This window comes from Carassius auratus, chromosome 46 (genome assembly GCF_003368295.1).
Source record: "Carassius auratus strain Wakin chromosome 46, ASM336829v1, whole genome shotgun sequence".
In the NCBI taxonomy this organism is placed as follows: domain Eukaryota; kingdom Metazoa; phylum Chordata; class Actinopteri; order Cypriniformes; family Cyprinidae; genus Carassius; species Carassius auratus.
Genome location: NC_039288.1, coordinates 574,249 through 680,000, shown reverse-complemented (window position 1 = coordinate 680,000; position 105,752 = coordinate 574,249). Strand labels below are relative to the sequence as shown.

The 105,752-nt window shown below is 40.9% G+C and overlaps 3 protein-coding genes across 9 annotated transcripts; 2 read left to right on the top strand and 1 right to left on the bottom strand.

Annotated features, from left to right (window-relative positions):
* Positions 1 to 10,602: 10,602 nt before the first annotated feature.
* Positions 10,603 to 13,961, bottom strand: LOC113063815 (uncharacterized). The gene is made up of 2 exons (XM_026234158.1): positions 12,790 to 13,961; positions 10,603 to 10,819 (listed from the first exon to the last, which is right to left on the bottom strand). The coding sequence occupies exons 1-2, from the start codon at positions 13,909 to 13,911 to the stop codon at positions 10,817 to 10,819; spliced, it is 1,125 nt and encodes a 374-aa protein (XP_026089943.1). The 5' UTR covers positions 13,912 to 13,961; the 3' UTR covers positions 10,603 to 10,816.
* A 5,354-nt stretch (positions 13,962 to 19,315) lies between these two features.
* LOC113063814 (gamma-aminobutyric acid receptor subunit alpha-1-like) lies at positions 19,316 to 41,443 on the top strand. 4 transcript variants are annotated; one of them, XM_026234157.1, is made up of 10 exons: positions 19,316 to 19,988; positions 21,850 to 21,950; positions 24,451 to 24,557; positions 25,977 to 26,044; positions 27,519 to 27,739; positions 28,601 to 28,683; positions 28,992 to 29,135; positions 30,154 to 30,306; positions 39,148 to 39,350; positions 40,793 to 41,443. In XM_026234157.1, the coding sequence occupies exons 2-10, from the start codon at positions 21,871 to 21,873 to the stop codon at positions 41,108 to 41,110; spliced, it is 1,377 nt and encodes a 458-aa protein (XP_026089942.1). In that variant the 5' UTR covers positions 19,316 to 19,988; positions 21,850 to 21,870; the 3' UTR covers positions 41,111 to 41,443. The 4 variants fall into 4 exon arrangements, with proteins under 4 accessions (XP_026089942.1, XP_026089939.1, XP_026089941.1 ...); XM_026234154.1 differs by lacking the exon at positions 19,316 to 19,988 and adding an exon at positions 20,068 to 20,638; XM_026234156.1 differs by lacking the exon at positions 19,316 to 19,988 and adding an exon at positions 20,548 to 20,654.
* An 18,469-nt stretch (positions 41,444 to 59,912) lies between these two features.
* gabrg2 (gamma-aminobutyric acid type A receptor subunit gamma2) lies at positions 59,913 to 104,869 on the top strand. Of its 4 annotated transcripts, none has more exons than XM_026234151.1 (10): positions 59,914 to 60,295; positions 66,745 to 66,887; positions 69,138 to 69,205; positions 76,130 to 76,350; positions 78,352 to 78,434; positions 90,037 to 90,174; positions 97,961 to 98,113; positions 99,984 to 100,189; positions 101,478 to 101,501; positions 102,971 to 104,869. In XM_026234151.1, exons 1-10 carry the CDS (start codon positions 60,180 to 60,182, stop codon positions 103,247 to 103,249), a joined length of 1,431 nt encoding a protein of 476 aa, XP_026089936.1. In that variant the 5' UTR covers positions 59,914 to 60,179; the 3' UTR covers positions 103,250 to 104,869. The 4 variants fall into 4 exon arrangements, with proteins under 4 accessions (XP_026089937.1, XP_026089936.1, XP_026089938.1 ...); XM_026234150.1 differs by having other exon boundaries at positions 59,915 to 60,295; positions 102,968 to 104,869; XM_026234152.1 differs by lacking the exon at positions 101,478 to 101,501 and having other exon boundaries at positions 59,913 to 60,295; positions 102,968 to 104,869.
* Positions 104,870 to 105,752: the final 883 nt, after the last annotated feature.

Sequence of the window (105,752 nt, the reverse complement as noted above, 5' to 3'; positions counted from 1 at the left end):
CCACGTTGGAATTATCAAGGCTTGTGTGTATGGATAAACAGCACAAGTGTGCCAGAATCCATTCAATCCCCCCTCCCTCCCAATGCCCAAATGCTCGAGGTTGCCCTTTCTAGTCAAAAAGGGTAGAGTGCCACCTATTGGTACACAGTTTGTAACCTGCCCTGTGCACTTACTCCTCCGTTCTTCCTCCACCTGCATGAATATGCATGTGTATATGCTCACAAGCAGGTATGCAACTTTTGTCCCATGCTCATTTTGTGCTGTTTGGGATGGTGAGCAGTGCGTTTGGTAGAAGAGATAGCTGATGAAGAGGTGCAGAAGGCACCATGGGTTGATTCAGAGTATTTTTTGTGTAACACTACATTACCAGAATAAAGAACATTGTTTTCTGTTTTTAAAGAAGCTCTATTGTGTTGACTGATCAACCCAATCAACAGTCAGCTACCACATCAATTTATGACTCCTTGCATATGTTTTATGAATTAGGAATTTAGCTTTTTTTTTTCTTCTTCTTGTGATGACAACCAGGATATTTGTTTAAAAAATTTTCAAAACCATGCCAAAGTTAGCTCAGCCCCGCTCCAACAGCAGACTGTCTGATCCACTCTGTGTTCTGATGTCGCAAAAGCAGAGAAAATGACTAGAGGGAGAGAGAGAAAAGGGTAAATAAATAGAAAATCACACATGCAGAATCACGGCAGACTCTTGTGCCTCAAATGCCAAGTTGTCATTCAATAAACATGACAGCAGAATCCAGCTCAGTCCAGATCCACTCTACAGTAGACTACGACTAAACGTGCCCTCATCCATTACCCTCCAACAATCTGACACAGTTCAGTCACATTGTGCAAGCATGTATGGGTACTCATGCACTTCTAATATTCGAATCCATTAAAGGATTTTTAGGCTGCATTAATTAGGTAAACCGGAACCGGAAACACTACCCATAACACCCGATGTACTTGCTACATCATTAGAAGAATGGCATCTACGCTAATATTAGTCTGTTTCTCTCTTGTTCCGAGGTCACCGTAGCCACGAGATCCAGTCTGTGTCCAGATCAGAGGGTCACTGCAGTCACCCGGATCCAGTACGTATCCAGAGCAGATGGTGGATCAGCACCTAGAAAGGACCTCTACTGCCCTGAAAGACAGCGGAGACCAGGACAACTAGAGCCCAGATACAGATCCCCTGTAAAGACCTTGTCTCAGAGGAGCACCAGGACAAGACCACAGGAAACAGATGATTCTTCTGCACAATCTGACTTTGCTGCAGTCTGGAATTGAACTACTGGTTTCGTCTGGTCAGAGGAGAACTGACCCCAACTGAGCCTGGTTTCTCCCAAGGTTTTTTTCTCCATTCTGTCACCGATGGAGTTTCGGTTCCTTGCTGCTGTCGCCTCTGGCTTGCTTAGTTGGGGTCACTTCATCTACAGCGATATCGTTGATTTGATTGCACAGATACTATTTAAAATTATGTGTGTAAAGACCTCTAATACTAGCTTGCTAAGTCTCATTAGAGAGACAAAAACAAGCTGGTGAGTTTGTTTCTCATCCACAGTATCAGCTGTACATTATTGTAATAATGGCCACTTGAATAATAATGATGGTAATTTTAAATGAAATCCATTATAATATGATATAATAGGAAAATGTTTCTGGTTTGTTTTTATTAAAATGGCATCAGTTACTGCCATCAGTGTACAAATGAGTTCACCAACCTAGACAAATCTAGAACAGTCTTATGAAAATATTTTACAGAGGCTTCTCATTTAATGGGCCATTATGCATATTGATGTTGAGGATGATATGCAGAATCAATACAATTTGTGGTTAAGCCAAACCCTGTCCATCAACACTGCAAATGCTCATGAATAAAATTCCTTGCAATCTGGCTTAAGCGTCTTATGACCATCTTCCATTTTAAGGCATTCAAAGGAGTGACACGCAATCTGATCATAAGCTGTGAGCAGCGACACATCCTCATGTGTCCTGCTGAAATATATTGAAGATGCATGACTGAACTGTTGTAGTTAGAACCATATAAATGGCCATACACCATCCATCCACCCGTTTATACCAGCCTCTCGTCTCACAGGCCAGTTGTCCATACACCATAATTGTGATTTTGATATGGTGTTGTTTGATTTCGATCATTTTTACAGATTACAGATCACAGATTAGAATTGTGCTACATAGACATCATCATGCTAATATAAGGCATGTACAAAAGTATAATAACATTAACAATAAATTAATCTCTTTCAACTCAGGAACTTCAATGCATCAGTAGATGATGCAGTGGGAACTCATACAAAATCAAATCACTTTTCCCACAGATGATGCAATGCACTGTGTGTGACACAGCCGTGTCTTTATAAGTAAAAGTATGGCATCATCCATTCAGAATTTTCTTTCTTTAAGGCTGTGTGTACTATAGCCTGCTGTGAAAGAGTATTCATTCATAAACTAATAAAAGATTGGTTTATACTTGCACACTTTCTCCATTGAATTGATTGCAGTTTACTCCCTGTTTATGAGATGGTGGGCTTGTGTTGGGATGTTCTCGATTGATCATCATGTCCATGCTGTGAGCACTTGAATATGTGAACATTCCACTAAACTGTGGCGTTTTTAAAGGGGGGGTGAAATGCTATTTCAGGCATACTGAGTTTTTTACACTGTTAAAGAGTTGGATTCCCATGCTAAACATGGACAAAGTTTCAAAAATTAAGTTGTATGTTTGAAGGACTATTTCTGTTCCAAAAATACTCCTTCCTGTTTGTCACAATTGGGAAAGTTTTTTTCGAGTATGGCTCTGTGTGACGTTAGATGGAGCGGAATTTCCTTATATGGGTCCTGAGGCACTTCTGCCGGAAGAGCGCGCTCCCGTATAGCAGCGCACTGAGAGGCTGAGCACATCCTGATCAGAACGAGCGCGTCGCGAAAAGTCACAAAAGAAGTGTGTTTTTGGTTGCCAGGGCAAGACAACCCTGCACAGATTACCAAAGAAAAAACAGTATTAAGGGACCAGTGGATGGAGTTTATTTTCACAGAGCATCAACGGAGTTGTGCAAGTGTTTGTGTTTGTTCCCTGCATTTCGAAGATGCTTGTTTTACAAACAAGGCCCAGTTTGACGACGGATTTGCGTATCGTTTATTTCTTAAGGATGATGCAATCCCAACGAAAAAGGGTCACGATCGTGTGTTGGAACCGCAGGCAGTGAGTAAAACTGCTTCAAATATCTCTGCCTCCTTGTTAGTGCGTCCGCCTCCCATCGGAGACCCGGGTTCGAGCCCCGCTCGGAGCGAGTCGTTGCTGCTGCTGCTCTCGTTCAGTTTCAGCCCTCACAGCTGTCACAGCTTCCAAACGCTCTCGACGCAAAAGCCTACTGGCGCTCGTGATTATTTAGCTCCGCCCACACGTCACGCCTCCAGGCGCTCGTGTTTTTCCGGGAAAAATCGGTACAGACTATCTTTCTCTTATGAATATAATAAAACTAAATACTTTTTGGAGTTATGAAGGATGCAGTAGTACTCTATAGGTACTCAAGATTAACAGGATATTGAGTGAAAACGAGCATTTAACCCCCCCCCCCCTTTAATTTAATTGTACAATGCATTGTACTTTGCTGGTTAACCAGCGAGTTATGAAAGCTGTCACTAGGGGAAGAATTAGTTCTAATTTCTGCTTGTTATGGGAATATGTTGTATTTCTTTAAAGGTGTTTTTATACCTGTATAACTTTCATATATCTTCTGACCCCAACTGCAGACCAGTGACCAGATAAAGTTGTCTGTACAGGACTGTACAGGCAGGCAATCTTGAGAAATCCTAATAACATGTCCAAGACAGCACAGCTGGTGTTTATTAAATGTGGGCTCCATGCCCTTGCAGTTTGTTCTAGAAAGATGTTCATGATCATACTATATGATCCCAGGGATTTCACTGCAGGCATCATATATGAAAGCATCATTTGGATTTTGCCAAAGGCTGCATAAGCCATATATTTTATCTGGTTGTGGATTTCATAAATATTATTGCAGTCTTATGAAAGGATGATATTTAATAAAAATACCAATTGTACGGTAAAAACTGGCATAATGGACCACTCAAGTCTTAGTGGTTGACAGGCCAAGCTTGTTGTAGGCCTTCACAGCAGCAGCAGCAAGGATGGCTTGTAGGTTTTCGGTTTGTGAGACTCAAGCTAACAGTCATTAGCATACTGCAACTTTAGGACCCACACTGCTGAGACCTTAGTGGTTGCTTGGAGAAATTGAAAAGTTTTCCATCTGACCTGAATTCATGTGTGATCCCAGTGCTGCTTTCAGACTCTTATGGAGAACGTCCCAGTTTACCTATGTAACCATGGTTCCCTGAAGGGAATGAGACACTGCAACTGAAAACACTTTTGGGAATGCCCTTCAGCGTGACCAGCTCTGAATAATATGTTTAATCAGTTTCACGAATGGGCGTGACGTCATAGGCGGGTGACGTAGCGACCAGGAAGCTATAAAAGCACATGAGGTGGAACGAGCGTCAGCTTCTAGGAATGAAGCGAACTCTGGAAGGGATGCCGGAAAAATGGCCTTGAGACGCAGCGTCTCGTTCTCTTTGGGGAACCATGGTTACATACGTAACCTGGGACGTTCCCCTTCAGGAACTCGAGCTGCATTCGAGAACGCTTTTGGGAATGAGAATGCCCATGCCGTCAGACTTGCAAGTCCCTGCCTAGTGTGTATACAAGAAGCACAGCTAAGGCAAGAGAATAGAAGAGCCAGGAGTGGCTTGATGATCTAAACAGTAAAATCTGACAAATGTGAGGGGCGTGGACCATCCAGCTGCGTTGCAGATGTCGTGCATGGACACACCTGACAAGAAGGCCTAGGAGGCCACCATACAGTGGGTTGAGTGAGCCTTGACTCCCAATGGTGAGGGGAGATCAGAGGACTCCAAGGCAAAAGTAATTGCATCCACTGTCCACCGACTGAAGTTCTGTTTTGTGGCCTCTTAGGGGGACCATAGCATACTAGGAGTGGGTTCGCCTTTCTCCACATGGCATCTCTGTGGACGTTTGCGTTTGGTCACACTGGAAAATAGGAAGGGGCCACTTAGAGGGCCTGAAGAACTGATTGCTAGAAGGAAGGCAGTCTTAATCATGAGATAGCAATTTCTTCAATAGGCTCGAAAGGAGGCTTACAAAGACCTTCTAGCACAAAAGCCAGGTCCCACGTGGGGACAAGAGATTGTACTGGAGGCCTCAGCCTCAGTGCACCACAGAGGAAATGTAAAACTAGGGGGTGTCTGCCCACTGACTGGCCACTAAGAGGGGTGCGGTAGGCTGCAATGGCCGCCACGTAGACCTTCAGGGTGGAGTGAGTCAACCCTGCAGAGAAAGGAAAGGGTTCCAAATTCAAGGCACACAGTTTCCTCATTGAGGGAGCTCTGGATTGGAGGGTGGTCTCAGCAACCTCGGTTGAGGGACCAGAAGCTACGAGATGTGCCCCCTCAGGGGCCCTACCCATAACTTCCCTAGCTCCCGGCAGGGATAAAATATTGTGCCGTCCGCCTTCGAGAGGAGATCCCTCCTGACGGGAATCTCCCATGGAGAGCCATCGAAGAGCGAGATCAGATCTGAGAACTATACTCGGCCTGGGCAGAACAGGGCCACTAATAGAGGATGGACCCCATCCCGGTGCACTCTCTCCAGAACTGAGAAAAGCGTACAGACAAAGCCTCGGCCAAGTCTGCACCATAGCGTCCAGTCCCAGAGGAGCTGGATGAACTAGAGGGAACCAAAGGGGACAGTGCGATGTCATCTGAGTCACAAACAGATCCAACTGAAGCTGACCACATATAGTCCATATCTGCTTCACCACCTCGGCGTGATGCCTCCATTCCCCATGCCTCTGCCCCTGTCTCGACAGGATGTCTGCTCCCACATTCATATGCCCAGGAATATGTACTGCTCTTAGCAAAAGGAGTTTGCCCTGGGACCACAGAAGGATCTGGCGCACCAGCTTGTACAGGGGTCGCATACGCAGACCTCCTTGGTGGTTGATGTAAGAGACCACCACTATGTTGTCTGTGCGCACCAACACATGATGACCTGTTAGGTCTGGGAGAAAATGATTCAATGCTCGAAATACTGCTAGCATCTCTAGACAGTTGATATGCCATGTCAGATGGTGACCACTCCACAGACCGCGGGCAGGGTGGCCACTCATGACCGCACCCCATAATATCACAATGCCGAACAACCATCTGGTGTGATTGAGCCAAAATCAACCAATCGTTGATATAATTTAGTATGCGGATGCCTTGGAGTTGCAGTGGAGCCAGCACAGCATCCACACACTTTGTGAAAGTTTGGGGTGAGAGTGCTTGTCCAAAAGGAAGAACTCGATACTGGTAAGCTTTGCCCCTAAAAAAGCAAACCTTAGGAACTTCCTGTGATTGGGAATAATGGAGATATGAAAATAAGCATAAGCATTTAGATCTATGGTGACAAACCAGTCCTCGGACCTGATCTGAGACACGACCTGCCTGACAGTAAGCATCTTAAACTTCAGTCATGGCTGAGCGGTTTAACTGACGCAGATCTAAAATCGGACGCAACCCCCCATCCTTTTTTAGAACTATAAAGTATCGGCTGTAGAACACAGACTCTCCGTTGTGAGGAGGGACGCACCTCGATGGCCACCTTCCTCAAGAGGGAATTTCTTCTTGTTCCAATATCAGAGCCTGCTCGGGCCCACTAGTGTGGGAAAGACCCGTTGAAAGGTGGCAGCGGAGACCGGAATTGAATTTGATAACCTTTAAATACAGTCTGCAGGACCCAATGAGACACATTTGGCAGTAGCTTCCACGCTGCTAAATAGTCTACTAAGGGAACCAGCCTCTCGAAACTGGTCTCTGATGTACTTTGAGCTGCTAGCTTGGTGCACTGAAGCGGAGGACCGGCAGGAAACAACTGAACTAACTGCTGTTAATGGCTCTGAGGAGAGACAGACACCGTGTAATGCTGTGCACCTCGCTCTTCCCCAGTAGGGGTCACCCTTAGCGGTTCTGCTTTTTGATGTTGGTTGTCAGGACTGCTTTGAGAACGAGTCAGTCTTTTATTCGTTATCTGGCTCGGCTCGGTGTTCATCTTCAGTTCTCTCTTCACATCAGTTCAGTCAGTGTACTGTTTGAGTAAATGCATTACTCCGGGATATTGGTTTGTTTGAACTCAGAGGGAGTGTCAGCCACATTAAAAAAGTTAACAGCTTAAGTCATTTGTGGATTAATATAGATTGCTATTGACAAGTTGACAATGACTGGCACATTTCTCATGCCAAAATTTTAGGATGACTTTGTATCCTAGATCAGAAAAAAAAGCAAAAACAAAACAAAACAGTCATCCATCCCTCTCAGCTATCATCCATCATGAGGTTTGATCACTTAGAGTGGAACAAATTGCGAAGAACCTTAATGCGTATTGGAGATGGGAACCATTTCAAACGATTCAGTTTGATTTTGGTGAACTGGTTCAAAAAGATCCGGTTACATCGAATGATTCGTTCATGAACCGGATATCACAAACTGCAGTGTTTTGAACTCTCTCACAACAGACACGGAAGAGAAGACAATGCTGAATAAAGTCATAGTTTTTGTTATTTTTGGACCAAAATGTATTTTCGATGCTTCAACAAATTCTAACTGACCCTCTGATGTCACATGGACTACTTTGATGATGTTTTTCTTACCTTTCTGGACATGGACAGTAAACCGTACACACAGCTTCAATGGAGGGACTGAGATCTCTTGGACTAAATCTAAAATATCTTAAACTGTGTTCTGAAGATAAACGAAGGTCAGAGGATAAACGGAGCTATTAATGACATAATTTTAATTATTGGGTGAACTAACCCTTTACATCCTTGTTAAATGTGAATTAATATAATCTCCCCCTGCGGTACATGAAATGTTGATCCTGTTGTCATCTGCGATTATGATGACTGTAACATGAGGCTTCCCCTGCTTCATTGTAATCTGCAAACCCTTACTTCCAAATTAATCATATTTATTTTAAAACCTTTTACATCCCTCCATGCCATATTTAAGTCCCACTTGAATGCTCCCAGATGAGACGTGGTCCTTCTGTGTCAAAAAATTAATCAAAAACATCTTAGGACAAGGTGTTCACACTGACAGCTGTCATTGTCAGAATGTTAGCAACTCCGTATGTTTGTTCAAATTAGCAAAGTAACTGGAGGGGGGGAGGGGTCTTACCGATAGGTCAATTCAATTTTTGCAAATTTAAACCTGTGCAAAAAAAAAAAAAAAATCATGGGAGCGAAAGTGTGCATCAGTTGTACTCTTCGAAATCCTTCATTCCAAAGGGTCTTTCAAAGTGGCCAACTTTGATCACTTCTGATTGGAATGACCCATAAATCCGAAGTGTCCTTTGTAGACAGATTTTTTTTTGAAGACTGTGGGTGATATTTTTCATGCCATGTTTGTCTTTCCCATGATTCAACGGGAGCAATAATATTTTGTGACGGTGTCTCATTCAATGATGCAGTCCATCTACTCAGTCTGGCCATGATGAAAAGCACTGTGCTTTGCACTGGCCATGGAAGATTAGTGTTTGGGGCCAGTGTTCACACAGAACAAAGGGGGCTGTTTCCTCAGAACACTTCAGCATCTGCACCCAGCCACTATGCTCCCTCCCTTCTGAACAGCCGGCTTCTCAAAAGACCCTAAGGGACAGCTTTACTAACAGCTTGCACAAACCCTGTTTTGGCATTAAGGATTTACTAAAGACACACTGTGAAAAACTCGCGATGAACACAGCCATGTTTGCAGCTGAACTTATTGCATATGCATTTGTAGGTGGAAAGTATTCAGATGAATTACACAACACGATTTACTATGGTTTGCAGTAGTCGATTTACTGATATTTGTGGTATTATTTACGGCCCTACAAAAAAAATGTTTTAACCCATTTGATTTTATACATGGCTGTGATTGTTGCTGCCCACAGAGAAGAGAGCATCTAAATTTATTTAAAATGCTAGAGGAAGAATTTATCACTACATATTCTTATGCTAATATGCATCATTAAGGAAATTAGATGTTGTGTTTGTGATCTTTAATTTGTGTATTTTCAGTAGATCACCTGCAGAAATCTCCACTCCCATTGGCAATTTTTTTGGAATTGGGCTCTCGCATTGTATAGTAAATCTGGACCTTCTGTCAAAATACTAGCAAGTTTTCTGTTCAGTGAGAACTTATAGTCAATCATACACAACAATTCAAAAATATGAACAGTTGATGGAATTACAAAAACTGCATCAATTGTCATGTTTCAGTTCTACCGGCATCCAACAGACTAAATGAAATATATTGTTTGTTTGGTAAACTTTAACTTTACTTTAAGGTGTCCTTGTTACAGATGTTACATGTACTTACTATTATAATAACAATTAATTATGCATAATTGCATGCAAGTAACCCTGAGCCAAACCCTGATCCTAAACCTAACATATAGTAAGTACATGTAGTTCATTAATATTACTCATTACTTAGATGAATAGTTACACTGTAACAAAGCCACCTCAAAATGAAGTGTAACCTTTTTTTTTTTCTTTACTATAATCCAGCCTACATTTTTTGCAAGTGTCAAAGGTGTGCCTTCTTGACAACGCACTAAAAGTAAACCTAAAAGTCTTCATGACTATAGAACGTGCAATAGAAAAAAAAACAGTGTACCAGAATTCCTGCAGTTAATACTTAATTTATTATTCCTCGTACAGCTGCCATTTTGCTCTGCTTTTTTCTGTCCTCAAACCCATTGAGGAATCTTTTCTGCCTAGAGCTGAACAGTGTTTGAGAGCAATTGTCCCTCCTCAGGCATTTTGTGTTAAATATTGTTAGTAGAGGGACAATACCTCTCTAATAGCTAAGCAATTAAAGTAGCAAGGAAATGCTAATGATCTCTCGGTGTGAATTAAAGAGTCTTGTTTACCAGCTGGGTCAGAGTCTGTCCTAAACGAGCATGTGATCACTGGAGAGACAGCAGTTAGCACCGATACTTCCTGCCTGTGCGTGGGAGCTGACTGTAAATACACAGTGGGCTAGGATGGCTGCACATTAATGATTACCTGCTTATTCTACTGGTCTTGATTGGGGGCATCTGAAAACATGTATGCTTTTGGGATTGGTTGTCATAAGTTATTTAAAAATATACACATATAAAATTATGCATTTGGCCAATGCATTTTAATGAAGCCAAATAAATTTGTAAAAGTTGACCAGCTTGCAACATACTTAAAGAACTTGACATTATACTTAAATTAAAGACGTTTTGAATCTTAAAGGGACAGTTCACCCAAAAATTTGCATTTTGTCATCATTTAACCACCATTAAGTTCCAAATCTGCATGAATTGCAGAACACAAACGATATTATTTTGGTAACCAAACATTTACTATCGACATCTGTGGTATTTTTATTTCATTCTTTGGAAGTCAAAAGCACCTGATGAATGGCTATTTTGTAATATCTTCTTGTAATGAAGGTTCAATCAGAATAGAGGAAGGAGACCAGAGTCGGCGTACGGGGCTCGTGAGAGGCTTTATTCCAAAACCAAAACAAAACAAATAAACAAACAAACAAGCGCGGCAGGTGCGCGCACTTTCTAACAGCACTTCGGCCACGGATACTGCGTCTGGTTTGCTCGATCGCTCTCCAGCTTCCTGCGCTCACGAGTCCCCGTCTCTCTCCTCTTTCGCCGGCTGTCGCGCTCCTTAAATGCGAGTTCCCCACGCCAATCACTGAAACGAGATCCAGGTGTTACTTGTTTCTCACCTGAACCACTTATCGCCGCTCGTCTCTTCACTCGCTCTCCCGTTGCAGACTTCGCTAAACCACGCCTCCGCCACATACCCCCACCGCCCGACTCAGGCCGGGGAGCCATCCGGCCTGCAGCCCCCTCCCCCCCATTCCTGGAGAGGAAATCGGCCACAGCCATCTGCGCCCCCGGCCTGTGAATCACCTTGAACTTAAATGGCTGTAAAGCTAGATACCAACGGGTGATTCGCGCGTTGGTATCCTTCATGCGGTGGAGCCACTGGAGGGGCGCGTGGTCCGAGCAGAGGGTGAACTCCCGTCCCAGGAGGTAGTAACGAAGGGTGAGAACCGCCCACCTGATGGCCAAACACTCCTTCTCTATGGTGCTGTACTTAGTCTCTCTCTTGGAGAGCTTCCGACTAATGTACAGCACCGGGCGGTCTTCCCCCCCCACCTCCTGGGACAGGACCGCGCCCAGCCCCCTGTCCGATGCGTCGGTCTGCAAAAAAAAGGGGAGAGCAAAGTTAGGAGAGTGCAGGAGCGGCCCGCCACACAGTGTATGGAGTTTTGCGCGCAGGTCCAGGACATATTGAATTTCATTTTTGCTATCCGAGTGTCCGTCCTCCCAAGTTTCTCTCAGGACGTCTAGCACCCCCCTGGGCTGACGTCCATAGAGAAGCTCGAAGGGGGAAAACCCCGTGGAGGCTTGGGGGACTTCGCGCACAGCAAATAAGAGGGGTTCTAGCCAACGGTCCCAATTTTTCGCGTCTTCATGTACGAATTTCCGGATCATGGTTTTTAATGTGCGATTAAACCGTTCGACCAGACCGTCCGTTTGTGGGTGATAGACGCTGGTACGCACCGCTTTAATGCCCAATAATCCGTACAATTCGTTTAACGTGCGCGACATAAACGCGGTGCCCTGGTCCGTGAGAATCTCTTTTGGGATTCCCACGCGGGAGATTAAACGAAACAAGGCATCCGCCACACTTTTGGCTGAGATGTTGCGGAGCGCCACTGCTTCTGGATACCGTGTCGCGTAATCCACTAAGACTAACGCGAAACGGTGTCCCCGTGCGGATCGCTCTAACGGCCCGATCAGGTCCATACCAATTCGCTCGAAGGGGACCTGCACTAGAGGAATAGGGCGCAAAGGCGCTTTTGGAACGGCCGGTGGGTTTACCAGCTGACATTCCCGACAAGACGCGCACCACCTGCGCACGTTCTCGTGAATGCCCGGCCAAAAGAATCGGGTCGTTAGACGATTTAGTGTTGCTGCTACTCCTAAGTGCCCTGCCATAGGATTACAATGCGCCGTCCGGAAAAGCATTTCCCGACGGCTCCGCGGTACTAACAGCTGGGTTGTATCTTCATTTGTCTGAGCGTCGTGGGTCACTCGATACAACCTGTCTTTAATAACGGCAAAATACGGGTGGGATAGCGGACGCTCAGGGTGGAGGACCCGCCCATCGATCGAGCGGACCTGCTCGAAGGCATGCTTCAGCGTCTCGTCCTGGGATTGTTCCAGGGGAAAGTCATCGCGGCCGGCAAGGTTTAGCCTCGCCATGCCGCTCGGTTCCCCTGAGACCGCCCCGCTAGGCCCCGGGACCGATTCTCCCACCTGAGCGCTCGCCCCGCCCCCCGGCTGGTTCTTTCCCCCGACGGCACCCGCTGTCAAACACCCTAGTAAATGCTGAAATGCTGGCCAATTCGTCCCCAAAATTAGCGGATGCCGGAGGCGCGGACTAACGGCCACCTCCACACTATGCTTATGGCCCCGAAATTTAATACCTATGGCTTTTAATGGATATTCCCTTATATCCCCGTGCACACACCTCACCTTAACCATGCGGCCCGTATCCAATGCCCCGGATTGTATCAGGCTTTGATGGATGGAGGTCTGGTTACAACCTGAATCCACCAGAGCCTGATAGGTACCCCCCTTAATACTCACGGGTATTTGGTACAGCCCGGCTTGATCGGGGGCAGCCTGCGGGTCGTCCGGGATCCGGACCAGTGTCCCCACCTCCATCATCGGGCACCTGTCCACAAAGTGGCCCGGATCCCCGCAACGCCAGCAGGCTGGCCCGGGTCTCCCCGCTGCCCTAGTGGCGGGAAGTGGCTCAGGGGATTGACGTGGGGAAGCAGCCGGAGTGTCTTCACTCCCCCGTCGCTGGGGAGCGGCCATCCCTCGTGCGGGACCTCGGGCCCCGGCCGCAGGCTCCATCGCCACCCTCCAGCGGGGCGCAGCCCTCGGTGGCCCCACCCAACGGGACCTAGGGAGAGGGAGAGATTTCGGAGTGGGGGGGGAGGGGGAAACAGAGAGAGAGAGAGAGACAGCAGGGAGGGGCTCGCCGACCCCGGAGCACGCCGCCAGCTGATCCTCCGCCAGTTGGATGGCCAGATCCAGCGACGCCGGGCGGTGGCACTGGACCCACTGGGCGGACTTCTTTGGAAGGCGGGAGATGAACTGCTCCAGTACCACCGCGTTGATGATGGATTCGGCATCGCCGTCCCCGGCCAACAGCCATTTGCGGCACGAGTCCCGGAGCTGCTGCGCCAACACAAAGGGTCGGCCCGCCTCGGCCAGCTCCAGTGACCGGAAGCGCTGGCGATGTTGTTCTGGGCTGAGGCCCACCCTCTGGAGGATGGCTCGTCTGAGGTCGGCGTAGACCAGGAGGTTCGGGACGGGTAGTTGTTGGGCCGCCTTCTGGGCCTCCCCCGACAGCAGAGGGATCACCCGTACGGGCCAGCTGTCCACCGGCCACCCACACGCCTCCGCAGTCCGCTCGAACAAGTCAAGGAAAGCCTCCGGGTCGTCAGTGGGTCCCATCTTGGGGAGTGGCATGTGAGGGGGCGGGGCGCTGGGGGAGGCCGTCCCCGTCCGAGCCTCCCGGTCCAGCAAGCTCCGGACCAGCTCGCGGTCCTCCTGCTGGGCCCGCATCATCGCCTGGAACCGGTGGTCTTGGTCGGCCCGCAGGTCCAGCAGGGCCTGGTGGTGTTCTTGGTGCAGGCCCGCGAGCGATGATATGATGTCCGCAAATGGCGAGGCTGATGTAGCTGACGGAGTCTGCATGGCGAACGCTCTCCTTCCTCCCGGGTTTCGGCACCAGTGTAATGAAGGTTCAATCAGAATAGAGGAAGGAGACCAGAGTCGGCGTACGGGGCTCGTGAGAGGCTTTATTCCAAAACCAAAACAAAACAAATAAACAAACAAACAAGCGCGGCAGGTGCGCGCACTTTCTAACAGCACTTCGGCCACGGATACTGCGTCTGGTTTGCTCGATCGCTCTCCAGCTTCCTGCGCTCACGAGTCCCCGTCTCTCTCCTCTTTCGCCGGCTGTCGCGCTCCTTAAATGCGAGTTCCCCACGCCAATCACTGAAACGAGATCCAGGTGTTACTTGTTTCTCACCTGAACCACTTATCGCCGCTCGTCTCTTCACTCGCTCTCCCGTTGCAGACTTCGCTAAACCACGCCTCCGCCACACTTCTGATTACCAGGTTTTGTAAGATTTAGTCAGACAAAGTAATTTTTTCACATTGCATCATGCTGAATATCAAAGCTATGATATAAATATATGCATTAAACTACATAAATCTATAGCTGCAGATAACTAAATACCTTGAATTCCAATGCCAAAACTGCAAGGGAAGATCACTTTTATGCTACATGCATAACAGTTCACATCTCTTGATGTAAGCGACTGTGAATCTCATGTATCTCTTATCTCTGCATATCTGTCTAAAGTGATGGATGAAATGTAAATAATAAAGAATTGCACTTTTTGACTATGCAAAATAGTTTAAGATATAACACTGACGCTGTGCTCTTATAATCTGGAGGAGCATTACGATATTTATCCATCTAGATCAAAGGGATGTTCCTTATTTTCCCTTTACGCAAACGCTTGCATATTTCTGTTGATGATTGAAAGCACCTTGAGTACGCTGGACAGAAGCTATGCTAATGTAGAAGAAAACGCCCTTGGGTTATTTGTGAAAGTGTGACACAAGGACACATTTAGCTCAAGTGTCTGAATGTGATTTGTCTGTGTTGTGAAAGAAATGAGAAATGCTACATGAAAATAAGGTTAACTTCACATTACCATGGAAACACACTGGAGCGGAGCTGGTTCCATCTGCTCGATCTAACTTTCTGTAAAACTTCTAGCGCCTGTCAGCAGCTGTTATCTTTCCATGAACCTCTGCGAGTAGAGTCACAGGGAAAATGAAGTATGGTCACATGTTTGTTAGTATATTACTCTTGTTTAATTAATTCATGCATTATTGCATGCATCGTGGAATATGAAATGCTTATGATCTTGACACAGCCTGCAGTCGTTTGCTTGATGCTGATGATACTAATGATCTAGATAAATGATCCTGTAGGTGATTGTCAATCTGGTAGAAAAAACATACTACTGTATACATGCTGTGCTCAAATCTGCTACTTCCTTGATTTTCTGCATTACAAAAAAAAAAAAGAAAAAAAACTTTTGCACCACTGTAGGACGAGTAATTCAATATTCTCATTCAGTTTTACACAAACTGAAGTGTTGATTGTTTTCTTCATATCCAAGTTGTTGAAAGAACTGTGAGCAAATAAATTATATCTTTCATTTTGCAGGAGTACAGTCCTGTCCATCAGTTAATGTCTTGTGAAGTAAAAAACCTGCGTGTTTGTGGAAAAACAAATTCACCATTAAGACATTTTTTACTAAAATCCATAATCCATAATAATGCTTCCTCCAGTAAAAAATAAAAAAAATAAAAAAAAGATTGCCCATTTCCTCTTGTCTCTCACATCAAAATCCTGCCATGTACTGTTTTAGAGCTCTTTTAGCTTGTGAAAGGTGCTTAATCTGTGCAGATTTCTCTCCTGATTCAGACAAGATGACTTTTTCACTTAAAGAAGCATTATTATGGATTCATATTTTAGCCAGAAGGTTAAAACATCTTAATGATGAATTATTAATGTTTATTACAAAAACGCAGCTTTTATCTTCTGGCGTCTGGGGCTCTGTGGATTATTGTGATGTGTTTATCAGCTGTTTGGACTCTCAAGCTGACGGCACCCATTCACTGCAGAGCATCCACTGATGAAACACTGATGCAATGCTACATTTCTACAAACCTGATGAAGAAACACACTCATCATGGCCTGAGGATGAGCTAATTTTCTGTGAGTTTTCATGGTTGAGTGAACTATTTCTATAATGTTTTATTAGTTTTAGTTCTTATTATATACCATATTTGTGGAAAGTGCTTAAAGCGCTATCATCTTACAACAGAGTTTATTCAATTAGAGATTATAGGTTTAGGAAATTATGTGTTAACGCTATAAGGATGATGAAGCTGGGCTCCGAACAAGTAACACAGCCTGAATCAGCCTTCGTCTAAACTCTTGATCTTCATCAATTTCCTCACTGTGAATATTTACCACAGTGGCAGAGGAGGCTTAAACGTCATTATAATAATTACTTGAATCTATTTAAATCATCTTTTTCACTTGAAAGCAGGAAGATTTATCTTTTCCCTTTTTTCATTATGTTGTTTTTATAGTAGTGATATTTGGTTTATGTTTTATCTTTACCAATGGCATCTATCCATATGTATCGTTTAATCAGTATTATATGCATCTAAAAATGACTCCTCTTTTATTTTTCCTGCAGGCATAGTGAAAAGTGTCTGATAAATTAAACAAGCTGAATTTTATCTTTAAATATATTGCTTTAACCCGTGGCTCTTTTATACAGTCAAAACACTTTAATGTTAAAACGGAGCAGCAATGTAAAGGGTTCTGACTGTTGCTTGCACCTAACTGAGCCCAGCTCTAATCACTGACAGGCTGGTATTTAATGCACACTAGGGGGCATTTCACCCTTTGCCATTTAAGTGTGGAGACAACAGAATGAGAAAAGGAAAAAAGGCCTCACAAAAAAAAAAAAAAAAAAAATTGCAATTATTCTGTGTTCCTATGTTGAACTGATTATATTTGGGATGAGCAATGTCAAGTGCTTTAGCTTTAAAATAATGGAAAGAGGTGATAAAAGAGGTGAGAGCCAGGAAAAAAAAAGGTATGGAGGTATTTATCCAAGTGGTCACTGTGTTCAAGGAGAGACCAGTCATGCTTGAGGTTGACTGATTCGAGCATAATGACAAACAGCGAAGTGAAAAAAAAAAAAACTAAAAACCCGGTTAGCTGCCTTGTTAGTGAATGGAGTTTATTTGCAGAAGGGAGGCAAACAGGTTAGTGACAGTTCAATAATGTAATGATTATTCAGTCTTGAGGATGATTGCAGATTTGGGGAGCACACAAGAAATACAACAAAGGAGACATGATGATGGTGATAAAGTGCAGGAGATAAATTAAGAGAAGTCAACAGTTTCAGCAATGACAAAGCCATGTAGTGTATTTCCAGTAAACTTTTTGGATTTGTTGCATTCCATTTTCATCAGAAGTTAAATTTCAGATGATGTTGGATGACTGCGTTACAATACACAGGTAGGTGCCCACTATGTCCATTTTCCATTTTTAATATCCAAGTACAATTAGAAAACACTATTAGTTGACATGTTGGTAAGATAAATAATAATAATAATAATAACAATAAACATAAAATACACAACACTCTCTTTGTCCAACTTTGTCCATCTTTTAAAATGTATTTTTGAGCTGGGTGCAGTGCTTTACCGAGAAGACAATTCCGCGAAATAAGGAGAGTGCCAACAGAGGCAGCCCACTAGGATTCGATTTCATGCAAATATATACACTGTTAAAATCCTAATTTATGACAGGACATGACAACATATGTTTTCTTCTTTGTTATCTACTGCATGATAGCTGTCAGTGCCCGGTCCACAGACTAGACTGAAATAGCTCTCAAATGGTCTGTCTCTAGTACAAGCTTGGCTTTGCATTGCAATGTCGTGTGTAGAGGTACTCTCCGAGCCGCTGGAGGTTGATGAGACAGGCCCATGCTGAGATGAGCCACTCTAGTGTGACAACTTGCTGTAGACCCTGTCATCCCCAGAACCGACAGAAAGCGACAGTCATACGGTCGGGGACAGTGTATACAGTGCTCAGCGTTCAGGACCACGGAGAGCTCCACACCAGCATTATCTCTGTAGTAGGGATCGCAAAACAGTTCAGCACTGAAACTCCTTACATTTTCCACCTTGACTTTCTTTTCTTTAGATAACACAGTTTCATCAAAGTTTCAGAATCATTGCCAAATATGCATCATATAGGGGCTGTCAGCCTTTCGATTTAATTTCACTGTCCATAACTCTTCTTTAGACTGTTAAAATATATATATATATATACAGTGATTCAGCAAAGCCAGATTCTATATTTTATGATCTTTCTCTGTCTCATCTCAGAATTAATTTCATGTGTTGGTGTCCTGACTAAAGACATTCACACCTGGTGCAGCAGGAAAATCTTATGATTACCTGTTGACGCTTTCATACCCATCATGCTATATCTCGCACTTCAGAAACCGGGAAGCCTGGTTGCCGGTTCTCCCAAAATAGTGACAGATCTGGCAGTCGTGAACAGCTGAAGTGCATAGGTGTTGATTATGTCACCTCTTCCAGTGTTTCATTTACAGGCGTGAAGAATCTGAGATTCGTCCTTCTCTGCCTATTTCGAGCGTGGGCTGACAGTTTCTGTCATACATTCAGGCCAATACTAGTGACACACTCATAACTCAGAATTGGGAATCTGAAATCTACTTTTCTTTTGAACAAGCTGAAACAAGTGCTCATAAATCAGTTTACTTTCAGCTTTAAAGTCAGTGTTTAAGTTAACCTAATTATACAAACACTGAAAACTTGTTCATGTATGCTAAAGAATACTAAATGTTAAGGAAGAAAAGCAAGAGTAAAAGATGGCCTGAGAAATCCCGAGCTTCTAATCACTGTTACATAAACTGCTCCCTGTCTACTCCCTCATAGATACACAGCCTGACAGTTAACAGTTAACATCACCAATGCACACTATCAAAAGATGAAGGCCGTTGGCGTATTTTCTTGGCATACTACGCATGCAGCATTTCCCAGCCTTCTTTGTGTCAAAGGACAAAGGTCGTGCTGGTAGATTGTGTTATTAAAATATATGGAGATTTTAATCAGATGCACAATATGTATAATGTGCATTAGAAAAGAACAACACATGCATTGCTTTGCATTGACTTCAACAGTGTAACTAAGTAATTAAGACCAAGTAAATGAAGTATATTGTACAGTCAAAGTTCTGGTACAATGATTTCAAGAATGATGAGAACATGAAAACATTAATTTATATCTCAGCATATCCAAACAAAGGACCTGATGGTTAATAGTACATGAGTACAACCCATGTGGGACTGTATAGAGGGAGAATACAGAAAGAAAGGAGGAGATGGGGAGGTGGAGGGATGCCGAAAGTATGGTTACTGGGACAGTGCAATGACTGCTGCTTTATATTGGGCAGGGCTGAATGATCGGTCACGTGCGAAACGTGCAGTGATGCGCGAGATCCGCGACTCCTTTGCCTAAGAAGTTCCATGAGGGGAATACGGGGAATTTAAGAAACGAAGACATTGTATTGTAGAATTGCGTGCTCTTTAAACCTTTAGAACTAAAGTTATTTGTGTTGCAGCTGTTGCTCGCATTGCATCAGGTTAAAGTGGAACTAATAGCAGCGAGCACAAGAGGCAAAAGCGATAGTCTGCTCATCATGATTTGTTGTTAAATCCTGTCTCGCGCATGCATGAACATGCACACGGACACATAAACGTCAAGACGCTGTGGAGTTTGTATGAAAGCTGTGCTATGTTTCAGATCGTCTCAGCATCGCTCTCCAACACCCAACAGGCTGAGATCGATGCTCGCGACGTGGCCTCTAACAAGCTGCGCTATTTCCCTCGTTAATGTCACGTTTAAAACACCCCCCGGCTTTTACTTTGTGTCCTCACTACGCAAATGATCAGAAAAGCTGCTCTGCAGACGCGCTGTAAGGACTGCGGATCTTCCTTAAGCGTTTGATTTAACACATATCTGTGCGATATTCGCGATATTCCAGGCGCTGGGCGAGTCGGTGAGACGAGGGGTCTTAGAGACTGCTTCAAGGTAATTTTGGGAAAGATTCGAGCCATCCGGATTTTTAGGTGAGAGATGCATGCATTCCACTTTATTTGGGTTGCATGCATGTGCATGCACTGCGGATCGGCGTGCATATTGCTAAATGTGTGCCTGACATGCCTGTAACGTGGCAGCGCTCGACAACGTTGCTGTAATAATTAATAGCATGTGTAATCGTGATGGAGACGATGCGCGGTGTATTATTGTTCCAACGCAATGCAAGAGAGCAAGAGAGATGCGAGATATGAGTAACAAAATGTAAGAGGATTTGATTTCCCCACCACTGAAAGAGATTAAGTCAACAGCAGCGCAAGTGCAATTGTGCTGCATATAAAAATGGTACGGATTGGTCTTTCTCTGTGAGATTGGTAGCTACCACCACCTTCCATTCTGAATCACAATCGCAATGCACTCAGGTGATCTCATTTCATGGCCATAGCACCATTGTTCTGCTGTAGTAAAGCTTTATTCTTGTGGATTTGGGCTTGGTAGATGACTAATTTGCTGTAAACTGGGAAGAGTTTCGATGAAGAGTGCGCGAGAGCTGCGCGCGCTCGGCAGCATCATCATCAGCAGCAGCAGCAGCCTCGAGCTCAAATCCAGCACAGCTCACATCTCAGAGCATCTTCTCCTCGCATCCAGACAGAAAAGACGTGTGCGAAAGTTTGACGATAAGGTGCGATCGATTTAACGTAAGTCTTGATGCCTGGGTCTTATTGTAAAACCGTGGGTTGAGGGATCGCAACTGCATGAAGGTAGTGCCATATTCTGGAAACCTAAAATGGATTATGAGGTACTTTTATCTCTGCGCGATGTTTGTGGTATGCATGATTGCTGTGAACTTGGCGATGGTCTGAAATGATGCACACTGTTTGCTTAATTGCTCCAATTGAATTACTACACGTTTGGGAGCAACCCCGAGGCGCACGCCCAATACTGATAACGAGATGCCTTAAATCGTGCTGCTTTTGATGATGCACTCTCGCGACAGAACTCACAAAGTGTGAACGTTATGGATTGTGTAAGCGTTATAATCCCTGGGAAGTCAGGGCATTTCGTCCAAATCTCTCTCGTGCGATCTGAATGTGGGCATCACGGAGAGAGCCTCGGCGAGTGATCACGGTTTTTACACCGAGCTTATTCTGCATGATGTTAATGGAGGATTAACACGCCGATTGTGTGTGGAATGATTTGCGTTAATGCCTATGCCACCCGGCGGAATGAAAGCACACCGATATATTTCTACATCTATAAACACAGATTAATATTCCTAAATTTGCCAAAGTGCAATTAAACATTGAGTATTTGCATTGTGGGTCTTGTGGCATATGTAATGAGCTGACTGTCGTTTTGTGTCATGCAAAACTGTTATTTGTTTACTCTGTTTAAATTGCCTTACTCTTAATCCACACTATATGTAAACTACACAGGGGTCAGGACCACATCAACACACAGCATGCATCCATTCACAGGATAAAAAAAGGGGAAATAGTAACATTTCGTTCAGCACCTGTTAAACTGCTTTCAGTATTTGTATTTAGATGATTAAATGTGTTGCATCACATCGCTCTATTGTGACTCATATAATAAATATACAATTATAGGTATCCTCATAGACAGACATTGATTGGTAACTGTGGGAGTCATTGCATGTCAGCTGACACTAAAGACCTACTACTTTTGAAAACGTTTGTCTAAAAACATATTTTTAATTATATTTCTGAGGTATATTAATGCACATACTCCCTATAATCAATCGTGGTGTGGGTTTTGACAACCACATACCTCACTTCTTCCTGTAATTCCTCCACCTCAGTTAAAAGAGAAAGGAAAACCTTGGGCTTCTTTGAATGATGCTTTTAATGAATGTATTTTTGTCTTCTTTAGTGGGGATACATCCTTTGGAGAATGATGTGGGGTGGAAGAGGAGCAGCTTGGCTTTGGATTTGGGCCTGTTTACTGGTGTCCAGCGTTCTGGCTGGGAAAAGGTATGTTTGTGCACCTGAGGTTGATGCACTCATATATTGAAATGATCAACACATTCTCTGCTTTTGATAAAGAGCACTCTCTGTGCTGTAGTTACAGTAGTGTTTAGTTAATATCTACGGACTTTGATCTAAATGTAGCTCTTACGATGTTAACAGACGGAGATCAGAACCTCAGACCTCAGAGAGGATGTCATGCTAATGAAGCGTTCATTAAGGTTTTCATTCTCCTTAAACTTTATTTACGGTTATACTGCATGCTTCATAGGTGAATTTTGCTTGCATATGTTTTGAAGCAGGAAATTAAAACTATGCATGTCTATTATCAATAAGCAATATCACTGAAATAGTTTTTTTTAGACAAAAACATGTAGCAAGATATTTCTAAAACTACATCCAAGTGCTGTTTTGAATGTAAGGACAAATGCAGAGGTTTGCAACTAAACATAAATATTTATTTGAGAGGATTTGGCTTAAAAGTCCTAAAGTGTAATAATAACCAATGAGTTTATAGTTTCATGAATGTAGCTTGCTGTTAGCAGAGAATCATTCTGCAGATTTATTTCTAAATGATTAGTTGCAATAATAATATATAAAGATTTTTTTTCGGGGGGGGGGGGGTGCATGTTTTAATGATGCATATCATGAAATAATTTTGCAAAGATCATGGTTGCAAAATAAAGATTGTAAAGTGATTACAAATGCCATGCAACATTTTGCTTGCTTTAGACTTATTGTATTTGTTCAGACAGGTGACCGTCACAGCGGTGTTGACATACCCATGAATATTTTATAACAATACTTTAAAAATGCCACAGGCACACACCGTCTCATTTGTAAGCTGTGCTGTGACAGCATGCGTTCACCCTGTTGCTGTTCAGATGACCTGTAGATGGGGTTGCTGTACAATGTTTAATGGGGATCTGTGTGCTGCTCATAACCACATGGATTTTGCAGTGTGTTATTCATGTCTGTATGTTTCCTCTTTCAACCTACTATCACCAGATCTGCCAAAAATATATTTGAGTTCATTATTACTAAATAAATATTTTTTGTGCATTTTTCTCTGAGGTAATTTTGGGTCAGGCTGGCATTACCAGTGTTGTTCTGGGATGCATGCGTAATATACTGTATGAGACTAGGTTTTCCTCTGATGACCCCTTTTCCGTGTCGCTCATGGGGTCTGTGTGCATGTGCGTGTATGTCTCTCTGCGCAGATGGGGGAGGGTGGAGGTCTTCTCCTTTTATTTTTATTCTCGTTGTATTTGAGCCAGCCTGTGGTTGAATCCAGTGAGGTCCAAAGGTGTGAGAGCCCACTTGTGAAAATGCCTGTGTTTTGCATCTTTATAAAAGAACAAAAATACACACTAATCAGAATTTGATGGGAATGTTTTTTTTTTTTTTTTTTTTTTGAAAGTCTGCAAGTTTGCACAAACCAGTATGATTTAAAAAAAATATGTTTTAGTTAAAAAAAGTAAATCTTATCTTTGTAGAAAGGAGGGTCAATATCGAAATTTGCTTACATTTGATTAGTAACCTAGAAATAGTTTTCTTTGAAAACACAGAGAAAACCTGGTCTTAGACTTCCAGACTCCATTGTATGTTCTGCTGGGAGACATTACAATTGATTGAAATGAGCACAAAAAGCGTGCACTGTTCTTCTCAGCGACGGTGAGCATATATCATCAGACAATTGTGTTTAAATTTGATTTAACTGCTTTAAATCAATAGTTGTCCATGTTGCTTTACTGGAAGATTTATACTGGAATTACTTGCAATAATACATGCCCGATATCAAATACACAGGATGCAAAGCTAACCTGCAGTTCAGTGCGGTGATGTCTCTCTGTTTTGGGGTCTGTTGCATCTCAACCTCTCACTTTTCTCTATTTGAAAACACCCCCATCCGTGGTCCATGCTAACTAATCACGAAGACCTCATCCTCTCCTTCAAATCTGTGTCCATCCCCAACACCAGACAGTGTTTATTGAGTCTGCAGACACACACTCTAAAAAGAGTGACAACCATTACCAAAAAAGCAAGCAATTATGTATGAACGGTCAGACGGTGATTGTTTTTAGAGGAACACAACTTGGCCACCGTTTCACAGGCTCTTGTTCATTTTACACTATATGATTAAACTGCATTTTGCTCCTAATCATTTGTCTGAAATATTGATGAGTTCATTCTCTTTGCAGCCATGGGTGTGTCTTTTAGGATTTGGTTTCGTGTTGCTAGAACTCATGCTTATTTGCATCTAAAAGAGTATTTTATCTAATTAATAATGCATTGTTCCTGTGTATATATATATCCTCCTTTGCTCCTAAGACGGAAGGAGAGCTGTTGTTTATCTGCAGGCTGTTGCATTGCAAATTCTCTTTAAACCGGCTGGATGTTTCAGAGTTACACCGAGGAGGGTGTTGCAGTGATTTTTCACATCAGGGTGTGTTATAGACACACATGGTGTGTTTTGAGTAAAAGGTCTGCTGTTGTGTGTTGTCAGCTCCAGTCAAAGCGCAGATGAGCAGAAAGACAACACCACAGTTTTCACCAGGATTCTGGACAGCCTCCTCGATGGCTACGACAACCGTCTCAGGCCTGGGCTCGGAGGTACGTGAAGAAGTTTGGCCTCATGTGTTCGTGTCCCAGTTTTCAGCCCTGTGGGAGATTTCTAAACTTACATCTTCAGACGGATGTAACAGCACTTTTTCACATCGGGAAAATAAATCAGTAACCAATCATGCTCCACTCGAAATAGGTTTCTAATTCACTTACGTATATAGCAGTTTTATGTTTTTTTATTATTATTATTATTAGATTTAAATGTAATGTCCTGCAGAGGAAACAGTTTCCATTCACCTTTTATAAATGAATAAGTTGCTTCACGTTATGTGTAACTTTTCATTTTCATCTCTTCAGTCTCGTTCAATTTAATACATTTGGGTCATTAAGTCCAACAGATGTTTGGTCAATCAGTTAATTGGTACAGTATATTTATATTTCTATAAATCTGGATTCTAGAAAACTAGTTTGCCGTTGTTGAAACAAAAACAAAAAAAATATAAGGAGTTTTTGTAATATTATAAATTATTTTTGGCAGATGATAACCACAATGTTTAAAGTGTGTGTGTGTGTGTGTGTGTGTGTGTGTGTTATACTATTGCAAACATACCATACAAACATTATATTACAATATGGATTTCATGTCAGTGCAAAACATAAGTAATGCAAGTTTATTTCCTAATGTAACAATGTAACATCTTTAACAGTAACATCTGAAACATGTAGAGTATCTGTCAGTGTTTGCATTTGAATGAGCTTATTGTGAAGGTACTGAATGAAGAGAAGATCCTACTGTTGTGTTTCAGTGATCAAACCAAACGTTCTCATTACATATAATAATCTAGTGCTTTTCAGCATTGATTATGAGGACTGATAAAATGCATATCTGTAATTAAAATATGCGATCAGGTTTGGATGTGTGATCAGTTTGTACAAAGAGTTTTGAAAATGTACACCTTACGTAATAAAACTAAAATAGTATTATTTGTCCATGCATCTGTTTGACCTTACTCACATTACCTTAGCATCCACAAAGTGAAAACATGTCATAAATAGCAAGTAAAGCTGACTAACAACTTCTGTCAACATCAGTCATCATCCCAACCACACAGACATGCTGTTTTTCACTGAGGCAAGAAAGTAAGTGCATTTCTTAGTAAATGACAACAGCATATTTATAGGTTATAGTAAGGTTTGCTTGACGTGATTGGGGATTTAAATGCTCTGTGGAAAGGAAAGGAAAGGAAAGGAAAGGAAAGGAAAGGAAAGGAAAGGAAAGGAAAGGAAAGGAAAGGAAAGATATCCCAGTTATTATTAGAAGTTGGATGCAAGAGAGACAGAACGCATGAGAGTGGAGTGTGAAGAGTTTTCTGAACTCAGACAGGTTGAACCTCTGGATTAAAGCGATGTTAAAACTAATGAGCAGCACTGATTGACACTCAAACTCCTCATTTCTTGCTTCAACAGAGCGTGTAACCGAAGTCAAGACTGACATTTTCGTGACGAGTATTGGGCCGGTCTCGGACCATGACATGGTAAAACTTTTTTACTTTGTATAAATGTCACGGGTTTCCAGTGTAGCCAGTGTTCAGAAGAGTCATCTACATCTGCTTCAATGTTTTCACCTCACTGAAAGCTTGAAATGTGATGATTTCATCTGTAAATAATCTGTAAATCTGAAGCCTGATCCAGTATACACTAATAGTGGAAGAAATTACTAATTGATTATAACACCATAACCCATATTTCTTATCACTTCTTTACATAATAATAATAATAATAAAAAAAATAGATGAATGTTTTGGAATACATTAAAATATCAAAGCAGGTGATATGTATTTATTTAGATTTAAGCACAAGATGCTTGTTAAGCAGAACATTTCACAAAATATTTTAAATCATAAAACGATAATATGACTCTTGTTTGTTCAAGAGTTAGTGAAACATGTTCATATCTGATGTGATGAACCCGATGCCTGTGAGGGGAACGTACCTTTACTAAAAAATACCTTTGGAAACAGGAAAGTCAGTTCTGAGTAGAGCTCGAGCTTCATCTGTTTGCACTTAGTGTTGCCATCTAGTGAAATGACGTTCAGATATAAGTTTGTCTTCAGTGATATATTGAAGCCACTATATACTTTTTATAACATAATGGCATATCCTGCCAAACATAAGTTCATTTATGAAGCATCTCTACATGTTATCCATGCTTGTCTACTAAGTCTACTAATGTCATAAAAAGGTTCAAATGCTGCAGTGATGTTGGATTGTTGTTGTTTTTCTGCTTTACATTTCATTCACCCAGTCATGTGACTCTGTCTAGAACAACCGGCTGTGTCTGAGTCATAATGGATGATCGTGTGAATATGAATAAATGCTCACAGCTATGATGATCAGCGGTTGTTAGAATGATTCATGCCTCTAATTATGACCAGCACTGCTTCAGAAAGCTCACGGCTCCACTAGATGACTGCGGTTTTACTGAAATTATTACACAAAAGCTACTCTATAACTACAAGTCTCTATTAGAATCCTCAAAGCATTTGAGGACAAATGAAAAAGGGCTTGTTTTGTCAAATTTGGAGCTTGACCGCAGCTGATCACTATGAGCTACAATTGTATGACAAGAGTGTGACCTTTAAATAGCCAAAAACTGCAAAACAGCAGCACAAATGCAAGCATGTTGGAAAAAACACTTAACATAAAGCACATCAGATGCAACTTTGAGTTTATAAAATAATAACAGACACCTAAATTATATTACAACGCTATAAAAGAGCATTCCAGACAATTCATAAAACACGAATTAAATAATCCAAACATACTCAAGCCATGCATTTGGTCGGCTGACAGCGAGCAAAGGACATGGAACACATTATTTAGTGAAACAAACTAAATTTGAAAATGCAACGCTATCATAAAATTCAGTGGATGAAGTATGAACGCCACATGAACATGTTTCACTACCTTTTTGTGCGTGGGATGAGAAAAGGCTGTGTTATGTTGCAGGAGTACACCATCGATGTGTTCTTCAGGCAGAGCTGGAAGGACGAGAGGCTGAAGTTTAAAGGTCCCATGGCAGTGCTCCGTCTCAACAATCTCATGGCCAGCAAAATCTGGACGCCCGACACGTTTTTCCACAACGGAAAGAAGTCAGTCGCCCATAACATGACCATGCCTAACAAACTTCTGCGGATCAAAGAAGAAGGAACGCTGCTGTACACCATGAGGTGAAGCTGCTGATGGTGCATTTCCTTCTAATGATGGGGTTTGACCTGAAGTGATCTGGGTCTCCCTCTCTCTCTGTATAGAAATACACTCAAATATATATTTACAAGAGTATTAGTTTGACATGAATAACATAGACATCTGCCTCTCAAGTGCCTAAAGCACCGGTCAGGTTATAAAGCATCCGTCATTCTGCTTAATTAGTAGATTAGGGCGAAGATGGAAGTTCATATTTGTGTCAACTAAATGAAAAATGGGAGGGATGTACCGTAGGGGGATGACATTTACTGATTTATCACGCTGTCAAGCTGGAGTGAGACTGTGCATGTGTGTGCGTCTGTACTGTAAATGTGAGCTGTAGTAATTCCTGTGTGTATAAGTGATCTAAGCGGTTGCACAGGGCTCCAGACAGTAATGCGTGGTAATAATAATAGCTTTGATAAAGTTTGCTTGTGTCAGTCTTGTGCATTAATGCTTAACAATGAGCAAGCGTGCAGTTATCATGGGCACTTCAAATACAAATACAATACACTTCAAAAATCAATTTCTGGATCCCTTATTATCTGAATTGTTTGGGTTTTTAGAACACATATATATGGACTGCACACTCAGCATTTTAATGCATGTATCTAGATAACCTAGAAAATTAAATACTAACACAAATATATGATTACATCTTTAGATCTAGAATGGGTGAGCAGCAACTCCACTTCCGTTGAATTCTGTTTCAATGCATTGCTTTAATTTAATAACAATTCCATACAAGTTATACATATTTATATGCATCATCATACTGTCCAGATGTGTTTTTCTAACGGTCAGGATTATAATATTGTATCCCGCTGTCTCTCTCTCTGTCTCAGGCTTACAGTCAGAGCTGAATGTCCAATGCACTTGGAGGACTTCCCGATGGACGCCCATGCTTGCCCTCTCAAATACGGCAGCTGTAAGTACGGTGACGTTTACACGCTTCCCTGGAGAGTCTCAGACGGGGACTTTCACAGAGCGTAGAGATCATCTCTGACAATGCATCACTTACCCGAGTCCACACAACCAGCCGAATGCATTTAGCTACCAACTAATCCTTGAAAAGAAAGAACAGATGCGTCTGCGCTGGAGGAAGAATGGTGGGGGGGGGGCATGAATAAAAAACAAGCTTGTGACTCAATGCCACGAGGCTCCACTGCAGTGTATGACCCTGCCAAGCTCTTTGACTTCACACAGTTGATGTTGTGTCTTGTTTGTTTGCATCAGACGCCTACACGAGGGCTGAGGTGGTGTACGTTTGGACGCGAGGGGCGGCGCAGTCTGTGGTCGTGGCTGACGATGGCTCCCGTCTCAACCAGTATGACTTGATGGGACAGACGGTCGACTCGGGTGTGGTGCAGTCCAGCACTGGTGTGTTCATGTTTAGAAATCAAGCCTTTGGTTATGTTTTAACATTTTAGCCAGAGTAGCTTGCTCCAGAATTTTTTTATTCGCCAATCGATACAGGTACTTTAACTAAAGGGTCCAAAGTGGGTTAACTGGATTACCTTCTTTTCAGTAATCTGATTTGGTAGATTTAGTTGTCAGACAGTGAATTCCCCGTCATTATCGATCAGTCGGTTTTTTGACGGTTTGCAGGAAATGCATTGTGGTAGATTACTATTCTCTCAGATTTGTTAGTATGTGAATATAATCTGTGATGCCAGTTACTGAAAGCTGATTTAGACTACAACAGGAATGCTACTTCGATCTTAGTAAGCACAATACACAAATGTGAAAAAGAGCATCATCTGGAAAGAGCGTGTTCTATTTAAAGCACCATATTTGCATATTAACCATCTGATAAACATCATAGATTCTAAAATCTCATGAATCGTTCTAATATCAACTAGGAATGATGCACTTGAGCAAATGCTCTAAATATCACTTCTTCCAGATGAAAACACATATGCTGCAGCACATGAGCTCTATATGGTTATTTGTTCCCATGTGGGAAATTCAGGTGTGGATAGCAGCATCAGACATAAAGTGCATTAACACTAGTATGTTTTCTATACACACTGATATAGACAATCCATTAGAAAACATAACTTAACAAACAAAAAAAAATATGCAGTGCAGTGATTAATTAGGAATAATGATTTGGCATAAAAATAAATGCATACTGCATATGGATTGTTATATACATTAGGGTAAAGGAATAGTGAATAAAATAACTATATGATATCCATTCAGATTCATTATAATCAATCTTGCATATCAGTATATTCTGAGAAAAGTCCCTAAATGAGTATTCTGTGCTGCAGTTAGTTTGCATGATTAGTTGCATTCATTTTGGGTTAATTTCTTTATAATTAAATTAACACGTCTAATTGCCTGTCCTAATACTCATTCATTAATGTATATATTTCTCCTCTTTCACTTCCAGGAGAGTATGTTGTGATGACCACACATTTCCACCTCAAGAGGAAGATTGGTTACTTTGTCATCCAGACATATTTGCCGTGTATCATGACCGTGATCCTGTCCCAGGTGTCCTTCTGGCTCAACAGGGAATCTGTCCCCGCCAGAACTGTGTTTGGTGAGTGTCCTAATTGATCTGTAAGTTAAGCGATCGATGCACTGTTAGCATCACTTTGCAGCAGTCTCCAACATCTTTAAATCTAATGCGCTGTTGTACTGTCTGCTTTCCAAAACACGATCTCATAAATGATTGATCTGGAATAATCTAGCTAGACAGCAACTGCTTGCACCACACAAACAGTGTTCCTCATGAGACACACAAAACACTCCGCTCACAACTGATGCCGGAGACTTTGATGTTAGCATGTTCAACGCATAAAAATATATGTAAATAAGCATAAAAATGTTCTGTGTTTCTCTAAGCTCTTCCAAATATTATTTAGCTCGTTCTGGGATTTCCTTGTACACTTTACACTTGTCCCCACCAATTTCCTGCCAATATTTTCTCCACCACTTTTTGAAAGCCATTGAGAAAAATAGCTTGAACCCATGTGCAATACACAGGCAATGCACCAGTCAGTCCGTCCTCGTAACTTAATGCATGCATGTCACATAAAACACATTTGAGCCGCACTCGTTCAGTGGTTGAGTGATCTGCCAATCTAAACAGATTCGGTGACAGCTGCGGTACTGTTCAACTGCGTGAACTGACACCGAGGATGTCCTAATGCTTACACCTTAGTGAATGAAGCTTCACAGTATCTCTATGCTTCTAGCCAGCTTTGCAGCTCAGCCCTTGTAGAAATCAGTGTGAAATGTTTCAGGTTGCCATGAGAAATTCACACACTTGTTGCTGCACATCAGAAACCGCAACGGGGCTTTTACACATTCACTGTTCACTAAATATTTTTAGATATTTCTAAAATATTGTGCTGTCACTTCACTCACCTGCTTTACAGCAAGCACAAGGTGTGACATAATATACTTTTTCTTTCTTTTTTTTTTTTTCTTTTTAATATATATACTGCATTTATATATATTATTGATTATAATTTGTTATTTGTTTAGAAGTCATTATCCATGCCTTTAACTTTTCAGTTAGGGTATTCAGCTTTGGGCACATCCCGAAAATCCTTTAAAAGCTATCTAGATCGGCAGGTTTCGGAACAGAACAAGGGTTTGGGTTCCTTTTTTTATTTCAAAAATCAATTTTTTTCTGTTTCTTTGTCTTAAAAGGTTGTCTGTTTTAGTTACAGTTTTCCTCAATCCTTTATTAAAAGGCTGCATGCATTGATTGTTAGTGCTTTTAGAAGGAGCATGCAAACTGCACAATCATACATTCTTAATTTGACAGTGAGCACAACAGTATTCAAAGTTTTAAACTGTGCCGGGAGGAATCTGTGCGTCTGTGTGATGTATTATGTAGCACATGTCGGATGTTTTTCTGTCAGCTTGTTGGGCTACCCTTGAATCAAGTCTCCTGACTAGGCTCTTTGGATTCCCAGGCGTTTGCATCTTAGACAAACATAATAACAAATAAATAGCATCTGAAAGCCGTCTGTGCCTTAGTTGGGTTGCTCAGCCTTGCAAAACTATACTGATATTCTCAATTCTAAAAGCTTGTATTCTACAAATGCACTTAGATTGAAACGTGACTAGAGGGCCAAGGATGTGACACAATTGTTGTTGTTTTTTTTGTTTGTTTGTTTGTTTATATATATATATATATATATATATATATATATATATATATATATATATATATATATATATATATATATATATATATATATATATTTTTTTTTTTTTTTTTTTTTTTTTTTTTTATTGACCGGAATTTAAATCTGCCCTTTTCCAAAAAAAAAAAGAAAAAAAAAAGGAAGAAAGAGAAAAAAAAGAAAAAAATTAATATTTATGTGCTTCATAAAAATACCCTTCAATTGTACTTTTGGTATACTAAACCTGTATCTTTAAAGTCTACTAAATTGGAACAATTAATGTTGTGCTTAATCCAGTTTAACTGTGCAGAAGTAGTGCTGAGGTCCAACTAAAGATAAATGCATTTGATTGTGCTAAAGTGGAACTATTGCAAGTATACTTCAGGTACACTTTAAATATATTGCGTTTAAAGACTGATATTATAAAAAGATCATACAGTCCTTATTTATAGTAATTTAAAACACATTTTTAGCATAATATTAAGAAATGTGCATTGTGCAATAAAGAAGTACTCAAAATAAAGTTACATAATTTTTTATGAGTAAGTTTTGTCCAAGAATGTTCAGAATGTTCAAGCAGCTCCTTTCCTTATAATGAGACCACCACTGTTCTGTCCACTTCCTGTAGCCTGGAACATTCTGATAAATCATTTTATCATTCATTTTAATTTCGGTGAGTTATCCCTTTAACAACACACTGACGAATGGCGCTGCAGTTCCATAACTTGATCTATAACAAGGCTTAGTGCCGATAGTGTGGTTTATGTTGGTGTGAAGAAGTCAGTAATGTCACAAGACTATGATGTTAAAGGAAAATGATGAGCAGTATTATGGGTCCATAGCAGGAACTACCTGTAAATCACAGAAGAAGTGCAACAACATCTTGTGCTGAAGATATTCCTCCAGAGACCTGAGGGGGTTGAAGCAAATTAAACTAGAGAGAAGATTCATATTGCTGCTGGAAAGGTCTCAAGACCAGGATAACTTTGTTGAGACAGAAGTAAGCTTAATATTATCAGTGTAGAGAGAAAGAGAAATGGCTAAATAACTCAAGACAGCCAGAACTGAAATTACACCGAACAAAACTGCTGAAAAGGCCCTTTGAAGAAGTAGCATTCAACACCACAGATAAACTAAATTTCACCATGCTTTTCTGGAAAATAAAGTGTTGAATACTGCAGAAGAAACTAGAATTTGTTCCTGTCTTCTCAAAGTTATTTTTTTTTTTTTCATTAGCATCACCAAACATAAATAGAAAGATAATTATTTCAAACATGTCTCTGGAACACTCCTCTGTCTCCTGTTGGTTACTTAGACTGATAATCTCGTCACAGACTCACACCATTGCTTGAGCTTTGTTGTCTCCGTTTGGAATAGATGTTCAAAAGCCATATGGGCAATAACACTGTAATGCCACAGAAAATATATACATTAGGGGTGTAACAATATTCAAACCAAACCAAAATACCCTGATACCCTTAGACACTTCAAATGCATGAATTGCTTGAATCAATTGAAAAGGAAGGTACCATTAAGGGCAATGTACAGAACAAATCTTTCCTATAGGCTACATAAAATTATAATGAGAACACGACTTTAAAAGAAAAAGCCATGTTTCAGCGTGTTGTAATGGAAAGAGTGCATCCACAGGGTTACTGTACATCTTCATGACCAGCACAGTCAAGTTCACTTGTACAGCCACTCACCTAACCTAATTAATTACATGATTGTGATTAATTAATTGCAAATCGAATTTGGAGAAATAACTCAAAGATCATTTAAAGTCATTGTTGTGCAAAACATCAAACAGAGATTACAAAAAGTTGGTTCAGCAATAAATATTTTGTTTGATAAAATGTATTAAATATACTCTTTTGGACCATGTGAGTAGATGATGACAGAATTGAAATTTTTGGTTGGGTGAGCTACAACTTTAATAATTTGTTTTTAATTGTATTATTATTACTAAGAAAATATGAAATTATTTCTTTAATAAAATGATACTGCAAATAATAAACTAAAACTGCCAGTAGGTGGTGGTACATGTCTTAATGATTAAGTCATCGAGTCATTTATTGATTAATTTGATTCGTTCAAATGGCTGATTCATCTAGGAGTGAAGTAAAATATTCTTTATGAATGGTTCATTGAATCATTAAGCTTGTTCGACTTGAAGCAGATCATCACCATCAGATCGATCGGTGTGTGACGTCAAAGAACCGCAAGAACTTGTGGACGATGTCACACACCAATCGTTCTGTGCAGCGCCACATCAAAGCCAACGCCACTATGAAAAAAATGAGCAAAACCAAGACTCCGAACCGGTTCAAGGGACGGAAAACGAAAACCGGAAACAAATGAAATTTTGACAGGAACAGAACCAGACACAGAAACGAAATCAAATTTTATAGTTCCGAACAGAATCGAAAATTTGAAATGACCATTAACCGGTTAATAACGTTATTTAATCGTTCCATTTAATATTTGAAATTTGCTGTCAACCAATCATGAATTCCAGCAGACTCTGGCATATGCAAATATGACTCTGAAGCCAGTGAGTGAAATGTCGGCTCAGCTGTGAACTCATCTAGCCTGACTACATCAGACTTCCTGCTTCCGCTCAATTTCATTTCGCTTCTGTATCATAGACAGTAAAAGAAATGGACACAGCGACCCCATTGGAACTCAATTGAGACAAGTGAAGCCCAGTTTTAGCGTTTTTTTGCACTTCAGTTTCTGACGCGCAGACTCAAACGAAGCTTGACGACGTCAGCAACCTGTCTGCCAGATGTAAATCTTCTAGTAGCTGTGCGTGCAAACTGCCATCGTTAATCTTGCAGAGACGGCGAGCTTGAGCGGGGAGTTCTTTGTCGTGAGTGAGCAGGAGTAAGTATTCTGATTAATTATTTTGTATAGTATTTTAAAATGTAACGCCAGTACGCCATATTAAGTTAATTGCCTGCGAGCTTCTCTTCCTGTCTGTACGGTAATGCGACAGAGAGCCGAGTGGTTATGACGCAATCGTTAGCCTATTTTTTACAAAAACTGTTTCTACGGGGCCATAATGTAACATAGAAGGTAATGGAGCCCTTTATATATTGTCGTGTATCTTTAGAAATAAATAATGGACAAACAGAGTCTTTAAACGCCTCAGATGTAAAGTTATTCGCTGTCAAAGTGACGCCAAAATGAATGGGAGTCAATGGGAATGCTAACGCAAGTGAAGTTCTGCTAAAAGATGGCAGCCCCCACCCGACTTCAACTTCCGGTCGAGTTCCTTGCCCCTTGTTCTGTACTCAGTCTGATGTAGCGTCAGAGCTTTCTGTTTGCCACCGGTCTGGAAACAGCCGGGCCAATCAACGAACAGAGGACGGCTGAGAGCCGTGACGTAGATGCTAAGCGCCGAGTTTTACATTGTAGGTTAGAGAAATCGAAAACCGAAACGGCCGCAGAAATGGGAAACGAGACACGACCGCGGAAATGGGAAACGAGACACGGGATGCAATTCGCTCTGTTATGGACAACATTCAACTCTATTTCAAACTGCAAAAGCCATTTACAGCCATGTTCACTCCGGTATTTCGCTCGCATCATCATGTGTTTACAACAGGTTTACAGTGGAAATTCAATCATAGATTTGAGTTCGATGCATGATGTCTGTGCTTCAATGCGGCTGTACAGGCGAATAACATACGTCATAACTAAACGTATCTGATTGGCTTACGGGTAACCAATGATATTAAACTTCAGACAAGCGCCCCCTAGCGAGAGAGAAAACACTTCTCTATTATGCCATTCCAGACTCTGTCTACGAAGCAAAGTGGAGTAGCAGAGTCTGGTATTACCAGGCTACAACTCATCATAGGCAAGTCTAAATGGCAATGCACCGCCTTCATGGCCGGATTAAGACCAAATTATGCCTGATGACGCAGCGCAAAAAGGGTCTTTTTTTCTCGCCATTGGTGAATGTGCATTCGAGACTCAAGCGGCAGCAGGCTTAGCCTTTCCTGCCCAACTGAGGACCGCGGCTGTCCTTTGATTATTTCCAACTTTGAGAAGCTCCGCTCGCCAGGGGCATTAGACACCATCATGCATAGATAGATGCGCTAACCAATTTCGACATTTGGAAACGTCTGAGAAAGATTCAGCGATGACAAAAACTCGTACAAGCTCTGCTGATTCGTTCACAGTCACCGGTTTCTGAGTGCACATGAATGCAGCAAACTGTATCATCTCATTTTGACCGATTAATAATCATTTAAACGGTTTAAAAAGTAATTAATTTATTTTCAGTAAATTATCAAAATATTTAAAAAGGTTTGCTGCATTGTTAAAATACGCTAATCTGTTTACAAACATTAGGCTATTTTTTTTATAATCATTTGTTATTCAAATACATTGCGAATACAGAAACTTTGATTTTGTGTCGAATGAAAAACCCAGTTTCAGTTTCGTTTTAGTCTAAATTAATAGGTTTTAGTTTGTCGTTAATATTGCTATAGCTTCTTATATTTTTAATTCCTGTTCTTTTCTATATACTGTTAATTGAAATTATTTTGTTGTGGAGTGAGGGGAACTAAAATAGCCTAGGGGGGCTTAGAGTCCAACTTTCGGACACATATACAGCGTTACTTATTATACATTTAATATTATTCTATATTATTTATATTAAATAACATTTTTGCATGCAGATACGTCGGGAACATGGTAACATTTAGATTTGTGCCAAAAGAGAGTGGTAGGCATCAGCTTCACCTTAGATTAATTTGTTTTTGGATTGACGTTTTCATAGCCTAAACTAATAACTGTTTTTTATAATGTTTTTAAATATGTTGTTCTAGACTACAGGCATTTTAGCCTTTATTATTTCGGAAGTAATAGGGCTAATAAAATGCCACGTTTTTTCTTTTTTTTTTTACTCTCAAAATGCAATAATATATATTTTGTTTTATTTTTTCGGAATGGTAATAATATCAGAGGAACGCAGAACAGAAACGTTAAAATATTGATTCTGCTCAGAGTGAACCGATTGATTTTCTTTTTTTTTTTCATTTTCAAGCCCTGAGCAAAACAGACAGCATTGTGTCTAAAATAACACAAGATTAATTTCTTAATGAACTGTTGTATAAGATGAGTATCACATTTTGCACTTAGCCTACTTCTCGTGTAATATTTCTTAAGTACACTGTAAAAAATTTCTTGTTGTTTTTACAAAAACTTTTTGGCAGCTGTGGTTGCCAGAATAATTTTGTAAAAATACAGAAAACTGTAAACACATTTACGTCAAAAACTGTTAATTTTACAATATAAAGCTGTAATTTACAAACACGAAAATGTGAATATAAACCAGTAAATTCAACAACACACAAAATTAAATCTGTTTTGTACCTTGAAAATACTGACAACCACCATAATAATAAAGATGGTACTGTATAAGAGAAAGCCACATGAAGTATCAAAGCTCATCACAAGTAGCTTCACCACAAGCAGAAGTATATATTAACATATAGAAGGTGCACATTTATGGAAACACAAAACACCATCATGGTAACACACGTGATACTTAAATAATGCAAAAAACTTTCATTAAGCAACAGAAGATGTAACATAAAGCTCAAATGTACATAACTGATAACAAGAACTATTTAAAAACATGATTATTTAAACAAAATACTTTCAAACGTGGAGTGTCACGCAGGGAATTCTGGGAATATCAGTTTACAGTTTTAGACTGTAAATTATACATTGATTTGTTCTTTTTTTACTTCTAAAAGCTGTATAATTAACAGAATTTTACTGTAAATTTACATTAAATGCTTTGTTAGATCTTTTACAGTTTTTCCCTGTATATAGTACGGGAACTTACTGTTAACCTATTATCAGTTTTTTTCCGTAGCGTTTTTACAAAATTTTACAGTTAAAATTACACTTATTTTTTACAGTGTATGTGATGTAAATATGAGATACAATGATAATTAATTCATCTGATTAATGCGTTTAATAACCAGCCCTTATATATATATATTATATATATATATATATATATATATATATATATATATATATATATAATAAGCTTGTTTTCTCTCTCTCTCTCTCTCTCTCTCTCTCTCTCTCTCTCTCTCTTTTTGTCTCTCTCTCTCTCTCTCTAGTCTCCACAGACTTTCTTTCCCTAACCACGTTATTGAACACCTTTGAGAGTTAATGTAATTTTTGTTGCACTCTCATTATTCATTGTCTCCCATCCTGTTGTGTGTGTCAAGGAAAATGTTGTTAAAAGATATGGCTCATATAAACAAATGTTCAGTATTTAGACACAGTGAGTGGAACATTTTAATAACCATGCTAACTAACCTAATTAGAACTTTAACCGTTGGGTGTATCTCTGCAGGATGAGGCTATCATCAGTTATTTCACATAGACACTTTAAGCAAAAGCTGCCCTAAATAGTTAGCTATTTTTTATTTTGAATAGTGATAAAAGTAGCAAAGACACATCATTGCAGTTTGGGGTTTGTCTGGTATTACTTAGCTTAAGAACAAATAGCAAACATTTGTAATGATGCTGTGAGAATCAGTGTTTGCCGAGAGGATCAGTCTGACTTCAGGAGGAGGGCTCAGGCTTGTTTTGGGCAGAAGAGACAGCAGGAATTAAATATGCACTACAGTTTCAATTTAATTATGTCCAACACCACACATAATTCATACTAATGAATGTTTGCCAGCTGTCACTGTTCATTACAGGAGCTCTCTTTGAGGATGCATGGTCACAAACAGTAAAAAAGCTCTCAAAAGTTCTTCAAGTAGGTCATTTTTCGGTCACACTTTATTTTAGGGTCCAATTCTCACTATTAACTAACCATTAACTATGACTTTTGCCTCAATTAACTCCTTATTTGCTGCTTATTAATAGTTTATAAGGTAGTTGTTAAGTTTAGGGTATTGGGTAGGATTATGTCATGCATTATATGTACTTTATAAGCACTAATAAACAGCTAATATGTTAATAAAGACATGCTAATAAGCAACTAGTTATTAGTGTGAACCATTTGTACCAGTTGAGCAGAGTTTAAACACCACAGCCTGTCTGAGTGTTGTTGCTCTGAGGAATGAAGACAAAAGGGGCCCAGCACTATTAAACACTATTAAACTTAAACACTATTTTGTTTTCTGGCAGATTGATTAAATGATGGCCTATAGTTGTTTAATGCAGGTGTTTTCCATATGCTTTGACCGCTGCAGGAGTGACCACTGTCCTCACCATGACCACCCTGAGTATCAGTGCCAGAAACTCTCTGCCCAAGGTGGCCTACGCCACAGCCATGGACTGGTTCATCGCCGTCTGCTACGCCTTTGTCTTCTCGGCTCTGATTGAGTTTGCCACTGTAAACTACTTCACCAAGAGGGGGTACGCCTGGGACGGGAAAAGTGTGGTGCCCGAGAAGGTAAAGGCTTTTCAGCTTTCAGTTAAGAGGAAAACTAGATGTAACAAAATGTCATTAAAGTATTCGTTCATAAAAATGAAAACTGTCATGTACTGATATTGTCCGAAGCTACTGTTTTACATTTACTGAAAGTGTTTTATTATTATTATTATTATTTACAACATTATATTAATTATTGCTAAATGTGTGACTGAATCATATAATACCTTAATTAATAATATTGATAGTTCATCGTCTAGCTGACTACGTCTTGTATTATTATTATTATTTTTTCAAAAATCCTGTCAAATGTGCACAAACTACAAGCTACTACTAAATATTGTAGAAACATAATTTTCTGTAAAGTTGCTTTGTAACGATTTGTTTTGTAAAAAGCGCTATACAAATAAACTTGAATTGAATTGAAACTTGAATTGAATATTAAGAAATTACTTTTAAAATGACTTAAATACAGAAAAATCTCATTTAACATTAAATTAATTAGTATCTCATATAAGATTGCTCACAAAAAGTTAAAAAGTTAGAAGTTTTTCATAATAACGATATAGTTTCTTGTAAAAGTTTTACCCTTTCACATAATGATGAAATTTCTCATAATGACTTAGTATCTTGTAAAAAAAACTATTTGTTCATAATATTTAATTTCCTACTAATAATTACTTAATGTAAGAAACAGACGAGGTGACATTAGGTTACACTAGTGACATCCACTGGATAAAGCCGGATAAATGTGAAAACATGGCGTGTACAGTAGTTGTTTTCATTGAAATAAAATGTATAATCTATATTTCACATACATTCTAAAGTATTATTATTTTAATAGTTTTTTTTTTTTTAGATGTTACATTTTGATGTTAAATCCACTATTGCTTTATATAGAGTTGTTCTAAAGTCTATACAGTATTTAATGCATTTACAGCAGAAGTAACTAATTAAATTACAGTAATTAATTACTAATGCACTTCATCCAACACTGGTTTCATTATGTTAAGTAATTATAACCAAGCAACTGCCAATGACTGAAATCTGAATGCGATTGGATTGATTTGTTCAAACATTATAGACATCAGGTTTAACAGCAGTGATCTCAAACATACAGCATTTCTTACTCATCTCAAGATTAATTGCAATGTAACGTTTAAACTAGTGCTGTCAAATGATTAATCACGATTAATCGCATCCAATAAGTTTTTGTTGACATTTACGAAAAATTATCTGAATATAAATATTTGCATGTAAAATTTTCAAAATGTATACTATATATATACATAATAAATATACACCGTACAAACACATATATCATGTAAACAAAAACGTACCATTTTTGGATGCGATTAATCGCGATAAATCGTTTGACACCATATTATAAATCCTTATCCTTATGTAAAATCTTCTTAATCCATAACAACTGATGACATATTTCCTGTTGACCTCCTCTACAGCAAAAGAAGAAGAAGGAGTCATTGCTGAAAAAGAACAACACCTACACGGCTGCGACGGCGACGACGTTTGCTCCGAACATTGCCAGAGACCCTGGTTTGGCAACTATTGCTAAAAGTGCCCCCCCTCCACCAACCGAGCCCAAGGAAGAGCCGAAACCCAAAGCCCCCGAGGCCAAGAAGACCTTCAACAGCGTGAGCAAGATCGACAGGATCGCCAGAATAGCTTTCCCGCTGCTCTTCGGAACCTTTAACTTGGTGTATTGGGCAACTTACTTGAATAAAAAACCCAAAATACAGGGCGCCCTGCAGCCACACTAATTCTATCTCCCCGGTTTTTCTCTTTTCTTTCTTTCTTATGTTTCTAAACGATAACAACAAAAAAATTTAAACAAAACAATTTGTCTCAAATATGTTTCATTAGTAGTCAAGCTCCCACGTTCAAGTTTGTGTCAGCATATGTAACACACTGTATATACCTATGATAACCCGAGGGACTGGATAATGTACAAACCACTGCACTGGAAGGAACTCATACTTACTATATATATACAATCCGACAGTATATCAGACCTGAGAAAATGCTATTCTGCAAATGCACATAGAATTATAGTTTAATGCTCCCCTGCTTAAGGAATATTAACCCCCCCCCCCCCCCCCCCCCAAAAAAAAAGAAGCAATGATTCTGTCATTACATACTCTCCCTCATGTTGTTCCAGTGCTGTATTCTCTTGTAGAACACAAAAGGAGACACTTTGCTCTTCTCGTTTCGATGGCAGTTTAGCAGCTATATCACATCTGGCAGGACCCAAACCAACTACAAAAGTTTCCACGTACTTTATTCCACATCTTCTGAAGTCCTGTTCCTCATATGAATCTACCACATAAACCTATAGATGATGTATGCAGTATTTTTATGGCGCTTTTTTAATTTTAGTTTGTCCTTTTTGGACATATGTGCTGACTGTGTTGTTGTATATGGAAACATTTTGAAGAATGTTAAACTTTTGTGTTCTAGAAGAAAAGAAAACACACACAAACAGCCAACAGATTTAAAACAACATGAGGGTGAAGTTATATATATATATATATATATATATATATATATATATATATATATATATATATATATATATATATATATATATAATGGGTTGAACTATTCTTTAAAAAAAATAAAATGTAAAATGTTTTTGCATTACATTAGCAATGTACATGGAATAAGTTTGCATGATGAAGCTTTCTGTACCCAGTTAACAGCTTGATTTCCTCAGTTTTTTCTCTTTGGCCTGTGTTCTGGATCTTCTGTTATTTGACCTTAAATTCTACTAGGATTCCATTAACAGCAATAAAACATGTCTCAGTGAGAAAAAAAAAAAAAAAAACATTTACACATGGATATAAGAAGTGTAGAGAAAAGATTTATGTGTATATCATAAAGCATACTATTTATTTTGTTTTCATGTAAATATTTTGAAATCTTAGAGATGTCGATATTCATTTTGAGCTTTGCTAAATATAACTACAAGGTACAAACTCAGTGCTTGACAGAGAGAGAGAGAGCGTTGTGTTTCGATTCATGCAGATCATTGAGGATATTCGGGAATAGAAATGTTTTATTTGATTTATTTATTTGTAGTCAAGTTTTGATTTAACTTTTGATGATTAAGCATGTGCCGATACATGTAAATGAAAACCATTTAAAAGAGAGACTAAAGTAGATGCTTAGAAAGATTGTTACAATTTTATATTAAGCATTAAAATATTCTTTATTCTGGTCGATGCTTTTTGAAAGAGAATTTGTGGCGCTCACAGGATATAAAAATGATGGCACTAGAGTTATCACTTTAAAGTGGACGAGTCCGAGCGGATCAAGAGCAGTGCCTTGTATATATTTGTGAGTTAAGAGACTACTTTATTAGAAGGTGTTCTCCTTGTTTGTTTGAATTAGATATGGGCAACCTTTCTAAAACATCAGTGAAGAACGTATCAGCCACACTGCCTTCGTCTCACAGCCCATAGTGAACATATATTCCATTCCAGACGTCTTTGTCTCTGCTCGTTAATGAAAACTTAAAGAAGACATGTCTAGCGATTAGCCATGTATGTGAATACACTGTTCTACATATACAGTAAATATGTCTTGTAGTGCTATTACAATGCCAATTGTTTTTTATGTTTGTGGCATGTCAGTTGCTCCTCAAGCACCTGTCGAAAAGAAACCAAACTTATAAAGAGTATCCTCTCTATTTTTGGACTGAGAGAAAAAAGAAAAGAAAAGTTCTCTTAAATGAGGAACTTTTACACGTGATCATACTTTACTTTGATGTAGCAATATAGATTAGTAAGGGCTTTATTGTGATCGAAGTGATAAAAGGCACACCATTATGATCAGTTTGAGTTGCTCTTCTTGGTTTGTTTATAAGAAGCTCTTATAAGTTGGCAGTACTCCTGTTTCGTTGTTACTTTCCGTTTTTAAAAAGCACTTTTTTTCTTTCTTTTTCAAAAGAATGAATACACAAAATTTTGAAATGGACGCTTTTTGGGGTATGCCACTGGATCAGGACATCTTTGTCACATTTTCTGGATTACATGATGTGGATAAATGTCATGTTCCTCCTCTTTATTTTAGAGCTTTTTGAATATTTTGGAGTTTGCAGAGTTTGTGCCAGATTACTCTGGGATATGTGTGGAAACAGTATGCAAATGCACAGTCATAGATTTCTCTGGAGCCAGACTTTTGTGGATGTGGTGAAAGTTATGAGTTCAGTCTGTGTGTGTGTCTATATTTATGTACACACACACACACACATTGTCCATGATGATACCTGTTCTAAAGATGTGACCTTTTATTTGTACCAACCTCTTGTTATGCATTTTGCACATTATAGGCATAATTGATAGTTATGTAGTCAGCTTTGTGCTATGCAAGGATAGCTTTGAACCACATTAATTAGCTTCACATTTCTCCTTACTGTCGTTTCCAATATATATTGTAAAACGTCATTCACGAACTGTGCACCCTATTTAGTTGTGGGACTGTTTGTCTCTCTGAAAGCATGTAGAGTTGTGTGGTTCAGATCTGAAATCATCTATTTTAAAGACAGGGTAATGGCAAAGGCAATAAAAAAAGATGGATTTAAAAGAATATTTCAGTTAGTGTGTTATATTATTTACACAACAAATAATATATACAGTATATTTAGATTTGTGTTGCATCTGATAATATATTTTTGATGACCTGTGTTATGGATTAGGAAATTGTACTTTTATTTCATTTGTTTTATGGGGGATTATAGCATTTCGTTTGCATACCAGATTGTGAATGTGGTTTAATTTTTGATTTTGCAATTTACTGAAGAAATCCAACACATACTGTAATAAAAAAAAAAAACTGCATTTGTGCTTGACAGAAGTTGAAGTAACTACTAACTCAAAGGATGAACGTGTGCATAAATGGTTATAGACACAAACAGCAATGTGCACAAGTCCAGAGACAAATTGTATTGATTTATTCTGTACTGTACACTGGGAAATCGTCTTTGTAAAGGTTTGCTTTCTTAATTAAATGTTATGGCCCTGTAGAATTTGATTATCTTCATTAGTCATACAATAAAAGAAAAAAGAAATCAATCGGTTTTGCTCATTTCTGTTGCTTTAATGCATACGCTTGCCTTGTTTTCCAAGAGTAACCCTGAGTAGGGAACGAGATGCTGTGTTCTTCCACAGCCCTTCATTAGACGTTGCCTTTCACGGCTTCATGTGACACTGTGTCAGAAGCTAATGCTAGTACCAAACCACTGGTAAATAGAGGAATATGAACTGACACCTGTTTAAACAGGAGGGAACCATGAGTCAAATCCATGTGCAGATTATAAAATCTGATAAAAGTGAATCAGACAAATGTCCTCCAAAGACACACCATTAGATAAAGCCAGAGAAGAAGCAACACTCCTAGTAGTGAGCTGAAATACTAGAAGTCAAAGTGAACTCAAATGCCTGATGAGCAACATAAATTATATCTTTCACACGGTGCAAAGCCTTCGTTTCAAAGCAGCAACACGAGTCAATGAAAACTGACTGGCCTTTGCTGCAATATCATGAATGTTTTGCCCTCCAGCTGTCTGTGCCGGTCACATAAGTGACAACTAGAGCCGCATTCAGCACCAGAAATGTGTCTGAATATGGTCAGACTTACTCTGATTATCTGCTGAAGCCCAAACCTTAGCATGCCAGACCGGAGGTGAGGTTAGGTGATTGCTCACATATTTATATAAATGCATTTATTGTGCCAATCCTTTGCTTATTTTCAGTTTTTCTTGCATTAGGGAAATAGAGAAATAATTGAACTGCGTGCAGGGTAATATAACTGCTTAACTACGCTGTACTACTGAACTGCAGCCGTTGCGGGTGTTTTCACATGACGGTGCAGCATAAACCATCGGTTCTGGCCAAATGTCATACATGGGTTCATGAGTTCACGCTTAGATGCAAATGTTGTCAGCACGATTTGCAGCAGGATCAGTGCATTGTGAAACAATGTCATCTGTGCTTCTCTTTCGCTTCTCTGTGCTTTGTCAGGTTTACTTTGTGTAGTTTTTGAAGCATCGGCTTTGAAAGTCCTGTAAACTTGCATGATATTGCATGATATTTTTATGTTTACCTCATAATTAAAGTGGCCGTGTGATCTTATGAAGTTAGCAGTTTTTTTGTAACCAAAAAATTCAAATATTTGTAAAATAATTGTCCTGTGTTATTTTCCATACGTCAAAAACATTGCATTTAAGAAGGCATTAACTACTGCTGACTGGTGATAGTAAAAAGTAGAGTTGTCAATCCTGAACTGTCTGAAGGTCCTTCATTCTCAGTACTTACAGTTCTCTCTCTGTTATCTTGTCATGTACTCTGTGAATAAGTACATTATTAAGTCACCGAAGTGTTAATTGGTAGAGACCCATAGACGAGGCCTGAGCAAACCCCCATCTCAGGCGAAGAACAGCTTGTGCTTCCTCCAGAGCAGCCGAGGCATGCTTGAAGACGCTCATGAAACCACGATTCTCCTGAAGTCAAGCATTGCTGTGCCCACCTCATCTCCTCCAGCCCTCAAGAGGAATCAGAGGAGGGAGTCTGAGGGCCGTTATTACACAGACTCCACTAGTACACAAATGACAAACAGTGTAATAAAATCAGTGTGCTGGTTAGTTCATGATAAGAACCTAATGAGAGGAAAATGGTTGTATTTAGGGTGCTTATCAGAGCAGGTAATGTCCTCTTTAAATGCTGGTCTGAGGTCAGGTTTGTGGTTTCTCCTAAAATGATTACGGCTTGATAGCTTGATAGCATTTTTTTATCATTTTAATTTCCCCCCCGAGGTCTTCTTATAATGTAATTTTTTCGACACTAAAAGCAGAATTCTTTTTAAAGGGTTAGTTCACCCAAAAATGAAAATTATGTCATTAATGACTCACCCTCAGAGACGGGAACTGTGACATAATGTACCTGTCATGTGGAATGAGCACCCTTTGTAGCACTCAAGCATCGTTTGCAGACATGTAAAATACTGTGTAACTGAATATGTTTGTTTTAGAAATTAACTTTAGTCACTTGCAGTGTTCGGGAGCAACTAGTTGCATTTAACGGCATTATGTAAATTAATTACAAATTGCAGTAACACTTTAATTTAAGGTGTCCTTGTTAAACATTACAGATACTTACTACTATAATAATAATTAATTATGCATAATTACATGCAAATAACTCTAATCCTAACCCTATAGTCAGTACATGCAGTTAATTAATATTACTCAGTACTTAAATGTATAATTACACTGTAATAAGGACATCTTAAGATAAAATATAACATAGCATTAGCTGTTTTTGAAGTGCATCAGTCCACATTGCCTCTTACAGCTTTATTTTTTTTATTTTTTTATTTATATTTAGGTTGTTTGAGAGTTGCCACCATAGCGAGTGATAAAAAATTCCTTGTGCTGGAAATGTCATAATCATTTAAACCAGAAATCAGAAAATTGTTGGTGCATCCCCAGTAATTTATTTAACAATCTCTATTCATAACAAGAGATTTTAGGATACAAAATAGGACACATGCTAATTTAATAACTGGTTTATTTCCTATTTGGGTTTATATAAATGTGCTTTATTTGTCAGGGTTTTGCACTGTGACTTTGTTTTATGTTTGTTTCTTGTGTCTAGTGTCAGCACATGGCCTTGTTAGTTATTTTCTCAGCCATGTGCTCCTTTAGCCCCTCCCCATTGTTTCCTCTTTACCACACCCTCTTGTTACCCTAGTTTGTCTAATTGTGCTCACCTGCTCCTCATGTATTTTCCTCCCCATTTATAGTGCACCTTACCCTTTTGTGTTTGCTGGTCCATGGTCATTCTCACCCCTCTGTCTGTGGATGTGGCTGAATATGTGTCTGTGTCTCCCTGTCTGGTTGGTCTTGTGCCCTTGTTTTGTCTAGTCCTTGTGATTCTATGTTCTTGTCTTGCTCATTGTTTTAGTAATTTGTTTGTTCTTGCCCTTTGCTTTCATTTGTAATATTTTAGTTTTTTTTTTTTTTTTCTTAAGTTTGTTAAATTTAATAATTTCTTAATTTGTTCCAAGGCATTGATAGATGCCAGTGTTCTTCAACAAACCTTCCCACACTTTACTCTTCTAGTGTTTCCAAATAAAATATTCAAATTTTTTAATGTTTTTAAAAACATTTTCCAGTAAGTTTCATGAACTGTTTATTCAGAGTTATATTTTATGTAATAGCCTTACTAAAATGCATTATTATTATTTTGCTATACTACTTGTTTAGTGAACATTCAAAAGTAACATTCCCATAATGTTTGCAAAATGATCAAATGTTCATATAACCAAGAAAAAAAAAAAGAAACTTTTTTTTTTTTTTTACAATATTTTGAACATGCAGGCAATGGTCAGAAACATTTTGAGAACGTTAGCAAGTTATAACAGTTTAAAAATAAGTGCATAAAATAAAAGTAATGTTTTTTTATGCATATGTACATTTGTATTCTTAAACCGTATCATCTATGTATGTCTAAGCCTGTCAATATACAGTACTGTACGTTGATATTACATTTTTAAATGATAACGCTTTGAATTGTAGAGAGGAGTGGTGGTGTCGTAGATTGATGCAAGATGTGAAATTATCACCTTTGATTCCCAGCAATATGTAATATATTACATTTTCTATGGAAAGTTGAAGTGCTGGAGATTGACCAAATCATATTCTAGGTCTGTCTTCCCTTCAAAACAGGAATAATATAATTGCATTATCTTAAGGCTAAAATTGATTGTTTGCTGTGTTTGTGCTATCGTGCAGTTTGGTCTCTTTGTGTTTTGTTTTCCAGTTCCTGAATTAATCGTATTTTCTATATTACTTTAATAAAACTGCATTTGAATCCTGCTTTCCCCTGTCTCTGAGTTCTCCAAACGTTACAGTGGAGATGTGCTCAGACTCTAATGACTTATTTCTGTGCTCCATGGTTCTTCGCACCAGACTTAACAATAATAATTCTCAACAGGGGTTGTTGGACTGAGGCATAGTTGGAGGCCAAACAACATTTAAAAACAAAGAGTCATAAGAGCTGCCATCCCACATAAATATCTGGCTGGTGCTGGCGAGATGATGTGTGAGGAGAGCCGAAGCAAACAAGCCTTTTAAACAGAAACAGAGACAAGGCTGGGAGCTGACTCACTCCAGACTGATGGGAATATACATATAAAGTTACATACTGTTCAATATTTTACACTATGTTAACGAAATCACTATCAGCAAAATCTATTTACTCTGCAAATGCATGAATAATATTATGAGATTAATGATTTAAATATAACTGAACTGCTAGTTAGTGGTGGCATCTGCGATCATTCGTGTGATATTGCTTAATTATAGCAGAACAGAACATTTTGTATATATGAGCAGCATGAGTCCGAGACAAATCTCCATTCATGGATGAACAGCAGGGCTACACTGATCCAACAACTAGGATAAGTTTATACTGGTTTCCAATATTGGTCTAAGCAGGTTTTCTCAATAGTTGAGCACGTCCCCTTTCCTAACCTTTAATTCAAAACATTATTGACTCAGCGTGTCTCTTCACAGGTTTTTAATTCAGTCACTTCACATCTTCTGAAACTAGACACTGAACCAACAGTGAATGAGTCGGCAGCAAATGAAAGGCAACCAATTGGAATCGTTATCATGTTAGCAAAATTGAATTTCATCCCATCTGTACCTTTGACTTTGCTTTGAAAGCGCGTGCTACGGTCACCAGGTTTGCAGGGAGAATGCAAATGACTGACTGTGAGGAGCAGTGAGACAAACAGAAAAAAGAAGACATCATTTTGGTTCCCTCACACATTTTTGAAGCCGCCTGTAATCATAAATATGGAAATTCTGCATTTACCCACCCTTTCTGAGTGCCCTTTGAAGAGAAAAAAAAAAGAAAAGAAAAGAAAGGGAAATGAGATATGAGCAATGGACAGTGCTGACAAACAACAGCCCAGCATACTGATTGCATTAGATACCGTGCTGTCCAAAAACCAATATCTCTGTTTGCACATGGAGAGCATATCAAACCAGTGTGTTAGAACAACCTGTATGAGAAGACAGCGAGAGAGAGAGAGAGAGTGAGAAATATAGAGCTACAGGGAATGAGACTTGGCTAGCTCCTTTTCTTCATAAGCATGTTGATGCAGAGCCTCCAGCAGGGGGATACCGGTAATACCACAGAGACTGTCAGGCAAGAGACAAAGACACACAAACAGAGAAAGATAGAACCAAAAGGACTTTTAACCAAGTCCTTAAAGCAAGCACCTAAAGTAAAGAATAAAGGGAACGCAACCATTGAGAGAATGAAACACAAACGTAGGCTGAGACTGAATACCAGCATTTCTCATATTGTGTCATTTAACCGGAACATCACAAGTAACAAAATAAACTTACTCAAAAAAAGGAAAATTGTGTTCTTCAGTTCTTCAACTGAGTTGAAGTTCTCAGCATTTGAGTTCCTGTCAGCAGTCTTGTGTAGACAGTCCTTTGGAAAAAGTCTGGTGCACATTCTGACCATAAAACCTGGTGTCAACTATAAGTGTCATGTTTAAAAGTCCTGCATTCATATGTAGGAGAGAAACACAAGCTGCTGCAGGAAGCAGTCTGTAATTATTCTGAGAACATGGCGACAAGTTACGCACATGAGTAAAGGCTTAAATAAAAGCTTTCCACATTTACTTATTTCTTAGGTGGATGATTTCCGTAGCTGTACTAAGTTTGCAATTGATTCCTTATGGCTTTAATACACCATACAAGTTATATCAATGACAGTTATCATTTACATTACATTTACATTTATTCATTTAGCAGGTAGAAAACAGGTAGAATACATAAAGATTAGAAAGCTAGTTTTATATATATATCATCAGCATCGCCCTGGAAACTGAGCAGTCACATCTGCACCTGCTCGTGACGGGCCGAGCGGCTACACCTGCGTCCCATCAAGCTCCGGCTTTATAAACCTGGCAAATGAACATAGAGGCGAGAGATGTCTCCACAAGATTCGGCTAACAGTTTCCTCTATTGTTCCTGCAGAGAGCAGTGTGTGACCGCCAGCCCCAGCATGAAGGGAGCGCACAGACCCACACAGCATAGCGCACCACAAGAGGAGAGAGAGAGAGAAAAGCCGAGCACCAAGCACCGAGCACTGAGCACCAAAACGCTTCATGTTAGCACTTTTTCCCCAACACCTCACAAATAAAATCCACCCTTCAGGAAACTTATCTGCATCCTCGTGTCATGTACTTTTTCACCTCATCACACTAGTGGAGAATGCGGGAATAGCAGTGAAGACCCCTCCACATTCAGTGTCATCCCTCTTGGATTGATCCGGACGTTTTTTTTCTTTGTTGGCTCACGTACCCTCTCTGTTTCCCCAGGTGGCGCTCCTCCTCCAAAGATGGAAGATCTGCTGAAGCACCTCACCTAGGTGAGCATCCGCTAGCAGCAAATTATGGAGCACATGGCCTCCCGACAAGGGGAAACCGAACGCAAGCTTGCCGTGCTCCACATCGCTGCTGCCCAGCGAACTCCGCTACCTGACCCCCATGTCCAGGTGACGCAGTTGCTGCCAGCGATGACATAGCAATGTACTTGCAAAGGATCGTGACACCGCTCTTGACGGGAGAAGCACCACGGGTGTACTTTGCCCTTACACCGGAATGGAGTCCTTCCTACGAAGAATTGAGGAAGGAGATCCTGGGCCGGGTTGTGCTATCCCCGATCAGCGCTGCGCATCTCTTCCACGAGTGGACCTTAGAGTGGCCACGGCACAAGCCACCAACCTCTCTCGCCTTGCCAAACACTGGCTACTGGCCGGGGGTCCCACCGCACACCAGGTAGCTGAGCTCATCGTGGTTAACCACCTCCTTCGAGCCCTTCCCCGCCCACTTCGTCAGGCAGCCGGCATGTGGAACCTGTCGAACATTTCCGAACTTGTCGAGGCCATCAAGCTGGCGGAGGCTGCCCAACACCGGGAGATTGGGGAGCGAGTGCCGCCTTTTCCCCGAAGGGTGGTCCAGGAGTGACACACGCTGGAGGGCACCCAGCGACCAGTAAACAGGCCGGCGGTACCCGGCTGGCAAGATGAGCCCATGCCCACGGCCACCGAAGTACCCCGCTCTCCTGAATGACCTTGGCTGGCATGCTGCGCCGTGCACACTGAGAACGTGCCACGGGTGGAAGTGAAAATAAATGGCCACCCGTTCCTCGCCCTCATGAGGTGCCCTTCGAGCAGATCGGGATGGATCTGTTAGGGCCGCTGTCGAAGTCCCGATGGGCTAGTCGAATGGTTCAATCAAACCCTGAAGCAAAAGCTGCAACGAGTGGCCACCGAAGACAAGTGGGACTGGGACAAAATGCTGCCATATGAACTCTTTAGTGTCCGAGAGGTCCATCAAGCATCCACTGGATTCACCCCGTTTGAACTCCTCTTCGGCCGACAACCTGCTTGACATCGCCAGAGAGGCCTGGGAGCAACAACCAGCGGTACACCAAACCACGGTAGAGCATGTGCAGGAGATGCGTGAGCAGATCGATCAAGTCATGCCCATCATCCAGGAACACCTCGCCAAGGCCCAACAGGCCCAGCAACGGTATTTCAACTGGGCGGCCCAACCACGGGAGTTCCATCAAGGAGACCACATTATGGTCCTAGTCCCCACGGCCACATGCAAATTCCTGGCCACCTGGCAGGGGCCGTAGACCATCACGGAGAAGGTCGGCCCCATCACCTACTGTGTGCGGTAGCCAGGAAGAAGAAAAGTGGATCAGCTGTACCATGTGAATCTCTTGAAGTGCTGGGTCGGGCCCCAGCTCTCTGCCTTGCCTCCCATGGCTGTGGACCCCAAAAGTCAGAGCTACAACACCTGGTCAGTCAGTTTTCTTATGTGTTCTGCCCCCAGCCTGGGTGGACCCACGTTCTTGAGCACGATGGCCGCACACCCCCTGGGGTTATCGTCCAGCAGTGGCCTTATCATGTCCTGGAAGCTCGGCGATATGCCATCACGGAAGAGGTACAGGAAATGCTGAGGTTAGGGGTCATCGAACCATCATGCAGCCCATGGTCCAGCCCCATCATCATGGTTTCAAAGCTTGATGACTTCTGCAGCCTAAACAAAGTCTCCGTGTTCGATGGCTACCTGATGCCCATTTTATCTCGACCCTCGATCTCACCAAGGGCTACTGGCAGGTCCCCCTAACGTAACAGGCCAAACTGAAGACGGCCATTGGCCACTTGCACGGGGCCGCAGCCACCTTCCAGCGTCTAATGGACGTCTTCCTGCGGCCGCACAAGGCCTACGTGGCTGCCTACTTGGATGATATCATTATCCACTTGGAGACTTGGGAAGACCATCTGGAGCGGCTGCGGAAGGTGCTCTTGGAACTACGCCAGGGTGGCCTGACCACTAACCCCCGGAAATGTCACCTGGCCACCGGCGGCGCCAGGGGGGGTCTTGGGGGGTCTCAAGACCCTGCCAAAAAATGCCTTGACCCCCCATTTGACCCCCCAGCCTCTTCCTGATTAAAAAATATATATATTCGGGATAAAGATCCAAAAATGTTTCTCTTCAAACTACGCAGAACAATAATAAATGATAATTATTTCGACATTTATTCATACACTGAACCGAGAACCGTTTCTGTCGGACGCGTCCGATTCGAGAACCGATGAGCTGATGATAACTGCGCATGCGTGATTCAGCGTGAAGCAGACTGACACAGAGCGCATCTGAACCGACCTGATTCTTTTGGTGATTGATTCTGAACTGATTCTTTGCTAATGTCATAAGCGCGGGTAAACCAAAGGCTTGAATGAAGGGCAATCATCGCCAATGACGGCATTACATCGAGCGCAAAAGAACCGGTGAACCATTTTTTTTTCAGCTGGTTTATTTGATCGAATTGTCCGAAAGAACCGGTTCACTTGAGCACCTGCTCTTTTGCCCCTTAAGTGCCCTTTTGTCAAAGCAAAATTTCCTCAAATTTTTTTTTTAATAACATAAACTTTTGTGAATGCCTGCCCACGCCCAATCATAATATTAGAACAATTTATTAATAATAATTTAGCCGTAAATAAAATTACCAACATGATGACCGTTCACCTGACTACGACCTCATCCAACCAGGAAGATTCCTCATGCTGCACGCGCATTTTTTAATTGCTAGAGGATATTTTCAACATCGTGGCAGCTGGTAAGTGGTGTTTCATTCTCAGCGAAGTGATTTTGGTGTTTATTTACTTATTATTATTTTACAAGAACGATGTGATGTGAGAACATGCAGATACGTTGTTTATATTGCTGTGTGTAGCCTGTAGTGTAGAAGTAACACTAGCGTGCTGTTTGAGGGAGAACAGTTTCACAGGCATCGAGGGGTCTGGTCTTTTTTATGTTATTTGAATAAACTTTTATTATATTACAGTACTTATTTATTTTTAACACGTAAAAATAATTATCACAACACTGGTAAGGCTTATTCAGATTTTCTCATTCTCTGAATTATCATTATAAAAATAAAAACAATTTAGAAATGAATTAAAATATAATTATATTTTAAATGTGATGCAAATATTTTTTCTACAAAAGCAACAGTGTTTACAACAGCAAGACCACTTTAGCCTGTAAACTCAATAATATCTATCTGGAAATAAATGTAAAAATATCAATGTCAATAAAAATGCATAATATACCTGACATGAAAGTGCAGTGTGAAGGATATGAATAACAAATGTAGCCTGTCATTTGTTTACATTGCAAAGGTGTTTTTGTTGTTTAGTAGCAGAAATATGCAGTTATTAGCCATGTCCACTGTATTTTTTGTTGGTTTTCATGAGACCCCCCTTGAAAAGACCAGGACCCCCCCATTGCCCCCCAAATCAAAATTGTCTGGAGCCGCCACTGCACCTGGCCCTCGCTGAAGCAAAGTACCTGAGCTACCAGTTGGGTCACGGCCTTATAAGACTTCAAGAGAAGAAGGTGGCAGCTGTCCTCTCCATGCAGCGACCTGCCTCCAAGACTCAGGTACGGGCCTTTTTTGGCGTTGGCGGGCTACTACCGCTGCTTTATCCCTAACTTCTCCTCCTTAGATTCTCCTCTGACAGACCTGACCAGGAAGGGGTAGCTTGAGAAGATCCTTTGGAGCCCTGTGACAGAGGCAGCGTTCCAGTGGAAAAAAAGACAGCCCTCACATCGGAAAGAAACTTATAAAAGAGTTATGAAATACAGTGAAAATGTATGCACATTTATGAAAAAGGAGTTGTTATTTTCTTTTCTGGATTGAGCTCGCTGTGACTTCTCTCAATACTGGATATGTATGAGCATGGGCATGACACACAAGTGACTGATTGTTAAGGAAAGGTCAGGTCATGTACTGTACAGATTATCTTCATATATATATATATATATATATATATATATATATATATATATATATATATATATATATATATATATATATATATATATATATATATAAAAACGGTAAACTAGCAAGCTGAAAATATTTCTCAGGCACTGTTCTGATGGTTTGGGTGTCAGTGCTAAAACTTATTGTTTACCATTTTCAAAAAATGGAAAAACATCTTGATGTGTCCATCCTGGCCTTCATAAAACTAGACAAGCCTATGTCTTTCCACATTAAATGCTTTCTGTCTAATTGATCCGAAACTCAAATAGCTACAACATCCAGGAAAGGGAAGGGTCAGTTTTCTTAAAGCCAGAGAGCAATTACTCGGTCCTGTGATCCAATTTAGACAGAGGTAACTGCCTCACTGAAGCATAATGGATTTAGTTAAAAAATTTTAATGTTTTCTCTGGAACATTTTCAAACCTAAGATGGATTATTTAATTTTTTCAGGTTCATGGATCCTCTCACCTTTTCTCCGGAGCTGGAAAGCTGAGCTTCCCTACAGCACTTTAGTGGGGAAGCTCCCAGGGCTTTGCAGAGATATTGATGCCCCTTGGCTTCCCTGTTAATAGGATATTTGATTCTCCGTCAGTCGACAGCCTGCCGAGTAAAACAAGGCCTTGAGGTGGTGGTTGGGCTGGTGCCTACAAATCAGAAATGGTGCTCTGCATTCTGTCATAGCAGTCAATGAGTCTTCATACAGTCACAAAAAAAGCACCAGTGGCAATTTAATACATTTTACAAATAAATTTAATTATCTATCAAACACATAAATAAATTCAAGTACATGCAAAAACAAGCCTGTAGTTATGTGTAGCTTTGTATTCTGCTTCAAAAATTTACAGAAATATGCTTTTGCAAAACCTTCTGATACTATTTATGTGATTTTTATTTAGAAATATAACTGGTCTGATCTGTTGTCACACATTAATGCTGTTTGTAATCCTGATTTTTGCCTGTTTACAGTTGTATATATTCTGTGACTATAAGACCTTTATCAGCGTCACTGAGGAAAATTATCCTCATATTTTTACACCATGTAAATACATTTGTAATTCTACAGCTCCAGTCCAAGGGAGCCACTGCTCTGCACATTTGGTGTGTCCGTCTTAAGCCTGATTCAGATGGTAATTGTTTCTCATGGGGACATAAGCTATTTCAACATTTACACGGGTTAGTCTGTGATTTTATTGCCCATGTAAAAATCCCGGCTGAATTACCTACTGATTTTTGACAAACACCAACTCTGTGTGGTAATTTAACTGAATCCACATCTCAAATTGTATTGTTTAAACCCTTTCTGACCGCTGCCAGACACCAACAGCAACTGTTGCACTTCACTGTAATTTTCATGCATATTGATTATTGAAATGCTGGAAAGTATTTACAAGAACAATATTTTACAAATGCTCCATCACAGCGAGTGGGAGGTGTTGAAAATAAAAAGAAGAAGAAATTTTTAATGACATGCATCCTTTTGAGAGGTAAAATGCAAGACAGTTTTTTTTTTTTTTCGAAGGCTGCTAGCTATTCACTTCTGTTCTTCAGTGATGTCTGGTCTTGCTTTATTGTGTTCCGTTTCTCTAGTTTTGGTCCAGTTTGCTTAGCTCCAGGTCGTTCCTGTTAGTGCCTCTTCTCCTGCAAAACATGATACCAAATATGGCCTACGTGGCTTTCCTGAAAGTTCAGTGCCTTTTAGACAACACTCGGTGACAGTCAGCAAGAGACTGCACATCTTTAATATGTTAAGGATGCAGAGGACATGAGAATGCACTCATCTTTAGAGACATCCGCTCAGAGTGTTAGAGAGGCACTGCTCTCCCAAAAGGCTGTCTGGAAAAATCATGCATGTGTGTGTGATGCTTATTAATATTTTACATGTGTAGCTTAGATTCTGCCATTGTTGAAACTTTAAAAAAAATATATATATATATATTATATTGGTATTATTACATATTTGTTTACTTTATATATTTCAAATGAAGAATTATAGAAAAGAAAATAGATATATTATAAAGATATATATAGAAATAGATTTATTGCAAGTTCAAAAAATAAATGACCTGATATTGTATTTTATTTTATTTATTGTATGTTCATTATTGGAGTAAAGATTAGATTAATTAGGATCCATGATCATTTAAAAATACACACAGCATCTTTGCTTCTTAGTAATAGTAATTTAAAACATTTTAGTACATGGCTACAATATAGTCAAATGTGAAAAAGAAGGGATCTGAATACTTCCTCAATGTATCAAATTTAATTTACTTGCGTCTCAAATAATCACTGCCTTATTTTTGAACATGATCTAACATTGGAATCTGTGCCCAAGCTTTTGCGTATGAATCATCTTATTCTCATCCCTATGATATTAAAGCTTCATAATTTCTTTCTTTCCCTCTCGCTTTCAAATAATCTTTCATAAATATTTAACATGTTTCCCTGCAGAGATGATGATATGAATGATTTACGAGCTGAGCTTTAGAGATGCTCTACTCTTCACAAGTTTGAAGTGAAGCACAAGAACAAACTCTAATGTTCAGCTGCAAGGATTTATTTGTTTGTATGTCATCTGCCTTAGTTAGCATCCCCAAATCCTGTACCCCGCTGAAAGAAACCCCTTTAGTTAAAGAAACATCAGTGATAATGTCATTTCTTTATTATTACATTATGACTAAATTATAATGGCCTTTAAAAAAAGGTGCAGTATATAAACACATAATTATTTTGTTTAGATAGATAGATAGATAGATAGATAGATAGATAGATAGATAGATAGATAGATAGATAGATAGATAGATAGATAGATAGATAGATAGATAGATAGATAGATCATCCACCCTCAATATACACTTCTACTGAACCTGACTTCTACTCGGCAAAGTGGTATTACGTCACAAAAGTGCGGACTCAGAGAAAGACAGTGAGGGTTTAGGGTGTCATTAGGATCCTAATCATAAAAACTACATGCATGACCTAATGGATGATCTGTGGATCACCACTAAATTAGTGCGCATCTTCAAGCTCCTCATTCCTCATGAGCCGTCTCAGTTTTCTGAAGACATGACTTTTCCTCAAGCACCACCCTCTGGCCAAAATGCACAGTCCCCACTCTCTAACAAAATACTGTGTTGAACTGTTGGCCACTTTCAGATTTTAAAAGTTTTACAACATTTGAACTTTAAACAGTTTACAATGAACAACTTTCACCTAATGCCAGAGAGTCCCAAATGATCAGGGATGTTCACTTGAAAGAAAATAAGCTAGTTGTACCAGTAAACACTGCCTTAGTGTCTAACTTATAGAGTTTTTTACTGTTACTTTTTTACTTTGTTTTTTGTTCTGCAAACCTTCATTCAACATCTGGTAAAGAGCTGGTGGAAACAAACAGCCATGCATGTTAATTTAACAAGCTGAAGGGATGAAGGTGTTATCATTATATTTTATTATTACTATTATTATTATTATTATTATTATTATTATTATTATTATTTATGTGAACAGAAAAGATGCTCATTTCGTTCTTTAGCTGGGAAACATGGGTTCAACATGTTTTAGTAAGCTTCTCTCTTAAACTGTATGCCATCTCTATATTATATCTGTTTTTATTATTTCATCTAAACATTGTTGTGCAAACTTTCTCCTTTACCTCTCCAATGAAATTCTAAAACTCAGAAGTGAGGTGATGATGTATATGAAAACACAGAATAGCCCAATGATTTAATAAGCAAGCGATGGTCTCACAAACAGCATAGTACATTTGGGCAAGAGTTACCAACATTTATTTGTTAAATGATTTTTGCTAACAGATTAGAGGAAAATGAATGCATGTTCTCAGAAGTGAGCCAGTAAACCAAGCATGACCACAGGAAATAAACATCCTGCGGCTAACTTTTGTGCTGAGCACTAATACTGAGCGTACGTGGCATAAGATGAACAACAGGCCAGGAGCGTGAATTACAATCTGTTTTCCATTTTATTCCTTCCCGGTGGCTAAAAGAAGTGGATGGACCATTCAGCCACAATGTCTCGCTTAAAAACAGTAGATAATTCATTAGACACTTGATGTTATATAAAGGATATTCTAATGTTTTCTGCATAGCTAGAGGATAAATTTACTTACATTAATTTGGCCTGTTTATTTCTTTATTTTTATAAAAGTTGGAAAACACTGGTGAATAAATAAATTAGCACATGCATGCATGCATAGACAGACAGACAGACAGACAGACAGACAGACAGACAGACAGACAGACAGACAGACAGATAGATAGATAGATAGATAGATAGATAGATAGATAGATAGATAGATAGATAGATAGATAGATAGATAGATAGATAGATAGATAGATAGATAGATAGATAAGGAGCTGTCCGTGGTCCTGAAACACAAGATAGACTCATATGTGACATCTGTGAGCCGTAAGCAGTGATTGGTCGCCTACATCACGTGGAATTACCATGAGCTTCTTCTTCCTCATGCTGTGAATCTCTCTCTCTCTCTCTCTCTCTCTCTCTCGCTCCAAACACACATTAGTGCTATCTACACTTCCAAAACACACAGATCCTTTAATTTAGTAATTTATGGACATGTTAAATAATTCTTACACAAATCTCCACATCCATTTTCCCCTTACAAGCTAGCAAATATTAAATGTGAAATACAATAAAACGGATAAAATAAAAATAATTCAATATATGAGCAAAATATACAGAAACATGACGGTTACAGATGCAGAGAGTCAGTCTATTCGTCTAAGAATAGTCTAGAGTATTTAAATGTTACTATTAATAAATGCATCTAACACGTTAAAATTAATAAAATAACCTATGTAAAACAGTATGTAAATTCTGATTGGATAAGTCGCGTTCGACACTAAAATCATATCGCATATTTTTATTAAGTTGTTTATTAACAGCCTACATTTAAGATTCGTTTATTCCCTTTTATTTAATATTGTTCTATTTAAAAATAATAATAATATCAGAGACTAATATAAAAACAACAACACATTTCAGACTCCATATAATGCGTGAGTGGATGCTCTATATAAGATGTTGTTTGCGTAGTTATGTTTTATGGGATTTTATTAATAGAAGCATGTGAGTTTTCATTGCATCTCTACCACGCATGTGTTGTATTGCTGCGGCGACGTGCATCAGATCCGCTTTCACACACTTCATCTGCATTCACACGGTTTCCAGTTCCGCTGGACCCGGATAGATCGCCTTCATCTCTTCATCTCTCTCCAGATATCTGCCGTTGTTCAGGAAGCTCGTGCTCGCTGTCTGTGCGCGCTCTGTTGCGGATCTGAGACGCGATCTGCTATGTGTCACAGCGAAGAACGGCAGTAAATAAAGGGGACGCGTCCGTCTGCGTGAATACAGAGAGCAAGATGGTGATCATGGCTTCCTTTCTGTTCTCCTCTAAACGCTTGAGAGCGATGGCCATCCCCGCGATCACGCCCAGGCTCTTTCTGTGGGCTTTTCTAATCGCACATCTTCCTTTGAGGTAAGAATATCACACGAATGTTTCATGCGAATGTGTTGTGGCGCGCGCTCGTGATATGTTCTGCGCGTGTCTGCAGTGCTCTGTTTCCTCTAATCTGTTTGCCTCAGTGCTCGGAGTCTAGGAATGGATATGTGTTTTGTAACAGAATGAAGATCTGGTGAATACACTGTATGTCGACGTTGGGGCTTGCACGTTTTTGTACGTTGCTGGTGGCAAAACCCTTCAAATACGCTCCAGAAAATCCCTATAAGAGGCGGTGATGCAGGTGGTGTATAAACCCATCGAATAGTAATGATAAAACTAGTAATAAATATATAACTAATAGTAGTTATATAATGACCGTATTCTGCCAGGATGTGTGTCATGATTCAAACAGCCATTAAACCAAATCAAGGGTGAGTCTTGTTCCTCAATGAACTATGCATGCTATTTCTGATTCTACTCAATCTAGGGCTAAAGTTCAAAGCTCTGTCATCTGCATGACGCCATTTCAGTCAAGATGTTTAAGAAGATTTAAGTCAGGGATTGACTCCTCCTCTCCACCTGCTGATGAAGATTCAGGAGCAATTCTGGCCTATAAGTACACAGACAGAGCTCGGACACGTAACGGATCACACAAATAAATGATTATCAGGGGGTTTCAGCTGTCATGTTTTGTTGAGGTTGGCTTTACGTTATGTTAGGTTCCCTGAGATCCCAGTATTATACATGCTGAAAGTAAAGCTGTTATTTTAGTATGCATCCCTGGCCTAATCAAACCCCCATAGGCACACATTATTGACCCTTTTGATCACACAGTACACTACATATTTTAGTTTTCTGGGGACCCACATGATTTTGACTGAGGAGGGATGGTACAGTATAAGCATATATTTAAAATTAAAATATGCATTTCATCACCTTTTATTGACCGGAGCATCATCGCTCACATTGGCTTTCTTTATTCAAGGAGATTACTGACAAGAGCATTTATTGTAATTATGGTAAAAGCCTGCTTATGTTCTTATATTTAACCAGTGTTTTGTAATATAATACTTGCTTTCTGTTATCAAGATAATGCAATAAATAGTTTTCCTATCTGACACAGATTTGATATCGTAACAAGTTTCTATCATACATCCCAAACATGCATCAATTCAGAAAGGCACCTGTTTAGAGCTGGGCCTTATTTGGGATTAGGCTGGTGATCACTGACGGTGAAGGGACAGTTAGTGAGGGATACACACGGTCAGTACAGGAGCTGTGCACTCTTAAGAGCAGAGATTTCAATTGCTGCCGTCACTCAGGGTTATCTCCCAAATCTACTTGAACTTTGAAATTGAAGACCGTAGGTGTTCTACTATTTTACAACTAAATTACTTGGTTCATTTGGTCGTCTGAATGATGTGTAGGCATATTTCTCTAACCTGTAAGGAGGAATAGACCAAGCAGGTGTCAGATTCAGGAGGATCAGTGTGGCACCGGTGTCGTGTCGGCTGCGCCCCGAGACTATGACATTTTCACCTGGAGTCGCACCACAGGGATTAATACACTCACTAGTGGTGTGATGAAAAGATGTCTGCTGCCTTTGATAGCACTCAGCATGCTGGTTTAAGAGCAAGGCCTGTAGTAACACTTCAGCCTTATCACGGAAGATGTTCTGAGTCAAAGCCCAGGTGTTTGAGAGCTGACCCGACACTCCTAAACGCATGCGGTGTGTCGCAGATGTACGTTATGATATTCAGAAGCTCCTCTCTCATCTTCCACACGAATGGAAGCCAATTTACTGATGTGTTACTGATGCATAAATGCAAATATTTGCTTTGTCGTTGATTTCCTTGCTTAAAACAAATTGGAAAAAGGCAGTAGTAAAAAATGTCTGTACTTACTGTATATAAAATGCTATCTCAAGTACAGACGTTTTTTACTACTGCTTTTTTCTAATTTGTTCCAGTTTCATAAATCAGTGGTTCTCAGTTATTGAGTTGCAGGACAAAAATATAACAATCATGCATAGTTAGGAAATAAAATAAACAAGCCTGGGGCAAAAGCAGTCTGCAAACTTGCAATAAAGTATCTATTTTTTTCTTTTCTTTTTTTTCAAATAATTATTTTTTAATACAAAGACTAATCATAGTTAAACTTCAAACTGATCTTATGGTAACACTTTATATTAAGGAACCAATTCACACTGTTAACTAGCATGCACATTGGCTGTTTATTAGCTAATGCTATTTTAGATCCCTTACTAACTATTACTAAACAGCAAATTAGGAGATTACTGAGGCAAAGCTGTAGTTGATTTTAAGTAATAGTGAAAATTTGACCTTCAAATAAAGTGTGAGCAATCTTACATAGTTAGTCTCAAGATGATCAGTGGATATCCAGACTGTTCAAAGGTCATCTAATCATGGAGCCGAAGGCCATCACAGGTACAGGTTTGTCTTCAGGGACATTTGGTTTCTACATGCACCAGATGGTGTAACTCAGCAGAAGACCTGGGCTTAATAAACAAGAATGGCATCAGCGTCCCATCAAGGGAAATATCATCTCCTGTGCATGATGTGCTGTCTTAAACTGCGAAGCATCACAGAAGGGTTACTGCGAGCGTTTTGCTGCATTGCTGCATGGACTGATTATCGACTTGCAATAAGCAGAGATGTTATTTCATTACACTCGGGATGATATGAAAATTTGATGCCATGGCTCTCACCACCACACAGAAACCATTTGGCCCAAGCACTCAAGTTATTTGCAAGTCATTGCAAAATTGAAGCTAGTATTATATTTAGCATTTTGCATTTTTACTTTGGCTGCAACCCGTTATGAATTGCACGTTGTGTTATTAACATTTGACTTGGCAGCTCATGGCATTGACTTCTGAACAGTGTTGGGGTTAATGGATCCAAAGTACTGTAACTAAATGTACATAATCAGATTACTTTTTTGAGGCAACTAGAAGTAGGTCACCCAATACATTTTTTAATTTACAAGAAAGAGTTACTTTCTGAAAGAAGTAGTGCCAGTCACTTTGTTTTCCATTTCTAAACGTCTTTGTGTATCCACCATACTGAGAAGATTTAAACTGTTACCAAGCTCCCAGCCATTTGATTTCTGGTTGTCATTTGTTGAAATAAATATAAAATAAAATCAGCTGAATATGACCCACAATCTCTGATTCTCGTTCGTGGCTGTGGAAAACTGAGTAGCCTATTTACAATGACAACAATTCTTCTTCTTTTCTGAAACGTTTCCTATAAAGGAATGGATGGACTTCTGTCCCACACACACATTTGCTCTACTGTATGACGGCTGGAGCACTGTGTCTACATTCATATTCCTCAAAATCAATAAAAGCAGTGAAATACCTATATTAATTAACACTAATATCTGTTATGTTTGTATTAACCAGTGCCTTTGCTGCTGACCTTCAGTGATTCAATTAAACCAGGCTAGTAAGCAAAAACAACCTTAGGTAAACATGACATTATTTATTGCCTGCATCCTCTACTGTACTGATGTGTATTTACATCTCCTTCAGCCTGAGGCGTATTCTCTTCACTTATGGCATGAAAGCGCATTATTGTAATGCATTACTTTTCAAAAATAACTTTTCCCAACACTGATTCTCAATAAATGTTTGTGTGGTAGGCCTACTAATGAAAAACCATCAGATTGTACTTCTGTTCTGTACATGCATTTGTTATTTTACTGTGATTGGTTATGTGCAGTTTCTCTTAAGTCTAGCGTAACCTGGTGAAGGTCTGCATTTCAGGTACACTACACTGCCCCCAAATCAGCTGATGCTATTCGATCTATGTCCTCACAAAAAAAGTCTCGCCTGTTTCCTGTTACTTGAAAAACTTCACAAAACTTGGCACACATGCACAACAGGACCTTCTGAAGAAACATAATAAAGTTCGTGAATTTTCCCAACAGCTATTACTAAAAGATCAGCCATTTATATCAACGGGAATGAGAGATTTAGGCCGTAATACTAATGTTGTCCGTCATCGGAAACCACAGGATAGAAAATCCTTTTAGGTCTCAGGTTTAAATCTCCAAAAATAGTTCAATATATTGCTATCTAGTGTATTTATATATGTATATATATATATAGAGAGAGAGAGAGAGAGAGAGAGAGAGAGAGAGAGAGAGAGAGAGAGAGAGATCAGTTTACAAAGAAATCTGTGATGTCTGAAATGCTTATAGATCATTAAATGATAAATATTTTTTGTCCTATTGATATTGAAAACATTTGTTTAAAAATAAATGTATCTACCTTATTTCTCAACACAGAACTAAGCCGTTTATACGATCATTTAATTGTAATAATAATGTAGTTATATACATATACATTATGTTATATTTTATATCATTCTGTTTTAAAGATAAATCTCCTTTTTTTGCTGCATGTTCTGTTATTAGTTTGGTAACATATAATGGATCAGAATGTTTTGGAATTAAACAGCTGTGACAGTCCAGTAAACCTGTAGTGCTTTACATTTAAAATAACTTGAGAAATGTCAAAGCATTCTAGTATTCACTTAGAAAATCATGTATTTGCAGTTCAGTGTCCATGGGTTTCGTCTGTAGGGACGCAGGAGTCTGTGCTCAGTCCATCACGTGCGATGCAATGTGGAACTGAAATGTAAAGTGCACAATGATCATGATATTTTGTAATAATCCACTAAAATCTGGATTATGTAATCATTGCAAATGATCTAAATTGTTCCTGGATGCTTAAAGAACTATAATGTTCAGATGGGAGGTGTTCAAAAGCTTTTCAAACGGTGTCATGTGTTGTTGAAAAGACTGCCATGATGTGGTGTGTTCTCACCATATTAAAGGCTTCCAGTCTCGTCTTTCTGAAATCTTTCTGGAGTTGTCAACATGCACAGCTGTCAGTCACATGCTTCTCTCAAGGATATGTTTTCTGTCTTCGACTGACTCCATGGAGACTGCCTCACACCGTGCATTGTCTGACAGCATTCACTGGAGATGGATGGATAGTTAAGCACTGATATACAAACATAAACTCTACTATTAAGCCAAGGTAGTTTATAAAACACATTAGTGTGTGATTAAACTGATTTATGGCCTGTTCACACTGAACACATGAGATAATGTTGTAGATGTAAAACAGAGGCTTGCGTTTGTCGCACCTTCTCCTCACAATCTGGCAGTGAGAGCACATTTCCACCTCTAATGCAACATTATTATTGTCTGTCTGTCTGTCTCCAGCCTCCAGCATCACACCCACGCTAACATCCACGACTGAACATCCTCTAGATGACAGCCTTTTTTAAGGTTCTAGTTAAATTATCTTTTAAAGAACTTTATTTGTTGCTGTGGTCACATGTCTGATTATGAAAAGCACAGCAGCCATTTTCAGTTCGGTAGAGTAATAAAACATGTATCTTCAATCGGTTTACAACGGCTTTTATCATTTTTAATTGCTATGTTAGATACCTTGCGTTTGATAAACACTGTTAGCGTCTCCATGTGCTTTATGCAAAAGATTCAGAGATCAGTCGAGTCTTCTTGAAATAATTACTGTGGTTAATTAATTAACTTGTTCCCCGTTGCCAGCCACCAACAACGTTTTTGATCATTTTCACAAAATGTTCATGGGCTGAAGAATATTTAGTTGTTTGGTTATCTAAATGTGCAATATGTCAAAAGAAAGAACAGAACATCTGCTTTAAAAAAAAAAAACGTAAGTTTTATTCTAGCTTCATGCAATATTTTTGATCAACTCTTGAATGTAAGAAGCAACATTGTGAACAGAAAGCTGAGAAAATTGACTACGTTGGTGATCAAAACATAGATGGAGTCTATCACTTCAACACATCCAAATCTTCACAGTCCTTAACCACTTCCTGCACCAACATCTCGTTCAGTAATGGAAGGCGGTTTTGATTTATATGCTGTTTAATTATATTTTGCATATGCTTCTGATTTCTGCAGCTTCTTTGCTGTGTTTTGATCCAACAATCTCTTTCTGTAGATGTGTACTAGCGCCTCTACCATACACCAGCGGTTAATATATGACTGCTGCTGGTGTATATACATTAACCTAAGCGTTTTCATATTTTCTTTTAGCTTCACACAAAACTTAACAAGGAGATAAGAGAAACATCATGATTGTGTACAAGAATGACTTCTTCATCTGAGAGACATTGAAGCATCTTCCTCAGCTGAGCACACAATACTTCTTTTAGATAAATGTGTCAATTCAGGGGGAATTGAGAAAAAACATCATAGGTCACTCCTTGGAAGAGATTTCAGCCAAATGTGTCTGCTTCCAGCTGGAAATAAAGGTGTAGTGTATAGTCGCTTGACGGCTTGTTAAGGAGATGCTGTAGAATAGCAGAACCAGATCATATGAACAGAACATGATCTTCAACTACATTAGACATTACATTACACTTACATTTCTTGTTGTTGTTTGGTTTTTCGTCCATTAGCTCTGTCCAGCTGGAAAGTGATGATGATGAAGTGACGAACAAAACGTGGGTTCTGACCCCCAAAGTGTACGAGAGCGACGTCACACATATTCTGAACAGTTTACTGGACGGCTACGATAACAAGCTGCGGCCAGACATCGGAGGTAGGTTCAGTTTCTTTATTATGTTCAGATCTGAGCTGGTGAAGGTGGTTCTCTGCGTGCATCGTTTTGTTCAACAGCTGGCTCAAATACAGGTTTAATCTCCAAGAATTCTGAACCCCGTTACATTCTGATTTAATAATAAGACACCAAACTATTAGGTCCATTTTACTGCCCAAGCATGCAACAGATGATGTGGGAATACCGGATCTCTCTCATTTACTCGTTCAATAGGATTTTATTTAAGTTGACTTTGTTGTGCGTTTTATTTCAACTTAGATGTCACATTCCCAAACAAATGTGCGTCTCATAACAAAATGACACAGCTTTTTATGAACATATGACAGCATAAAGACTAACTAAACTTAAGCTGTTTATTAATTTGTGTGCAGATAGATCCAGTACGCATCTGAGCCGAATCTTAACGAGTAAATGGCAAATTTTGAAGGAGAAGTAGCAAAAAATGGAATACAGTACATTTCTACTGCAATGGATGTTGCTTGAGGAAAGTAATCGGATAAACTTCAGATCTCTGTTTGTGTTTGTTTCTAGGACGAAGGGTTCAAGAGTTAACCAAACGAAAAGTTATATTTTTGAACGCTATAGAGTTGGTTACAAACATGTATCACTTTGACTAACTTTTGCATTTTTTTAAAAATGCAGACAAATTTTAACCCTTGTTGGCTTGCTTACAATTTCTACCAACACATGATAGTACAACTACTACAAACATGCAAGTTATGCCTAGAATCATACGGTCTGTTTAGGTTTCTTTTATGAGGTGCAATAGATTTGAAGAGGTTTATTGGGGTCTGATTTAATGTGGTGTTCATAGTGTTTATTGATTTTCCTGTCTGTCTGACAATAAAACCTTCAAAATTAAAATTTTTAGACAAAGCCAAAAACATCAAACCATCATTAAACAATATCTATATAGTTTGCACGGTAAAATAGTAAAATATGAATGCAGCGGATGAGAGCACAGCCTTCTGCGGTCTACATCTTCACTATGAAGAGAATGAGAGCGCTTTATACATCGCACTCAGAATAATGGACGTACAGAAATAAAGATATAGTATCACAGCGACCCGAGACCAGATTTGATTACACAAACTCCTGATCTCTGTCTCTGTGCTCAACATCATTTAACACAGGGCCATGTGAACCCATGGGTTTTTGAGTCAAACGGATTTTGATTTAACAATTTGTTCCCCAAGATTTAATAATTATTTCCTTTGCTTCTGTAAATCACAGAGGTGTTGTACTAATTCATTTCCAAATCAAAACTAGAGAATGATTGCCGTATGACGCACACTTTCAAGCTCAGTCTCACACTACCTCACTCAAACCAAATAACAATTTATTATTATTATTATTCTGCCCTTGCCATTCAAATCTCACTCCAACCAGGGAACCAAAGTTAGTTTTAGTTGTGTGAATTTGTTGTGAAAACTGTGAATGTAAACTGTGCTGTGATCTTAATGCTGGCGACTGCTGGTTCATGACGAAGCAGTGTCTAAATACTGCTAACATCATGATCTGTTTCGTGAGAGACAGCTGTGCGAGCAAGTAGCTTGCTTGTTAATTCATTTATTCATTTATTTATCTATGTAGTTTTCTGGGCTCATCTGCTATGACCTGCCATCGGTCTCTGAAACAGAACTCTGCAAACCACTTAGAAAAAAAGGCAGAAATCTTAAAGAAACACTTCATCCAAAAAATTTTGTTTTTGTATTTGAACATTTTACTCACACTCTGGCCATCCAAGATGTAGAGTTTGTGTCTTCATCAGGTTTGGAGAAATGTAGCACTGCATCAGTGTCTCATCAATGGATGCTCTGCAGTGAATGGGTGCCGTCAGAATGAGAGTCTGATAAAAACATCACAAATGTTTACATTTCTGCTAATTTACATTTTTGTGAACTATTCCTTTAATGGTTGATTACATTCTAAATATTTAGTATTTATGCTCCATCTAAATATGTACATGTAGATTTCTCTGTCATTTGAATTCCATTGCATTAGATAAAATATCAAACAAAATATTTTTATAAACAGAAGTTTGTTTTAAATCACACAGTAACAGATTTAGTGTTGACAAACGTTTTCTTGGCTTTTTTCAAGTGCTCTGATCGGTTTGGGTTTAAAACAACCTTACTCTATTTTCATTACTTTAATAAATCTCGGTAAATTGACTCTAGCTAACTAAACTAATTGTACTTTCTTCTTGTTTCTCTGCCCTGCTCTCTACAGTCAAACCCACAGTGATCCAAACTGACATGTTTGTCAACAGTATTGGTCCAGTTAATGCCATCAACATGGTAAGAGAAATGCTTTTATGAATATAAAAGAACATCATGTTTCTTTCTTTAACCAAAAGATTTGTGTGTCCATCAGGAAATGCTTTTTATTTTAGACTGTATTATAATTAGCATGCTTTTATACAATGTTAATATCAGAAACTAGAATCTAAAGAAACTTAAAAGCTATTAAGCTGATATTTATGTTAATATCTCACAATTCTGACTTTATAACTCGCAATTGTGACATTTACCTTTTTTTGTATAGTGATGGAAAAGGGCTTCCATAGAACTGCATGTTATATTTTGCATAAAATCTTGTTTAAGAAAATAACAACAAAGCTACAGTAGTAAGCCAATATTTAGTTTTCTTCTAAATCCAGATAAGACATCATCCCATTCAGAATATCTGCAGTTACTGAACATCAATTCATGTGTCCAAACTGTCGTGTGGAAAGAGGACCAGAGAGAGCAATTCGCGGAGCAAATATTGTCTTTAATGTTCAAACTCAGGAGCTTCAGATTATTAGGGAATGCAAACAGAAAAAAGCCCAAAGGGCAAAACTGGAACCAAAACTCGTCTTTGTTCAAAAGGAGAAAGCAAAAGCCACCGGCCGCCCCGGCGGATTGAGTACGGTGGACAGCTCCGCAACCTCGCAGTAGAGAGGGAAAGATCAGCAGGTCAGGAGACGAGCAGCGGCTAAACTTCCAGGCTCACACACACAGCACCCCGAACAAACAGGACTAAGACTGGGACAAAACGACAGGGAACAAGACATACCAGTTAAGCGTATTTAGGGGAATAATCTGGCAAGGCAGGTAGGGAGGAAAGGGAAAGAAGTAGGAGTGTTAATCAGAGGAGAAGAGGAAACAGGTGCGGGAAGCCAAGCGCGAAGAGTAGCGCAATGAGGAGCAGCTGAAGGAGATTAACGAGAGAAGAAAGATTAGTGCAAAGAGAAGAGAAGAAAAAGCATCAGAGAGGGGAGGGGAAAAGGGGAAAGGGAACCAGGATCATGACAGTGCCCCCGCCTCAACGAGCGCCTCCTGGCGCTCCCAAGGGGGAAGCCTGGCGGGAGCGGAGGAAATCATCAATAAGCGAACGGTCCAGAACGTCCCGGGAGGGGATCCAACTTCTCTCCTCGGGACCATAACCCTCCCAGTCCACTAGGTACTGTCGACCCCGCCCCCGGCGGCGGACGTCCAATAATCTACGAACCCTGTAGACAGGGGATCCCTCAACCTGAACGGGGGGGGTGGAAGACCGGGGTGGGGCGCGGATAACCGGTTTAATGCAAGACACATGAAAAACAGGATGGACACGACGGAGATTGGGAGGGAGTTGGAGGCGGACCGCGACAGGACTAATAATCTTAGAAACTCGAAACGGCCCAACGAAACGAGGGGTCAATTTGCGTGAGATCGACTGGAGGGGCAGGTTAAGAGTAGACAGCCAAACCCTTTGACCGCAAATATATCTAGGGCTCTTGACTCGGCGGCGATTAGCGATACGTAGGGTCCGGTCTCTAAAACGGCAAAGAGCGGATCTGACCCTCCTCCAGGTACGCTTACAGCGCTGAACGAACGCCTGAGCCGACGGGACGTTGGACTCCGAGTCCTTGCACGAGAACAGGGGTGGCTGATAACCGAGACTAGCTTGAAAAGGGGATAGCCCAGTGGCCGAGGACGGGAGCGAATTATGAGCATATTCAGCCCAAGGGAGCTGTTCAGACCATGATGCTGGGTTGCGAAACGCAAGACTACGTAATATGCGGCCGATGGTCTGATTGGCTCGTTCGGCCTGACCATTAGTCTGAGGATGGAAACCGGACGAGAGGCTAGCGGATGCACCGATTAAACGGCAGAACTCCTTCCAGAACTGCGAAGCGAATTGTGGACCTCTATCAGAGACGACATCAGAAGGTAGACCATGTAGCTTAAAAACATTCTCAACGACAGTCTGGGCGGTCTCCTTGGCGGAGGGGAGTTTGGGTAGAGGAATAAAATGCGCTGCTTTAGAGAAGCGGTCGATGACAGTGAGGATAACGGTATTTCCAGCCGACGGGGGAAGACCCGAAATGAAATCAAGGGCGATATGGGACCACGGGCGTGAGGGAATGGGGAGGGGTCTAAGAAGGCTGGCCGGAGGGGAGTTACCAGATTTCGTCTGTGCGCACACCGCGCAGGCGGCTACAAAACTACGAGTGTCCCGTTCGCGGGAGGGCCACCAGAACCGTTGGCCTATGGAAGCCAGGGTGCCCCTAACGCCGGGATGGGCAGCTAATTTGGACGTATGAGCCCACTGGAGGACAGCCGGACGGACGGATGCAGGGACGAAAAGAAGATTAGAGGGGCATCGACGGGGAGTGGCGGAGTGAGAAAGAGCTCGTTTGACTAGTCTCTCGATTCCCCAGATGGCCGCACCAATCACACGCCCCTCGGGGATAACGGGAACGCGTGACTCGGAGCACTCTGAGGAATCGAAGAGGCGGGACAGAGCATCAGGCTTGACGTTCTTCGAGCCGGGTCGGTAGGAAATAGAAAAGTCGAAACGGGTGAAAAATAATGCCCAACGAGCCTGACGGGCACTCATCCTCCTCGCTGAACGAATATATTCGAGATTCCTGTGATCCGTCCATACCAAGAAAGGAACGCAGGAACCTTCTAGCCACTGACGCCATTCACTTAGCGCGAGGCGGATAGCGAGTAGTTCACGATTACCCACGTCGTAATTACGCTCGGAGGGAGTTAGTCGGTGCGAGAAAAAAGCGCAGGGGTGGATCTGACCATCGGAGGCAGACCGCTGGGAGAGTATAGCTCCAACGCCTGCTTCGGACGCGTCAACCTCGACTATGAACTGTTTGGAGGGGTCAGGGGTCATTAGGATGGGAGCGGACGTGAAAAGGGTCTTCAGGCGGTCAAAAGCGCGCTGGGCGGACTCGGTCCATTCAAAACTGGACTTGACAGAGGTAAGGGCGGTTAGGGGCGCGGCGACCTGACTGTAGTTGCAAATGAAGCGGCGGTAAAAATTGGCGAACCCCAAGAAACGCTGCAAGGCGACGCGAGAATCAGGAACTGGCCAGTCAATAACCGCCTTAACCTTAGCGGGGTCCATGCTAATGCCCTCCCCTGAAATAACCGATCCCAAAAAGGTGACCGAGCGCGCGTGAAAGCAGCATTTCTCCGCCTTGACGAACAGCCTATTCTCGAGAAGCCTTTGAAGAACGCGGCGAACCTGCTGGACGTGCACCTGGAGGGAGGGCGAGAAGATAAGAATGTCATCTAGATAGACGAAAACAAATATATTTAGCATGTCTCTAAGAACATCATTTACTAACGCCTGAAAAACCGCGGGGGCGTTTACGAGGCCGAACGGGAGAACGCGATACTCAAAGTGCCCAAGGGGCGTGTTAAACGCGGTCTTCCATTCATCCCCCTCCTTTATGCGAATTAAGTGATAGGCGTTGCGAAGGTCCAACTTCGTGAAGAATTTGGCGCCCTGCAAGACCTCAAAGGCCGATGACATGAGGGGTAATGGATAACGGTTCTTAATAGTTATCTCGTTAAGGCCCCGATAGTCTATACAGGGGCGCAAGGAACCATCCTTCTTCTTAACGAAGAAGAACCCGGCGCCCGCGGGAGAGGATGAGGGAACTATGGTACCTGCGTCCAGGGACTCCGATAGATATTTTTCAAGAGCTTCGCGTTCTAGCCTCGACAGGGAATACAGTCTACCACGAGGTGGCGTAGTGCCCGGGAGAAGGTCGATGCTACAGTCATAAGGGTGGTGAGGGGGGAGAGAAGCGGCCCGCGAACGACTGAAAACCATCCGCAGATCGTGATACTCCTCCGGCACCCCAGACAAATCCCCTGGATCTTCCTGAAACACAGAGACAGAGGATACAGGAGGAATAGCAGAGGTTAAACAGTTGACATGACAAGACACATTCCAAGAGAGGATGGTACCCCTTATCCAGTTAATCTGGGGATTATGAAGTACTAGCCAGGGATGCCCTAAAACTACTGGGAAATAAGGAGAATGAAAAGTTAAAAAGGATATGGTCTCACGGTGGTTACCGGAGATAGTGAGTGTTAAGGGTGGAGTCTCATGGTTAACCCTCGGGAGAGAGCTTCCATCTAGAGCAAATAGGGGAGAGGGTGCATCTAACTCCATCAGGGGAATACCTTGCGCACGAGCCCATTACTCATCCACGAAATTGCCCTCGGCCCCGGAGTCAATCAGAGCCCTGCAGGAGGCAGAGGAGCCAGGCCAGCGAAGATGGATCGAGAAGGTGGTGCAGGAGTTAGGAGGAGAGACTAGAGTGGTTGCGCTCGCCAGAAGCCCTCCCCTCACTGACGAGCTCTGTCTTTTAACGGGCACACGGCGACAAAATGCGCAGGTGAAGCGCAATACATGCAGAGTCGATTGACCACTCTTCGTTCTCGCTCTGCAGCGGAAATGCGGATGCCGCCCAGTTGCATGGCCTCAGGTTCAGAGGAGGGAAGTGCCAGGGGATCGGCGGGCGGAGGAGCCAGTAGGGCGGACTCCAGACCCCGAGCGCGGCGGCGCTGGTCAAAACGCTTCTCGATGCGTAAGGCCAAGTCGATCAGTGCATCCAGGCGAGTAGGGACCTCCCTGGACAATATCTCATCCCTTATACCCCCGTGGAGCCCCTCCAGAAAACGAGCGAGCAGCGCCGGTTCATTCCAGCCACAGGAGGTTGCCAGAGTGCGGAACTCGATAGAAAAGTCTGTAACTGAGCGCTTACCCTGGCGCAGAGAAGACAAGAGGCGGGAGGCCTCCTCCCCGTAGACAGACCGGTCGAAGACACGGATCATCTCCTCCTTGAAGAGGGAAAAACGCTCGACACACACAGCCCTTGACTCCCAGACTGCCGTTCCCCACTGGCGAGCCCGTCCGGAGAGGAGAGAGATAACGTAGGCGATCCTGGCCCTGTCCCCAGAATAGGTTGACGGCTGGAGGGAAAACACAACCTCGCATTGGATTAAAAATGAACGGCACTGGGTGGGCTCACCGGAATAGCACGGCGGGTTGTTAATGCGAGGCTCCGTGGAGTGAACGGATCCGGACAGGGCTGGCGGATTGAGACTACACTGGTGGAGTTGTCTAGCCAGATCCGTCACCTGAGCCGCCAGCGTCTCCACGGCCTGTCTGGCGGCCGATAATTCCTCCTCGTGTTTACCCAGCATAACTCCCTGGATCTCGACGGCCGTCTGTATCGGATGCTCTCCTGCTGGGTCCATAGTGGCCAGATTATTCTGTCGTGTGGAAAGAGGACCAGAGAGAGCAATTCGCGGAGCAAATATTGTCTTTAATGTTCAAACTCAGGAGCTTCAGATTATTAGGGAATGCAAACAGAAAAAAGCCCAAAGGGCAAAACTGGAACCAAAACTCGTCTTTGTTCAAAAGGAGAAAGCAAAAGCCACCGGCCGCCCCGGCGGATTGAGTACGGTGGACAGCTCCGCAACCTCGCAGTAGAGAGGGAAAGATCAGCAGGTCAGGAGACGAGCAGCGGCTAAACTTCCAGGCTCACACACACAGCACCCCGAACAAACAGGACTAAGACTGGGACAAAACGACAGGGAACAAGACATACCAGTTAAGCGTATTTAGGGGAATAATCTGGCAAGGCAGGTAGGGAGGAAAGGGAAAGAAGTAGGAGTGTTAATCAGAGGAGAAGAGGAAACAGGTGCGGGAAGCCAAGCGCGAAGAGTAGCGCAATGAGGAGCAGCTGAAGGAGATTAACGAGAGAAGAAAGATTAGTGCAAAGAGAAGAGAAGAAAAAGCATCAGAGAGGGGAGGGGAAAAGGGGAAAGGGAACCAGGATCATGACACAAACAGAGGTAATTCTGGAAGATAATCAATTAAAGAGTGAACACTGGTGTAACGGTGAGGAGAGGATCTAACTGCAGATTTTCATCAGACACAAAGATAATCCAGGAGCAAAGAGACAATCCTGAGGGAACCACAAACGTAACAGCTAAGCAAATTAGCAAAGATGAACTGAAACATATGACTACACACACACACAAGAGATAACAAGCAACTAAATTACCTAACTTAAGTGAGCTATATATCACACTCAGGGATAATTTACTGAAGAAGAAAAATGTTAATGCATAGCTGTATGCTTTACATTGTGAGCCCAAATATTAGTTATGTTATAAACAGCACTTTTAACATAATGCAAAGGGAAAACAGCAGGACAGGGTAAAATTACAAAGTGTAATAACACATTCAGTCTTCTTAACATTTTAACATGTTGCTCTCATTTATGTTTGCTGTAAATGTAAGGGATTCATTATTATAATCTCATTACATTTAATATTCTTTGAAGAAATAAAAGATAAATGTGAAGTCTGACAACAAATACAAAAAAAAAACATTTCAGTAAATATAACTGTGCTTTATTTCTGATGCACGCACATGATGAAGTATTTTACATTTAACCTTGACTACTGATAAAACAAGTTACAAAATAGAAATAAGCGCACTGATTTCAGTTCACTTTGAATATATGTCTATTCCATTGGATTTGAAAGTAATAGAGTCTCATTGCCTACATGAAGCTCAAATCATAAATGAACCTAGAGATCCAATACTTTATAATATATTTGACTAATAAAAACGCTGTTTGGCCTGTTGCCATAGAGTTTATTGGAGATGTGGACTGTCCTCCAAATAAACACAAGTGTTGCTTGCTACGTTTATTTCTGTATGGTATGCATCTTATTTATTGATTCATTTGTATCCAACTTGGATAGAATAGCCAATAGTGCACATGTTTGAGTCTGGCTTTCAGGATCCTTCTGTTGGCCTAAAATGGCCAAAAATGCCAAACAAAGTGGAATTTGTATAATATTTTAATTGGAACAAAGGGGTTGCATTGGTTTTGTCTGAAAGCGCTGCCCTTTTCGATCCCTCAGGAGTACACGATTGACATCTTCTTCGCCCAGACGTGGTATGACAGGCGGCTGAAGTTCAACAGCACCATGAAGGTTCTGCGTCTCAACAGCAACATGGTGGGAAAAATCTGGATCCCTGACACGTTTTTCCGCAACTCTAAGAAGGCAGATGCCCATTGGATCACCACACCTAATCGCATGCTTCGGATATGGAACGACGGGCGTATACTGTACACTTTAAGGTAAATGCACTTTTAATGTTGAATACAGATAACATGCATAAACTGAGCGCACCCAGAGAGCAAGCAACCATTAAAACAATGCTAAATGAATCCTGAACTTTAAATGCATGGGATTAAATTGAAAGTGTGAAGTGTGACCCAATATCAATTTTGGGTCACACTTTATTTTAAGGTCCAATTATTGAGAATTGGACAAATACTAAAGTGTTACTAATTTGGCACTCTCAGATATTGTTGAAATAATGTTAAAGTGTCAACAAATATAGTTACAAAAATTGATAGTGGTGTAACTGAATCAACATTATACTGTAATTCTAAATCACTGTTGTTTTAACAACTTTGAAAACTGCTGAAATAAAATGTTAGACAAAGTGAACCAACACCAGCAGATGTCGTGGCACCCAAACCATCACTGACTGTGGAAACTTTACACTGGACCTCAAGCAACACGGATTGTGTGCCTCTCCTCTCTTCCTCCAGACTCTGGGACCCTTTCATTAGAGAACATAACTGTGCACCACTCAGCAGCAGTCCAGTCCTTTTTGAAGCGAGACGCTTCTGACGCTGTCTGTTGTTCAAGAGTGTCTTGACACAAGGAGTGCAACAGCTGAAACCCATGTCTTGCATTCGTCTGTGTGTAGTGGTTCTTGAAGCACTGACTCCAGCTGCAGTCCACTTTGTGAATCTCCCCCACATTTTTGAATGGGTTTTGTTTCACAATCCTCTCCGGAGTGCGGTTATCCCTATTGCTTGTACATTTTTTTCTACCACATCTTTTCCTTCCCTTCGCCTCTCTATTAATGTGCTTGGACACAGAGCTCTGTGAACAGCCAGCCTCTTTTGCAATGACCTTTTGTGTCTTGCCCTCCTTGTGCGAGGTGTCAGTGCTCGTCTTTTGGACAACATATCAAGTCAAGTTTTGGACAACTGTCATGGGGGGCAGTCTTCCCCATGATTGTGTAGCCTACAGAACTAGACTTAGACAATTTAAAGGCCTTTTTAGGGTTTTTGAGTTAATTAACTGATTATAGTGTGGCACCAGGTGTCTTCAATATTGAACCTTTTCATAATGTTCAATATTTTTTTTTTTTTTTTTTTTTTTGAGATACTGAATTTGGGATTTTCCTTAGCTGTCAGTTATAAACATCAAAATTAAAAAAAAAAACACTTTTTGAATGGAATTAGTGAAATAAATCAACTTTTTGATGATATTCTAATTATATGACCAGCACCTGTAGTTTTGAAGATCACAAAATCATTACAAAACCATTGCCTGAGCATTGCTCATTGCACAGCTCATTGGAATATCAAGCTGTAATTGAACAATTTCAGTTTATTTGAATTTTGTAAATAACCATATGTAGAGTTTTATCATTTGCAGCATGATAATGTTTTACATAATACACAATGCTATGAATCAAAATAGAATTGTGGTCTTTTTTAGAAAAAGGAACATGTATTATCCCTCATATTGAGCACTGTGTTAAACACAATATTCACTATTCACAATTCACTATTTATTTGCTGTTTATTAGTACATATAAAGCACATGGTGGGCTTTTTAACTACTTTACTTGCTAAAATCTTGAAGGCCCATCCTTACACCTACTGTAGCCCCAGTGGTTCAGAGCAAATCAAGTAAAGTAAATGCCCCTTGTGGATTCAAGATGACCCTCTGATTGTGAACGCCTGCATTTTGCAGAGATACTGTAATTACCTGCATGGCCTTGCTGTTGTCAGCTATAAATCAATGCTAGTTCCGTGTCACTGTCCACTCATGTGTGCTCTTGCATCAGAACTTCAATGATGATTCAAAATGCTTTAGACATTGAAATATCACTCTCAAACAATACAATAGTTTGGATGAGGACTCAACATGGCCTTGCTATTTGGGTACCAAACACTTAACAGCTGATCATGCTTTGATTGATTGATTCTTTATGCAACTCTAGTCTGATTACTTCCTTATATTGCTTTAATTAATGAAATTTCTGTCTGTAGGTTGACCATTGATGCAGAGTGCCAGCTTAAACTGAATAACTTTCCGATGGATGAACATTCATGTCCCCTGGAGTTCTCAAGCTGTAAGTCTGGCCATATGCTCAACATGCATATCCATCCACATCTCTTCCATTCTTTAGTACTTTTTCTATCCAGTTTTCTACACCTTGAGTCTGCTTCCATGCTCAGATGCAGCTGAGAGCATGGAAACCATTTTTAGGATGCTAATAAAGACATTTCACTTTGTGTCTTGAAATATGAAGGACGGATAATGAGGAAAGTGACAATTTGGCCCAACGTGGAGAGACATGTTTTTACATGCTTACGCGAGCAAGCTGTGACAAGAAGAAACCATGGAATTCTTCCTGTCCTTAGACTTAGGAGAGGATGTAGGGGAAATGGTTTATGATGGTAATAATGAAACAGCAGATGTGGCATGGACAGTCTAATGGGATAGCATCATCTGTAGTTTCAAAAGAAATGGAAAAAAGTGGATTTCATACAAAAGAAAGATTTATTTATCTTTCTGACCTGACTATGCATTCTGCTACAATTCAGTGCCACATTCATTTGTTCATTGACTTTATTTGTTTAATTCTATGTTAACATAAAAAAAGCAACAGGAGTAAACACAAAATACAGTTTTAAATGATATGTTATTTACTGAATCAAAAAAAGTTATCTTTTACCAACTGGGCCTTCGTGAGAATGCATTTGCCCCTGCAGTTACTAATTCACAAATATATGAAACTGCGGTCACACTTTATTTTAGGGTCCAGTTCTCACTATTAACTAACTATTAACTATGATTTTTGCCTCAATTAACTCCTTATTTGCTGCTTATTAATAGTTTATAAGGTAGTTGTTAAGTTTAGGGTATTGGGTAGGATTATGGGTGTCATGCATTATATGTACTTTATAAGCACTAATAAACAGCCAATATGTTAATAATATACATGCTAATAAGCAACTAGTTATTAGTGTGAATTAGACACTATACTAAAGTGCTACCGAAACTGCTTTTATAATGGGGCCCAACTGGACTAGACACGACCAGGCCTGATTACCGCCAGCCCTCCTCAATTGAATGAAAACTTAAATAAAACTTCATCAATAGCATGAAGCTGGCTAAAGTGTCTTACCTGGTTACACACTGTGCTAGGTGCAACAAATTCCACAAAATTATTAGTAAGACAGTAATAGAAACACATCAGTCTGGAAAGAGTTATACAGCTATTTCAATGGCTCTTGAACTCCAGAGAACCACAGTAAGAGCCATTTTCTCCAGAAAAAAAAAGTATTAGAAACTTTTGCAGAAGTGGTTGACCTTCTGAAATTCCTCCAATAGCATACAGAGGATTCGGGAGGTCACAAAAGCCCCAAGGACAACATTGGAGGAAGAGATGCAGTCTGTCAGTTGAAGCTCAAGTGTATCTGGATTATACAGCAAGATAATGATCCAGAGCACAGGAGTAAATCCACCTCTGAATGGCAAAAACTTTTGGAGTGGCCTAGTCGATGCCCTGACTTAAACCCAATTGAGATGTTGTGGCAGTACCTTAAATTGACAGTTCATGCTCAAAAACCCCTCAGTTCGGCTGAACTAAAGTAGTTCTGCAAAATGAGTAAGCCAAAAGGCACTGTGAAAACTAAAGTATTTGGTTGCATTAAATGCTGCTAAAGGTGGCACAACCAGAGTTTAATTTTAAAGGGGCAATTTGTTTTACATTTTTAAATGATCAAAATGCTTAAAGAGGTCATATGATGCAAGTTTTATTTTATCTGTGGAATGTTACAAGCTGATTCTGCTCAGATAAGATCCCTGAAGTTGTTAAGACTAAAGTCTAAAATCCAAAGAGATTATATTAATCAAAATTTAAGATAAGATTTTGCCACACCCCACTCAAACGGCTTGTTTAAACACAGCCCCACATGTCTACGTCACAATGTGGAAATATTTGCGTAATGCCGTACAATCGTCCGTGGCTTGTGTTCTGCAAACACATACGAGCTTCATCACTGTTTCTGTCATGACTCTGTTCCTCTTTCAGCTTGAACTGATGGTAAAACTAAGGACATTATTAACTGTCTTCACATTTATTTTGAAAGTTAAGCTCGCGATTATTGAAAGGGGCTTTACATTTCTGACGAGTGCTTGAAGAGTTTGGCCAATCACAATGCACTGGGTCAGCTGGCCAATCAGAGCAGACTGTGCTTGTTTGAAGGAGGGGCTTTGTAGAAAACGACACATTTGAGAGAGGCGGGGCATAGAGGACCCACAATAATAAACAGTGTTTGAAAAATATTTTTTTTTAACATTAAAGCATGTAAAAATATTCTGTTTGATATGATGATCTTTAAAAATAGCATCACATGACCCCTTTAAAAAAAAATTTAAATCATGTTACCTTGTGTTATGTTTGTATTTCATTTGTTTATATAAAATATTTAGTATGAAGTACACAAAAACAAAGTGAGGATGGGGAAAATACATGATGTGTGCATATCTATATATATATATACATATATATGACCCTGGAACACAAAAAAAACTTTGACCCATGCTATGTTTTTTTTGGCTATTGCTACAAATATATCCCGGTTCCTTATGATTGGTATATATTTAGATACGGAGCACTATTGCCTCTGTGTACCAGGTTGCATAGTCTGCCAACACAAGCGAAAAGTGATGTTCCTGTGCTGACTGTCCATACAAATGCACTTGAATGTGACCTCGTTCAAAGGGAAAGGACACAATGGCAATTTTGGGGTAATGACTCCTTTTTGTGTTCGCAGCACAGTGCATACCATCTGCAAATGTTAATGCATATAATATCTGCAACACAGGGACGCGTGAGGAGTCATCCAGCCTTAATGGCTTGTCCATCTATTACTTGGACCTGTCCAAATACATTTTTCAACATTTAATTAAGATATTGTGCCAACCTAATGCCTCTGTTTTGTTTTGTTTTTTGATTCCCATTCACTCACATTCCCTAATATTCCCTCTTTGTTTGGTTCTTTGAAGAGTTTACTAGACCACATATACAAAGTCAAGTCAAGTCACCTTTATTTGTATAGTGCTTTATACAATACTGGTTGTGTCAAAGCAGCTTTACAGAGTTAAACAGGGAAATAGATTGTCAATAATGCAAGAAGATGATAACAAAGAGTCATTTTTCAGCTCAAGTTAGTTCATTGATGTCATCATCCAGTTCAGCTCTCTTCCAGTAGTGTCTGTGCAATCTGTCAAAGATATAATGGCATCAAATGACTTGAAAACGGGAAGAGTATGAAATAAAAACGAGAGAGAGTGGTAGGATGTTCATTGTAACTGATTCAGTCTTGCCTACTAACAGTTCCAGCTATGAAGGCCTTCTTCAATGGGGTCCATTAATTTAATAAGATTTTCTGTTGTGTAGTGATTTGAAAATCCCATCATGTTCGTCCAGGAATCTTAGGGTGATCTTTCATTATCAGCTGACCTTAAAGATCATATTGCAAAAAAAAAACACAATCATGCAGGTGCGCACTACACAACATCAGGAAGATCTGACTCTTCCTAACAGAGCATGCAATATACCATCAGGACCAGGCTCTTGTCATTTCTAGGCTGGAGAATTGCAATGCTCTTCGGGCTGGACTTGCATCATATTCAGTCAGACCTCTGCAATTGATTTAGAATGCAGCGGCATGTCTGGTTTTCCATGAGACCAAGAGTGCCCATATCACACCACATCTCATCTCTCTGCAGTGGCTTCCGGTCTCGGCTTGTGTCAAGTTCAAGACATTGGTGCTTAACTACTGAACAGCCACAGGCTTCTCACCCTTCTACCTCTGCTGTCTCTTACTCATCTACATCCCCTCCAGAAGCCTGCGGTAAATGAGTGGATGTTTTCTTTCACTGCACCCAGTTGGTGGAATGATCTTCCTAACTCCATCCGGATAGCTGAATCCCTCACAATCTTCTAGAAACAACTGAAAATAAGACAAATTCTATGCCTTCAGTTTATCTATTTGATTACTATCCTTTATGAAGTGAACGAAGACTGAAACCTTTTATAACGGGCACGTCTCATGTTTATTGCCATCTCTATCGCTTGCTGTTTTTATCAAGTTTAAGTCACTTTGGATAAAAGTGTCTGCCAAATAAATAAATGTTCATGTAAAACTTTTTAGATCATTTAAAGATTTGAATACAGTTGTTCATATATTGTATGGATTACTGTATCCTTTATTATGGAATCTGTCAGTATAATACATTTCTTGTTTGCATCTTTGTGCCAATTGCTGCTGCAAGGATACTGACTATCACCATAAAATGATGTGTCGTGTGATAGATAAACCAAAGGTCACAAGCTCGATTCTCAGTACTGGCAGGAAATGTAGGTGGAGAAGTGAATGAACAGTGCTCTCTTCCACCTTCAGTACCTATGACTGAGTTACCTTTGAGCAAGACAACTAACCCACAATTGCTCCCCTGGTGCAGCAGAAAATAATGGCTTCCCACTGCTCAAGGTGTGTGTCCACAGCATCTGTGTGTGTTCACTACTATACTTGGTCTGCATGCCATGCAACTTTTTTCAAATGGATTGTTGATACAGAAAGGAGAACAGGAACTCAAGGGCTTTGAGGTCTTGAACATCTAGATAATAAAATCTGATAAAAGAGTGTCCAACATCTCTCCACACAAATATCCTCCAAAGATGCACCAGTAAGGGAAGACAGAGTCCACTTTAAGTGAGTCACTAAAACACAATGAAACTCTGAAGATAGTCAGCACTGATAGCCTCGTGGCAGCACGACGACATTGCACTACGACCGTCCCGAGTTCATAGCAGTGTCACACCCTCAGCTCGTTCCCTTAGCCCCAGTCACCATTGCCAGTCACCATCCACTCAATCTCCCATGCACCGCTCACGTGAACCGTCACCTGAATACTGATTACCTGCACCTGCACCAGCAATCACCACACCTTTAAATACTCACCTCACTCATTCACTCACCGGCTGGAATCAAGCTTACATGGACGCTCTTTGTGGATCTTCTGCCTGCTTCTTGTGGACCATATTGTGACTCTGTGGAGATTCAGTTACAGCGATTAAGGGAAGTGACTCTTTGTTGTCAGGCCTAGCTTTGTGCTTGAACTCACCTATTGATCAGTGCTTGAAGATTCACCGTCTGTGACCACACTTACCTGCTCTGTTGAAATCCTATGTTAATAAAGCTTCACGAAAGTACTTACCCGTCTTCTCCTCTCCTTGTGTGGATGTGACAGGATTCCAGCCCATAAAACAGAACTTCATATCTCCCATGGATGTTAACGCTGCTGCTCAGGGAGCGGCTTCGGACCCGTTCACCGAAATGGTGACTGCTCTCCGCCAAGTATTACAGTCAGTTTCACCACCCACCGAAACTAGTGCTACCACCACCAACAGCACGCCCCTTGCACGTCCCGCGTGCTATGCGGGTGAACCGAGTGGCTGCAGTGGGTTTATTCTGCAGTGCTCACTGTTCATCAACGCAAATACCAGTAAATTCCCCAATGAGGCCACCAAAGTCGCCTTTATGATCTCTCTCCTCACCGGACGAGCGCTACAATGGGCAGAGGCCCTTTGGAACTCCCAGAGTCCGGTTCTATCCTCATTCGACGCCTTCGTCACCCACCTCCAGGAAGTGTTCGGGGTGGCTCTAACTCCTCTTTCAACCCATGATGAACTCTTAAATCTCCGCCAGGGAGCCACGGAAATACATGACTACACTCTCCGTTTCCGGACATTAGCCGCCACCAGTGGTTGGAACCAAACTGCCCTGCTAGCTGCATACCGTAAAGGTTTAAAGCCCCAGATCAGAAAGCAAATGGTCATTTACGACGATAATGTCAATCTCGAGACGTTCATCAGAAAAACTATAAATGTTGCTCAACACCTCTCGGCCTGTGCCTCCCCGGCCTCATATACCATCTCTCCATCAGCCAGAACGCCCTCGCCCCAACGAGACCAGGAGGAACCCATGAACACCGACTCCTACCGCCTAGATGCCTCTGAACGGAGACGCCGCATTCAGCAGCGGCTATGTTTATACTGTGGCGAGGCCACTCACCTGATCCACGCCTGCCCGGTCCGTCCGCCTCGCCCAATGGTGAGTACAGTTTCCATTACCCCATCTGTATCTCACATACCTCATATCAGAGCCCAGATCACAATTAACTCACGCAATCTTTCCATCCATGTCCTGGTGGATTCCGGAGCCGCAAGCAACTTCGTCTCATCTCACTTCGTAACCAAGCACCGTATACCCATCGTCCAGAACGAGACCACTTACCGTATCACTACCATCCAAGGATCACCATTGGGCGGTGGCAAAATAACTAAAAGGACACACGAGCTGGAGCTCGTTCTGCCCCACGGACATCGGGAACAACTGGCCCTCCTCGTACTTCCTCGCGCTACTGTTGACGTCGTCCTGGGTAGGCCGTGGCTGGCCCAACATAACCCACAAATCAACTGGAGCACAGGGGAGATCCAGGCATGGGACCCGAGATGCCAGAGTCACATTCACCATCCACCAGTCCAGAATTCACAGTCTGCGCCGCCGCACCTTCAATTGCACTCCACCTCCATGGGTAGACCTGCCCTTTACTCCTCCTACTCCGATGTGTTCAGCAAGGAACAAGCCACCCGATTACCACCACACCGGCCCTGGGACTGTTGTATCGACCTGCTGCCAGGTGCCAAGCTACCACATGGGAAAATATATCCACTCTCCCGTCCTGAGCAGGTGGCAATGGAGGAATACATCCAGGAGGCTCTCGATCAGGGGTTCATCAGGCCGTCCACATCTCCAGCTGCATCCAGTTTCTTCTTCGTCCCCAAAAAGGATGGCGGACTTCGACCATGCATCGACTACCGAGTGCTAAATGACGCCACCGTCAAGTTCGTCTACCCGTTACCACTCGTTCCGGCGGCTCTGGAGGAACTGCGGGAAGCCAAGGTGTTCACCAAACTCGACCTCCGCAGTGCCTACAATCTGATCCGTATCCGAGAGGGAGACGAGTGGAAGACTGCCTTCATCACCCCTGCCGGGCACTACGAATATCAGGTTATGCCCTATGGGCTTGCTAACAGTCCATCCATCTTCCAGAGTTTCATGAACGAAATATTCCGTGATTATCTCCACCAATTCGTCATTGTCTACATAGACGATATCCTGATCTACTCCCGGAACATAGAAGAACACCAAACCCATGTCCGCCACGTCTTACAACGACTCCGAGACCACCACCTCTACCTAAAAGCTGAGAAGTGTGAGTTTCACTGCACTACCGTCTCCTTCCTCGGATACGTGATCTCTGCGGAGGGAGTTCAGATGGAGTCAGCCAAGGTAGATGCTGTGACCAACTGGGCGGAGCCCACAACGGTGAAAGAACTCCAACGTTTCCTTGGCTTTGCCAATTTCTATCGGCGCTTTATCAAGAACTACAGCCTGCACTCGGCTCCTCTAACATCCCTTCTAAAAGGAGGTCAACGCCGGCTGCGCTGGACACCCCAAGCTCGAGAGGCCTTCAGCCATCTTAAACACCTCTTCACCTCGGCACCCATTCTTCGACATCCTGACCCGTCCAAGCCGTTCGTCGTAGAGGTTGATGCGGCCAATCACGGCATTGGAGCCGTGTTGTCTCAAAGGTCTGGTGAACCTTGCTCACTCCATCCGTGTGCGTACTTCTCTAAGAAACTCTCTCCTGCCGAATGCAATTATGGAATCGGAGACCGTGAGTTGTTGGCCATTAAACTCGCCCTTGAGGAGTGGCGGCACTGGCTAGAGGGAGCTCAGTTCCCATTCACTGTTGTCACCGACCACAAAAATCTCCAATATCTGCAGAATGCCAAAAGACTCAATGCTCGTCAGGCTCGGTGGTCACTCTTCTTTGCTCGCTTTAATTTCCAGATCACGTATCAACCCGGTCACAAGAACACTAAAGCAGATGCTCTGTCCCGTATGTACTCACCAGATCCAGACACCAACAAGCCTGATTCAATTCTACCACCCTCCGTTTTCCTCGCGCCTATCCTCTGGCAGATCGACGAGGAAATTCGAGCCGCCACCCTCGAGGAGCCTGCACCTCCGGAGGTACCCACGGGTCTAATGTACGTGCCCACCAACCAGCGACTCCCCCTACTGGAAAGTACGCACACGTCACCTGGCTCAGGACACCCTGGCAGCAGGCGAACCCTCTCGCTCATCCAGCAGAAGTACTGGTGGCCTAACATGGTTCGTGACGTTACCCGGTACATCCTCGGATGCTCGGTCTGCGCCGTTACCACCACACCTCGTCAACTTCCCGTGGGTAAATTACAACCACTACCCATTCCTCGCCGACCCTGGACCCATCTAGGGGTGGATTTCGCCACTGACCTTCCCCCCTCAGGGGGGTACACTACCATTCTAGTTGTTGTTGATCGTTTTTCTAAATTCTGCAAACTAATCCCATTAAAGGGTCTTCCCACAGCGTTCGAGACCGCCGAAGCCCTCTTCACCAACGTGTTCCGGAATTATGGCACTCCAGAGGACATTGTCTCGGACAGAGGACCTCAGTTTGTCTCCAGGGTCTGGCGAGCGTTCTTCCAACTCCTCGGAACATCCGTCAGTTTATCTTCTGGATATCACCCTCAGACCAACGGCCAGACCGAGCGGAAGATTCAAGAGATCTCACGGTACCTCCGTACTTACTGCTCCCAACACCAGGATACCTGGAGCCAGTATCTGCCGTGGGCTGAGTATGCCCAAAACTCCCTTCGCCAAACCACTACAGGCTTAACCCCTTTTCAATGTGTTTTAGGCTATCAACCACCGCTGTTTCCCTGGTCAGGAGAAGTCTCTGAAGTGCCCGCGGTAGATCACTGGTTCCAGGAGAGCGAGAGGGTGTGGGACTCAGCTCACGTCCATCTCCAGCGGGCAGTTCGGAGACATACAGAGACCGCTAACCGACGCAGATCGCCTAATCCCGTCTATCTACCTGGAGACAAGGTTTGGCTCTCCACTCGGGATATCCGCCTCCGACTGCCCTGCAAAAAGCTGAGTCCCCGCTACATAGGGCCGTTCACCATCCATTCTCAGATAAATCCCGTCACCTACCGCCTGGACCTACCACCACACTACCGGATCTCACCCACGTTTCACGTCTCACTGCTAAAACGTCACACTGATCCAGTTTCTCCTTCCTCCACAGAACCAGAACCGCCTCCCCCTCCAGACCAACCCGAAATCCTCGGAGACAACATCTACCAGGTCCAAGAGATCCTCGACTCCCGGCGGCGGAACGGCCACCTGGAATACCTCATAGATTGGGAGGGGTTCGGTCCCGAGGAGAGGTCGTGGATACCACGCAATGACATCCTGGATCCGGCTCTCCTCGAAGATTTCCACCGACAACACCCGGACCGCCCGGCTCCCAGAGGTCGTGGTCGTCCCCGTCGCCGCTCTAGGATGCCTGGAGTCACCCGTGGGGCGGGGGGTAGTGTCACACCCTCAGCTCGTTCCCTTAGCCCCAGTCACCATTGCCAGTCACCATCCACTCAATCTCCCATGCACCGCTCACGTGAACCGTCACCTGAATACTGATTACCTGCACCTGCACCAGCAATCACCACACCTTTAAATACTCACCTCACTCATTCACTCACCGGCTGGAATCAAGCTTACATGGACGCTCTTTGTGGATCTTCTGCCTGCTTCTTGTGGACCATATTGTGACTCTGTGGAGATTCAGTTACAGCGATTAAGGGAAGTGACTCTTTGTTGTCAGGCCTAGCTTTGTGCTTGAACTCACCTATTGATCAGTGCTTGAAGATTCACCGTCTGTGACCACACTTACCTGCTCTGTTGAAATCCTATGTTAATAAAGCTTCACGAAAGTACTTACCCGTCTTCTCCTCTCCTTGTGTGGATGTGACAAGCATGGGCAGATAAACCGTCTTCCAGAAGAAGGAACTTTTGAGACACTGGTGACACGGCACCTTGGAAGGAGGTACTAGCACCACCAGACAATGATCTGGCATGATTCTTAATGGGCTTCAGACTGTCTATGCCATTCTCCATCTGTTTATATATACATACTCAGCACTAATGAGCAATAGCAGTTAAAAGTACAACATGAGCATTCTCCTCACTCCATAGTTCCAGCAGACCTGATTATCTCTTGGTTTCAAGAGCGCTCATATCTAATACCCTGGAATGATGACCCAGTTTTGGGTGGTGTGGATGATCGCCTTTATCTACAAGTTCCAATGGCTGCAACAATATGTTCTTTGAAAATATATAGCAATTATGTTCTATGGTGGTGTCGATCATCTTATTCCATATCTGTTCAAGAATCTGCTTATACCCATCAGCCTGCTCCAGAGTTTGGGCCAAATCTGGAGACTATTAAAACCTCAGAATTTATTTCACTGCTGCCTAAAAGAAGAGGCAAAAGAAGAAGAAATGGTCCCTTGCAAGTTCAGTTTCTGACCACAGACCAGTGTCTGTTCCAGCCCTTGACCACAACCGGGTGTCTGTTCTGACCCCTGAACAGAGCCTAAAGTTGGCTCCAGCCCCTGACCATAGTCTAGTGATGACTCCAGCTCCTAAGCACTGTTCAGAGATGGCTACTATCCCTGAATTCCTTCCCAGAGTTAATTCATGAGTCCGCTCCAATCCCAGAGATCTGGATGTCCAGATATGACCAGGGAGGTGGTTTCCCTCAGTCGACACTACCGTCGACCTCAAGCCTTGGATAAAAGCGTCTTCTAAATGAATAAATGTAAATGTAACTTATGCCTTGACCCCAGCCTCAGTCCATTCCTTGTGAAGTTCAATCAACTTTGTAAATCCATTTTGCTTGACAATCCTCATAAGGCTGGGGTTCTCTTGGCTGGTTGTGCATCTTTTTCTTCCAAACTTTTTCCTTCCACTCAACTTTCTGTTAACCAGCACTCTGCGAGCAGCCGGCTTCTTTGGCAATGAATGTTTGTGGCTTACCCTCCTTGTGAAGGGTGTCAATGATTGTCTTCTGGACAACTGTCAGATCAGCAGTCATGATTGTGTAGCCTAGTGAACCAAATTGAGAGATTAGTTGATTAGCTGATTGGCATGTCACCATATTCTAATTTGTTGGTGGGTGTTACGAGTGGGGTAGGGCGAGACCCATGGGAACGGAGCGAGGCCGGTTGAGTCATTGGGAAATGAGCGACACCTGCTCCACTCACCGGTGCCGAGTCCCACGGAGGAGATCGTTGAGTGGAGCAGGTGTCGCTCATTTCCCAATCACTCCACCGTCCTCGCTCCATTCCCATGGCTCTTGGCCCTGCCCCACTCATCACAGTGGGGTTTTGTTAAATGTGAACCAATTCTTACTTATTTCAGTCTGTGTTCATTTAATTTATTTAATACAAAAGTTTCACAATTGAACAACATAAAAGCACAGGGCTTTTTTCTTTTGTTTTGTTTTCCAATAGCCACTATTTAGCTATTTGTTGTTTGCTACTATTTCCAAATGTAAATCAAACTCTCTGTGAATAAACAATGTCAGGTTTATAAGACATAAAAGCAAAGTGTTTTTCGTTTTTGTTTTGTTTTGTTTTCCAATAGCCACTATGTAGCTATATATATATTTTTTTTACTATTTTCAATTGTTTGTTTCTGCAGATGGTTACCCGAAGGAGGAGATTGTATACAAGTGGAAGCGCAGCTCAGTGGAGGTTGGAGACATCCGCTCCTGGCGTCTTTACCAGTTCTCCTTTGTTGGCCTGAGAAATACCACAGAGGTTGTCAGGACTGTGTCAGGTACAGTTTCAGGTTTACATCTTAAACACTGCCATACTTTTTTCCTTGTGTTTTTCTATATGGCCAGTAAATGTCGCAAGTGGGTCTTTTATGATACACTATGCTATGTGTACCTGGTCGCCTGATCAAACAGCTTTCAAGTCTAGTGGCTTGATGGGTGTATATCAGGGCTAGGGCTGAGCAATCACCAGACAGCTGGCGCTCATGTACTCCATCAAGAACAGCCTTATCATGGCAAGTCTTTCTGTCATTTTTTGCAGGCTCAGATGTTTCTGTAGTGGTTAAACATGACATATCATTAATTTGGGGTGTATCTAATGCTTCACTTCACAGAGATCAATGCATTGGCCTGTGGCCACGTGCAAAGGGCTGAATCACAGCTGTGGTGATACAGAGCCATATTTCACGACAGCAAGTGTGATCCCATTTAACAGCGTGTAGCTTAAGATTTAAACATTGCAGGGTGGAGCAAGATCATGTACAGCAGAAAGGAGGAGTGAAAAAGAGACAAAAGAAACCGGGGAGATCAGTGAGGGAGCTTGGCTTGTGGAGGCAGTCAGCAGTTTGCAGCCATCCTAATGCATCATGGGAATTGCATAAAAAAAGATTATGAAACGTGTTAGTATAGATACACACTTCCCTTTTAAGGGTAGAGCTATTCTTAGCGTGACCTGATGCTGTGGCACACAGTCGTGCTGTTGTCTGTGTGCATCGGTCTGTGTGATTTGGTTTGAGTCATGAATGCCCTGGGACACATCAACTTCCTCTTCCGTTTACAGATACCCACGGTTTGCAGATGAGACTTTGGCAGTGCTAATCTGGAGGCAGTGGTGGTGAATGAATATGCCTCTTTTTTTGAGGTCATGAGCACTGGACTGGAGCTCCCAGCCCTCTTGATTAATCCAAAATTAACAAGATATTAAATACCCTTTATCATCATAGAGACTAATATCTTCTACTTTAGTTTGCTGAAAAACACCACCATCCTTCACTTGTTTAGATGCCATTGCACAGGTGAGGAGTGGTCCCTGGTTTTCTGACAGCAATTCAAACCCAGAATTCTTAGACCCATGGTGGAAAAGTCTTTTGTAATTATAGGCCAATTTCTAATTTAGCTTTTGTGCCCAAAGTTTTAGAAAAAGCGATCTCTGTCTGGAGTATTTGTTTGTTTTGCGTCCAGTAGTGTGTTTGGGATCTCTGGCTTTAGGAAGCACCACAGTACCTGCGAGAGTCTGCTTTTATGTGTCAACTTTATATTGTTATCTGTTGATTCAGGGGACTCTGCCCTCAGTTGGTTCCACTGAATTAGAGTCTGTGTCTGTTTTTTGTTTTTTTTCTCCACTAAATAAATGTTGACATATGGGATCCCTCAAAGCTGTTTTATTGCCCTCATTTAATTCTCTTCTGTATTGATTTTTAACTAATACAGAGTATTGTTTTGGCTGGACAAGTATTGGCTGGATCTCTAAGAATAATTCTGCCATTAACCCAAAACAGTTACTTGATCCAAATGCCTATAATTGATCATAATTAAATCTATACTGTGTAACTTTAGGCTGTCTAGCAGAGTCATAACATGTTCAGCTCCTGATCGGGTGAAGTAAGTCACTCAAAGGCATGCCAGAAATATAGCTTCCCTTCTCAGAGAACTAAACCGTACATACAGGTAATTAGGCTGCCCCTGAGCTTTCACATAAAATGACGACAACCTATTCTTAAATAACAATTGTTTTAGTGAGAAAATGATGGGTAGTACTATACTTACAAAGACAGCTAAATTAAAGAATTCCCAAGCCGTAAAACATTCTGCCCACTTATGTAATCAGCCTACGGAGTTAAAGTTTCTCACTGTAGAACTATGGGTAGCACTTTATTTTACAGTCCAGTTCCTCATGTACATACTATGTACTTATTATAGTAATTACAATAACTATGTAATAACTAGGAACTAACCCTGAACCTACCCCTAAACCTAAACATACCCAATGTAGTTACCCTGTATTACCCTGTATTACCAGATAGATAAATACACTAAGTACAATATAAGTACATGTAAGCACACGTACTGTAAAATAAAGTGCAACCGAACTATGTAACTACAGATACAAATACTATCAACCAGTGTTGGGGGTAAGACATTACAAGTACTGGGAGTTACATAATCAGATTACTACTTTCAAGTAACTTGATTAACTAACGCATTACTTTTTAATTGACAAAAAATACTGGGCAGGGTTTTTATATATATATATATATATATATATATATATATATATATATATATATATGTATATAAATTATTCAGGATATATATATATATATATATGACCTCAAAAACATTTGCGGTAAATGTCCAAATTCTGGGTTTTCTCCTATGATGTTTTACCAAAGTTGCTTTAAGGCTTGTCTTCAGCAAGGCAAATGCATGTTTAATTTAGTTTAGGTAAGATGATTGACTTGACATTACACGTCTTTGTCTTAAAAATATGTTTGGTAAATGTTGTGGTGTGTTTTAGGACATTGTCCATCTGTACTGTACGTATCAGGTTGGTAGAATGTGACTGAATCTGAGCTGATATAGTTCTAAACACTCATTTAACACAAATTTCATTATCAACCATGCACACCCATTCCATGTTCCATTCGGATTATGATCCTTCTCTATAGTCTTCCCATCTTTCTGGTATGGTGGACCATAGTTCCATCTGTCCAAAGGATTTTGTTTAAGAACTGGTCAGGGTTTTTTTGGTTTTTTTTTTTTTTTATATGTTTTGGCTGAACCTTCTGTTTTTACTTCTTTGGACTTTGATAATGAGACTGTTGTCTTCTGTAGTCAGTCTGGCTGAAAGCTCTTCCTAAGCTCATCAGTCCTTCTTTTTTTATATACATTAATGCAAGTGAAAAACCTGGTGACAAGTACAACCAAAATAAACCGGACTAAATAAGATTTTCTATTCAGTTTCTCATTTTTAAAACCATCGTTTTGTCTGATAGAGTGAGAATCTAATACTTTTATTTGAGTCTAAATCCCTGCCTTTTTCTTGCTTCCTTATGCAATAAGATAATCACGGGGACAGCTGTAAACAATGCCTTCACCTCCGCTTCTTTATGTTCAATCAACAGTGAATCTCATCTTACAACATCAACACCTAATTAACTTTGAGATTTATTTTTTTTCTTCTGTAATAGAATATTGAATAAACACTGCAGACTGGTCCTCAAAGCATCTGCATTGACGATCTAATTTCTGCCAGATATATCTAAACTTTATCCCTCTTTGTTTGTTTTTTTTACTCCACATAAGATTCAGAAAGCATACCACAGTATCCCAGCCTCTGTTACATATTCTATGAATAAGACGAGAGTCTGTCGTTTATCACTGACTAAAGTTGCGGCACTTTTGCTTTTTCGCTAATTAGATCCTGTCTTTGCACATTTATTATTATTTTTCTGTCCCCAGCACATCCAGGGTTTTTGTTCATCAGTGCCCTGATTGCTCTGTGAAGATAAGCCCCTTTTAAACCAATAAAAAAATGATATGTTATGGAGCTTACAGGTAATAAAGAGGAAAAATAAGGTTTCTCCCAATTTGAAGGTCAACCAAATTCCTATTTAAAAAAAAAAAGGCCCTTAAAATGCGCTTGACTGTGAGTATTGTGTACTGATGAATTTTTTTCTGTTAATAAAATTAGATTTTTTACAGCACTTTGCGTCTCATTAGGGAGACATACAAAATCTGCAATGATGAGGGTCTCCTTGAAGTTGGGGATCACTACCCATTTTGTGCATAGGCAACATTTGTACATAGAGGTCTCTGGCCTGTGCTGAAGCTATCTTTCTATACGTGGTTGCTTGTGATGTGCATACAGGTCTCAACAATGCAGGAAAAGAGAGATATAAAAATGCTGCCCTCAAAGAGAAGTCTGGGAATGTTCCTACTGTGCAGAGATAAAAGGCAAACAGACATCTTACATCGTCTTTTTTAACAGACTGTCAGATGAGATCTCTGAGGTGCTGCGCTGTGCTCTCATTAGGGACAATCTGAGCACTGGGCTGCTTTGAAGTCCGTGAGCTGAGAATGAAATTAACACAATGAGATGACGCAGCTACTTCAGTCAAACATTCACTGCATCTGAGCAGAAGACTGATTCACTGCCCTGTACCAGCATCCGTTTTTCAGCTGGAAAAAAGCAATGTGACAAAAAATAGCAACAGTTTCAAAAACACATTGTGCCTTTGCAGCTTTGAACGATGGCTGATCAGTTATGCGTAAGGACTAAACAATTAATCACATTTCAAATTCTTTAACAGAACATACTCGTATCGATGGTTGTGATTATAATGATTTTATGTAACATTCTTGTTTTGCAGAAGTATATTGTTTATTGTATATTTCAGAAATTGCAGCTGTACCAATCATGTAGTACAATTCTGTTTCCTACATTAGCTCACTATAGATTATAGACCTATAGATTCATTATTAAGTGGTTACAGTTTTGAAAAGAGAAAGTTGTTACATGTTTCATGTTTGTGCTTTGCCGCTGTCTGCCTTGTTTGTCTCCATAGTTACCCTCAACGGTTGCCTTAGTAATTACCACACCCCTACCTTGTTTGCTCCCATAGTAACTAGTTACTACACTGAAAAAATTATAAAAGCAACATTTTAGTTTTTGCCCTAATTTTTCATGAGCTGAACTTAAAGATCTAAGACTTTTTCTATCTACACAAAAGGCCTATTTCTCTCAAATATTTTTCACAAATCTGTCTAAATCTGTGTTAGTGAGCACTTCTCCTGTGCCGAGATAATCCATCCACCTCACAGGTGTGGCATATCAAGATGCTGATTAGACAGCAGGATTATTGGCTATTATTGGCTGGTCACAATAACATGGCACTCTAAAATGTGCAGTATTATCACACACCACAATTCAATTGAATGTTCATTTCTCTACCATAAGTCGTCTCCAAAGACAGAATTTAGCAGTATGTGACGAGTGGGGCGGGGCCGAGAGACGTGGGAACGAGGAGTGAGGCCAGGTGTAGTGATTGGAGTCCCACGACGGCAGTGAAGGACGAGAGAGGACCAGGCCTGGGCCATATTTTATGTGTTTGCTTTTTATTTATGCGCACCAGTCGTGTGTGAGGGGCTGGTGCGCTGTTTTGTGTTTATTTTGAATTATTAAAGTTTCGTTTTGATTGTGCTCCGGTTCCCGCCTCCTTCTTCCAGACGATTAGGAAGTTTTTATTATTACACAGTACATCCAACCAGCCTCACAACTGCAGACCACGTGTAACCACACCAGCACAGGACCTCCACATCCAGCATCTTCACTCCCAAGATCTGAGACCATCCACCTGGATAGCTTCTGCAACAATCGGTTTGCATAATCTGTTTGGAAGCTCATCTGCTGCTCATCATCCTCACCGGGGTCTCAAGCTGACTGCAGTTCGTCATCGTAACTGACTTGAGTTTGGCAAATGCTCACATTCAAGAGGTGTTCTCTTCATGGATGGTTCCCGGTTTTCACTGTACAGGTCAGATGGCAGACAGCTTGTATGTCGTCGTGTGGGTGAGCGGTTTGCTGATGTCAACATTGTGGATCGAGTGGCCCATGGTGGTGGTGGGATTATGGTATGGGCAGGCGTATGTTATAGACAACAAATACAGGTGCATTTTATTGATGGCATTTTGAATGCACAGAGATACCGTGACCAGATCCTGAGGCCCATTGTTGATTCATCCACGACCATCACCTCATGTAGCAGCATGATAATGCACGGCCCCATGCTCCAATGATCTGTACACTATTCCTGGAAGCTGGAAACATCCCAGTTCTTGCATGGCCAGCATACTCACCGGACATGTCACCCTTGAGCATGTTTGGGATGCTCTGGATCGGCGTATATGAGAGCATGTTCCAGTTCCTGCCAATATCCAGCAATTTCACACAGCTTTTGAAGAGGAGTGGACCAACATCCCACAGACCACAGTCAACAACCTGATTAACTCTATGTGAAGGAAATGTGTTGCACTGTGTGAGGCAAATACTGACTTTCTCAGTTTCAAAGCTATCTGGCTATTTTCCTTTCATCTGCAATACTTTGTTGAGCCATGAGTTAATGGGATTGAATGTTATCAGTTAGCTCCCTCAAGATAAATGTCTATACTAATGAGTCTTGCAAAACCCATCAGACACTTATGGTGGTGCCTTATTAGTAAACACTGAGTGTACGACATGCTCCTGGATCATCATCCTTGTTGATCCTGGAACAACATTCCAATCAACCAATCAGAAATGAGATCTAATTTTTCAGCAAATATCTGTTTCAGGCTTATGATCAGGGTTAGGTGCTTCCACACCCTTGTTAATCAGCTATGATTTACCTCTGAGTTTAGGAATAAATAATGGGTAAGGTTAGGCTTAAGGGTAGGGATTGGGTTAAGTCTATATATTTAGACAATAATGTTGATCCGGGATCATCAGAAGATGTTGATCCAGGAACATGTCTTGCTTGGCAAAAAGTAAGATGTGTCACTTCAGTGTAGCATGAAAAATAATCCTCAACAAGGAGATATGAGTTATTCCCCCAGAAAAACAAACCTGTGCTCACTTGTTGCCAGTGTCGTTCTGTCACTGGAGTGGTCAACAAGGCCTCTCTGACCTCTGCCCTACACTCTCAACATGTGCTGCAGTTTTCCAAGAGCAGACTGGTGCGCAAGGAAAGTCCGGATGATCCAAACTGACAGTACCAATCTCCAGACTTGACAATACTTTGTTGTACTTTGTGTATACTATGGATGATTTCTTGCCTCATGCAGTGTGAAGTCACTATTCTTTGGCCCCCGAGGAGCAGGTCTTCAGACATAGAAAAGTTTTCAAGCCAGTCTAGATCTGGATAAGTTTAGCACAGATAGGGTCAGCCTTCTGAGTCTGTATTATCACACTAAACCTTGCTTCTGTAGCAGTATGTTTTTGAATTACAGCATCCATAACACTTTAACATACTCTCACACTGATTTTGACTGGACAAAGTGCTGATATACAAGTGTGTGAATTGTTTACATTTTCATTAGTCTTCCCATTAACGGCATTATTGTTCATTCAGACTTCAGAACACACTTTTGTTCATTAAAGCTCAATGGGCTCAGGGGAGGCAAGATAGACTCCCACTGCTGGTGTCGCTGTTGGACAGATTTACTCTAGAAAAATAAGGGATTTCTATGCTTTGTAATTTCATATTTGTTAATATTTCGAGGCACTGCCCTCCTTGCCTTAATTTTTACATCCCAAATTACAGAATTCACACCAAATAGGGTAATGAACGTCATTTGGAGTGGGCTTTGCTCTCACAATGGTATATATTTAAGAAAACTGAGGTTGCTTCTGGTTTTGTGAATGCATTGGCCGTTGCAAGTATTGTGAGCGCCTGTTCTGCAGCAAGGAGGACATGTCTTTTTTACAGCACCCAATTATTTGGATGAGTCAAATTGCTGTAGCAGCAGCCCCTGTGTCCAACAGTCTCTCCCCATTCAGTCAAAGATACCTTACCAGTCTAATATCTGGATGCACTTAACTGACTTTGTTTCTTGTGATTCTTGTGATCCTTTGGTTTAAAGGAAAGCATGGTGACTCGGTAGTGTTGTTAAGCATCAGGATACACCTTGGTTAATATAATTCCCAGACTGTGCTCGGCTGAAAAGATGGATGTTTTTAATGATAACTGAAATAATGAGTGAGTAGGTGCGTGCTATTGTTAATAACATTACATTTTATTTTGTCCGCAGGAGATTATGTGGTTCTGACCGTCTTCTTTGACTTAAGCAGAAGGATGGGTTATTTCACCATCCAGACATATATCCCCTGTACCCTGATCGTTGTCCTGTCCTGGGTTTCATTCTGGATCAACAAGGATGCAGTGCCAGCCAGGACCTCTTTGGGTAAGACCTTCTGTTTACATTCTACATGATAAACCGACTTTGTGATGTGACACTATCCCTATTTTCTTAAACATTTGTTCTGTCTATTTATTATCTTAACACCCTTTAAACAAATTTACTTGAGAATACAAAAAGAGTTCTGTCCATGAGATGCTAAGGTGGTGGGTGTGAGTGCCCTGAATATCCTGAAAGAACCCATCACAAATGGATGTAATCAAAAGGGAAGGCGGTCTTGTATTTGGACAGAGGCTATAAAGGGACACACCATTACTCCAGGGTTAATTTTAAATTGCTGCTATATGAGATTAATGCAACTGAGACCACATCTGTGCCTGGCACTAGACCCACTTGGCCACGTCTTTTGGAAGCTGAGCAATGAGCTGTTCAAGGACCACCAGATCTTCTGGTGTCACAGAGCTGATGGATCATCATGAATGGCCTACTGTTTTTCCCCAGCTCGACGGACAGAACACTGCTGCGGTTGCTCTTGGGTGTGGACCACACAGGATGACCTGCTTGAGGTTTGTAATGCAGGACTTTCTGCACAGGTATCTGCTGAGATGCTACTTGGGCTTGATTCAAGAGGTCCTGATGTTGGGTTTGATGGAGTCTGACTAGTGAATTGTCCATCTCATCAAGGGTCGAAGACTCCACAGTGAAGATCAATTTCCGTGCTGACGCCGAGATCGTTCGCTTGCTTCAGTGAAAGTATAACGTGCTTAGCGTTTTCGACTTGTACATTACATGTCACGGGCTGATGTCACGTGTCGTTACGGGATCTTTACGGGTTGTGTGTGAAAGCACGCACATATCCCGGGTCATCACTGGCAGTGTGAAAGTGCAAAATCTACCGACCCTGGAACAATAGCCGGGACACTTTACCCGTGTATTTGCCGGAATCGCAGTGTGAAAGAAGCTTTTCACACTGCCCCTTTTGCAAGTGAGCCAGAAATTGCAAACAAAACCACACATTGCATTGGACAGCAGGGAAAAGCATGGCGTGTCAAAAACAGGCTAATCATGGAGATCATTCAAAGTGTAATTTTTATTATTTTACTGATTTGGTGTTATCAGTTACTAACGAATATGAAGCAACTTATGTACAATGTAATCTAAACAATGTATTGATTAGTGTTTAGAAAAAATGAAGATGTGCTGCAAGTTGGTTCCGGTGTAGAGAGCAGGGACTTAAGTGTGCCTACCACGACATGCTGACAGTGGCACTGCGCAGAAGACGGATTAGGTATAAGGTTTAGGTATTAGTATAACTCAACACTTTCCCATAATGCAACTCTGACTACAGGAAGCTGTTAACTAAAAAAGGCACAAGTGCTTTATGCAATTGGGTCGGATTACGTTCAGGTCTGAATACACCCTCAGTGTCCCATTTGGTTTTCTCATCCAGCACAGCTGTACTCAGATGCCGTAACTCAGGAGTCGCCCAAGGCCAAGTTGTATGCCTTTACGGCAGTGAGCCTCCACACAGAAGCCTTTCGGAGAGTCAGACAGGATAGGATGTGCCTCCTGCTGGTGGTTCAGTTTTGGGCATCTCAAGCCTGGTTCTCAGTTCAAGTGTCAATTCTGGAGGAACCTCTATAGCTTCGCTTCAGGAAAGATCTGATTTCTCTGGCCTAATACATGTCTTGGCATCCTCTGCCATTCATATGGAGGATTTGGGTTTGGGCCTATTCTGACTCTTCAGTGATTAATGCTTTTAGCCTTGTCTTTCAAATGGGTTTTACAATCGAAACCACAAGCATGCACTAGCCATGTGAAAAATAAATATCACAGATAGAACTTAAGTAGTCTATATGTAACAGACATTGCAATCTCCATGTTCTTATTCAGTATTATTTACATTGTTCCCCAGGAATCACGACTGTGCTTACCATGACCACTTTGAGTACCATTGCTAGGAAGTCCTTACCCAAAGTGTCGTACGTCACCGCTATGGATCTCTTCGTATCGGTGTGCTTCATCTTTGTTTTCGCCGCTCTGATTGAGTACGGAACGCTCCACTACTTTGTGAGCAACCGCAAGCCCAGCAAAAACAAAGACAAGAAGAGGAAAAATCCTGTGAGTACACTTTCTAAAACAATTACAATTTCTACAACAATATTAGAACGTTGTTATACTAGTAATATTTTTCTAATTTTAAGATCGAGAGAAAGAATTGATAGATAGGCTTGATGTGTACCCAATGTGAAGATGGTACCTTGCTTTGGTTAAATTCTAAGGCAGCATCAATCCCAGACAGTATTCTTGTGAGTTCAGTGTAAAGAAACAAGTAGTGTATGTATTTATAAACGAATCAGTCTAAAGTTTGACTAAAAATGTGTTTTGTAGTTAAATAAACCTGCCAGAAAGTGTTGAGCAAGCATGTGAATTACATGTGCTTACTACAGTTTTGTGTTGTTAGCTTAGCAATTAGGTCTTTATTGTTAACTCTGCAGGAATCCACTTTGAGTGCTAGATGAGTCTTGTGTGCTTCATGTGAGGAAAGCTATTTGCGATGCACCTAATTGATCGTTAGCTGTTGTCCATGAAGAGCGTTTCTAATCAGTCACTAATGAGTTTCCATTACGCCTATGCAGGCGGTGACGGCTCACTAGGTTTTGGAACATAATGTGCAACTGTGCATGCTAGAAGCTTTTTTTCTCTAGTTTCTCCATGTGGTCAGATCTGCCATCGTGGACCACTTGTGTCAAACAGTGTCACGGAGCAGCGATGCCCTTAATCTGAATCAGTTCAGCAGCAGGTTTGAAGCGCAGCCTTAGATTTTCATCTCAGCGTGGTGCTCACATCTGTAGCTCGAGGTGGGCTGATCTCAGCAAATGGGGTCGTTCCACTTTCAGATGATTAAAGGGGTGCCAGAAATGTCTTATTTGATTTTAGGGTTAAAAATGTCAGGCAGATGAATGTGTACTGATTCTCAAACCAAATTCGACAGTTCGGTTCCCAGTCAAAGGCACGCTCTGGAGTAAAACTCTTCAAATAAAACACCAAGAAGCTTTTGCTGTAGAAGCGTTTTGATCTCTGCAGAGTTGAGAGTCTCCTCCTATCATGCCTTAAAGTTTACATAATATCTAAATGTATTTGTGAATGCACTTTGCAGATGTGTTCTCCATAGGAATGAGCAGTCATTCTAGTCTGTATTTTAAGACATGAACCTGTTAATATATGCTTCCTTGCACACCCTTCCTCTGTGTCTATGTTTATGTGTGAGGTTGCAGTAATTTGTTCTCTTTCCACTTTCAGAGTCTTTTTTGCATTATACTGTATGTCTGTCTCATGTTGTTGGTTTGTTTGTTTGTTTTCTTCTTTTCATTTTCTAATATGTTTTTGTTTCCTGTGTGGACAAAAGCTCCTGCGGCTCTTTTCCTCAAAGGTATATTGCACATGTAAAGTTTACTAATCATGCATGTTTCTGCCTTCTGCTCTTGTGTCTGGTCTTTAGATTCACTGCACTAACATCTAGTGAGTTTAACACTAGGCAGTGGGACACACTTACCTTAATGTAATAAAACAACAGCCTTGGCTGAAAAACTTGCATCATTCTTTTCACTAAAAAGCGGCTGTCTTCCTCCTCCTCTGCGTGTTTGAGGCTTTACACCTGACAGAAACAGTCAGCAGAGCTTTAACAGCTTGAAATAGCTAACCACACTGATTATCTTCATCCCAGTTGAAGAGTATGAGTGTGATGGCTTTGGCAGATTATCTTTCAAAAGTCATTGTGCATGAAGCCTACATTTAGCTTCTATTATGGATTAAAAGATATTCCTCAAGAATTCAGAAGAGAGGGAATTAGATCAATGTGCATTTTAGCATAGCAGACTATTAATTCAGTGTTTGACAAATTATTAGTGTTTGTCACTAATAGTGTTAATGAATTTGTAGTTGGCTAAATAAGTGACAGTGAACCAAAGGAAATTAAAAAGGGTTTTGAAACAGATGTCCAACCTATTTTTGGGTCACAGCCCACCAGTTGAGAACCACAGTTAAAAACAAAATAAATAACATTATGAATGTATATAACTAATGTAAGACAGAAGAGGCTCTTTGTCTCTGAACGTTGTTGTATTTCATTCAGTTAAAGCTGTGAATTCCACTGTATTTCTTTCTTTCCACATGCCAAGCTATCTGTGCTCTTGTGCTTCTGCGAAACCCTTTGAGAAGCGAGTCACATGACAGTTTCCGCCTCGGGTGACTCTGTCCTAAAAGCTACGTACTGTGCACCCAGAGAAGCGAGCGTGAACAGCTGCTCATGCTTCGTTTTACAAAGGGATCTGAAGCACTCTTCCAGTGCTGGGCGAAATGATTGCCAATCCAAAAATGTGGATATGTCCCAATGATCCCATGATTTTGATGGGAAATATTTACATGCAGGTCTCGTAACATTCGTGCATTTCAAGCGTATATTCAAACATATATTGTAATACTGTTACTGGCCAAGATACAGAACTGAAAGTATATTAATACCGTAGTATTTATCTGTTCAGTGTTGACACATAATGCCATGTTAGACAGAGCCATGTGGTCTCACGTGGGAAACGTTGATGTAGTGACTGATGATGCTTTATTATTTTTGCATGATGCATATACTAGTGTAAAATAATCATTGCACAACATTAACACAGACAGATAAATGTGCAATGAACAGCCATGATACATATGAAATATATTTTATTATTTAACTATTAAAGGAAGTAAGAAAAAGCAACTATTGCATTTAATCAAGAACGCATTCTCCTTGTAATATTAGGTGCAAAGTATCACTGACAGACGTTTGAGCGCAGCTCCGTACAGCTGTGTATTTAACGGGACTCTTGCTGATCTTGTGTTCTCTTCTTAAAGCAGGCCCCCACTGTGGACATTCGCCCACGCTCAGCGACGGCCATCCAGATGAACAACGCCACCCACATGCAGGAGCGGGACGAGGAGTACGGCTACGAGTGTCTGGATGGGAAGGACTGCTCCAGCTTCTTCTGCTGCTTCGAGGACTGTCGCTCAGGAGCGTGGCGGCATGGCCGTTTGCACATCCGTGTCACTAAGATAGACTCGTACGCCCGCATTTTCTTTCCTACCGCATTTGGTCTATTCAACGTAGTTTACTGGTTTTCCTATCTCTATCTTTAATTTTTTGTTTTGTTTGTTTGTTTGTTTTAAATAGGCTGGCCTTATTTTATGTTACAGATTCCAGCAAGACCCTTTCTTGAAAACGTTAACCCACTGAAAACATTTAAGGTGTATTGTGCTGTTGTTTTTATCATCTGTTGTTTTTTTCTTAAATCTCGTTTTAGGATTTGTTTATTTTTTTCGTGCACTTACGTAATATGTGAATTGTTTAATTGTTTTCAAGAAATCATATCTCGTGCATAAAGCAAAAGCTGTAGCAAAACAAAAAAAAAGGGGAAAGGGAAAGTCAGTGAAACCAGCGAATATGTAAGATTATTCCTGATATTTCCAGAATCATGTAGAGCGGAAAGACCTGAGTATTGCATGGCTACATGTCCCCTAAAGAGCAATCACTAAAGAGATTTTGGGAACCTTCTTCAAATGCATGGCTGTCAGGCCTATATGAGGAAAAAGCAATCAGTCAAATATTAACAAATGTGTCAGAGGATTGATTTGTACATGCTCTTATCATTTCTAATTATTTGTGCATTCTAAAGCACAAATGTACAAGCGTTTGCAGTTTATGCCATTTGTAACCCTGCAGTTTTTCATGAGTTGGTCATGGCTGGTGAAACATATGGTCACCTGTACAAATGTTGTAAATAGTTGTATAATGTAGTGATATACATCATTCTGCATGCACCTTTTAGGCCGAAAATAAGCAAAAGTCTTCTGTTGTCATCAATTTATAAAAGGCAAAAAAGAGTCAGGAAAACTCAACTTTAACAGTTCAGGCTACATTTTACCACATTTCTTGCCACAACTGGATGTCAGTCATTTATACAGTAAATGCACAATGATATTGTTACATGTATAAATAAGTACTGTATTCAATTTTTTGCATCATTTTGGGTATTGGTATGAGTGTGGTATATACCCACAGAATAAGTATTAACCAGAAGTTAACTCATCTTTCAGTTTAAACAAGTTGCTGAGGTGAGTATTCTGATACTAGTCTACTGTAGTCATATTTTATTATTAATGTCTTTATTATTTTATTTTGTTAAAACTAAGATGGTTTTGTTTACGAGCACCATCCTAAGTTTTCCAGAAAAATGTAACAGAATGTTGTCAAACAAAATGTCTATATGCATTTTTTTTTTTTTTGTTCATGTATTAATTTATGTTGTTGTAATAAACTGGGCTAAAAACATAGGAGGAGGGTCACCATTGCACTTTTATACATTTCAGTTGACAAAAACTGAGCTTCAGTGAATTTAGTAACTAATTTGTAGATGTATATGTTAATGTGTGTGTTACTCCGCTTCAGTTTTGTTGCATTTAGCAAATGGCATGTATGCATGTAGTAAATATTATCTTTAGAACATTAATATGCATACATGGGGAAACAAATAACAAACTAGCATTAATAAAACATAACATATGCATGCACGGCCAACTTTCTATTTTAATGAACCATCAACTTCAGAAGTCTCACCCCAGGTCAAGTGTATGCTCAAGTGTTATCACTGAGAAATATATGAGTAAAAACCACCAAAACAAATGCAACTAAAACACTGTGGACAAAAATCTGAGACGGGCCAAAGTGTGAGGATATAATCAAGTGTACAAAAATAAAATGCAACTGTTTGGTAGCAAAAATGACAGATAAGTAAAATATTTCAGTGACACATAATCTAGACCTGAATACAGTTTGATTTCCAATCCCTATGCATCATCCTTCCAGCCGAACAAAGCAGCATACGGTACGCTTCTGCCTTCTGTGGCTATGTGTGCATCTTTATATTTTTTCACCATACATGTGAGCATGGTTCATTTTTGATTCGTTTATACTCGTATTAAAATAAGATGTCATTGGAGTCTTCTTAAAATCATCTTTTGAGAAATATCAATTCTACTGTCAACCCTTTGTAGAATCCGTTTGCTTTTTGTGTGCCACCTCCACTAGAATAGTCATATTTGTGAAGCTCGATTAGTTTCGTTGATATTCTGGATGTTGATACTGAGAGTCACCAGAGCCACACCCCAGAGACAGCACCTAGCCACGAGTAATGTGCTGTTTATTATTTACTGTAGGACGACACGGATGTGTAGCAATAGGAACTGTGTGAATGTGGATCGATGTACTGTCAAACTATAAACCATTCTGCAATCTACCATCTAAACAGCTTATTTCAGCAAGCTTTAATATAAGTACTATTACTGTCAAAAGGTTAATAAAGGCTCACTCTGAACTGCCCCATCCCACAACAGGACATTGCTGGAGATTTTCATTGAGCTAAACAGCACTTTTGTTCTCTCTATTTCTTTGTTGATATGCTGTTTTGAGGATTTGTTTTATTTATTTATTTATTTTTTTATTTTGTATGAATATTTGTTTCTAACACATACAAAAAAATAATAATATTACAATATCACAATACTCAATTATTTGCTACAAACCTTAAGATGAAGATGGACAATTTAGATTTTAGTTCAGATCAAACACGCTGAAACTCGCTTG

Excerpts from the sequence above, each read along its gene's own strand:
- LOC113063815 (XM_026234158.1), bottom strand. The coding sequence starts at position 13,911 with ATGCAGACTCCGTCAGCTACATCAGCCTCGCCATTTGCGGACATCATA.
- LOC113063814 (XM_026234154.1), top strand. The coding sequence starts at position 20,489 with ATGAAGAGTGCGCGAGAGCTGCGCGCGCTCGGCAGCATCATCATCAGC. Across the intron at positions 28,684-28,991 it reads CCCTCTCAAATACGGCAGCT|ACGCCTACACGAGGGCTGAG; the intron begins GTAAGTACGGTG and ends TGTTTGCATCAG. Across the intron at positions 29,136-30,153 it reads TGTGGTGCAGTCCAGCACTG|GAGAGTATGTTGTGATGACC; the intron begins GTGTGTTCATGT and ends TTTCACTTCCAG.
- gabrg2 (XM_026234150.1), top strand. The coding sequence starts at position 60,180 with ATGGTGATCATGGCTTCCTTTCTGTTCTCCTCTAAACGCTTGAGAGCG. Across the intron at positions 98,114-99,983 it reads GCCAGCCAGGACCTCTTTGG|GAATCACGACTGTGCTTACC; the intron begins GTAAGACCTTCT and ends ATTGTTCCCCAG. Across the intron at positions 100,190-101,477 it reads ACAAGAAGAGGAAAAATCCT|CTCCTGCGGCTCTTTTCCTC; the intron begins GTGAGTACACTT and ends TGTGGACAAAAG.